Genomic DNA, 104,326 nt, shown 5'->3' on the forward strand with positions numbered 1-104,326 from the left:
TGTGCGTTCGAAGATTAATTACTTGGTACGCGATCAGTGCAGAACAGTCTCGAGACTCGCGTTTTTTCTGTTTTGTGCAGTCAAAAGGTTTATTACTTGGTGAGCGGTTTAACATGGTTTGGAAGAGCAGAATAGTCTCGAGACTCGCGTTGTTTTGTTCTGCTTTGTACGGAAATACTACACACTACAAGCGTTTAGCAAAACGAACCTCGCTACCTATTACTCGTGGAAGTGAAGATAACTCATCGGCTTTTATAAATGCGAGTATTACGTCAACATATTTCTACCCATTCCTCAATTGATTCGGACACGGACGACGCCGGTATTACTTAATTTTGGGTTACCAGTTTTTGCACATTAAAGGTGATATTAGTCCCAAATATCATCTGTTGGTTCTCTTTGTAAATACAATAACGGAGTTAGCAACCGTGAGCAGTCAATCATGCTCAAGCTCATGCTCAAACCAATCAAATGAATTATCTTATATTCTGTTTTACGTATTTTACGTCAGGCGGTCGTGTCTTGTACGTAACCCTTCTGATTTTATAACCGGTGTTTGCTTATGATTTGGATCTTGCAATACATACCAGACGCCAAAGTCATTTGATTATTTAGCCAAGCTGGTGTTTTTGAAAACTAGTATTCCTTGATAATATTTGCACTTTTTATGGGTTTTCTAGCCATTGAAAAACTCTTCTCTGTTTGATTGGCGAATTCGTTCATGAAAAAAACACGTGGTCATGTCTGAAAGTCTGATCCATTAATGAGCTTCTTGTTTTTGCGGACCTTATTCCATAGGCTCAAACACGAAAAAAAAGCGTTCCCGAATTCGTGAACCAGCAAAAATACATCGTGATTTAATTCATGGATTCGGGAACACCAGTCACGTATTCCAGAACGTTTCAGAAAACGAAAAAATACACCGTGAACTCGTTAGTTCTTAGAACTCGAATTCATGAACGTTTTTTTTGCGTGTAGCCTATGTAAAAACAGTATCGGGTGTATTGCTATCAATAACATTAATGCCTATGCTGGGAATAGGGCCCTTGCTGGGGCAGCCTTTTGTAACCCTTTTAGTCAAACAAAATGCTCACAAATACTTCCACGGATGATCGTCAGTTACTGATAGCGAAAGAATCTTTATAAAGCACAACGAATCCTTCAAGAAGTCAGTTCATTTAGAAATATTCATTAACACAGATCGTTCAACAGAATCACTAATATGACCTTATTGTATTTACTACTGCTGTTATTCAGCTCTATTTTTGCAGTTCCAGCTGAAGAATTTGACTCTCTTGCATTAGTCAACAGTCTTCAAAAATATTGGTTTATCGCTAGAACGGCCCGTGAAACAAATGTCAGTGATTCCTTGCCAAAGCCAGGTGTATGCGGCAATATTCTTTCCGATCGTATCCTTGGGGGAAATAAAACCGCCCTCAACGCATATCCGTGGACTGCTTTGCTGGTAGTTGAGCCGCGAACCGGTGGAGCCGAATCGTTTGGTTGTGGAGGGTCATTGATTTCGGATCGATTTGTACTGACGGCAGCTCACTGCTTCCGAGAACTCCCAGCTTGGCTGCATGTGTAAGATTGAGTTTATGAATTGAAATAATACTGTCATACATTAGTCCGCATATTGTCTTGTAGTGTTCGAGTCAGGCTGGGCGAGTGGGATCTGGAAAGCGAGGAAGATTGCAACGATGAAAACATTTGCAATGATAAGCCAGTAGACGTTGACATTGGAAGCCATTTGGTGCATGCAGATTACGACTCGAAGGGTTCACATTACGACATTGCACTGATTAAGCTAGCGAACTCGGTCACTTTCACCGAGTACATCTCTCCGGTGTGTTTGCCTTTAACCGAAGAACTCCAAACCCAGCCGGAACAGGGTAAAATATTCACAGTAATTGGCTGGGGTACGACAGAACGAGGTCAAGATGCTCCAGGTGTGTATGGCAGCCGGTTCAAGCTAGAAGTTGACGTTCCTGGTGTAGGATTGGAAAAATGTCGCGTGCCATATCCGAAGATATTAGACTCAGAGTTGTGTGCTGGAGGAGTGGCTGGCAAAGATTCATGCCAAGGTGACTCCGGTGGTTGTCTGGTGGCAGTGGAAGGCGACGGTTATTGGTATCAGTACGGAATTGTTAGTTGGGGCTATGGATGTGGGAATGAAGGGGTTCCTGGGATTTATGCTCGCGTCAGTAGTTTCATCGATTGGATCAAGGAGAATATGAAATAATCAATTACAGAACATACAGATTGATACGTGAAATAAGTGTCGAATTTGTGCATTTTAACCTTCACGCTCAGCGTGAAAGTATGCGGCTGTGACCGAGTTATTCTTGTAGAGAATTCATAGATTGAATATCATCGTGTTAAATTCAATGCTTGTAAAGTAGTACTAAGTGTATTTAATGCCTATTAACTCATTAAATCTGCAGAAAATAAACCTATTTTGACCTTACAAATAACTGCCACTTCAGACAATTTGCTTGCAATATAAAACAACAAGAAAAGCATCATTACCGCAACCGGAAAAGCGAATCGATATAAAATATCTTTCCTTTCCTTATCACTATATTTATCAAATCACATGCACCCGCCGATATCACAAATCGCTTCCAATCTGCATATGGTGAACGACTCATAAATCCATGACCGTCGAACATAGAACCGGAAAATATGATAACTTCGACTACGCTCGAATGTTATTTGCACAATTGATTAGAACAAATTTGTTTCGATTGTTCGCTTTTATTTCCCACCCCATCATCATAGATAAGCACTTGAGCAATTATTGCCACCGCCTAGACCGATCCGATAACGCGTGTGGCAAGGATACGCAGTTCAGGTTCGCCGCGATGCGTTCAGTTATTCGTTTGATCTCGTTTCGGTAGGATTCGCCCAAGTTCCGGTGTGAAATCGTGAATTGGCTAACCCAATTGGGGTTCAAATGCGTGGAATAATTGGTGGAAAGTCCTTCGATGTCACGGTGCCGGATCAGGATGACAAAACTAGGAAAAGGTGTGATTGGGGAACGGGCGCGTCGTTTTTTGGGAAATGGTTGACGAAGTTGGATTTATATTTTCAGTGCATCGAGATGGAGCTTGAAGAATAAAAAGAAACGGTGGTTGCCAATCCTGTTCTGTGTCTTTTGCTTTTCCTTGCTGATTGGTTGGGTTATACGAGATATATTCTACAACCGTGGTAATGGGTCTGTTGTTCTTAGGTAAGCTTTGACGAGTCGAAAATTGAAAAAGTTCGTTATTTCAAAGCAAAATCATTCTCAGTGACAACGATACAGAAATTGTGGAGTTTGAAAGCATCGATGAGAATAGCGGAAGAAGAGAGCTGATAGCAGATTCGAATCTCTCGTGCTCCTTGGGAAGCGATTGTACAGTTTTGTGCGAAGGATTAAATGTTAGCGATTTGTCATCGGAAATCAACAAAACTCTTGAGGTGAGTATAATAGAAGGAATGTTTACAAAAATGTTAGAAAATAGTAACTATTGGTCCAAGTGTAATACATTTATTATTATGCCTAAATTCGCCTGGGAAGTTTGTACTTATTTGGAAGATTGATTCAACAGCAACATGTTGAGAAACATATTTGATTAATTCATTATAATTTGTGAAGAATCTGCAAGAATTTACGTTGCCTTTGTTATACGGAGAGCTCGATTGCAATAACTTTCGAGATAGTTAAACGCTGTTCATTTAACCTGATATAAATAATTTGCCTACTTAGTGAAGACTTGAAGAAGCCGCAGGAACATCAATATATGTAGTTTGATCTAGTCAATACTTCGCATATTTACACGATCGCATATTTGTAACACTCGCATTTTTGTTCATTTTGTAAAAAGCCTGTGTATCGTCCAGAAAGCTCATTTTACTGCATCTAATCCCACAACAGTAAGATAGGCTTCATTATCTTGCTGATCTGTGGTAAGCTGGAAATGATTGATTTTGTGGGGAGGATTGACAAACGATTTTTTTAAATCAATCAAAATGCAAATGTTACAAATATGCGATCATGGGCAGTGAAGATCATTGTCAATAATAATGGAGTTGAGTTTATTTTAAATTTAAGAATTTGCAATGCCTTTGGCTCCGACATTTAAATTTTTTAAAGATACGAGAGCATTATCAATATCACTTTTGGTATCGAGAGGAATATCAACATCAAAATTCCTATCGATATACGTTTTATATAAATCCCAATCAGCGCTATGATAATTAAAAGTAGAGCTGATTGGATTGTTAATGGCTTCCTGTGAGATTTCAAATGTCACAGGAAGGTGATCAGAGTCAAAGTCAGCATGAGTTACCAATTGGCCGCACAGCTGGCATGAATCCGTTGAAACTAAATCAGTTGTCGAAGGATTTCGACTGGAAGAAAAACAAGTTGGTCCATTTGGATATTGAATAGTATAATATCTCGCAGAACTATCTTCAAATAAAATTTTACCGTTGGGATTGCTTTGAGCATTATTCCATGAACGGTGTTTGGCATTGAAACCCCAATAACGAAAAAAAAAATGATTTGTTGGAAGTTGGAATTTGAAAATCAGCTTTCAACAAATTTCTTTGCTGGCCATTGCATTAAAAAGGCAAGAAGGCCTCAATAAAAGATATATTTTGTTCCAAAATTGGTTTCAACAGATACTTCCAAGGTTTCAAAAACTTTGGTTTCAATTGAATTAAATAATACATATATGTTTGATACGTCTATTAATGACAATGGCGATCCCACCACTCGCATTCGTTCAACAAATATTAACACTTACTCGTACTGAGCTTGCGAGCACCACTCGCGCTGTTTACGAACATTGACAACATTAAGTCGCACTGAGCACTTCATGTCAGTACCACTCGCGCTCATTCAAAAGTATTCATCACTTAGTCGTACTGAGCTTTTTTATGCGAGTACCACTCGCTCTCTTTAAGAACATTAGCAACACTAATCGCACTGAGCACTTCACGACTCGCGTTCACGCCAGCACGACTCGCGTTCATTCAAAAATTATCAACACTCAATCGTACTGAGCTTCTTTATGCGACCACCACTTGCGCTTTTTACGAATTTTGAGCATGAACATGATGACCGCCCACGGTTGCTACTCCGTTATTAGCAGGTCAGCTGTAATTCCACAGAAAACCAACAGATGAAGTTGGGACTAACATCATCTTCAATGTGTAAGAACTGGTGACCCAAAAATAGGCAATACCAGCGCCGGCCGTGTCCGATTGCAGGTCAATTAAGGAATAGGTAGAAAATTGTTGACGTGATACTCGTTTTGGTAGAATCCGACGAGTCATCTGCACTTCCACGCGAAGTCACTGGGATGTTGGATATATGGGGTAGAGAGTGTGGCAGAGTGTGGCAGAGTTCGTTTTGGTAAACGGTCTGCCGTGTATAGCGTGTAGTTTGATTTAAAAGCAAAAACAATCGAACGAACGCTAATTATTTTAATTATCGACCGCACTACACAACTGGATGCGGACTAAATTTCCACTTTCTGATTATTTTACTCACCCGCACAATGCAGAACAAAATTTCAATGTGCGGCCGATAGTTTTGCTTTCCGCACAAAGCAAAACTCCTACTCACGCTTTATGTAACGTACACACCAGTCAAGCAGTTTGACGAACATTGACTCCGCCCCCAAGAGAACGCTTCGGTTGCTTCTTTGTTTGAACGTGTGTGAAGTTGTTCAAACAACCATTTGACAGTTGGCGGCCCGGGTGGAAAAATTAAAACGGTTTGATTTTGGTTTGAGTTGTCGGGGTGGAGTCAAGGTTCGCCGAACATGTTTGAGCATTTGTAGTGAAGTTGCACAAACCCCATATATTTTTTGATGGTTGGTGCTCAAGTTGGCGCTTCGGTCGTTCGTGTGTGATACTGTTGGTCGAATAAATTGATTGTTCGTGTCGCTGTTCGTGAAACTAGATGGATGTTTGAATAAACGAGAGGTGAAGTCAATGTTGGTCAAACTGCTTGACCGTGTGTACGTTCCATTACGAACGTTAGCAACACTAAGTTGCACTGAGCACTTTATTCCACCACCACTCGCGCTTGTTCAAAAAAATTCATCACATAGTCGTACTGAGCTTTTTTATGCGATCACCACTCTCGCTCTTTACGAACATTAGCAACACTAAGTCGCACTAAGCACTTTAATTGAACCTACATATTAAAGATGTTAATTATTTGACGCATTTTATTAATACCATTGATATAAATAATTATTGATAATACTGGTATAAACATTGATACCACTACCAGAAAGAGTTAAGTTAGTCGGTCGAGATTGTGCTGATCCGCACCAATTGCCAATGAGAAATCACCTAATTCTTGGCACACGGATTTAAAACCCCGGTCAAATCTAAGTCCATCCAGTGGACAAATATAGAAACCTGTAACAAACTTTACAATTATTATTAGTGCGCTATTTAACGCATTGTAACACCTAATCTAAAGCGTGATTAAAATGTAGAACTTAATCAAACCAAGCAGTATCACTAACAGTAAACCTCTCACTCTTTCATCGACTTACAGTTTAAACGGCTATAAAAGTGACAGGCGATTTCAGACATGCATGCGGGTCCGATTTTGAATTCAGCGTACAATTGTATAATCTTAAATATGTACTCACCATTGTTACTATTGTTTAAAGATTATTTCTGTGCGATCACATCACTTTCACATTAGATAAATAACACATTTTCTCAATAAACGCTCCCGCTTACTTAAAATCAGATTCTACAGTTTGTTTTTTTTTTTTTGAAAACCCAACTGGATCACCAAATGTGGAGTACTTAGCTATTGGCAAATAAAGGTTGCATGAAGAAGAAGAAGTCGAAGGATGATATTTGAAAAAAATTGCACGGGGAAGCATACGGGAAGTATTTTAAAACTCTTCTTAAAAATTCTTGGAGTAATTTAATTAAAAACGGTTGGCAGTACGGGATTGGACTTTCCTGCTACTGCATAATAAATGTAATTTTTCGATTTCAAATTTTATTTTGTGATATCACCCTTGATACACAGTACAAGCAAAGTCCAACCGCGTACTGCTTTCCGTTTTTAATTAAATTCTTCTTCTTCATGCAACCTTTAATCGCCAATAGGAAACCAGGAGCCTCTTGAAACACCTTATTTATGCTCCTGATGGTTAAATAAGTGGCTAACGATACATTTCCCGATTGCTTTGATTGCTAATAATGTGGCTGTCAGTTGTAATTTGTATTAGGCCTACTTAGTTTTGTATTTATTTGAAGTTATTGAACATTTACTTTATTGGCGACTAAACGAAGGTAAATTCTTTACGCACAGTCTGACAGTTCCTTATGGGATTTTACTGTGGAGGAACAAGAAGGGGTGATTGGCGGCCATGTTTCAGTGTTCATGTCTGTACTTGACACACAAGATACATACTCATGCAATGGCGGGCATAGAATAGCTTTCAAATAATAACTGAGGAAATGTTAATAGAATACCAAATTGAAAAGCAGGCCAAGCTCTAGTTGGAATGTAGAGCCATTGATGAAGAAGAAGAATTTCTGCAACCAAATCGGTCTGGATTGTGCTGCTAGGGTGGGGGTGCATCAAAATCGGTCATTTACAAAAATCACTATTCATTGCAAAATGAGTATCACACTTAAACAATTTGCAAAACAATCCAATATCGAATATCTAATTATGATTTTAGAGGTTGAATTTCCTGTGGGCAGTTCCAAAGCCCTTGATGGAACGTTCATTATCATCAAAATCGGACATTTCAAAACCTCACAAACCGATGGACTCAATGGATTCAGCTAAGATCAATTGAATCTAATGCAAGTTAGACATATTTAAATATTCCTAGGTAAATCAAGACAGTGTCTTAGATATTTTCATTGTTGTTTATTTGGCTCCAAGGTGCATTCAGGTGTCTTGAAATCAGGCAATTATACACATCACACGTTATTTCATATGCTTTTGAATCCACTCAATAAAACTTCCCACACGAGCATATACTCCAGGAACTCCGTTGGTACCACAGCCGTATCCCCAGCTGACAACTCCATACTGATACCAGTAACCGTCTTTCTCAGGAGCCACCAAGCCACCGCCGGAGTCTCCTTGACACGAATCCTTCCCTGCCTCGCCTCCAGCACACAACTCTGAGTCCAATACTTCGGGATAGTTTGCGCGACAGGTTTCTAAAGCAACACCAGGGAGATCCACCTCCAGTTTATATCTGCTTCCATAGACGCCTTAAAAATAAACGTTTCTTTTGTTATCAACGAAAAAGCATAAATTGCTGTTATCTCACCTGGCTCATCTTGCCCCTTTTCCGTTGTACCCCATCCGACAGCAGTGAATGTTTTACCGGCATCGGGTTGCTCCCGCAATTCCACCCTCAGTGGCAGGCACACCGGCGAGATGTATTCCGTGAAGGTGACCTGCTTCGCCAGTTTGATTAGCGCAACATCGTAGTGAATGTTTTCCGAATCGTAATCCTCGTGAACAACGTGGCTGTTAATACCAACATCGATTGCCTTATCAGCACAATTATCCTCTCCGTCACAATCCTCCTCACTCTCGATGTCCCATTCGCCCAGGCGGACCTTTTCTCTGTGGAGAAATATTTTTGTGTATCTTTGGTAAAAAAAAGTTGTATAACTTTGTATTATTACATTCGAACCCAGATTGGAATCTCCCGGAAGCAATGAGCTGCCGTAAGTACGAAGCGATCGGAAATCAACGATCCTCCACAGGCGTAGATCTTCCTACTGCTAAGAATGGGTTTCGCTATGAGGAGTGCCGCCCAGGGGTACGCATTGATAGCCGTTTTTGTTCCACCCAAAATACGATCCGCCAGGTTGATACCGCAGACTCCTGGCTCCGGCAAAGTGTAGTTGGTGTCATCTGCTTTTAATCCAATAAACTCTGCTTGCCGAAAGGGTTTAATTTAACTCACTAACAAATTTTAATTGTGCGATATATTTCTTACCGGATAGTAAAGTACCATACGAAGGTCCCGTGAACAGCAGCACGGAAATTAGAATTGTTGTTAACATTTTGGAGTATCGTTTGAAACTGATTATTAATCATTCAAATCAGTATTTTATACATGCTCTTATCGCTGGTGGCGGAATCGGCCTTCGCCTTGCAATGGAGCTTCGAATACCTTGAACCAGTTGATATGTAATTATTATTATTGCAAAAATAATAGTTTATAAGTACTCACGCTGCCGACACAGAACAGTTTACTGATTGTTCTTGTTAGTTTTCAGCTAGCTTGTGGTGGCTAACAATTCTCCATAAAAACAGATTATTACATATTTATTACTAAGAGGAAGAAAGTCAGAATAATTTATTTGTACCAAGTAAGGCTTTGATTACAATTCTCCACATTTCATCCTTACAGATTCCAGTTATGAAGTCGTTATGGAATAGGACATATATGGTTTTTGCTCAATGCATGACAGCAAACACCATCATGAAACTTTTTTTATGAACGTCTGGAATCAGTCTCTAAAACATATTGTTTCGCTGATTGCCCATTTTTAATTGGGCACCAAACCTCACCACACCATTCTCACCGACTGTAATTTTTGTGTGTAAATCGGTCAATTGTCCAAACAATTTATCTAACACTTTGCGAAAAATTTCACTGGTGGTATTTTTCGTGTAACTACTCAACATGCAACATTTCTGCTCCTTGTGTGAAAGATAGTCTCTTCCCTTGTCAGCGGCCAATAAAATAGGGAAGCGTCCAAATCAGCACAAAGAAAAATTCAACCTCACCATAAGAATCCTCATACAAACCTCAATCGGCCAATCAATCCCTGCTCAAATCAGCCCAAACAATCGGACCACACCCAGAATATGGAACAGAATCGACTGGGCGTGGTGGAGAAAAATCTATGTTGTGAACCACTGTAATAATTAGTTTGCTAAAACATATTTCACATAAATTAATGATTTCGTGTGTGTTACTTCTACGTGAAGTTAAATTTATTTATATCGGACGAGTACTGTCTCCAAATTTCTAGAAATTTGAGACAGTACTCGTCGATAGCAAATCCTTTCCGCACGCGATGGCATATGAGCAACTCAAACTACCTTCCTTTTGCCAGTGGAGATATATCATACGGGAGTTTGGCAGAAGGAAGGTCGTGCGATATGTGCCATCACAAATATTGCCCTCCGCTCGCTTTCAAATCGACTTCTATAAAAACATTCTTCATGCCTGCCGTATCCTAACGGAACTATCAATTCTATACTTTCGCCTCTAATGCTATCATGAACATGTACGTCCAAGTTTGGAAGATGATATTAGCATTTCCATATCATATTTCACATAGTTTACTGCAACTCATATGTGACCAGATTTAGTCTCAACCAACTTGCTGCAACCATTTTTGTCTGACTTCTTGCTGCTCGTGTCGATAAATAATATTCATCAATCTTCCTGGTCTAATAGAAATTATGCCAAACGACTTTATACCAAACGGCATTATTCCAAACGACTCTATGTCAAACGAGGTACAATCGAGGGATGTAATGCCAATTAAAATACATTCTTGGACATTTTTTTTATTAAAATGATTTTTAAAATAATTTTCAAGTTCATTACTGGTTTTTGGCAATTCTCCTTTATAGCCATCTACTATTTTTTATGTCGATTTTGATGAAAGTTGATTGAAAAATTCCCATTCGTAACATTTTCTTCATATTTGGATATTTTGACAAACACCATTTTTCAATAATCCTCAAAACAATTCTAAGAGGAGATTCAAATATGACGTCCACTACTTTTTGGGATTTCTAGACCCCCCTAGACAACCCGATCGACCTGAAGCAAGAGCGAATGAAGATTGATGGCAAATACTATGCGCTCTCCGCCTTCTACCTAAGTAAGTTGTCCAAACCTTCTACTTCTTCCTCTATCAATGCTATGTCACCCGCTCAGTTGTTTCGAGTAAAGCTTCCTGAGATGAATCTGCCTAAGTTCAGTGGAAGGTTGGAGGATTGGTGCGTGTTCCGGGATTCATTCGAGTTCACCATAGGTTCCCGGAGTGATATCAGCACGGTGGAAAGATGCAGTACAAAAGATATTTTAGTTACTAGATAAAGATTGTCGCTGTCGTCGCTGTCCGGAACATCTTTTGCTGGCGAGGATAGGGGAGCTAAATGTCAAAGAAGGAAAATCCATACGATTTGACAGGTATGTACCACACATGTTTCGGACAGCAGAACAAAGGGAACAGTAGCGACAATCTTTATCTAGTAACTAAAATATCTTTTGCAGTACCTTAAAGGGGTTGTGGAGGGAGAAGCAGCTCGTATCCTTGATCCTAGTAAAATAAGTGAGCAAGGATATAAGGATGCTTGGAGAACTCTTCGGCTTCGGTTCGAAAATAAACGTCAGCTGGTCAAATGCCACATAAAGAGCCTCTTCGACACCCCAGCAATGAAGCGCGAATCAGCAGAAGAGTTGCTGACGCTCGTAGACCATTTTGAGCAGCAATTGTCCGTCCTCAAGAGCCTTGGAGAACCCGCAGACAAGTGGAGCTCTCTCCTGGTGTACCAATTGTCAATACGTCTGGATCACCACACACTTCGGGAATGGGAGAGCCATTGCACAAGGCTCGACTCGGAAAATATCGCCTCGGTTTTGGGAGGAATCGCCAAGACGGAAGATTTGACCGTTGATGAATCCACGACCATGCCTTCGTACGTCACAACTTCTTGCAGAATTACGCTCGAGTTTTGATTGCAGTCACTCCTACCAGTCCTTCACCACCACCTCTGCCCCGCTTCAAGTCTAAATCAACGAAATCCTTCGCTTATCCTGCAACAGCCACTGCAGCATCGTCCAGTAGTTCATCCGTTCAAGCTTCCACCGTTGGAATTCCAGCGAAGCCATGCGCCAAGTGCGGTCAACATCACTATCTCTACCACTGCTCGGACTTCCGGAATCTTGACGTCGGTCGGTGGATGGATTTGGTAAGACAGAAAAGACTTTGTATGAATTGTTTACGATCAAGTTCCCACTTCGCCCGGAACTGTACCAGTCAGGGATGCCGGATGTGCTCCAGAAAGCATCACACTCTTCTTCATACACACGAAGATTTCCAACATCCTCTTGGTGGACAATCCAGTAGAGTTACACAACCAGGTTCCCAAGTATCCACTCAGTCAGCTTCGCAATCTCAGTTCGCTTCGCAACCTTCCATCCAGCAAGAACTCCAGCATTGATCTGATTCTGGGTGCAGCACATTTCTTCCAAGTACTCCGATACGGACGGATAACCATCGGAGAACAGCTGCCATTGCTGCAGAATACCGAGTTCTGTTGGGTGATTTCCGGTGAGTGCATGCTGAATGATCATGACTATGCAAATCCTCGCACCTGCCAGTTCAGCAACCAGTGTGCTATCGAAGAGCTAGTCAACCGATTCTGGCAGCTAGTGCAGGACAACCAAGGCTGGTCTCCCTCGGAACGATTCTGCGAAGAACACTTCATCCGGAACACCACGAGAAATACACATGGTCGCTTCATCGTCAAACTACCCAAGGGCGAAGAGCTTCTGATGCAGCTGAAGGACAACCGATACAATACAACCCGCCGCTTCTATAGTTTGGAGCGGTCTCTGGAGGCGAATCCGGAGAAGAAAATATTGTATCACAAGTTCGTCAAGGAGTACTTGGAGCTCCGCCACATGCGGGAGGTTAACCCCGGGGAATTCAATATACAGCCACAGTATTTCCTGCCTCATCATGCCGTAATGAAAATGGACAGCTCCACAACAAAACTTCGTACCGTTTTTGACGCTTCTTGCCGCTCAAAATCAGGCCTCTCTCTGAATGATGTTCTGCTTCCTGGTCCAACCATCCAAGACACCTTAGTCAAGATAATCATGCGCTTCAGATTACCTGCTGCCGATATTGAGAAGATGTTCCGACAGATCCTGGTCCACCCGTCGGACCAGCCGTTGCAGCGAATCCTTTGGCGTGATGATCCCGATTCACCGTTCAAAATGTTCCAGTTGTGCACCGTTATGTATGGTACTAACAGTGCTCCATTCCTGGCAACCAGAGTGCTTCAAAAGCAGACGACGAAAAGGATAAATTCCCACAGGCAGCGCATATTTTGCGTCACGACTTTTATGTCGACAATCTTCTTTCTGGTTCTGATGAGGAAAGCTCTCTCGCCGTGACCTGTGGACAGTTGATCACAATACTCGCTTCAGCAGGTATTACCATCCGGCAATGGTCATCCAACAGTCTAGTTGTTCTTGAAACCATTCCGCCGGAACTTCGCGAAACAAGCACACTAAGAGATCTGGACCACGAAGCGTCCATCACAACGCTCGGTCTGAGGTGGGAGCCATCGACAGACTTCCTATTGTTCAAGCCACCTCACTGGGTTGAATTCCCGGTGCTCAGCAAACGAGCGCTAGCGTCACAGATCAGCAGTCTTTTCGATCCGCTGGGTTTTGCATGTCCAACAATTGCGAAGGCAAAAATGAAGCTCCAAGTTCTTTTGGAAACTACAACTCGATTGGGATTCACCCGTTCCTCATGAGTATGGACAAGACTGGCTAGATTTTAAGACGAAACTGTCCGGCTTCGAACAACTCCGCATTCCTCGACACGTTATAAGTCCCGTCTTCAAAAGAAAAGAACTGCACGGCTTTAGCGATGCTTCTCAGCTGGGATACGGAGCTTGCGTATATTTGCGTTCAATCCATAGTGAGAACCAGTGCACGGTTCGTTTGCTCATTGCAAAATCCAAGGTCGCTCCCGTCAATATCAAGACTATCCCTCGTCTAGAGTTGTGCGCAGCACTGCTCTTGTCGAAACTTCTGGGTCAGGTTCTGGAGAATATCGACAATACGGTTTCAATTTTCCTCTGGACGGATTCCACCATCGTTCTGAACTGGATTTCCGGAATACCTCAAACCTGGGCTCCATTCGTTGCGAACCGTGTGGCAGAAATACAGGAGCTGACTGTTAAAGCTACATGGAACCACGTACCATCACAAGACAATCCAGCTGACTTCATTTCTCGAGGAATGGATCTCGACGAACTAGTGACATGTGCACTGTGGTGGCATGGACCACATTGGCTTAGTTTTGCAACGTGTCCGTGGCCGGAGAAATACATTCCCAAGGCGAACATCAACGAAGCAAGATGACAATTAGTAGCTTGGCAGGCAATCGAAGAAGATAAAGAGGATTTAATTTACCGTTATTCCTGCGACAACTGCGTTCGCAGCAAAACGAAGGAACCACTAGCAACAGGATTCCTTTCTCCGGAAGAAATCGATCGTACGCTTATTACACTAATTCGTCGAGTTCAGCAGCTCCATTTCAAGGAGGAATATCGCCTGCTCAATTCAGGTCAACCGGTGGGTCATCAGTCGAAACTTCGCTTCCTTCATCCAGAAGTGGTGAACGGAATAATCAGAGTTGGAGGTCGTCTACACAACGCATCAATATCTATCGACGAGAAGCATCCCATACCGACCAAGAATCGATTAACTGAAATGATTGCAAGGAGGGAGCATCTTAAGACTCTCCACGCCGGCCCAAATTTGTTGCTGTCCACTATACGCCAACGATACTGGCCTCTTGGCGGCCGGAATTTAGTGCGTATAATTGTCCACAGTTGTATGGTCTGTGCACGTGCGAAACCCAGGACTCTTGAGCAGTTAATGGGAAATCTACCGAGTGTAAGGGTCAATCAGGCGTATCCGTTCGAGAACGTTGGAATCGATCTCACAGGCCCAATCTACGTTCGCACTATGTTACGAAGCTCACGTATCCCTTTATTGAAAGCCTACATTGTCGTGTACGTCTGCATGGCACCAAAAGCAGTCCACCTGGACCTTGTCATGGATCTGACTACTGAAGCATTCATCGCCTGTCTTCGACGGTTCACCGGTCGTGGAGGGATTCCCGCACATATCTACTGTGACAATGGGACAAACTTCGTCGGGGCTCATCGAGAATTGAAGGAACTTCGAAAACTATTCATCAGACAACAGCATCAAGAAGCAGTAGCCAAGGCATGTGCAGAGGATAGTATTCACTTCCATTTCATTCCGCCGCGGTCACCAACATACGGCGGCATCTGGGAGGCCTGCGTGAAGTCCGTAAAGCATCTGTTGCGAAAAATCCTTGGCAATGCCAACTTATCCGAGAGCCAACTTCAAACTGCGCTAGTACAGATTGAAGCCCAATTAAACTCGCGCCCGATTACACCATTACCGATCAACTCATCGAACGAAATGGCCCTCACGCCAGGCCACTTTCTAATCGGTCGGCTCCTTAATGCTATCCCAGAGCCAAATCTTCAGAGTATTCCCGAAAACCGACTGTCCCGTTGGAAACGTGTTCAGTTGCTGACGCAGCACTTCTGGTCACGTTGGCACAAGGATTACTTGGCAACTCTGCAAAATCGATATCGATGGACTAGGGAATTAAGTAATCTGGCAATCGGTTCAATAGTCGCTTTGGTTGATGAGCGTTGTTCGCCGCAGAAATGGCAGCTTGGTCGTGTACTAAGCGTACTACCTGGGACAGACGGGCTCATCAGAGTAGCAAACATGAAGACATGCACTGGAATAACACAACGCGCCATCGGCAAGCTTTGCTTGCTACCAGTGGAGGTAGAGCCAGCCAACGTAGCTACGTATCAAGAAAACGATGGAAATCCGCCAGTGGAGGGGTCTCCTGGCCCAAGCTCGGGGAAATCGAGCGTGTTCCTGGAGCATCTATAAAGAGAAACGAGGCTCCCTTATTATTCAGATTGGGGAAGCCTTCGGCTACCTGTTGGTGGTGTTGGTTTGCGTGGGAGTGCCATCAGATTGGACAAATCGACGTTTGAATCTTTGTATACAAAATCACATACGTCCTTTTGAATAAGTACCCGAGAAATACTCAATCATGCTGCAATATAACGATGTGTTATGCTTGAGATACCTGCTGGATTATAGGGACTCGAAATAGAATTTATTTGCAGTAACTAACCGAATATAAATATGTTCGCATCAGCGATATTTGCTCGCCAGTGAGAGGCGTATGGGGCCCTTGGTCGGTACCGTTCATCGTTCAGCAGTGAGCTACCATGCTGGAACTCTGTGCCACTTTACGTTTCAATTCAATTGTCAGAGTTCAACGTTTGCGTTTGTTCATTTTGTTCCAGGCACTCATTCTGCGTGTGCCCCTTCCACAATCCACACTTGTCAAGCTAGCTAGTATTTATCTTCAATTGGTTGTTAGTGGTCGTACTTTTTGGATGACAATGGCTTCCAGCTCCTCTGAAAGGTTTTTCAGTTATTTTTTTCTGAAAGCCGTCAATCGACCCCGTCAGCGCCAGCCCGGTGGCATCCCTATCTCACACAATAGGTTTGTTTTGCAGCCAACATTGCGTGACCGTATCCCACTGACAGTTCTGTATCCTAATGAGAATCATATGTGATGTTTGTAAACAAAACACATACTGAATTTTACACTGAGATGTTGGCTGCAAAAACATGACGTCGTGCTTCCCACCTGGTCAGCGCAATCACGAAAGAAAACCAACTACAGCAAATATCGCAGTCAAGTAAATTTTGATGCAACTTCAGATTCAGACGAAGCAATGTCATTGACAAAACAACCGACACATGTTGTTGAGAACCACGCTTCAGACAGTGAGGTTATGGACAACAATGACAAAACCAAAGGTAAATACCTGTGTGGTGCGGATAGAATCGATTTGGTTGTCAAAGTGAAGCCAAAATTTTCTATTGTGCCGGAGCCAAACATTGAAGATTGTGGTTATGCTCGTTTTAGATCTTATATTGAGAAGTATTGTTATTATTTGGGGAAAAATTAAAAATAAACTTAGTTTGAGTTTTGCATTCTTCTTAACAAATATATTCACATTATATTTCGAGTAGAAAATTAGTAGGAATGTAACTAAAATGCACTCGTTACGAGATTTCACGAGATTCAGCAGCTGATTGGAGCAGGAATATATGTAATCCATCGTAAAGTCATGTAGAATCTCGCGCATTTGTGCGCCTTCATGCAGCATGGAAAGAGAAATTCGAAGAGCGGGAAATGTTTGACAGTCAATAACTGCAAAATAATTTTGCTTATGGGATTGATTTCAAAATATCCAGCCACTCGCTTGAGAGCACAAAAGCGGCTCTATCCGCAGCACCCAGGTAAATACTACAGAGTTGCAATTCCATTGAACTTAAGATATACATTATTACACTCTTGAATTCTTTTTTTTTATTATCTTTATTAATGAGGTTTTCGGTCCAGGGCCGAATCACCTCGCACTCTTAAATTCTAACGAGGTAGCGGCACCATCGTGTTCAAGAAAGCGGTACAGTGGTCTGGTCAGGAAGAAGTGGAATAATCAACAAGATCACAAGTCACTCGCTTGAACCGCGTAAATGGCGGAAATTTCAGAGTATGGTTATCAGAAATCGACGTGCAATCACCCGAGATAGTGACCAACAGAGAATTACTATCACCAAAGACCACCAAAGCCTAGTGCTCTGAGAGTTGCAAGTGCTGAATTTCGTACAAAACTAATAAGTCGGGCTGTCGAAACAACGGACAAGCCTGAAAAAACCATGCTTGAGGTTTCCGGCTCTGCACAACCAGAGGTAATTGTGCAGTGCATCTTATTTTTTTCTAGTAAAAATAAAATTAAATTGATTTTAATTTCGAAATATTTCACAGGTGCAATCTACACTGAGCCACGGAGCCCAGCGTAAAATAATCCAACGCCACAGAAAAGGAGAAAAGCTCAAAGACCCAGAAGATATTGATGTTTTTGACCTATTTTGACAACATTGACGTTATGCAACGTACACACCAGTCAAGCAGTTTGACGAACATTGGCTCCGCCCCCAAGAAAACGTTTCGGTTGCTGCTTTGTTTGAACGTGTTGAAGTTGTTAGAACAACCATTTGACAGTTGGCGGCTCGGTTGGAAAAAATTAAAACGGTTTGATTTTGCTTTGAGTTGTCGGGGGTGGAGTCAAGGTTCGCCGAACATGTTTGAGCATTTGTAGTGAAGTTGCACAAACCCCCATATATTTTTTGATGGTTGGTGCTCGAGTTGACGCTTCGGTCGTTCGTGTGTGATATTGTTGGTCGAATAAATTGATTGTTCGTGCTGCTGTTGGTAAAACTTGATGGATGTTTGAACAAACGAGAGGTGGAGTCAATGTTGGTCAAACTGCTTGACCGTGTGTACGTTCCATTAGTTTCTGATCCACTATTGATGGTTAACCTTTTCTTAAAAGCGCAGTTTAAAGTGATGAAGGAACGGTGATTATTTTTTCATCGGTAAGACAGTTGCTGCTTCTTTCGGAGGCTACAATTTGGATTATGGATGGTACTTGTTGCACAGCTCCACGTACCTTTACCCAAATATTCACGATTCATGCAAATATTGGTCAAGTGGCAACAAAGAAATTTGTTTCCGTCGTATTCATGTTGTTGCCTAAGAAAAATGAATCGACATTTACTGCTGCGTTTTCAAAATTGTGCGAAAATAACAGAAGATCACGATCTTGATCTAGATCCAAATGATTTTAACCAATTTTGAGCCAGCACAAATTAATGCTGCCGAAGTATTATTTCCTTCGGCTTCCTTATATGGTTGCTTTTTTCCATTGGAATCAAAGTTAATTCCGGAAATTGAAAAGGCTTGGGCTGCTACATGAATACGGGAAGGACAAGTTGATCACAAGTTGATCAAGCTTGTCACCTTGGCCTTCTTTCCAGCCCAGGATATACCAATGGTTTTCGACAAACTACAAAGACGATGCCCCGGCGCACTAAAGAATCTATTACGTTATTTTGACGAGTTTTTTTGTTCGCCGAGTCGACGTGGACCGAAATTTCCTCCAACTCTCTGGTCTGTGTATGAGAACGTGTTGCGAAATCTACCCAGAACCTCTTATAATCTTGAAGGGGGCACACGAAGTGGGACGGACTTTTACGAAAAGAGAATCCTTCGTTCTACACTGTATTGAAGCAGTTCCAGTTTGAAGAACGAAATGCTAACGTTGAATAGTGGCGAGTCTTACAAGGTGAACCATGTCAAATGGAGGCAGGAAGGAAGTGGTGAAGGACAATCAGCTCGAAAAACTGGTACGAGTTACGATCAAGATTCTCGTAAAAAAACGTTTAGATTACTTGACTGGAGTCGCTCTGCTATTAATTAATACGTAAAACAATTGTTAATCATTCATCTGAATAATAATAAACTGTTATTGTGTAACAATTTTTTAATGGAAATTAAGTATAAACTCGAGATTATAACTTATTCGGGGTAGTATACCATTCGGGTTAATGGCATTCGGGTTAGTGACTCATTGTGGGTAATGGCATTCGGGGTAGTGGACTTAGGGGTAATGGCAGTATGGGTAGTGTCGTAGAGTCAGTGGTGAAACTACTGAAAAACTTGCTCAGCAGTTAACTAGTCCTTCCTTATTAGATCCTCAAGTTTGTTCCTATCCCTTAGTTGAGAACTGATTAAAATAAATAGAAATGTATTGCTGAAAAATTAAAAAATCTGACCGCCCGGTGTTACAACCCGAACAGAAGCCATGAACAGAATAACAAAACATGATACGGACATGATTGATATAAGAGATAAAAGGATAGATAACAATATCAAAATTTGCACCGAAATATCATTTGAATATAAGGATATGCTATGGATAAGAACAAACTAATAGCACATGATATTGATCACTTATTACAAAAAGCATAACATGATATCTTCATTTATGTGCAAAATATTGATATTTTCGTCTTTCGTCTGATATCATCCACGGGACCACACGAAATCTTCGTGTCATTTGTAATAGCTTAGGATTAGAAAAGTTAAGATTGTCCAGGATTTGCTACTATCGTCTTGCAGGTCAGGTGAAGGTCTGTGTCATCGAGGGTGACATTGGACCATCGCTCCCATAAACAGTCTCTAGGTCGGATAGCAACATCGTTCAGTAAGTTCTCTTATATTTAGTTGTCTAGTCTGTAGCTACATTAATACCATTGTAAATGCATACTAAGCAATGAATTATTGGCAGTGGCTGATTTTCTACTCGCCGCTACCACATCCAGGCGCTATAGTATATGCGTAAAATAGCCAGCAGGAGTTATCCGCCAGAAATTTGTATGGTGAAAGACATCTAATGCGGGTTTTCTCAAAATTAGGAACTTTTCATGAAAAATTATTTGGTACCGGTTATGTAGAAAGGTGTCCGCTACTACGCCTACCAAATATTTTTTCGATGAAGGTGCTTAATTTTGAGAAATCGAACCTTAGATGCCTTTCGCCATACTGATTTCAGAAAGTTAACTCCTAGTGTGCCGCTATAATTACGCTCAAAGCAGGCGATTCATTGAAACAGTGGCCCATTATTACTCCAATTTGGGTCAAAGGTTCCCCTAAATGCACGCGACGCGATTCTATCGCTTGGCGACTGTGATTTTGTCGCCGTTGATATGGTAGCGTAAACGGAACATAGCCAGCTGCGACCCAGCGATAGAATCGCGGCAATAAAATAGCTTAAGTCAGGGGGACCTCTCCACATCTCGATATTGAAGCCATCGAAACCATCGGACCATCAAAATAGGCAGAGATCGAGGAATGGGAGGAAAATTGAAATGGGTACTAGATCCGGAAAAGCTTGTTGCTATCAAAAATGACCAAATGTTGTTTCTTGTTGTTGATGTGTTTGTTATTGTCCAAAGATGATCTAGTAGCCTAAAAATTTGAACATATTGACATAAGGAGAGTGTAGCCTGAACAAAATACCTATGATCAAAACACATCGAGATATCGAGATAGAACCTCCCTATCCCTATCGAGATAAAGAAAGACCTAAAGTCTGTAGATTGAAGAGACTGAGGAAACCATCGACATAGGGAGATATATCGAGATGTAGAGAGTCGACTGTATGTTCATTTATGGTTTTACTAAAAGATACAATAATTATGTAAATAGCGAATAGTTACAAGTAAATGTTCTTCAAATTGGCCTTCAAATCAAATTCGAATGATTTCACACAATTCCATTTATATTTACTAGTCTGAAAGCTACATGCCTTTAAAAAATCCTATCATCGTGAAGCAATAATTTTGTTAATATCTTCTATTATTAGTTCCGGACGACGTCGATCGATCATCTCCGCTCAGCCTTTTCATAGTATCTTTAATCCATGGCAAAAAACTCACAACTCGCACAAATACTTTGAAATCAACCGTTCCACAACCGAATCCGTAGCTGATGATTCCATACTGGTACCAGTAACCGTCCTTTTCCGCGATCGTCAAACCGCCTCCGGAATCGCCAGCACAGGTCTGCTTCTCAGTGTCGTTACCAGCGCACAATTCCGACTCCCACAGTCTTGGGTTCCTCTTGTAGCATGTATTCCAGTCAAGGCCCGGCATATCGACCTTCAGTTTGAACCGACTCGCATAGTACCCTGTTTGTTGAATTTGATTGGAGGTAATCAACTCATCAATGTGCACTGCGCTACAAATAAAACTTACCAGGCTGCTCTACACCTGTTTCTGTGGTTCCCCATCCAACAATTGTGAAAATTCTTCCAGTCTCCGATTTACTTTTCAGTTTGTTGGTTATAGGAAGGCAAACTGGACTGATGTATTCGGTAAACTTAACTCGGGATGCCAGCTTAACCAGAGCAACATCGTTGTGCGTTGGACCCGACGTGTAGTCCTCATGCTGCACGAAAGTGTCCACATCGTAGTCCATCGGCTTATCGGAGCATTGATCTTCTACGCAATCGTTTTCGCTTACAATATCCCATTCACCGAGCCGTACCATAAGCCTGTTGATGAGAGTTTAATGTTCAATATTGAACTTAAAAAATGTCATCTGTTTGAAGGTCATACGCTCTTTCACCACTTAGAAATCTCCGCATGCAGTGCCCGGCAGTTAGAACAAACCGATCCGATATTAGAGATCCACCGCACATAAAATTCGGCTCCCGGGTCCTGTACTTGACCCCCAGGACAGCAGCCCAAGGGTACGCATTGAGATCCGTTTTCTCGCCACCTCGGATGCGGTCCATGAGATTCAAACCACATACTCCGGGCGCTGGCAGTCTGTATTCTTGCCATATTGTTTTGTTGGTCGCTAACAAATGCAATCGTAGTACCAATCGTAAATTGGGGAAAATAAAAGAATATCAATGTTTCACTTACTTGGAGCAGCGAGTGCACTTGAAATGCACAAGGCAGCAATAATCAAGATGTGAAGCATCTTTCCTAATCCGATCAACTGTTCGTCCGGTAGTAATATGTTACACTACGGTATTAGATCCCGTTACCGAATCAATATATTTTATGGTCACATCAATAATAGTTGGAATTCCCTTCTAAACAAATTGAATAATAACTGATAACAACTACGGATCTTGCGGGGAAGCTGTTTCCTGGTTATTTTTGTTTTCAAACTACTAGCATGTAAAATAAATCAAATCTACTACCACAACGTTATAATAGAGATGTAGCTTATTTAATGTTTTAGAAATAATGCCCATATCATAGGCTCTTGTTATAGAAGTAGAGACTTCATGTACTGCGAAAAATAGCAGCATAGAATATCGATAGACCAATTTTACAACTTCAACATTATCAGTGACAATAATCTGAGTAAACTTCGTGCTGTAATCTAGGCTGGCTATACGCACCGTATTTAACAGGACAGTACAGTTTAAAGGCCTTTTTGCTCTAGTCAATTTTATAACACGGCACACATCCTTGAAGTCAACAGCAAGGGGAACCAGGGATTTAAATTTTCCCGAATAATTCACTACGATGAAAATGTGAGCAAGTACGCAAGCAAGTACGAGACACTGAAGACGGCCTCACAGTTGAGGTTGAAATACGTATCTACAGAGATTACAAGTTGGGGTCCCTCCTTAGCCTAGCAGTAAGACGCACGGCTATAAAGCAAGACCATGCTGAGGGTGGGTGGGTTAGATTACCGGTGCCGGTCGAGCCAATTTTCGGATTGGAAATTGTTTCGATTTCCTTGGGCATAAAAGTATCATCGTGTTAGCCTCATGATATACGAATGCAGACATGGTAACTTGGCTTGGAAACTTCGCAGTTGAAAACTATGGAAGTGCTGAATGATCACTAAGCTTCGAGGCGGCAAAGTCCCAGTGGAGGATGTAATGCCAATAAGAAGAAGAAGAAGAGATATTATAAAACGTGGTGGAATTAAATGGAGTAGTACTAAACTCGTTTTATGATAGGGACACGGCAGGTATTTTCGTCTGTTCGTCATAGTCTCGAAAACCAATAAAAGAGACGCTTTTTTGTAAAACTCATACGTACCAAATCGTAAGCTCAGGAGAAACGTTCTGCTATAGTGGAGTTCTAGCAAATGTACGTTGCTTTCGTTGGTTCTAGCCCCTACGACGATGGACGGAAATACCTGCCGTGACCCTAGTTGGAGACATTCCACTAAAAGAGCTTAAATAATTTTCTCAAGTAGAAGTTGAAAATCGATAACCGACGCCATGTTGATTTTCAAGATGGCGAATCAAAGTGCCTTGGATCTCGACTATTGGGGCAAATTACGGTAGATTATATTTCTCACCTGGCTGACATGGCAAAACCTAGAATTGTTGGTATTATGGATGGATCCCATTGTTTATATACCTTTGACAAATTACCCGATACATTCACGCCCAAAATGAATACACAGCTATGTGTTCCAATCTGTCCAATTTATGGACGAGAAGAAGGCGGAGGTGAAAAATTCATTTTCGGTGCAAAACATAAACAAACTGGCTGGCTCTCCCATACTTAAATCCAAGATGGCTGAATCGTGAATTTGGCAGATTCATATATTCGTCTTGGTCACGCCCTGTCACGCCTCTCTACACTACCAGACATTCATCGCTGGTACCTCGCTTGCTTAGTTCCCTCCTTCTAAGTCATCCTGGTCCTGTATTCGTGGACAAGGAAAAGGTCTTCCAAACTCCATTTGCAGGCAAGCATTCTGAAGTTGCAACCTTGCTCCTGCCTGAAATAGTTTTGGATTCCAGCAGATCGAACAACGAGAGTATCAATTCAAACAATCGTCTTCGCAATGCTGCTGCATTCGAAATCACCTAGGCAATACAAAATCCTTTGTTGAATCCATCGAACGACAGCGGAGCAAGTTCACCACACCAAGCCATGCAGCCGGGATGCACGCCTGAACGCTTCATGGAAGCCCTTAATCTTCTCGTCACAGCCGAGCTTTCCACGCCAGCGTCCTGCAGTCATCCTGGTCCTGTGTATGAGTTTGTAGATGGGGGCTTCCAACCTCCTCTAACAGGCAAGTATGAACACACTTGGAGCAACTCCTTTCCGTTAAATTGCATCGTTCCCAACAGACAAGCACCAATCGATCCTTGTGCAAGTTTCCTCCAGTGCATCACGACAGTTCCCTCCTCATCAGAACGCGCCTCGAAACTCTCCGACTCACCCGGAAACGAACCTAAATCCATTTTAACGGTTTATTATCAAAATGTAAGGAGCTTGTGAACGAAAATTGCACAACTTCGTTTACTGCTTGTCAGCTGTGATTATGATGTACTGCTCTTCACGGAAACCTGGCTGCGGGATGGTATCGACAGTGCTGAATTATCACCCGATTACGCTATCTTTCGCTGTGATCGAAGTACATCAACGAGTCAGCTTACTCGTGGTGGAGAAGTTTTAATTGCAGTTAAAAGCCATTTTCGATGCGAGGACATTTCGCCATCAAATTGCGAAAGACTGGAACAAGTCGCAGTTCGCGTGAGGGCGCACAATGGCTCGATCAGCATTACCTCCCACCAAGCACGTACGATGATTTATACTCCATCCACGTGAACGCCGTGCAGCATCTCGTAAGCTGCACATCCGAGAGCGATATTTTTCTGTCTTTGGGTGATTTCAACTTACCGAATCTACGATGGCAGAGCTGGAGGACGAGATAAATCCTACGTTCCGTCAAATATTTGTTCAGTTCAAGAACATTATTTCATCGACACCATGTTTGGCAGGCTACTTGATTTAGTTTTCGCTAGTTCACCGGAGGCCGGAGCATCTTGACCTCATTTAACCTCCAGCTCCACTCATGCCCATCGATAATCACCATACACCGTTTGTTTTACTTCTCGACGTTAGTGCCAGTAAACTGGTCGCTTCTGATTGTTACGACAATTATTTAAATTATGACTTCAGCGCATGTGATTTCCATCAGTACGAAGCTTTCACTAATACTGATTGGGATTCTTCATTGCGGTTCGGAACAATTGACGTAGCTGTATCAGCATTCTACGATAAATTGTATTCGATTTGCAACGATTCCGTGCCAAACCAAAAAGGCAAAAAATTGGCTCAAACTCCAACAAGCCTTGGAGGCTCTCGACATCGTTTCTTTCTAACAAAAAGTGGGGGAGACAGAGAAAACCCTAAGTGAAATGGAGGCAAAGTACAAGTCGGTTCTCTTTTCTACATACGAAGACTACACAAACAGAATTCAGGCTAGTGTTAAACAAAACCATCACGTTCCTTGGATTTTGTAAGGAAACAAAAATCAACAGGTCACATTCCTCGCAATGTTAGCTATAACGATATTCAAGCTAGCTCAAAAGTGGAAGCTGCTAACTTTTTTGCGATGTTCTTTGAAAGCGTATTTAGCAATGCGTCGCCGATTCCACGTAGCGTGCACAATCATATTCCTATGCACGACATCAATCTCCCACTCATTCAGTTCTCGCCCGATGAAGTTTCGCAGGCTATTGACGATGTCACGAAAGGATCGGTAATAGACAACATACCTCCTCCATTGCTTCTGAAAAACTGTTCTGCGGACCTCGCTAAGCCTATTTCACTTCTTTTCAACCAGTCGTTGTGGGAAAAGTCATTCCCGACTGCATGGAAAACTGCTTTCGTCGTTCCCATTCACAAGTCAGGGAACATGAATAGAGTATCGAATTATCGTGGTGTGTCCATATTGTGCAGTTTAAGCAAAGTTTTCGAAAAGCTGATACACAAGGTTCTCTACGCTGCCGCAGCGTCTCTAATCTCGGACAGTCAACATTGTCACGCGAAATAGAAAGAAGGAGGCAAGTTGACACTGTCTACATCGATTTCGCTAAAGCATTCGATACGATTCCTCATGCATTAGCAATTAAAAAACTCGTGTACATTGGTTTCCCGGGCTGGGTAACGGAATGGATTGCTTCTTACTTGTCTGGTCGAACCGCATACGTGGTGCTCAATTCAGCTAGATCCTGCTCTTTCAACATCATATCGGGTGTACCCCAAGGCAAAGTACTGGGTCCGCTAATATTCAACATTGGACGAATTACGGCTACAATAATCTCCTGGATGCTTGTCTGAGATCATTCAACGCTACAAGCAATGAATTTGACTTCAACATATCCAAAGATGTCTTCAAAAACCCAATCAGTCAAATGGTGTAAATTAGATATAGTATTATAGTTTAATTCAGTCTGTACGATATATTTTCGAAGACGGTGTGTAATAAATAAATTCTTGTAGAAGACCCCGTTAGAACATTTTTGACACAAACACAACAAACACAGAAATTTTTTGAAAAGCCTAGGCAAACATGGGAAGATGGGAAGATGTATCAAAGGTCACGTAGAATCTTTGGAACACAATAGCGATGAAACTTGAATTCTGATAGGATAAAATCAGACTCATAGACCACAACAAACTAATGCTTGCTCTGGCCTTAATTTTGTTTTTCGTTAAATTTTTTGCAAATCCGGAATAGTTTCTCAGCCAATACAAGATCGTATATGATGTCACATAAGATACTAAAGTGGAGGCCATACAGGTACTTCGCCATACAATATGTAATGTATGTATATCGCCTCCACTTTAGCACCTTATGTTGCATCATTTACGATTTTGTGTTGACTGGGTTCTCAATTGACTATAAGAATACATTCAGGACTCACTTGCTTTCATATATAGAATCATGATACTTTTGTCATGTATTAGTTTCCAAGCTTTCGATCTACAATAAGCATTGAGAAAATCATGGGCGTAGCCAGGATTTCGATTAGGGGGGGGGCAAATTTTTTTAGGTCTGCTGAATCGTAGTTTTATAGTAGTTTTATAAAAACACATGAATATTAGTGCTTGATACTTTTCCTTCTAAGCTCCAAACACTTTGAAACCAAATCCACAACTAACAGTAAAGGCTGAATCTCAACAGTGCGTTGCGCGTCAGCGTTTTGCACTAAAACGTAATGCCAATTAGCGTGACGCATTCACGCCCGGATTCTTCAGTAATGCCTCCAGCAATTTCTTCGGCAATGTTGCGTTGCGTTGCGTTGTAACGGAGTATTTCGTAGATTGCATACTGATAGCTGTCATGTATATTCTTTAACTTTCTTACCCCTACTGCTTATGGATTATTATTTGGGAATTAATAGTAGCCCAATTGGAGGTCCGAAAGGATAAAGTATGAAAGCTAACATTGTCGGCCACCAGCAATTTCTTCGGCAATGTCTTCAGTAATTCCACCATCAATTCCGCCGGGTATTGACCGAAAATTCCACCATTATTTACTCCAAGAAATCCTCCACGAATTATTTTATAAGCAGTGAATTCTTCAGATAATTCTTTCGTGCTGTTTCTCATAAAAAAAATCTGAAAAATTGCACCGTGGAATTCCTAAGAATATTCCTTGGAAATTCCGCAGAATTTCCTTTGAGAAGGAACTCCCGCAGTAATTTCCGGAGGAACTCCCAGAGGAATTTCTGTAGGAATTCCCGGAGAAAGTATCAGAGGAATTTTCGGAAGAACTGCCAGAGGAACTTCTAGATGAATTTATTGAAGAACTACAGGAAGAATTTCCGGAGGAAATCCTGGAGGAACTCTCGTAAGAACTTCTGGATGAATTCCAGGACAAACTCCTGGAAGAATTCTTAAAGGACCTCCCGGAGGAGCTCCCAGAGAAATTTTCCGAGGAACTTCTGAAGGAATTTGTAGATAAATTCACAAAGAAAGCCTTAATGAACTCCTGAAAGAAAGTCTGAATGAATTTCCGGAGGAACTACTAGTGGAACTCCCGGAGAAATTTTCAAAGGAACAGTCGATGGAATACCCGGAGTTGGATTTCTAGAGGAACTTCCGAACTTCCATTTCTCTTGAAATTCCTGCCAAATATCCTCAAACAATCCCCTGTGAAGTTCCTGGAGAGATTACTAGAGGAATTTTTGGAAAAACTCCGGGGGGAGCTCCCGGAGGAACTCCCACAAGCACTTCCAGAGGAATACTCATAAGGTAGTACTGAAATAATTATTGGAGAAGTTCATGAAGGAATTTCTGGAGAAATATCAGAAGGAATTCCCGAAAAAATACCAGGAGGAATTATGGCAGAAATTACCAGATGAAATCCAGAAAGTATCCCCAGATGAATTGCTGTTCTTTGTTTGTTCTGAAGAAATTCCTGGAGGAACTCTTGGAAGATATCCTGGAGGAACTCTAACATTAATTTCCGAATGAAATTCTGGAGTAAATTCCGAGTGAAGTCCGGAAAGAATTCTAGGACAATTTCGCGGAAAAAATCCCGGAGAAATTCCTGAAGGAAGAGAAGAATTTCCGGGGAAATACTTGGACGAATTCTTGGAAAAACTCAAGAAATTTCTAGAGGAATTCTTGAAGGATATTCTGAAATAATTGCGGAAAGAATTCCAAAATGTAATTCTAGAGGATTTCGCTATTGAATTTATAGAGGTATTCCCGAAAAAAGTCCTGGAAGTTATCCCGGAGGAATTTAAGGAAGAGTTCCTGGAGGAATGCCCGGAGCAGTTTCTTATAGATTAGCAGATGAAATTATGGAGCGAAATCGGAGGATTTCCGTCATAAATTACTGAAGAAACTTCTAGTGGAATTTTGGGAGGAAATTCCGTATGTACTCTTGCAGGAACTCTAGAATGCACTCCTGAAGGAAATGTCGCAGATTTTCCAGGAAGAATAGCCGAAGAAACGTCTAGAAGTAAAACTTGAAGAGAAGAAAAGAAATCTTCAAGAAATTTCCACATGAGTTTCCTAAAAAAATAGTAGATAAGGAGAAATTACAATTACAGGAGAAGGATTTTCATACGATTTTCAGAGGAAATTGTGGATAACTTTCCGGATGAATTAAGAAGTTCCCAAGGGAGCTTCTAGAAGGATTTCTAGGAGAATTCTTGAACCCGAAATGTGTCGAGTTGTTTTGAAATTTCATATAGTATGGATCCTGGATACCCTTATAAGTTTTTTGGGAATCTTTTGAATTTCGAAAACCTATTTCTGAATTAAGGGTATGCGATAACACATTTTTTCCTGACGAAACGAAACGAAATTAGAAATGCAACTGTTGGATCGGTACGAAACGAAACGAAATTCAAATTTTCTTCCGGAACTTCGAAACGAAATCCAGGTCCATTTGATTCGAAATTTTACGAAACGAAACGAAATTTAATTTTTTTCCGCGAAATTTTTATCAAATAGTTTTTTTTAGCATTCTATAAATAATGCAAAAAAAACGAATAAAAAAAAATCCGCGGTGAAAATAAATTTTGTTTAATATTTTTAGAGTCAAGGTCGTAGAGTTTTTTTTCTCTAAAATAAAATTTTGATGCGACAACATTAAAAAATTTGAAAAATTATTAGGATTTTCAAAAAATTCTTCAACCATACTTTCAGCCCGAGGCTGGCTCGTCTCCGGGAAAGCATTTTCAACAAATACGAAGAGGGTTTTTTTCATTTTAATATTTATCCTTTATTAACCCCCCCCCTTGACCTTTCCGGCATCAGTAGGACATAATTTAAATATAACGGCCTTAGAGTAAAATCAGCAGTGATTCAAATCGTTCGGGGCTGTCACTTGAAATATGAATCTGAAACATTAATTTTCCCAGCAGATGTTGTAGATTCCTTTTTTTATATGAGTCAACAAAAAATAAAACTGGTATAACGCTCAGTTCTATTTTCTGCAGAGTTGAACCACGAATGAATCACGAGATACAAATATTTTTCAATTATTTTGGTGTATGAATGCGTCATTTTATCCACGGATCAATCCACTTTGCAATTACGGAGCCTTTCGGGGATGCAACATAATTTTTTCATTAAATTGAAAATTAAAAAAAAAACATGAATGGAACACTGCTGGGGAAACGAACGAGTCTGTTCTAGTGGTCGAAAATTTGGAATGAAAATGAATCACTACTGATTTCATTCTACATAATTGTTACCCAAATGCCATAGGGAAAATCTTGCTTAATTTTACAAAAGGACATAGGTAAGTAACAGATCATTTTGGATCTATTCACCATTTTCAAAAGCATGCCCCTCAACGTGAGAATATTCATCGCTTAATATTGCTCAATATTTTCAACAGATTTCATATTGATTAGATCTGTTCACCATTTTGAAAAGTAATTCAAAGTGCCACCCCTCCATTTCAATTAACATCGTAAATAAAGTCTCCAGGTAAATATTCGACCAAATTCATGAAGATTTATTGAATCCGTAAAACTTTCCAAAATGGTCTTTTCAACAGATCTAAGCAGTTGATTGCAATACAAAACTAGACTTTTAAAAAAAAATGTCTAAGGTTTGTTGGAAATATTAATTCTTTAATTTAAAGTTATTTTTTTACGTTGTGAGTTTTTAATGATGGAGGGCATTTTTCATCCATCACTTTTTTTTATGGAATTAGCCTTGGAAGATAAACGAAAACCGTGACTGCTAGATGAAAACCTTTTTTTGTTTCATGACTTTTTCACAAATTCTTTGGTGCGCTGCGGTAAGAGTTGAACTTTAACAATAATATCCGTGGGATGCGCTTAAAAAAATGGCTGGACTATTTACGCGCTTTTTGTACAAAAAATAGTATTTTGGCCATTACTCATTTGCCAACAACTCGAACGCAGACCTTTACGATTATTGCGAAATATTAATTGTAAAAGAACCGCACCGGCACGATTGTGACAGAAAATCGGTGCGATTTTGAAACATTTGAATAATCTGGATCTGAAGAATCTTGAAAATGTGAGAAAATTATAGATTTACATAATGTACGGAATCAAAAATATCTGAAGGTAGAAGTTTAGGTCATGACAATGATCTCAATCGGAAAGATATGAATCAGTTCCAGAATCCGAAATAAATGAGATATCAGAGAATGCCTCAAATCTGGAGCATTCCTAAATCTGCAAATATCTAACAATCTACCAAATCAGAAAACTTCTGAAACGTCACCATCTCCATTTCATTGCTTTCAAACAATGACTGTTAAAACTGAATACTTCCAAAAGACAACGGAAAACGGAATACTCAGTAGTCCAGTGAGGATTATTTCGCTTATCGAAGAGTTTCCACAACTAGAAGAGCACAAATCGAATAAATGCCTCATAACACATTACATATTTCATACACAAATCAGTTAATTTAAATAAAAATATAGCATACCAAAACGAGAGATCAACAAATTATTTTACTTAACGATCAATATTCAGAAAAATATATATAGCTCTTTTAGTGGAATGTATTCAACCGTCTAAGACGAATTAAGTACTGTCCATTTAATTCCACCAGTTAATTTTCGTTATCTTTGCAGATAACTCGAGTCGACTAAGTCGAGTCAAGTACAAGACACTGAAGACGACCACACAGTTGTGGTCGAAATACGTATCTGCAAAGATAACGAAAATTAACTGGTGGAATTAAATGGACAGTACTTAATTCGTCTTAGACGGTTGAACAATATTATTTAAACTAACAAATTGAAAGCTAAATGCATTTATGTTGAATATACAGAATTATACTACGTAGTGAGATTTAGTGAAAGAATTTATATGTTTAAAATTTTGTGTAGAATTTGAATGGCTTTATTTAGCGGAGCAGCCGAATTTTTTTTATTATATAGAAATTGGAATTATTAAAAATTAATTTCGAAATTCCGCGAAATTCCGTTTAATTTCGTTAAAAGAACGATTTTTCAGTCGAAATATTTGAAATTTAACGATACGAAACGAAATCAGAAAAACAGATTTCGCCATACTCAAATTCCGCGGAATTCCGCGGAATTTCGTTTCGAATGCCCTAAAACGAAATTTTTCGAAATACCGCATATGCTTATTCTGAATATGATTGGATCGTAAAGTGCACATGTTAAGGCGAATTCATTTTAGTACCCGTTTAATCTTTCCATCATTTAGGGGGGGGCGACGGTCCCCCCTGCCCCCTTTCGCTACGCCCTTGGAGAAAATGCTTCTTTTCCATCTGTAAACATTTGAAAAATAATCCTTATAAGACCTATACTGCCGTCCTACGCATATTTGTTCCATGTTTGCTGGGATTTAATACACACATGGGACAGTTATGCGTAAAATGATAATATAAATATTCTAACGAAGGGTGTCGCAGGCCCCAGTTATTCCTTTATACTTTTCTGTATACACTAATTAGTAAGTAACTTTGTTGAAGCGTCAAAGTCGTGGCGTGGATTCCTAGGGCCCTTGTGATTTTTTTAGCGCCTCTTTCTTATTAAAGGCCAATTTCTTCACCTCCGCTTATGCCTCAAACCAGGTATAAGCGCATGAGTGAGCACCGCTTAAGAGTTAGGAAGGCCCTAAGGAAAACATAATGCAACGTTTTACGTTCAAGCAACAATTAGAATCTTACCTAAAAGTAAGAATAAAAAGTTCAGAGGGTTGAAGGTACTTCACACAACAGTCAATATCCGGCGAATCTTCGAAATGTACATACAGGCACCAAAATTTAAATTTAAACTTTGTGATATTATTTGACTATTTGCACAATATGAGCGCAGAATCGATCGTGTTGCTGCTGGTCACGGGACGGCAGCTAGTCTAGGAAACGCAAAATTATTTTTTTTAATCATTGTGCTATCGATCGTGTTGATGTTGGTCATGTTAGCTAATGCGGAGAATACGAGATTAATAAAATAATGTCTGCATCGAAGATCACAAAATTATGTAGTGCAGAATCGATCGATTATTAAACAAAGCACATTGATTATGCGTCGGATTGATTTGAAACGCGGTTTTCGTCTTCGGGTTTTCAAAATAACTTCGTTTAGTCGCTTACCAAGCAATAACCTTTTGAACTAACCAACGATTCCCGATTTGGTAATGCAGCAACTCAAATGTGATCAAATTCGGTTGTATATAAGTCCGAGTATAAGACACATAAGTTGTTGTGCCTCATGTGCTCGGGAAACTAATCTTCCTCTCCTAATCCTAAATTGACTGTAACGACGTGACCAGCATCGTTATTGGTCATGAATTGGAAACTCCGAAGCAAGTACAATGAGATTTTATTTATCCCAAGCAGATTATTCAATTGGTAAGCTATGCATATTCGCTGTTTCTCGGCCAATCATGATTAGCAACTACGATGTGTACAATTAATCAAGCTAAGCTATGCTGTACCAATAGTAAATGGTACAATATATTGTATAAGGAACATTGCGGAGTCGTGAGCTTTTTGCATGCCTCATATGAACACACATATACAAGGAAAACATACAACAATTTATATATTTTTACATACTTACTGATATAAAACTGAATTGATAAAAAAATGATCAAATTCAAGACCACTCGCTCCACGATGAATTCATTTGAAAGCGACGCAAATGCTGGGGTATCGCCTTATCGCCAATAGTATACAAACGGGAACGCGGCAATTTATCATATTCTGCTTCTCCTGTTATTTTAGCTCTATTGGTTGCAAAACAGATATTTAACTTTGAAAAAGTTAAATTAGAATTGCGTTTATAATGTAAAACCACACAAAAAAACCCAAAAAAAATTAAATTTCGTCCGTCTAAGACGAATTAAGTATTCTCCATTAAATTCTACCAATTATTTTCGATATCTTTGCAGATACGTATTTCGACCACAACTGTGTGGTCGTATTCAGTGTCTCGTACGAGCACGCATACGACCACACAGTTGTGGTCGAAATACGTATCTGCAAAGATATCGAAAATAATTGGTGGAATTAAATGGAGAGTACTTAATTCGTCTTAGACGGTTGAATACATTCAACTAAAAGAGCTTAATATAGTTTTCTAAAATTTCGTTTCGTAAAATTTCGAAATCAATGGACCTTGATTTCGTATCGTTTCGAAAACTCGAAAGTAAATCTATATTTCGTTTCGATTCGTTTCGAATCCACATAAACATTTCAAATTTCGTTTCGTTTCGTTAGGAAAAAGTGTGTTATCGCATACCTTTACTAATTAGGCAACAAAATCGGAGTTCGATTAGAATCATAGAGTTTCACTAGACTTCCTTTAAGGTTTATTTTGTTCTCAAAATATTTCAGAATGCCGAGAGTTCCAAGATAAACCCAGATTAATCCACCTAGCGGTGATGGTGCCTTTCTCGTTCGTTCAAAAGGTTTTAAATAATCTAAAATAACACCAATATGGGGATTGGTCTTATTTTTCATATTTGTTTATATGCATAAAAAAAATTCTCCCCAAACGCAATTTGTTGCAAACAAATCGGATTAGCATAAGAGCAAAAAATGGCATTTAATTTTGTAGTTTTAAAATTAGTATTTTCGCCATAACTTTTGACCCAATTGTACGATCCGTCCAAGTTTCTATAGGAAACAATGGGACAAGATTCTGCGTCGAATGCAATCTGTTGCGAGCGACCTGAGAAGCACACATATTGCGCATCAATCACAGTAACTTATATATGAGCGGATACAGTCACTATATGGTTACTGCAACCAGATTTGTTGAACTTGTGTTGCTTGGGGAATAGATGAAGTCTAATTGCTAAAAAAGTGAGCTAGACTTTTTGAACTCTTTTCACAATAAATAGTAATTTGACCATAACATCTAATAGTCCGATCTGGGCAATTTTCAATAAGAAAATATGAGACATTCTGCGTCGAATGCAATTTAATGCGAGCGAATCGGTTGAGGATAAAGCCCGAAAAATGAGTGACTTTTTTTTAGAGATTTTTCCATAAAAAAAATGGTATAATTTTCGATCCCATAGTCCGATAAGGCCAATTTTGAGGTTGAGGATAAGTGCCCGAAAAATGAGTGACTTTTTTTACGCGATTTTTTCGTATGAATTTGTATTTTGGCCATAATTCTCGATCCCATAGTTCGATCTGGCCAATTTCAAATAGGAAACAATGGGACAGGATTCTGCGTCGAATGCAACTTGTTGCGAGCAAATCGGTTGAGGATAAGTGCCCGAAAAATGAGTGACATTTTTACGCGATTTTTTCGTATGAATTTGTATTTTGGCCATAACTTTTGATCCCATAGTTCGATCTGGCCAATTTAAAATGGGAAACAATGGGACAAGATTCTGCGTCGAATGCAACTTGTTGCGAGCAAATCGGTTGAGGTTAAGTGCCCGAAAAATGAGTGACATTTTTTGAGTAGTTTTGCGCACACACACACATACACACACACACACACACACACACACACACAGACATCACCTCAATTCGTCGAACTGAGTCGATTGGTATATAACGCTATGGGTCTCCGGGCCTTCTATAAAAAGTTTGTTTTTGGAGCGATCATATAGCCTTTACCGTATACTTAGTATACGAGAAAGGCAAAAAAGGTAGTTTGGCCTTAACTTCCGAACCCATAGTCCGACCTGGTCAATTTTCAATAGGAAACAATGGGAAAGGATTCTGCGTCGAATGCAATTTGTTGCGAGCAAATCGGTTGAGGATAAGTACCCGAAAAATGAGTGACATTTTTTACGCGATTTTTACGTATAAATTTGTATTTTGGCCATAACTTACGATCCCATAGTCCGCCCTGGCCAATTTTCAATACGAAACAATGCAAAAGGATTCTGCGTCGAATGCAATTTGTTGCAAGCAAATCGGTTGAGGATAAGTGCCCGAAAATGAGTGACATTTTTTACGCGATTTTACGTATAAATTTGTATTTTGGCCATAACTTCCGATCCCATAGTCCGACCTGGCCAATTTTCAATAGGAAACAATGAGAAAGGATTCTGCGTCGAATGCAATTTGTTGCGAGCAAATCGGTTGAGGATAAGTGCCCGAAAAATGAGTGACATTTTTTACGCGACTTTTACGTATAAATTTGTATTTTGGCCATAACTTCCGATCCCATAGTCCGACCTGGCCAATTTTCAATAGGAAACAATGGGAAAGGATTCTGCGTCGAATGCAATTTGTTGCGAGCAAATCGGTTGTGGATAAGTACCCGAAAAATGAGTGACATTTTTTACGCGATTTTTACGTATAAATTTGTATTTTGGCCATAACTTCCGATCCCATAGTCCGACCTGGCCAATTTTCAATACGAAACAATGAGAAAGGATTCTGCGTCGAATGCAATTTGTTGCGAGCAAATTGGTTGTGAATAAGTACCCGAAAAATGAGTGACATTTTTTACGCGATTTTTACGTATAAATTTGTATTTTGGCCAGAACTTCCGACCCCATAGTCCGACCTGGCCAATTTTCAATAGGAAACAATGAGAAAGGATTCTGCGTCGAATACAATTTGTTGCAAGCAAATCGGTTGAGGATAAGTGCCCGAAAAATGAGTGACATTTTTTACGCGATTTTTACGTATAAATTTGTATTTTGGCCATAACTTCCGATCCCATAGTCCGACCCGGCCTATTTTCAATACGAAACAATGGGAAAGGATTCTGCGTCGAATGCAATTTGTTGCGAGCAAATCGGTTGTGGATAAGTACCCGAAAAATGAGTGACATTTTTTACGCGATTTTTACGTATAAATTTGTATTTGGGCCATAACTCTCGATCCCATAGTTCGACCTGGCCAATTTTCAATAGGAAACAATGAAAAAGGATTCTGCGTCGAATGCAATTTGTTGCAAGCAGATCGGTTGAGGAAAAGTGCCCGAAAAATTAGTGACATTTTTTACGCGACTTTTACGTATAAATTTGTATTTTGGCCATAACTTCCGATCCCATAGTCCGACCTGGCCAATTTTCAATACGAAACAATGGGAAAGGATTCTGCGTCGAATGCAATTTGTTGCGAGCAAATCGGTTGAGGATAAGTGCCCGAAAAATTAGTGAGAATTTTTACGCGACTTTTACGTATAAATTTGTATTTTGGCCGGCGCTTCCGGAGCCATAGTCCGACCTGACCAGTGTTGCATACGAAACAATGGGAAAGGATTCTGCGTCGAATGCAATTTGTTGCGAGCAAATCGGTTGAGGATAAGTGCCCGAAAAATTAGTGACATTTTTTACGCGACTTTTACGTATAAATTTGTATTTTGGCCATAACTTACGATCTCATAGTCCGACCTGGCCAATTTTCAATAGGAAACAATGGGAAAGGATTCTGCGTCAAATGCAATTTGTTGCGAGCAAATCAGTTGAGGATAAGTGCTTGAAAAATTAGTGACATTTTTTACGCGACTTTTACGTATAAATTTGTATTTTGGCCATAGCTTCCGATTCCAAAGATCGACCTGGCCAATTTTCAATAGAAAACAATGGGAAAGGATTCTGCGTCGAATGCAATTTGTTGCGAGCAAATCGGTTGAGGACAAGTGCCCGAAAAATTAGTGACATTTTTTACGCGACTTTTACGTATAAATTTGTATTTTGGCCATAACTTCCGATCCCATAGTCCGACCTTGCCAATTTTCAATAGGAAACAATGGGAAAGGATTCTGCGTCGAATGCAATTTGTTGCGAGCAAATCGATTGAGGAAAAGTGCCCGAAAAATGAGTGACATTTTTTACGCGACTTTTACGTATAAATTTGTATTTTGGCCATAACTTCCGATCCCATAGTCCGACCTGGCCAATTTTCAATAGGAAACAATGGGAAAGGATTCTGCATCGAATGCAAATTTGTAGCGAGCAAATCGGTTGTGGATAAGTACCCGAAAAATGAGTGACATTTTTTACGCGATTTTTACGTATAAATTTGTATTTTGGCCATAACTTCCGATCCCATAGTCCGACCTGGCCAATTTTCAATAGGAAACAATGAAAAAGGATTCTGCGTCGAATGCAATTTGTTGCAAGCAAATCGGTTGAGGAAAAGTGCCCGAAAAATTAGTGACATTTTTTACGCGACTTTTACGTATAAATTTGTATTTTGGCCATAACTTCCAATCCCATAGTCCGACCTTGCCAATTTTCAATAGGAAACAATGGGAAAGGATTCTGCGTCGAATGCAATTTGTTGCGAGCAAATCGGTTGAGGAAAAGTGCCCGAAAAATGAGTGACATTTTTTACGCGACTTTTACGTATAAATTTGTATTTTGGCCATAACTTCCGATCCCATAGTCCGACCTGGCCAATTTTCAATAGGAAACAATGGGAAAGGATTCTGCGTCGAATGCAATTTGTTGCGAGCAAATCGGTTGAGGATAAGTGCCTAAAAAATGAGTGACATTTTTTGCGTCGTTTTGTGCGCACACACACACACACACATACACACACACACACACACACACACAGACATCACCTCAATTCGTCGAACTGAGTCGATTGGTATATAACACTATGGGTCTCCGGGCCTTCTATAAAAAGTTTGTTTTTGGAGCGATCATATAGCCTTTACCGTATACTTAGTATACGAGAAAGGCAAAAACAAAGGTGAACAAGAAGTTTCGTTGGCCTTTAAGTTTTCCAATTAATTGAAATTCTATTTTTTCTGTCCAAACCTCCCCAGTAACATTTTGGTTTAATACTGGTTTATAACACTCTTGTAGAGCCAATTATGGTCTTCAAGAGTGTTATAAAATTTAAAATTTTCAGATAACTAAGTATGAGACGAGCCAGCCTTGGGCTGAAAGCAAGGATGTTAACGATCATTCAGTAATTTGCGTTCGATCATTTAGTAGTTTGTCAATAACACATTCCAGAAGCTGAATTTCAAAATATGTTGTATGGTGGACTTTTAGTGCGAAGGTTTTTCTACAACTTTGCCTAATGGTTCCTTATTAGAATTCAACTAATAACGGAGTTAGAGCGCTAGTTGCAGTAACTCAAACTAAATGATTGGAATTTTGTTATCATTTAGTATAAGTTACTGAAACTATAGCTATAACTCCGTTACTAGCGGAATTCAAACAACAAACCATTAGACAGAGTTGTAGAAAAACCTTCGCACTAGAAGTCCGCCATACAACGTATTTTGAAATTCAGCTACTGAAATGTGTTATTGACAAACCTTAAATGATCGAACGCAAATTACTGAATGATCGTTAGCATCCTTGGCTGAAAGTTTCGTTAATAAAGATATAAAAAAGATAACTAAGATAAATAAGATAAAAATAAATAAGCATTAGAGACTATGTCAGTGGGCTCTGTTGAACTTTTAAAAAAGCTACATGTATCCGCAAGCAGGTTCCGCCAAAGGGACCATGTGCCGCTTTAAGCGTACAGGCTCTAGTGCTGGTGTTAGGTGGGATAATTTGTTTTTTTTTTTGAAAATGTATAAATAATATGTACCGAATATTTTCTGGCCCGCCAGCAAGTGACCTTCTGGAAATCGGCCCGTGGCTTGAAAAGGTTGGGCAGGCCTGGGTTAACAGGTCGAAACGTTGGACAATGCAAATAACCCATTTTAATATAGCTCATACTAAAAAAGCCAGAAGATTTTTTCATACAAAAACGCTTTCTAGTGATCTGTTTACCCTTTACCATTACCATAATAACTTATATACAAGAATCACCTCCGAGACGAGCCAGCCCAGGGCTGAAAGTCTCGTTAATAAAGATAAAAAAAAGAATCACCTATTCATTTTCTAGGACGATAGTTTCAAGCATCGGTGTCCTTATCCATCTCACTCAAATTTTCCATTATCCACGGTAAAAAGCTGCTAACCCTCGCGTACATACTGAATGGTCCAACTCCACAAGCAAACCCATAGCTCACAATCCCGTACTGGTACCAATTTCCGTCGCTCTCCGGAGCAACCACCGCTCCACCGGAATCACCCTTACAGGTTTGCTCGTCTGTGCCATTCCCGGCGCAAAACTCCGAAGGCCACAGCCTGGGCACCAGCTCCCGGCATGCTTCCCAATAGACTCCGGGCAAATCGACCTCCAACTTGAAGCGACTTTTGTAAAATCCAGGCTTTCCCACTTCCCTGTCGGTGGTTCCCCATCCGACGGCGGTGAATATTTTCCCTACTTCGGATTGGTTGCGCAACTGCTCGGACAGTGGAAGACACACAGGGGAAACGAACTCCGTGAAGCTGACTTTGCGAGGCAGCTTGATTAGCGCCAAGTCATTGTGAGTAGGGTCCGATGTATAGTTCTCGTGCCGTCGGTAGGTTTCAATCTCGTAATCCTCCGCTTTATCGGAGCAAAATTCCTCGACGCAATCCGGCTCGCTTTCAATGTCCCACTCGCCCAGACGGATCACCACTCTGCGAATACGATTCGTGTTAGAGTAGGTTAAGAGTGATTAAAAACAATCCAGATAAGAAACCTGTGCTCTTCTGGAACGATGCTTTTGAAACAGTGTCCCGCCGTTAGGACATATCGATCCGAAATGAGAGATGCTCCACAAATGAATTGTATCCGACCGGTTGTGTCTCCAACGAATTTCACGCCAAACAGTGCAGCCCAAGGGTATGCATTGAGGGCCGTTTTATTTCCTCCTCTGATACGGTCCGCAAGACTCACTCCGCATGTTCCAGGTTCCGGAAGATGGAAAGCGCCATGTGATTGTTCCGCTCTGAGTATGATGACTAAAATATGCACAATGAGCTTTGTAAGATTACAACCTTTTGAAAGTTGTTACTTACTAAGATGTAGGAACACCACAAGGAATATCAATCCTTCCTTAGTAATGTTGGTAGATGTTGGCATTTTAAGGAACTGAATAGTGCTACGTTCTACCAAACGCAATCCCAGCACCAATGAATCATATTTTTCTCAGCTTCTTTAATAAATACAATCTGTTCGTTATCAACTATTTTAGAAAATAAATAGAGATTGGAAAAGATAGGTGATGTATTATTGTTTATAAATCCGCGAAGCTTTTTGTGGTCAGCGTAGATGTGAAGGAAATTGCTATGGAAATGGAGTGAATCTAATCAGAATAAGCTATTATTACTTATCGCTGTAAGCCGATTCAGGGCAAACAAAAATCAAAGGTAACTCTACTTTTTTCTTTCGTAGATCTTTGTTCTTACTTATACTTGAATCATTTGTTCGAGAAACCGCATAAGTCCATTTTACACAATTTCGAGAAAACAACAAAAAACTGTTTTTGAACAAATTGGCACCGAGTCTTTTTCGATACAGATCAATAGTTTTTAGCAAATCTAAACACCCTGAGGCACTTCTGGTGCAAAAACTGTATGCAGTACTCCACAATTGCTCTTCAAAGTGCGTGGACATATGTAGTTTCTCAAACAAACGAAAAAAAATTCATACATTCCTGAACAAATTTTTTTTCGTATTTTTGCCAGAATACGATTTTTTGGACGAGGATTCAGAATATATAAAAATCTCATTTGGCCAAAAATGTTACATATGCAGTTTATCAAACAAACGGTTCACTTAGTATGTTAACTCAGTTTTTTTCGTATTTCCAGACAGTGTTGTAAAATGTCAATTTGTCTAAAATGTAAATGTAAAAATGTAAATCATGTAAACACAGAATCCAGTGTATATTGAAATGTAGAGTATCTTGGACTATTGCCCGGGCGCGAAGGCAGATATTGGAGAAATTCGAGAGTTTTTTTTAAATACTTCGGTAGGTGTCTTTCAGAAAATGGCAATCTTGAATTAGGACTGGCGAGACTAGCGGGGAGCAAATTGAAGGAGTTTGAACCTCCCATCCATCCAGCTGACCATAGTGGGTAATAGTGGGTCTTAAAGCCTCTTGAATCTACCGTCCGCCTAAAGCTCTTACACCTGGGTTGGGGTCTCGGGAGGCTCCCGATGGCAAATAAATTTGCTGATATAGCCCTCCGTCTTTGAGGAAACAGATGTTTTGGATACTGGAGGAAATTCCGTAGCTAGATCGGAGAACGCCATTCTTCGAACACCGCCAAATCACATGTTCGACGGAGTTTAACACCCCACAGATTTCGTTATGGACTACCGCCGGAATTATACGAAAATCACATTTTCTGGCAGTCATGCAAAACCCTACTGAGGTGGCTCAACTTATGGCGGATTGGGTCCTACCCAAATAACAACTTCCATGCTTGTTGGATTCATTTAATTTTTATAGTGGATTTATGACAGCCATCGCCATGGCTAATTGCTCAGTTTTATTGGCGCTCTTATTACGATCAATAAATTTCTCATAAATCTCTGAAAAAGGTACAAAATGTTTCAGAAAAATATATTAGCTCTTTTAGTGGAATGTATTCAACCGTCTAAGACGAATTAAGTACTCTCCATTTAATTCCACCAGTTAATTTTCGTTATCTTTGCAGATACGTATTTCGACCACAACTGTGTGGTCGTCTTCAGTGTCTCGTACTTGACTCGACTCAAGTCAAGTACGAGACACTGAAGACGACCACACAGTTGTGGTCGAAATACGTATCTGCAAAGATAACGAAAATTAACTGGTGGAATTAAATGGAGAGTACTTAATTCGTCTTAGACGGTTACAAAATGTTTGTTAACAGATTTCGTTTTCGTCCCTACGTAGAGTGTGGCCGACCCAGCCCCACTTCCGATCCCGAATTTCTGTTGCTATTGGTCTTTGGTAACAACAACGATGGAATTCGTTGTTTGAGATCCAGTTATGAGGCCACCAAGCACGAATTATGTACCGCAGGCATCTGTTGGTGAACACCTGCAACCGTTGAGTGTTCACAACTGATACCCACCATGCTTCGCTAGTGCATAACAGTACAGATTTCACGTTAGAGTTGAATATTCGTATTTTGGTGCGTTCACTTATTTGCCTGTTTTTTCCAGCCCTTACTTTCTTGATCCGTGCGCCTATGTCGATCTTGGTACCGCCGTCTGACGCCATTTGACTACCAAGATATTGGAAGCTTTCAACATTCTCCACTGGTTGCCCGGCTACTGTGAAACTGGAAGGGGTCACTGTGTTTACATCCAACGATTTGGTTTTGTTGACGTTGATGAATAAGCATGCCAAAGAGGAGCGCTCGGCAAGGTCGTTGAGCCTACTCTGCATATCAGAGCGCCGTTGCCAGAGCGCCAGAGAGTCGCATCGATCTTCTCATGAATCCGGGCTAGGATAACGTTGCATAGAACTTTGAGAACGACACACAGCCAGTTATTGCATACAGTCAGGTCACCCTTTTTGGGTACCTTCGCTTGAATCGATACCTTGAATCCAGTCGACCGGGAAAGTTGCGGTGTCCCAGATATTACTCGTTCAAGGCGACCAGGATTAAAATGATCGCCATGGCGAGACGCTTCCGGTGATGGCTTGAAAAGAACGTCCCCTGAAGAAGTTATTGCAATACTAAATGTGTCCACGTACGATTGGACGCCTGCGACATGTAAAAGGATATCAAGTTAGCGTGATTGTTCTCCTCGAAGGTATTCTGAAGGATATCTTCTAGACCGGCGAGAAGGACCCGTTTCTGCACCAAGGACAGAAAGTATGTTTTCGGAAGCCGAATCTTCCGTCGGATTCAAACTTATCGCGTAGACGGCGGTTGACTAGCCTTTCGACTACCTTGGAAACACAAGAGGATAGCAAGATTTGGAGGAATGGCTGAAGGAGACGCTATTCTTCAATATTGGGAGGGCGTGGCTGAGCCGCCAATTGTCAACCAGGGTTTATTTACCAAGTCAAGGAATAGGCTATTTGCGGGCAGGGGAAAGGTTTTTAATCCAAGGGTAACCTATACACAGGGTATCCATTGCACAATGACGTCAACACGTTTCTCTTACATACCTAATGGAAATTTGAAAATAATAGTAAAATAGTACCTGCCAAGTTTGACAGTTTGACAATTCCGTCTCGGCCAGAGCACTTCCCACTACTCCTGGCCAGCACGAGTGACAATCTTGGCGAGGGCGAGTGACGTTTTTTCTTTCCACAGCTCGGCGGCAGTTTGGGCAAGATGACGGAATCAAGAAAGTCATTTCGTTGTATCCTCTTGACTTCTTCGATAACGGCACGACACTCGTAATATTTTTCATTCGTAGGCTGTTTCAGTAACCGTTGATGTTCCGATTGAGGCCGATTTTGACCTTCAAAGGAAGCATGGAAACTAGAAAGGTTGCTGGAAGCCTGATGTACTGGTCCGTTCCAGACGAAAGTAGAGGCGATATAGGTGACGTATCACTTGGGTCTCAAGTTAGCATTGCGAGCAAAGGTGTAGTCATGCCTATCCAAAGATGGTGAGTTCGATTCTCGATCCGGTCTAGGATGCTTTCGGGTGGGAAACATTGTCGACTCCCTGGGCATAGTGTATCCGTCGTACTTGCCACACAATATACAAACTCATGCAATGACGGGTGTAGAAATGCTAATAGAATACTAAGATGAAAAGCAGGCCAGTTCCAGTTGGAATGTAGAGTCATGGAATAAGAAAAAGAAGAAGATCAGTTGGGCTTTGTTGGTCTGGTAGGAAGAATTCATTTTGGGAATTGGAATGTGTCCCCAGAAAGATTCCGCTGATGTTGAGGGGAGTATCATTTGCTTGAGAAACTGCACTGCACACAATTTCGACAAAACAACAAAAAACTGTTTTTCAACAATTTTGCACCGAATCTTTCGATTTCTTCGATACAAATCAATAGTTTTCAGCAAAACTCAACACACTGGGGTACTTCCAGTGCAGAAACTGCAAGCAATACTCTATAATTGCTCTTTAAAGTGCGTGTAAATATGTAGTTTCTCAATCAAACGAAAAAAAATCATACTTTTTTGAACAATTTTTTTTTTGTGTTTTTTGCCAGAATACGTATTTTTGCACGAGGATTCAGAATATAAAAATCTCATTTTGGCCAATAATGTCACATATACAGTTTCTCAAACAAACGGTTCAGTTCCTTCGGAAGTTGGGCTTTGACATATAGACCTAGATTAAGGGTCAGGGAGTGAATCTGGACTGACGTCACATAACATAAGTGCAACTTCGAAGCGAAACCGTTGCAAAAAGTTGGCCCCCTTTTGCTTCTCGCCAAAGTTGTTTAACTGGTATAGGGAACATCGTTCTGTCATCTGAGAAAAACGACACGGCACTAAAAAGTGGTATAAAAGTTAAGCCCTGCACTGACAAATAAATTAACTCAAAATTTGAGTCACATTAATTGTATATTACTCGGCGACTCGGCCGCACGAAAAAAAAGTCTGTTGTTTCACTTTGTATGTGCTACGTAGCCGTGTTTCGAATTATGCAATAAAATATATGGTACTTGAAGCATCAAACATACATATAACTCACTCGTTTTTAGGGTATCAAAAAAGATTAATTTTACAAAATTAGGCCTCCATTAGGCAAAATAAATGTTATTGTTGAACGCTTTTGAGTTTCATTCAGATCAAGGGCCGATTAAGGGAACCGAGATATTGAATTTATTCGCGTTATGGACATTTTTTCTCATTGACATTGTGCAATGCTGGATGGCCACAGTAAAAGTAAAATTTTAACACTACCTGTCGAAATCGGATTTTCAATTGTTAAATGCATTGAATCAATTGTTTACAATAGTTATACAATAGTTTACAATAGTATAAAATCTTAGAGAGTAAACTGAACGATTCATACCAAAATCGCTTGAATCCGTTCAAAAACGGCTGAGTTATTGAGTTTTACTTCCTGACCTCTTTTCGTGAAGGTCCCAAATTTGAAACTTTTTAATGACCCCCCTATCTTACCGAAAGAGTAATTCTACGTCAAAACACTTTTTCAAATTTCTTGATGGGCGATTCTATTTGATGCCCTGATGCTCTGGATAAAATTTCAGCCAAATCGGTCAACGTTTAGACCGTGCTAAACTCGTTGAAAGTTTATATGGGAGATGTATGCATCGAAAAACAGTGATTTGCACTTGTCATAAGACGAGTTTATACAATCCCATTGAATTCCACCAGTGGTGGAACTCAATGGGATTGTCTTATGACTCTTATGTCTTATGTCTTATGACTCGTCTTATGACAGGTGAAAACATTCCACTAAAAAGCTCAAAATAATTTTCTTATCAAAGTGATTTGCAGTTAAATGGCACAATTTACGATGAAGAACCGTGATACTAATTCAGTTAATATAGAATTAAATACAAAATCCTATGCTAGAAATCCGCGAGAAGATTAGAATTTATTAAGCAAAGGCTATTAGCTATTTGCTGGAGTGTTGTATGAGTGAATTTATTACTTTTCTAGGGTTAAAGAAACGAAATTTTCTCAAACTGCACTGCAGAAAAATGCTAATTGCTTCACCGAGTAAACACTGATCTTCTTGCGGTTTCCAGCCTAGCATTCTGTATTAAATTCTACATGAACTGGATGTGTATCATAGTTCTTCATCGTAAATTGTGCGAAGGCCGACGGAGGTCCTTCGTAGCTTAGTTGGTTAAAGCACCAGTCTAGCATACTGAGGGTCGTGGGTTCGAGTCCCATCGAAGGGAAAGTGGTTACCTCCAATACATTTTTCAAATCAAAAATCTTCCACATAATGTACATATTCACATATGAGTTTTCAGAACATTGTAAATTAATGTCCAAGTCGGGTGGTTTAATACCCGGAATATAGGCAATTAACTTTGATTGAACTTTGATTGAACTTGTTCTTTCAAATATAATGTTGTAATGATCAAACGGAGGAATTGGGTTAAATTAACCAAAATTTTCAAAGTAGAATGTCTCCTCATTAAAATGGGGGAGGCATTTTTGAGAGAAAGGGTGACTTTTTCACTGTGGGAATAATATCAACATAAAAACAGTACCCATTAATGGGTAAAGTCATCTAACTGTGTAAGGTTTGATTGTGTTTACAATATATTTTTCCGTGTTTCGAAAGTGAACTGGTATAATGCCTTTGACATTACGATGTTCTCTATACCACCTCTGAATCTGTACTTGGGTACATCTTTTTGAACCCGAGTTACACATATGTTATGTGCTGACGTTGAAGGTCCTCGGAAAGGGGTTTTCGGAGGAGACAGCGAACTGCTGGAATTGGAAGGACTTATGAACAAACGTAGTGCCGATATCTCCGATATGATCATCGCCTCCTCATCAGCGAGATTCGCCTCTGCATTGGGTGAATTCGTAGGCATGAGGTGAGAGTTGAACGGCAATTAAACACACGCGGACTGGAAGATGCCAAGGTGAAAAGGTCCTTCGTGGAAGACCTGGAGACTCGTGCAGCAGATATCCCGGAAGGTGACAGCGGCCGAGTAGCACACATGTTGCAGGGTTGTTACGACTACGCGGATTTCGCGATTTTCGCGGATTTCGCGGTTTTCGCGGATTTGGCGCGGATTTACATAACGATTTTAGGGTTTCGCGCGGATTTGGCGCGGATTTTGTTTTAGGTTTAAATTTAATAAATTAGTTTGATGCCTATCTACACACTCAGTTTTTATTTCTGTAGCTCGGCAAAATCCGCACAGCCGTGTAAAAAACTAATATCTCGTCAAAAATGAGGTTTGTTAGCTGAGTTTCGGCAAATTATTTGCTGATTTTCAGCATCTTTGACAGATATCTCGGCGAACAACATGTTTACTGGGGCTCGGCTGTGCGAATCTCGGTAAAAGTTGAACAAATTGCTGAGATCCCGGTAAAAAATAAGTGTGTAGATGGGCTTTATTTTCATTAGCAAATGTTGTTGAGAACAAATTTACGTTTCAAGGTTATTAACATTATTTTTCGGATATGTCCAATTCCTTATTTAATGGCATGCATTACACTCTCAAGCATTATTTAAACAAATGTTATGATGAGAGATACGCCACTTGTTGTCATTTTTAATCCATTCTAAAACACGACACCATGTCTATTGAAGGACATGAACACCCATTTGTATATTGACAATTTCTTTGCAATTTCAAAATATTTGTCAGTTTCTAATTGGTTGTTTCTTCTACGATGAACCACTCAGCATGATATATTATATCATTTTTCAAAAGTCGTCAGGAATTCTTTCATAATATTGGAACATTTTATATTTCCTTTATAACATTCATCTAGAACAAATAAGGGTTTATACAACAATTGAAAACATAAAAATGTTCTGTGATTTAATGCAGATGCCTCATTTTAATAAGTTCTTCCGAAGAAAGTCAATCAAAAATTAGAAAATGATTCTCAAAAGTTATTTCTGGCGGGTTTTTTATGATACTTTTGGCTAACTCCGATTTTACAGGATTACCAACAGAAAACGAAGAAACTTCCTAAAGAAGTTTCCACAAGAACCCTATGATGATCCTTGTATAATTACCTTGCAAACAAATTTACACTGCGTAAAGAGGATTTCTGCAGCATTAAAAACCCGAAAAAACATTTTTGGAGGAATTTCCTGGAGCGGTGATCGCAGGAATGACTATAGAAAATCGAAAAGAATGCCGCCTTGAATTTACAAAAGAGTTATAGCGATGATCACAGAAATTTCTTTAATAAGTGCTCAAAAATAGAACCGGGAGTTTTTCCGCAGGAAGTCACCTTCCCTCCAAAGACTGCAAGCCGAAAAAAACCCATTCCGTTTTACAGAAGTTTTGTTTAAAAAACGGAGCTTCATTTTCTAATTCCTTAATATCTACGCAAGTTTGTCTTGTGATCAATAACTACAACCAAGCTGCAAAATTAATTACTTCAAAAGAAATTGCGGTTTTAGCAGATTTTTTAATATTTGCCACGTTTATCTTTAATTAATTGTGATCAAATCTGGCCTTAACATTCATTTGTATATCAACGTACCTTACGCCGAATTTTATAAAGTTCTATCAACAAAAAAAAACCCTGACAATAACGGAACAAAACATGCCAAATCCATCATCTAAGTAATCCAAAAAGCGGTGCTTATGCAAATAGTTTTGACTGTTTAGTTCTTGTTCTCTTAGATTCAGTACTTCTAGTGGTGAATAAGACCATTTAGAAGGGTTGTAATCAGTGTTGGTAGAATCATGCTCAAATCTCACTCACCGAAGCCTCATGCGCAAGCTGACTCGCATTTGCTTAGAATTTAGATCTGAATCGCGCGAATTTGGCGCGGGATGGATTTCATGTCGCGCGGAAATGGCGCGGATTTGATTTTAGTCGGCGCGGATTTGGCGCGGAAAATATTTCAGGATCTCCGTAACAACCCTGATGTTGTAATTTAGTTGCCATAAGTTGTGGAAATTAGGGCACATTTAAGTTGTCGAGACCAAATCTGATCAAAATGTGCTTCTAGGGCATGGAAGGCAAATGAACCACCACCAAGAACGCCTTCATCGCCGCCAGTGAGAATAATCTGGGCGAAGTGCGCATTTGGAGATAACAATGGATCACCGATGAGGACTGGAGGAAGTAACTAACGTCAACGCAACCAAATCGTTGTATGTAAGGACGGCTACTCCTTCCAACTTCATAGTTTTTGGTCAATCAATGGAGAATGTCGTAAGCTTCCAATATCTTGGTAGCCGAAGGGCGTCAGATGGCGGTACCAAGACCAACATAGGTGCACGTATCAAGAAGGCAAGGGCTGCATTTGCGAGTTTACAAAATATCTGAAAAAAAACAGGCAGGTTCGTGAACGCACAAAAATCTGAATATTAAATTCTAACACGAAACCTGTGATGCTATACATGGTATGTATCACTGTATCAGTGGAGAATCTTAATGACTGCAGGTGTTTATCAACAGATGCCTGAAGTACATAAATCGAGCATGGTGGCTTCACAACTTAATCTCAAAAAAAGGACTCCATCGTCGTTGTCACCAAAGTCCTGAAATTCGGGATCAGAAGTGAGGCTGGGTCGACCACACTCTACGTAGAGGCAAAAACGAAATTTGTTAGCAAGCATTAGACTGGCACCCAGCAGGACACTGCAGCAAAGCCAGACCCAGAGGCTCATGGCGGCAGCCTCAATAAAGAAATAAAGGAACTAAACCGAATCTAACCTGGCAACAGCAATCGTGCATCATTTGATAAGAATCACTTGTCTCATCTTGCAATCTATGAAATTTTATGGAATACGGTGCTTTTTTTGTATTCAAGGTTTGATTTTCGGTGCAGTGTAGCAAGAGTAGAAGAGAAACGAATCTGTCACACAAAAAAGGGAGCACAAAGAGCGTGCGATAGCTGAAGCGCAGGAGAACATGGATAGAAGATATGCGGAGGTTCCACGCAACTGCCGCGTGGAATAAGACTGCGCTAGTGCCAGCCATGTGCAATGACTAAGAAAGGAATTTGCTGACAGACAAGACTATGATGGCAGTCAGGAGGAAAAAGCACTTCGAAGATTTTTTGAAGGGTCAAAACGCATGGGGTATTAACCGATTCAATCCGGATGGGTCATATATGACCCAAGACGAAAATCAGTTGTCGAAAATCAGTTTTAAGAGATAGAGCCTTGCTTTCTTCAGCAAAAATGTTCAAAATTAACTGTTCCATCCAGGAAAAATATTGCCCAGGTCAGGTTATGGTCACTAGGATGATCTAGAGCATCCAAACTATCCTTGAGTTCTAATTTTGATGTTCTAAGGAATTAAAAACAATTTTTTACCACATTCTGATTAAATAATTGAAATGGAAATGCTTTATGATAATATCCCGCACCTGTCCTGCAGTAGAACAGATCTTTTCAATACCTAAGATACTCCGAACAGTTCTTGAACTCAGATCTTAATATTCAAATTGGTCAACAAAAAGTTCTACGATGTCCCCACTATTTTTATGAGTTGGGACAGCTCCACGGTTCTTCATTACACCATTACAGACACACCACAGAATTCGTTTAACATCTACGACACTTCAAACTCTCCTTGAGTACAGATCCTAATGTTCAAATCGATCAACATGCAGATCTTCGATGTCCCCACTAGTTTTATGAGTTGGAATAGCTCCAGGATACCTCGCAACACCATAACAGACACTCCACAGAATTCGTTCGACATCTACGACACTCCAAACTATCCTTGAGTACAGATTCTAATATTCAAATCGATCAACATGCAGATCTTCGATGTTCCCACTAGTTTTATGAGTTGGAATAGCTCCAGGATACCTCGTAACACCATTACACACTCCACAGAATTCGTTCGACACTTACGACACTCCAAACTATCCTTGAGTACAGATCCTAATGTTCAAATCGATCAACGTACAGGTCTTCGATGTCCCCACTAGTTTTATGAGTTGGAATAGCTCCAGGATACCTCGTAACACCATAAAAGACACTTCACAGAATTCGTTCGACACCTACGACACTCCAAACTATCCTTGAGTACAGATCCTAATATTCAAATTGATCAACATGCAGATCTGCCGATATTTTATGAGTTTTGTATATACTACTGTAATAATGTTCCATGGGGCTCCTCCAACTATTACACAAGCTCGGGAACCTATGAACTGCTCTGTTGATCTTGTAGACCTCCAAGATCTGAACTCAAGAATAGTTTGGAGTACCGTTTATGTTTTGGTAACACTGCGATTTGATAAAAAATAGTTTAATTATGTACAATTGCCAACTTCAAATTAGTATTGAGGCCCCGTAAAACGCTTTGTTGTTTATGTAGAACATCAAGATCTGAACTCAAGGAAGGTTTGGAAGTCCTAGAAGATCTCAAAAACATATTTTCCCCCATATTTCTACTTTTTCGTGGTTTGCATCCGTTTTTAAAGCAGAATGTCCAAAATTTATGTTGAAATACGATGAAAAAAAAATCCGTATTGAATCGGTTAAGGTGCAGGATGGTCATAGTCGGCGATGCTCAAGCTTTGCAAACACCAACGCTAGATGAGGCCCTAAATAAAGCTGAAAACAGTTAAACTGCTGAGAAGGACGAGATCTCGGTCGTGATTCCAAACCCTTGAAGTGAGTAGCTGCATCAATCGATCCACCAAAACCAAGAAAGCACGGGGAAGGGTCATTTGGCCTAGAGCTGTGCGCCGCCGCGCCGCGCCGCGGCCGCCGACGATTTTCTTGCGCCGCCGCCGCCACCATTTTTAAGCGGCGCGCCGCTGTAATTTTTTGTCCACGCCGCCGGGGAATTTTGAGCGCGCCGTTGAAATAATTTCAGTGTCGTAGCCGGGGGTGGTTTTGGGAATTCATCATCCTCCCCCAATTTGTTAGAAGAAAAATTCCGTTCAAACCTTTATACATTCGACAAATTTCGGCTGCGCCGCTGATAAGAACATGTACACTCAAACCTGTTTTAATGTCACTTGTTGGGAGGATGCAAAAAGAGTTTTTGTTCAAATTACTTGTTTTTCACTTAATTGATCTTCAAATATTTTTAAATATGATACAAAATTATAGCAATCTAAGGACCCAAATTAAATTAATTAATTAAAAATGTTATCGCCACATGTTTTAGGTCTTCCAAGAATTTCCTGGAGTTTAGGCTTTCAGATCTCCATGCGAAAACTAATATCTTCTAGCTTATAAATCAATATTCCTAGCGATGCATGAATCAAATTATACATACCTTCAACATGTGTTTTATTACAGGTAACCCAAGAATTCCGTGGAGTATAGGCCTTAATGTCTATACGAGTAATGAAAGATCTATTAGCTCCTTTTTGAAATGCTTCTCGAAATTAACATGCTGTTAGTGATCATTTGGGTCAAATAGCATTTGACTTCTTGTTTAAGGCTTATCCAATTTGGTTATATGGATCACATAGAGCATGAACCATTTTTGGAAAGATCTAACAGCCAATAGGGCGTATACGTAAGGAAATTATATTTATTGAACGGCTACTTCGTTATCTCGTTTTCAAAATGGATAATTCCAAATTGGACATGCCCTCAAAAATTATTTTGTTCCAGGTCTTCCGAGAATTTCCTTAAGTTTACTGGTTATGGATCGACTGTGCGATTGAATTATATTTATTGAACGGCTACTCAGTCTTACAATTTCACAACGAGTTTATTATCTACCGGACGTTTCGACACGGGGATTGTGTCTTTTTCAAGGGGAAAATATTTCTGTTGTTTGTCGTAATGTGTTTAGTCTAACTTGAACCGTCTGTTTGTCTAAATGTCCGTACATGACTTCGGAAGCACTGCTATCACTTTTCATTTCTTTCCTAGCTAAAAGGAAATAAAAGCTAGGAAAGAAATGAAATGTGATAGCAGTGCTTCCGAAGTCATGTACAGACATTTAGACAAACAGACGATTCGAGTTAGACTAAACAAACGACGACAAACAACAGGAATATTTTCCCCATGAAAAAGACACGATCCCCGTGTCGAAACGTCGGGTAGATAATAAACTCGTTGTGAAATTGTAAGACTGAGTAGCCGTTCAATAAATATAATTCAATCGCACAGTCGATCCATAATCAGTAAATTTAAGGAAATTCTCGGAAGACCTGGAATAAAATTATTTTTAAGGGCATATCCAATTTGGCCTTATCCATTTTGAAAACGAGATTACAGCTGTTTGGCGGTCGTACATTCATTACGTAAGCAAATGTTCAGGGGTTTTTTTACCCCCTCCCCCCATTTAAGATTTCTGTCATACAAATGATTTTTTATTTATATGGTGCGTAAGAAAAAGGCAGACCCCGCTTCGCCATAAGTGCTTACGTTATATGTGTATCCCAAGCAGCACACATGTTGTAGATAAGTTAAAGTAACTCATATACAACCAAATTTGGTCACATTTGAGTTGCTGCAACCAAATCAGTGTGAATTGTGCTACTCGGGCGGCCCCTTAGATACGCGTGCAGACCTTCAGGCTGAAATTCCAGAGAATTCTTGGATGAACTGTAGTGGAAAAATTGTTGAACGCTCATCCAATTCAATTCTATGGACCACAATCAGCATAAACGAATAAAAAAGCAAACATCTTTCAAGGAGCTCAAGGCCTATACTCCAGGCAATTGTTGAATGAGCTGGGATGCATTTATTATTATGGGTAGAAATGAGTCTTTCCTAATAATCTAAAAAGTAGGAAATCGATCCGTTGCGCTTAATGTTTTACTTGCTCGAGAGTCGAGAGAAAATGAAATTCTAGGAACTCCGCCACCAGCGATTCTTTTTACAGACATTCTCGGGATTCAAGACTTCTCCAAAAAATCGGGAGCAATAAGAAAATGTTCCGTTGAGATTTTTAAATTCTTTAATTCTAATAAAAAATTTCCTCGTGAAATACTGCGAAATTCCGTCTTAAACAATTCTAGGAAACTCATATTTCAAAAATACAGGGTTATACTTTCTCTAGGAATTCTTGAGAACTTCTACCCATGAGTTCTAAAGGAGATTGGGAGATTGATTTTCCAATCATCTGTATTCCTCCACCTAGTGTAATTCTGGGGATTTCCTTCGCCAGGAGTTCAGAAATTATAGGGAATTATTTCACCAAACAATACATATCAGTATTTTACCAAACAATACATTATTAGCATTTTACATTATTATTACACAATTACATCAGTATTTTTAGAGAATTTTACATTCTTGCATTAGTATTTTAGAGAAATTCTAGATCATTCTCTCTCTAATAACTGTGAGGAATTTCTTCCTCACGAATTATGGGGAAATCTTCTCCTATAAATTATAAGAAATTTCTTCTAATTGTATTCTGGAGAATTCCTTCGATAGGACTTCTAAAAAGTTCCTTCTACAAGAATTCATGTGAAATTGTGGGGGAAGGTGGTTTATACACGCACAGTTGAAAGTATGCTCTCTTTGGCAGAAATACACTCTTTTGCGGGAGAATGGGACTACCCACAAAAGGAGTAAAATTTGATGCATAAAAAGGATAAGTTTTACACATTTGTCCTGCTTTTATGCATAAATGTGAATCATTTGTGAATAAAAGATAGTCATAATTGTGCATAATATTTATTCCTTTTTGTGTGTAGTCCCATTCTCCCACGAAAGATCGTACTTTGAAGTCATAATTAAATACTTTATAGTCAAAAGAGCATACTTCAATGTATTTATGTATAAACTTTTTTAGCAGTGCACTCCCAGTTTTTCAATTCACTCCAAGAATTCCTTATCTACGAGTTTTAGGGATTCACATTCTCTTATTCAGAAGTTCTGAGGAATGAATAATTCGTGTCCCAGAATTTTTGGATGGGAAACCCCTGGAAAATTTCTTTTATCAGTTCTTGCAAATTTCCGTATTTATTTTCACATACATATGTCATGCAGGAATTCTCTCATCTGATCTTTTTTGTTGACATTACATCCCCATTTGAAAATTGCCGTATCGCAGCTTGGTGTTCACGCACTTCTACAGTTTTTTATCTGCAAGGTTTCAAAGTAGATGCACTATTTTTGCATTCCTGTGTCACAAACACGATGATGCCCATAGGCATGGGGTAGTACCAAAAAAAACTTACACCGTACCAGGAAACGGATCCAGTCACCTTCTGCGTGGTCTTGCTGTGTGGTCGCCAGGTTGAGGAAAGCGTAATTCAGGATTTTTCATAGTATTTTAACTAAGAATTACAAACCCTCCCGGACAAATTGTTTAAGAATTTCATGAAGAAATTTAGAGAAGAATTCCTGGAGAAATCATGGGATTAAATAGTAAAGAAATTCCTAAAGAAATTTTTAAAGGAATCTTCGGTGATTTTTTTCATTGTATTCCTAGATGATTAGTCAACAGCATACAATAATATTAAGCGTATTGCAATCAATGCACGAGACATGCAAATAATATTATAATGCAAATAATGTTTTTCCGAATGGGTCGGTTGGCCGAATGGGTCGTTTGGCCGAAATGGTCATTTGGCCGAAAGGGTTATTTGGCGGAAACGGTCTTTTGGCCGAAAGGGTCGTTTGGGCGAAAGGGTCATTTGGCCGAAAGGATCACTTGGCCGAAATGGCCATTTTGTCGAAAAGGTCATTTGGCCGAAAGGTGGTAGAAAATCGTAGATAGGTTGGATTCTGCAAGCCACATAGATCGAATAAGATACACAGTCGTATCAAATTGACCAACTATGAAACGTTCACCGGATGTCTTTTACGTACACAAGAACAAGAGGTCCGCACTTGTATCAAAACGATGATGAAAACAAAAATTAGAATTAGATGATTCAGTGAAAATAGTTCTAAATAGGGCATAAACTGGCACAAGACGGTGAGGTTCGCAGCGAGCAAGCGTTTGCGTTTCAATTGCAGACTGCGTGGCTGGCGATGCGCAGCCATAAGCCGAGCGGAATGTAGATTTTTTGATGTATTGCACAGGTCATCCGGTATTAAGACGAGCTCGGAGGTCTAGTGGCTACCGCTTCTGCCTTATAAGCAGGAGGTTGTAAGTTCAATTCCAGGCTCGACCTTTTCTACTTTGTATTTCTATCTTAGTTCTTTCTGTGTTCCACGTTCTACCTACTGTTATAACCTTCCACACAATTCCAAAAGCCTCCCGTGGTACCTATGAGAGGTCGTAGAGTTTTCTGCATCTTTCTTAAGTAGGTGTCCAACTAACCAACCTTTCCCTTCCTCAGCATTCGCAAGGACGTGGCCAGGACAGATCTCGACTATTGGAGAGTGCATTGCTTCCATCTAAGAGATAGAGGTTCGTCCCAAATCAATATCTGTGGTAACGGATGAAGGTGATGCTACTTTCATACAATAGTCTTGACTTGTACCACCTACGAATTTGTGCTCAATGCTAATGCTATTGCACAGGTCAACCGGTATTAGTTTGAATGAATAATAGTAGTTCCAAAATATATTAAGCTTTTACAAAGTTTGAGCAGCAAAACCAATTCCTCACATAATAGAATGTATAAGTCTGAAGCAATTCCTGTGTCTCTAAATATTATTCTCAGCAGATAATTTTGGAGAAAACCTCTGAATTCCTATGAAAAAAACCGATAACAAAAAAATAAATCCAAATAACTATTTCAAAAACACTTAAGAATGGCGAGATGTAACTACCTTCGATTGAGAATGTCGTGTTTTGGAAATTGTTTACCGAAGGAAATGGATGGCACTCCGTAAAAAAAAATGTGGAATAACAAATAGGGGAAACCGGGGTAATATGAACCCCCGGGGCAAAACGACCTTTTTGCATTTTTAGGTACATTTTAGGCAGTTTTTCGAGAGTATTTACTACAGCGCATGTAGTTCGGATCTCGAGCTACCAATCCAGTAGTAAACATTCTTGAAAATATTCTTGGAACACCGCTAAAAATGTCAAAAGGTCGTTTTGCCCGGGGTGCATATTACCCCAGTTTACTCTATGGCTTCGAAGTTCTGAAGTTTTTTGCATTCAAATCTGGAATCCTGCATTTTATAGAGACTTGTAAATTAAGTAAAAACTATCATGGGATTTTTGCTTTTATCGTACACCAAGATGTACCGAAAGGGTATATGTTTACTCCAAAAAAGAACTTTTGATAGGAGGCCCGTAGAACTTACTTTCATAATCGACTCAACTCCACGAATTGAGGTGATGTATGTCTGTGTGTGTACGGGCCCTCCTTAGCCGTGCGGTAAGACGACCTATCAGTGCGGTAAGACCACCTATCAGTAATATTTTAGACTTTTCGTATATGCTTTTTAACCTTTTGGAACGAACGAAATGGCGTCCTCTCCGCTAGGTGGGATGAAAAAAGTGTTTGTGTATAATACAATGTTGTGTTGTTCAAAATATATCTTACTATCTGATTTTTCTTTCGGTACGTCAAACCTCCATAAGTCAATATTGAAGGGTTCATCGACTCATAGAAATATCGAGTTGAGGAATGGAAAACCTCTGGGAAGGCGTTTGAAGGGACTACCATAGTACTTCAGAAAATATTCTTAAATATGGCATAATTTGCTTCTATAAGTCGATTTCGACTCATGGAGGTTTGATTGTAATTTATTTGGCGTGATCTTATTTTGCTTGGTGCATTGCTGAAAAGTTTTAACATATTAGGAGGTTGTACCATCACACCTCCCTATAAGTTTATATAATATTTTAGTTTTGAGATTTTGATTGCACATGAATCATTACTGATATCTGAATATTTTTAAATAAATCTGAATGTTAATCTTTTTTTCACCATTTTAACCTAGAGCTTATTTCAGATCAAGATGTTAATTTGAAGTGTTTTAACCAGCGTAATGTATCCGTAGATTGATTTCCTCGTTGCATCCAACGTCTTAGTTTGCACTTTTGGCCATCGAGCTGAAACAAACAGAGATAATAAATATTCTACTCATGATAGGTTTACCCACCGATTGGATGCGCTTAGCGGTGATAACGATCTCTTAGTATAAAAGGAGTAGCGTGACTTTTCTATCATCAGTGGATGCAGATTAGTAGTGTGTGGATTCACAATGGGATCGGTCACTTTGCTCTTGGTGCTACTGAGCTCCACTGCAGTTCTTTCAATACCAGGTAAGTACCCGCCAGAACATTAAGCCCAAACTGTAGGATTCTATTTAAAACTTATCTGACATTGATTCAGCATCTGAGGGAGCAAGATTCAGACGAGATAGCTCTACGCTTCCTGCACCCGGTGTTTGCGGTTTGAGTTTGGCGGATCGGATAGTAGGCGGAACTAGAACAGCCATCAATGCGTATCCTTGGGCATCCCTGCTCCTGGCTCAGCATAAGCAAGGCGGTACTGCCGTTCCGTTTTGCGGAGCATCGTTGATTTCGGATCGATTTGTCCTGTCCGCAGCGCACTGTATCCCCGAACCGTCCGAGAGCTACAGAATGTTAGTGTTATCATAGTTCTTAAATAATAATCCAGCAGTAACGATTGTTTTCAATTTCACAGAGCAAAGGTTCGTCTCGGTGAGTGGGATATTTTGAGTAAGAATGATTGCGAGGATGATCACTGTTCAGATGACCCGATTGATGCCCCGGTCGAAAGCATTGAGGTTCATAAGGAATACTCGGGTGAACCGGATTTCCACAATGACATTGCCTTACTCAAATTGGAAAACCCAGTAACCTTCACTGAGTTCATTTCACCGGTGTGTCTTCCGATGAGTCAAAAACTTCTAACGAAATCAGAAAGCGGACGCAAATTCACTGCAGTTGGATGGGGTGATATCAAACACGATGCTAAAAATAGAGGTGAGCTGTCTGGTAACCTTTGATGTTTTACAAATAAGCTTGAATCGTTATTTCCAATGTAGATGTCCAAATTGGTAATCGCTACAAATTTGAGGTGAAGCTTCCTGGAGTACCATTATCAACTTGCCGCACATCGTATCCTAACCTGCGGGACACGGAAATGTGCGCCGGAAAAACTGGTAAGGACACTTGCCAGGGTGACTCCGGTGGACCGCTGTCCATCGCGGAAAATGACGGCTATTGGTATCAGTATGGTGTGGTCAGCTATGGTTACGGTTGTGGATGGCGAGGATATCCGGGCGTGTACACTCGCGTTACCAGCTTCATACCGTGGATCAAGGAAAATATGAAAAAGTTAAGCAAAACTAGTAGCAGTCCGGCCAATTCTGGAAGCACAACGTTCTCTTCGGATTGGGAACATCTCATACATATATTGAATAATATTTATGTCGACTGAGAATTACATACCAGTTAATAAATCTTGGTGCATATATCAACTGCTTTTTGTATGAAAGCATGTATTGTAGTTATCAGTCACTGTTTGAATAAAAATATGAACATTTGCAAGGATAGCATGTGGTCAGCTTTAAGCATCTCTTTTGATATGTAACTCCCGGGAGTTTATGTCATTGAGTTGGATACTTCGGATAGCTGCTTCAATCCCATGCCGCGATGGGATATCGGAGTTGACACGAGCACGAACCGTGTTGTGTAAGCTTAAAAATATCTATACCTTTATACATCTGCTATAACTCGTGTTTTATGTGACGTCGCCCGATGATGTTCTCCTGTTTAACGCTGAGTATGGTCCGCTGCACCTTGTGCTCAAACACTTCGAAGGCTCTTCGATCAGTCTACTTTAACGCCCATGTTTCATGGGCGTGTATAGTGATGAACTCTTCAAATGTTGAAAAATCACTTTAATAAAGATAAAAAAAATCATGTTCGTATAAATTTACCTGAATAATCAGAGTAGTATAAAGAGCGAGTTTCGCCTTCATTTGAAGACTACGGGACAAAACCTGGTTACGAAGTCACTATCTCCCTCTGAAAAGACAAAAAAGCCTCTTATAAGTCAATCCTGATAATATCGATATCGTCCGCGAAGTCTACATTGCGATTTTGTTATAATGGTACTGCTTCTTTGCATTGTCCCCATTGAGCGCTATGTTGATCGGTTAATTCGAGAGTGCATCGCTCTGCTTCAATCCATCAATCAATTGATGTCGCAATCTGATTCGCAACCCTCACAATTTATTTCGAACCCTCCAACATTATACGTAAAGTGAAACAATGTTTCTACTCTCAATCCTGATTGAAAATCCTATTTCCAGAAAAAGGCGTTAGATTACTATACAGTATACGTTCGATAACTGCAAGTAATTTAACTGCAATGCTTTTTAACTGCAATTCGATCGTTGCAACAATTTTACAGTTATCGAACTGCCAAATTTATTATTACTGTCTTTATTTAAGAGGCTTTCAGCCCTAGGCTGGCTCACCTTTTAACTGCCAAACTTACAATCAGATGCTCTATCATTGTACCGACAACAGTGTGACGATTGAAATGCGTTGCCGCAATCGAGCGGCATTCGTTAACTGAAACGTAAACATAATGCAGTTATCGAACGCCTATTCATTTCATTGTCATGTACGCTAAGTGGCCCAATCCGAATCCATATTTAATTCAAATCTAATACAAATCCATTTTATTTTGAAAACAGATCTAAACCAAATCCAAACCAATTTCGCTTCAAATCCACTTCCAAATCTAATCCAAATCTATTAGATCAAATCCAAACCAAAACTAATCCAAATCCAAAACTAATCCAAAGCCAATCTAATTTAATTCAAATTCAATTCGAATCCAATCCAATCGAATCCAAATGAATCCAAATCTATTCCAAATACTATCAAAATCTAATACAAATTCAATCAAAATCTAAACCAATAAAAATCCAATTTAAATCCATTCAAAATCAAATTCAATCCAGATCTAATCCACATCTAATCTAAATTCAATCCAAATACAATCAAAATCCATTAAAAATTCAATCAAAACCGAATACAAATCCAATCCATATGAAATCCAATTCAAATCCAAATAAAATCCAGTCCAAATAAAATCCAACCCAGTCCAAATGAATAGCTAATTCAGTACATCTTGAACCCAAATCTAATCCAAATCCAATCCAAATCCAATCCAAATCCAATCCAAATCCAATCAAAATCCAATCAAAACCAAATCTAAACCCAAGCCATACAAAATCTAATTCATCTTCTTCTTCTATATATATAAAAATCAATCTATGTATGTATGTTCGCTAACTACTTCTGAACCACTTGGCCGAATTCAACCAAATTTGGTACACACGTTCTCTATCCTCAGGGGAAGTTGACAAAGGGGGTGGGAGGGTCATTTAGAAAAGGGGGAGGGGTTTTGTTTAGAAAACGAACAATTATGTGTAACTTGCATCTCCTAGGGCCGATTTCAATCAAATTTTGTACACATATTCAATATAAGGAGACAACCATATGAGAGTGTAATCTTTGAAAGGGGAGGGGTCTGGAGGAGGGGTATGGTTCAGAAAACGGGTAATTCAGAGTAAATTCTGAACCCCTGCACCGATTTCAACCAAATTTGATACAAACATTCTCTACCCTAAACAAAAGATAACAAAGCGGGTGGGGCGGTCATTGTAAAAAGGGAGGGTATGGGGAGGGGTTGTCTTTATAAAACGAGCAATTCAGTGTAACTCCCAACCCCAGTACCCATATCAACCAAATTTTGTACACATATTCACTAAGAGTAGTCGATCATATGGAAGTGTAATTTGGTAAAGAGGGAGGGGCTGGGGAGGGGTATTGTTCAGAAAACAAGCAATTCAGTGTATCTTTTGAACCCCTGGACCGATTTCATCCAAATTTGGTACACACATTCTCTATCCTAAGGAGAAAATAACAAAGGGTGGTATGATCATTGGGAAAAAGGGATGGTAAGGGGGAAGGGTTGTATTTAGAAAAAGAGCAATTCAGTGTAACACCTAACTCCCAGGACCGATTTCAACCAAAATTGGTGTACATTTTCTATCCCAAGGAGAAGATAACAAAGGAGGTGGAGGGTCATTGGGGAAAAAGGAAGTTATGGGGAAGGGTTGTCTTTAAAAAAATGAGCAATTCAGTGTAACTCCCAGGATAAATTACAACCAGATTTGGTACACTTATTCTCTATTTTTGGAAGATGTTTATTGAAAAGGTAGAAGGGCCAAACAAATATATAAAAATCTTATATATATAAAAATCCATCTGTGTATGTATGTTCGCTAACTACTTCTGACCCACTTGGCCGAATCCGACCAAATTGGGTAAACACGTTATCTATCCTCACGGGAAGTTGCCAAAGGGGGTGGGAGGGTCATTTAGGAAAGGGGAGGGTTTTGTTTAGAAAACGAACAATTATGTGTAACTTTCATCTCCCAGGACCGATTTCAACCAAATTTTGTACACATATTCACTATAAGGAAACAATCATACGAGAGATTTTGGGAAAGGGGAGGGGTCTGGAGGGAGGGGTATTGTTCAGAAAACGGGTAATTTAGAGTAAATTCTGAACCCCTGCACCGATTTCAACCAAATTTGATACACACATTCTCTACCCTAAAGAAAAGATAACAAAGGGGGTGGGCGGTCATTGTAAAAAAAGGGAGGGTATGGGGGGGAGGGGTTGTCTTTATAAAACGAGCAATTCAGTGTTACTCCCAACTTCCAGTACCCATATCAACCAAATATTGTACACATATTCACTAAGAGAAGTCGATCACATGGAAGTGTAATTTGGGAAAAAGAGGAGGGGTCTGGGGGGAGGGGTATTGTTCAGAAAACAGGCAATTCAGTGTTTCTTTGAACCCTGGACCGCTTTCATCCAAATTTGGTACACATTCTCTATCCTAAGGAGAAAATAACAAAGGGTGGGATGATCATTGGGAAAAGGGAGGGTAAGGGGAAGGGTTGTCTTTAGAAAAGAGCAATTCAGTGTAACACCCAACTCCCAGGACCGATTTCAGCCAAATTTGGTGCACACATTTTCATCCTAAGGAGAAGATAACAAAGAAGGTGGGAGGTCATTTTGGAAAAAGGGAAGTTATGGGGAAGGGTTGTCTTTAAAAATGAGCAATTCAGTGTAACTCCCAGGATAAATTTCAACCAGATTTGGTACACTTATTCTCTATTTTTGGAAGATGTTTATTAAAAGGTGGAAGGGCCAAACAAAGATATAAAAATATATTGATACAAAGGTTCAATTCTATGACCGGTAGATCTACCTCTGTGGGTTTCTGTGCTACAGCATTGGACATTTTAATTCTATAATTTACTTTTCAGTCCCTAGCAAAGCCGGATACATATAGCTATTAGCTATCTATATATCTCGGATACTTATTCAACGTATGTGACGTATGTGATTTTGTAAACAAAAATTTAAACGTTGATTTCTGCAATCTGATAGCACTCCCACGCAAACTATCGCCACATACAGGTAGGGGAAGGTTTCGGCTACATGTTCGTTGTGTTGGTTTGCGTGGGAGTGTCATCATATTTGACAAATCGACGTATGCATCTTTGTTTACAAAATCACATACGTCGTTTTGAATAAGTTGCCGAGATATATAAAACTCAATGTTTGTATGTTTGTGTGTATGCTCCAGCCTAACTTCTGAACCCATTATTGTATTGTTTAGTTATCGATCAATTCAACCATTTATCGAAATCATGGTTTGCCCAACGTGAAAAGCAATGATTAATGTGTTTCCTTCTGGATGGTGAATGTGATCCCTTCTTTAAAAATAGACGTTTGCCCGGAATAAGGCATCGGTGGATGTTTTTCCTTCTTTAGAAATAGACGTTTGCCCGGAATATGGCGATTATGGGTTTGCTCCCTTCTTCAAAATCAGTCAATGTTTTCAAATGAAATCTGCCTTCTTTTGATCAAATGATGAAGTATCGATAAGAAAACGCAATTATCCTGTTGACCAATTGGTTTATTCATTTTCCGATTGTGAAAAAAAAACTGCGAATCAAACTGGCAATTCCGAGCAAGGCCGGGTACATAAAGCTAGTACCAAATAAAATCCAATCTAGTCAAAAAAAAATCCAACCCAGTCCAAATGAAATGCAAATCCAATCCATCTCGAACCCAAATCTAATCCAGATCCAATCTGAATCCAGTTAAATCTGGATATAATCCAAGTCCAATCTAAAAACTATTCCAAATTCAATCCAAATACAATCAAAATCCATTAAAAATCCAATCAAAACCCAATCAAAACCGAATCCAAATCCATCCATATAAAATCCAATTCAAATCCAAATATAATCCAATCCAGTCCAAAAAAAATCCAACCCAGTCCAAATGAAAAGCAAATTCAATCCATCTCGAATTCAAATCTAATCCAAATCTAATCCAAATCTAATCAAAATCCAATTAAAACCAAATCTAAATCCAAAGCATACAAAATCCAATTCAAATCCAAATAAAGTCCAATCCAGTCAAAAAAAAATCCAACCCAGTCCAAATGAAATGCACATCCAATCCATCTCGAACCCGAATCTAAATCTGGATATAATCTAAGTCCAATAAAAATACTATCCGATCCAACTAACCAAAATTCAATCCGAATTCAATCAAATTCCAATCAAAACCCAAACCAAATCCAATCCAAATCCAATCCAAATCCAATCCAAATCCAATAAAAATCCAATCCAAATCCAATCCAAATCCAATCCAAATCCAATCCAAATCCAATCCAAATCCAATCCAAACCAATCCAAAGACAATCTAAACCAATCCAAACCAATCCAAATCAAACCAAACCAATCCAAACCAATCCAAACCAATCCAAACCAATCCAAACCAATCCAAACCAATCCAAACCAATCCAAACCAATCCAAACCAATCCAAACCAATCCAAACCAATCCAAACCAATCCAAACCAATCCAAACCAATCCAAACCAATCCAAACCAATCCAAACCAATCCAAACCAACCAAACCAACCAAACCAATCCAAACCAATCCAAACCAATCCAAACCAATCCAAACCAATCCAAACCAATCCAAACCAATCCAAACCAATCCAAACCAACCAAACCAATCCAAACCAATCCAAACCAATCCAAACCAATCCAAACCAATCCAAACCAATCCAAATCCAATCCAAACCAATCCAAACCAACCAAACCAATCCAAACCAATCCAAACCAATCCAAACCAATCCAAACCAACCAAACCAATCCAAACCAATCCAAACCAATCCAAACCAATCCAAACCAATCCAAACCAATCCAAACCAATCCAAACCAATCCAAACCAATCCAAACCAATCCAAACCAATCCAAACCAATCCAAACCAATCCAAACCAATCCAAACCAATCCAAACCAATCCAAACCAACCAAACCAATCCAAACCAATCCAAACCAATCCAAACCAATCCAAACCAATCCAAACCAATCCAAACCAATCCAAACCAATCCAAACCAATCCAACCAATCCAAACCAATCCAAACCAACCAAACCAATCCAAATCCAATCCAAATCCAATCCAAATCCAATCCAAATCCAATCCAAATCCAATCCAAATCCAATCCAAATCCAATCCAAATCCAATCCAAATCCAATCCAAATCCAATCCAAATCCAATCCAAATCCAATCCAAATCCAAACGCCAGCATTCTTCTTGCTCGTTTTTTTTTATCTCGCTAATGTTTTGCTTGTTTACAATACCGCTTTTGTGCACCATATTTTTGCACTACCGTCAGGGAGCCTACCGGAGACGGAGAGATTCTCAGCTGGGTTGCCGAAGATGGCCGATGGCGACCGAAGGTGACGTCACGTCCGGCATACTCAGTACTTTTTTCATAACAGACGTAACGTTTCACTCCGGCAGCCCGCTGTGGGTGGCAATGTCTTAGCATTAGCATTAGCATTGAGCAATTCGCACAAATTCGTAGGTGGTACAAGCCTCGACTATTGTATGAGAGTAGCATCACTTCTGTCCGTTACCACAGATATTGATTCTAATCACTAATTCTAATCACAAAGGTGTGTGGGGCGAGACAGCCCTGTTATATACCACTCTACATTATATACTGTTTATGCCGTCTTGGTGTTGATGATGAGCAAGTAACCAAGCATCGCTCTCCCTTCAGTCAGAGTCCGACAGTGATCAGAGTAAGGCGATACATCCGCCGAGTGCAATGAAAGCAGTGGGTGATTTCCTGGTGCAGTAGCAAGTTACACATTTGGCGACAGTGGCAGGATTTACTGCTTATTTTTGTTAGTATGCAGCGGAATATCGCTAACTAATATGCTCAATAATAATACTGTGCCATGGAAATCACCCACTGCGAAATCTCAGAGAAAAATTCCAAGAGAAAAAAAAAACAAGAAGGTTGTTTGCCTTTTGCAGTGTTTACGGAAGCGGTACTGCGAGTTGGGACGTTGGGAGAGACGCGGCGGCGTGTTGGTAAGTGGAACGGAATAGGTTCGAAATTGTTTGCGTGTTTTGAGGACCGCAATGGTGAGTTAAGTATACCGCCAAGTAAAGACGGAATGGTTTGCGTGTTTTGAGGACCGCAATGGCGAGTTTGGAGGTCCGCCAGGTAAAGAAGAAATGATTTGCGTGTTTTGAGGACCGCAATGGCGAGTTTGGAGGACCGCCAGGTAAAGAAGAAATGGTTTGCGTGTTTTGAGGACCGCAATGGCGAGTTTGGAGGACCGCCAGGTAAAGAAGAAATGGTTTGCGTGTTTTGAGGACCGCAATGGCGAGTTTAGTGGACCGCCAACTAAAGACGAAATGGTTTGCGTGTTTTGAGGACCGCAAAGGCGAGTTTGGAGGACCGACAGGTAAAGAAGAAATGGTTTGCGTATTTTGAGGACCGCAATGGCGTGTTTAGTGGACCGCCAAGTAAAGATGAAATGGTTTGCGTGTTTTGAGGACCGCAATGGCGAGTTTGCAGGACCGCCAGGTAAAGATGCAATGGTTTGTGAGTTTGAGGACCGCAAGTTTGCAGGACCGCCAGGTAAAGATGTTTAGTGGACCGCCGAGTAAAACGAAATGGTTTGCGTGTTTTGGGGACCGCAATAACGAGTTTGGAGGACTGCCAGGTACAGATGAAATGGTTTGTGTGTTTTTGAAGAAAATAATGGTGTGTTAGGAAGACCGCCAAGTAAAGTGAAGCAATGAAGTGCAAGTTAAGATGATCGCCAGCTAGATTTAGAGAAGGGTTTGCGAGTTGGTAACTAGTACACGCCATGGCGTGAGCGTGTTGAAAGGAACAGAGTTGAAATGGTTTGATCGATGAAGTTTTTGAGCGGACGGTAATGAATTATGAAATGAAATATAGCATACCACAAATTGACAAGGCAATTAATTTGATATTTTCAGCTCAAATTTTCTTTTCGTTCAAGTGAGTTGAACTAAGGAGTTTGAACGTTCAAGCCAAGCGATTTGCTCAATCCACTTGTGTAATCTGAACTTAGTAAGAGGGTCTCCAGTCGCCTTGCGAGCAAGGGCATAGGATTGCCAAACCAGAGATGGCGAGTTTGATTCTCGGTGCGGTCTAGGATGATTTCGAGTTGGAAACTTCCTCGACATCTTATATTTCATTGTATTCTCCACAGAAGATACATTACATACTCATGCAATGGTGAGCATTGAAAAGCTGAGGAAATGCTAATAGAATAGTTAAAATGCAGACCAAGATCCAGTTGGAATGAAGAAGAAGAGGAAAAAAGAATCTAAACTTAGTATTAGATTATCAATAGCTCACCTGTTCATGTAATAAACATTTAGTTTCCTCGGCCTAGCAACCAAAGTACCGGTACCATAATTGACAAATCGATGTTGGTGATAAAAAAAAAATCCACTATACATAATGCATAATAATCTGCCGAATTCAGCTTATTGTAACATGATTTATTAAAATGCTTCTTATTCATACAGTGGCACTAACAATCTAGTGCTTATGCTTCTACTGGATCATGGAATAGAGAAAAAAGCGAATTCAAATAAAACAGCAGAGGCATGTTGGGAGAAAGTAATATTGAACTTTCTGAAATTGTGGATGCCGCAATGGCGCTTTTGAGAGCTTTGATGGCAAATTGCAATATAAAATACTGAGTTCAGCAGTTGTGATGTCTCTTCAGGAAGCTCGGTGTTACTAATATCGAATGTCAGGAATAACATTGGTTAGATATCCATGGTGATTAATTTATACCCAGATATTAATACTGAAGTTTAAAGCTTTGGCAAACTCGCTTACAAATTTGAAGAAGTACATTATACTTGACTTTTGTTTATGTGAAATCACAATGTTTCCAAAAGCGATCAAAATCAGCCAAGGCCCATATTATATCGATACTTTTAAAATAATCTCTTATCTTATGAGAAGAATATTGCATTTACAAAGTAGAGCATGAAAATTATAATAACCATGCATTTCGTAGTTGTTACTACGTGATTGATAAGATCCATCGAATTTGCATAGGGTACCAATGGAGGGAGTATGGGATTTGCACTTCAACCTCAATATGCATAATTCGAGAGCACTAGTAGTCAAGAGCCTCATACGCCTGTCACTGGCGAACAAAGCTCGTGTACTCTGCATCGAAGCTTAGAACCACTGTTAGGGCGCAATCGTTAATGCGAACATTTTTATATTCGGTTAGTTACTGCAAATAAATTCTTTTCGAGTCCCTTTAATCAAGCAGGTATCTCAAGCATACCACATCGTTATATTGCTACACGATTGAGTGTTTAATTTTGATAAAATATCGTGCATAAAAATTCCCTGGCCATAACAAAAAGGTGGTAGAGAATTAACACTGTTGTTTACATTTTAGAACCAGCACATGTCGGGGTAGGGATTCAGTGCTCCCCTTCTCCCCCTGCTAGTAGTGGATAGCAAACAGCGTTGGCCACGTCCTTTCGGGCTACCGGAGATGGGAAGGAATTGAAGACGCAGTCACTTGCCAACTGCAAGCTGCGGATATTTCTGCACTCGCTAAGAGCTCATGCATAATATTATTGGAATATATGACAGAGGCTCGTCTTGGTTATCCGGTTGCCAATGTGATATTTATCAAAAGATGGTATATTTCAATCGGATGCCGAAACAAGTTTTTTTTTATTTCTAATAGCTGCTGCTAGAGTTAGTCAAGTTGTAGGTAAAGATTAGAAGATATAAACTACCAATCTTAGTGATTGCTAAAACATGAGAAATATAAGAAGATAAATAAAGTAGGAGAATGGAACGGGTATGTGATTGATCCCCCGACCTCCTGCGTATGCGGCAGAAGCCTAGTTACAATCTTTCGACAAGTGCGATTTGTTTATACTTTCATTTTCTTAATCCTCTCTTCATCTCGTTTTGGTTCTCAATCAGATGGAAAATGAACTCAACTCACTAACAGCGGGATGAATATGTAATTCGTTCGCCACAAATCTCTTTTGGTAAATGATAGCATTCACCATGTATTTATATTCGCCACTCAATTCCATTTGGCAATGAATGAACCTAATGGACTACCATTGCGGGCTGCATGCGATGAGCTACGAGTGCTTTGTTTTGCCTTACTCCTGAAAATGCTAGGCGTTCATTGTCAGGTAGGTAGAGTATTTAAATCAGAATCGCTTTATTATATTCGTTTGCTGTGGCAGTTAATGCACAAATGTAAATTTTTAGATAAACTAACAAGATTAGTTAAGGCGACATTGGATCGGGCATCCCGAGTATTTCGTATTTCACAGACGCTTTGGATCCCTTCGGAACATTCAGAGAGTGACGTTTTGGGATGGATAACACTATTAGTATGATTTGTATAAGATCCGTTCAGTAACGTCGGCATGGGTGCTTTCACATTTAACTTCAACAAGATGGATAAAACCTGCTACAGTCATGAATACGTGAAAGACGATGTACATGACAGGAAGAGACTCAGAAGAAGCCAATGTAACTGCATCACAAGTTTGTATCGATTGTGATCAGTTTTTCAGCTTTTCGTTTCAATAAGACCGATGCAGGAGATTATTTAGACAAAGGGGGCTCGATTTGACAGCATTTTCGTACGACCGTTTACATGGTTTGCTCGTTCTGAGTCGAGGTGTACAATGCCATTCCTGGTGTTAGTGACTTTGTAGCTTGCAAGATACAAGCAAGATACTGAATTATTTGGATTTTGCTGAACATCGCACAAGGCTGAAACTATATGATCATTGTGTTTGTGTACTTTATTCAACTAATGATCCACAAAATAAACTCATACTAATTAATTTCAAACAAAGTATATCCTTTGAAATCTATGAAGTGAATACCTCATACGAGTAAACAATAAGTATTAATTACAGATTCAACACATTAATTTAAAATACGCAGTAAATCCAGAAAAAAAACATAATCATATTTCAATGTGAGAAAATCGTAACGTGTACACTAACCACAAAGAATCGGGTTTCAAGCAAAACATCTTGAAAGTATGATTTGATCGAGTCCGCAGCCCTCGAACATTAGTGATTATCGCTAGATGGGAAAGTGTCAGATGGGAGAATGAGCCTTTAGTTTTGTGAAATATTTCGTAAGCGAAGGTCGTGATGTTGAGTTGTTGCGGTTCGCCCAGCAGCTGAAGGTGGATACGACAACATCGAGGCAGAAAATCGTACTTACTTTTCAATCCATAAAACGCTCCGATCGAATTAATCACCAACAAAATGCCATGGCTGTCTACGGGTAAAAGGTCATGACAATACTCGTAGAGGACCAACATGCACATGGAGTCTTGAAGAATATGGATGAGGCGTATGAACTACAACTGTTAGAACCGGGAATATCGGTTCGCTGCCTGAATGCCGGATAATATTCCGGTGAAAATGGTTCTCGATTAGAATGCCTTAAGTTGCATTCTGTAATAAAATTTTTATAGTGGTATTATCACTGAGAGTTAAATAAAATGGAAGCTCAAAAATGGATTTACAATAAAAGAGAAAACCATAGACAAGTTATAATTACAGAAGGCTAACAAAAAAATCCGGAGAGAAAGGGGAATGTGTGGGGAGAGACAGCCCTGTTATATACCACTCTACATTATATACTGTTAATGCCGTCTTGGTGTTGATGATGAGCAAGTAACCAAGCATTGCTCTCCTTCAGTCAGAGTCCGACAGTGATCCGAGTAAAGCGATACATCCGCCGAGTGCAATGAAAGCAGTGGGTGATTTCCTGGTGCAGTAGCAAGTTACACAAAAGGGACTAATCACTATCTCTTAGATAGAGAGATCTGTCCTAGCCACGTCCATGCGAATGCTGAGGAAGGGGAAGGATGGTTAGTTGGACACCTACTAAAGAAAGATGCTGAAAACTCTACGACCTCTCATAGGTGCCACGGGAGGTTTTTGGAATTGTTAATGTAGGAAGCTTTAACAGTACCGTCAACTGGGGGGAAGATGATCATTTTTAAGACAAAACATGCAATAACAATGTGTGTTTACATTTTAAATCGAAACAAATATTTTCAAAACATGTACTGCTATACGTTGCAATAATCAACAACTTTAATTTTCTGAAATGCGTTCGCATTTATTAAAATAAATTAAATTATCACACATTTTTTGAGTAATCTGGTTTGGGGTGAAGTTGATCAAGATAGCTCTACTAAAATCATTATGACCTAGTAGTCAAAATACACTAGGTTATTTGTATGAATGTTGAATTTACTACGTAAAGAAGTCTACGAAGTCAATATTTGAAACGAAAATAGCGTCATTTATGACTATCTCTCTTTCTTCCACAAAATACATTTTCATGATTATAATCGAAAAACTTGAATTTCTACCTAGCGGTTACATTACTTGAACTGAGAATATTGTTGACTACCGTTTCATAAAAAAATTTGGCACTTTTGACTGACGCATCAAATGATCATCTTCACCTCAATGATCATCTTCCCCCCAGTTGACGGTACCTAGTAATCGTTTTGGGAGATCGTGAAACACAATAATAACTAAGATAGAAATAGTGGGTGACCATCCTGTTTCCAATCGAACCGTCAAAAGCGGTTCCAATTTGACTGGTCACATTTTGCATCCATAAGAAGCAAGCAATAAGTTCAAGTGCTGCCAGTATTATCATAAATATAATTATCAAGATGTTGGGGTCAGAACAAATTGGTACTCATTTCATGGTTCCAGTGTACTAAGATTTCTGGTTCCCAGCGGTACCCAGGAAAACTAGCAATCCTTCTATTTCATTTGAATTTGTTCTAATTTTCTATCGTCGTCATGGCTATTATTGTTTTTGTTTATTTATTGATTTCCAGTCGATGTCGGTGATACATTTGAAGACAATTTAAAGAAAACTAAATATTTTCATTACCTTTATTAATTCTGTTATCTTTTAGATTGATTGACTTTGAAACGGTTGGACTGACTGCTCTGCAGTGTCAAGCAGACGATCAAATGGCTTACATGTGAAGCAGCAAGAATTGTATGCCTAGCGGGACTCAGGACGAGTCCATTAAAATCACTAATTAAGCAAATCGACTAGGCAAACATTTAGCGTTACCTACGATTTCAACTGCTTCCTAATGATCCAACTGGAGTTTTGCAAGGCAGGGCTTGTTCATTAGCAAGCTGTTGTAATTTTGTCCTTTGCAGCGTGTCATGAGACTTTAGGATCATTATAACGCAAATGCTTATTACCAACATTATCAGGTTATTTTCATAATCGGAAATACTGATGCGAAGATAGATTTCGCCAACACCTAGCGAAAAGAGATAACGGAAATCACTACGGCACGGTGTGTCTATGGGGAAATATTATTTTTCAAAAATCAGTATCTCTGAAACACCCACCACATGAGAGCAGATGATCTCCTCTTTCATATAGTGGATAAACTAAAATGTTCTATCGGGGGATTTAGAACAATTTTTATTTTTTTCACTATTTTTGGTGCAAATTCCATAGAAATCTCAAATGATCGCCGCTCTAACCCCCCCAAAAATGTATGGAAAATAGATAGAACACTTTAAAAATGCACTTACGTGAAAGAGGCACACCTATACTTTCGAGTAGTGAGTGTCTTTGCCATACTGATTTTTTGTAACTAAGCCTCTTCGACAAAGACACCGTGCGGTGCTTGCTACTTTCGACATATTTGGGAAGTGCATCCTCTGCCTTTATGGTTATACCGAATTTCCAAATAGCAGTAGAGCGCCGGTTGAAATTCGTGGAGCGGATATTGGAGAAAGCATTAGAGCTCTGCAGAAAGTTCGGCATAATATCATGAGAAGCCTATGTGTCAGATATACGCACTTGACCTCAAATGAAGAATAATTCTTTAATAATTATTAATAATATTAATATTAATATTAATTATTAATAAAATTCAACCTCCGAGGAGCCTGGAATCCTCAATTTAGTTCAGTAAATCCGAATAAGCCTGTATACATTTGTTTTGGATGCTGCTGCGGAGGAGGGCAGTGTCAGCTCGAATTCATCATTTTTTTTCATCGTACTGGAGTTCCTAGAAATAAAGCATGATTTAATTGAAGAAAATAGCTAAAAATGGTATTTTCTCCTGAACAATTTCTCACGCCATGCGATCTGCATTTTCTTATGCTACGTTTTGACAGGGCAAGTGAATTGAACAACTCAGTTGAATTCAATTGACTTGCCAAAAGTTGAACATGTTCAACTTTCTTTTCGTTCAAGTGAATTGAATTAAGGTGTTTACACGTTCAGTTCGCGTTCGATTCAAGCGACTTGCTCAATTCACTTGCCTTTGTCTAAACGTAGCATTAGATGTTTTATTGGATTGAAAAATAAAACAAATTAAACAATGGTTACGTTGACTTCAGTGCTTAATCTTGTTCTATAGGCCGTTCATAGATTACGTACTGACTACTGAGATGACATTGCTGGGTACCATGGATTGATCATAGCTTACGAAACTTGTACTATGAAAATATCGCCAGTTTCTTATCGATTGTTGGTATTATTTTCACGATTTCATGCATTCTCATATGTTGCCATACCGACAGTTCTTCACTCCGCCGGTCTCTGGTTATAGGGTTGATAGTGTAGGAGTTGCTGGTAGGCCATGGATATGAGAAAAGGTTTAGATGGACATAAATCAACCAATGTCAATTAGATATACTCGAGACGTTCAATAAACCAGAGGTTACAAGCCAGTGCTGTCTTTTATGTACCACAACAGTTTGGCCGAAAGACATTTTCGGTCGTATGTCAATTTCGGCCAAATGACTTCCGGCCTAATGGTTTGTTCTGTCAAATGGTATTTTCGGCAAAACGGCCCTTTCTCACTGATGAAGGATTGCAGTTTTTTTGTCTCGTCTCGATCACAACTATTGGACCAACATGTGCTTTGTCATCGAACAGATCTGCCACTTTTTAAAGGTTCAACCGACGCTACAAAGATTTCACTGACGCTTGGAATGAAATTTCTGCTGGATAATATATTGTACCATGAGCTTGCCCAACTCTACGGCGAACCCAGTATCCAGAAGGTAGCTAAAGCCGGAAGGGTACGATGGGCAGGGCATGTTGCAAGAATGCCGGACAGCAACCCTGCAAAGATGGTGTTCGCTTCCGATCCGGCAGGTACGAGACGGCGTGGAGCGCAGCTAGCGAGATGGGCAGACCAGGTGCAAAACGACTTGGCGAGCGTGGGGCGTATCCGAGGATGGAGAGATGCGGCCTCGAACCGTGTATTGTGGCGTCAAATTGTTGATTCAGTGTTATCTGTTTAGATGTAAACTAAATAAATGAAAATGAATATATTGTCGTAATCTTCGGCGAGATTCGAACTAACTAGAATATTTGCTCTTACATCGTGTTCAAGACCACGAAACAATAATTTGTAATAACGTTAACCGAAAATTATTTGTTATAAAATTAATTTAAGCATAATTTCAATAATAATCCAGTAAGTTTTTTCTTTCTTTTTCCAGGGCCAACACTGTCTCAGTATAAATCTAGTCATCGCATCCCTTTCAATTGACGATGGGAAACTTTACTCTCGCTGGCTCGATCTGAACGAATCTATCACAATCAACCAACTGGAGCTGAGGCAATCCGAAATTTTGGAAATTCCATCTGGCGTGTTCGATGCACGCCATTTTTATAGCGTTTCTATTCTTACTCTCGACTCCCTTCTGGTGACCACTTTGCCTGCAAACATTTTCCTGGGGTTACAGTTGCTGCAGGAGCTTAATTTGAAAAATTTACCACTGTCACAAGTGGATGAGTACGTGCTGGCGCCAGTGAAGTTCACGCTGACTAGCTTGTTGGTGGAGAACTGCTTGGACTTGCTCAACCCTCGGGTGTTCACCGGAGCCACAACTATGGACAATTTGGCAATCGTTTCTTTTGAGTATAACATTTTTCACGACGTACTCAGCGCTGATTCGTTTTCGATGGTTCCCAGTTTATCCAGCTTGTACTTGAGACAATCACATATAAGAACGCTACCCGAGGATTTGTTTGCGAGTATAAGTAATTCGATTGAGCAAATCCATCTCGATGGAAATGAGTTGACTTCGATCGATGAAGGCGTGTTCGGCAGTCTATTAAAAAGAGAGGTAAAACTATATCTGAAGGACAATCCATTTGTTTGTGATTGCGATTTGGTGTATTTGAGAAAAATGGTAAAAGCATATCCAAATATGTTCGACGAGATTACATGTACCGAACCAATTGAATTTTTTGGGTGGTTGGTTTCTGAAGCCGAGTTCTGCATAACTACTTCTGAACCTCCAACAACGATCAGCACCACCACAGATGTTACAACTTTCTCTGAGGTAACGGATTTACCAGAGGATACAACTATACAAACCACAGAAACTACGGATAAGACAAAACCGCAACCATCCACTAGGCCAACTGGTGAACCAACTAAGCCAACAACTTTGGCACCGGCTACGACTACCACGACTACTACTATTGGAGAAGAGCCTATAGAAACAACTATAGAAACTGTTTTTCCGACTAGTGAAACTACAAATACGATCACTACCACTACTCCTACTCCTACTACTACTACTACTTCTATTCCTACTACTTCTACCACTCCTACTCCTATTACTACCACTTCTACCACTCCTTCTCCTACCACTTCTTCCACCCCATCTACCACTACTGCAGCAGCCAACACCTTTACCGCGCAGTGCGTCCAAACTGCTGTTCAAATAGATGCTGACATCACCACCTATCAAAGCTTCGAGCTGTCTCTCCACAGACGCAGTAAAACCTTCACCATCCTTGAGTCGCAGGAGGGAGCCGTTGAGCTTATTCTGGACCAACTGTACAGCTCGTCTGCAATTCTCTGGTTCTATGACACATCGACCTTGAGTTCCATATTCGCCCTCCAGATCGAAGACAGTGCCGGTTGTGCCGAAATCTTGGGACGAACTGTGCGAATAAGTAATCTCATACCGGATAAAAACTACATCTTTTGTGTGATCTACCAGGAGGAAAACACCATTTCTCCCTTCGACTGTCTTCCACACAAGCTGCTGCCAACGTACGGACAAAGAACTTGGCTGATTGAGGATCAGAAGATTACCGTGATTAGTATTTTGATAGCCTCCGTTCTGGTGGCTATCATCTGCGGGGTTGTATTGAGCTATTGCTTCATCAAGAGTTTCGATGCGTATCAGAAAAGTGAGTATTGCATTGTAGTGGAGTAAGGTGGGGCAAGTGTTCAAAACAAAGTTAAAGTGACGACAAAAGAGCTATGAAAATGAATATTCATTATCTGCAAATTAAAAATAACAAAAAATATTTCAAATTATGATACTGGAAAGAACAAAGCTGTGTTACAATTGTTTCGCCCTTTTCAAAACTTACTCGCGATTTTCCATTACCAACACTAGGTTTCCCGATTAGAGTAAAATCAGCAGTGATTCAAATTGTTCGGGGCCGTCAGTTTGAATATGAATCTATAACACCCATTTTCCCATCAGCTCTTCTGGATTCTGGATGTGTGTTGCTTTTTTCGATGTCAGCTGCAAACAGCGGTCGCGCACTGGACGATCTGATCAAACTCTGATTTTAGCTCTTATCGATGGATACGAAATATATCGCTGATGATGATGAAACTTCACTTAAATTAATGTACCCTTAAAGGCAAACAACTTATCGTTGGATTCAGAAAAGTAGAACACGTACTCAGGATCTCCAGAAATGTCCGCCCCACCTTACTCTACCGAGTAACAAGCACGGTGTTATTCATTCCATTCATTCTAGCTTGCCGCAAGCCAACAACAGAAATGCGAATCGACCGAAGTACCACCAACCAATGCTACATGACTCCGGTTGCCGAACCACCAACCAGGTAATTTTCCAACCGTGCTGCACATTTTCACAACAAGCACCATCCATCTACATTCTTCCTTCCGAATCCCCCGACAGATCCGACAGATCCCGCCACAAGCGCAGCGTTTCCGAGAGCAGTATCGAGAGTTGCCGTAGCTACGTGTCCGCCGTTGTCCCACCGACCCAGTTCCAGTACATTTCCTGGAAGTTGCGTAATCGACCGCGGCACTCGTCGATTCCTTCCCACGGCACCCAGCCGCGTCCGTCGATGGAGTTCTACCCTAAAGATCCGCCACCGCCGCCACTGCCCCCGCATCCGACCAAACGGTTGAAGAAGCAAAAGTCGGAAATTAAAATCAATTTTCAGGAAATTTACGACGAACCGAACAGCAGCAGCTATACATCCAGCATGCACAAAAACTTCCACCCGGGAAAGCATTGAGCAACTTCCACTTTGGGAAGTGTGGGCTGATATCTTACATTTTTGCCGTTTCTAATCCATTCAAACAATAGTTAAAATAATATACTTATAAACTTTCAATTGAGAATTTGACATACAGTATGAAAATCAAATAAATTGTTTAAAAATATTTTAGTCGATTCAGGTGTAAAGTAAATAAAACGTAGACATTTTTGCAGATTTGATATAATTATTACAGTTTTTAAAGTTAGTAGTTTAGTAAAAACATGTAATGTGCATAACAACTGGGAATAAAAACGAACGCTGATACTTTCCTGCAAAACCGATAAAAAAAATCTGTGATGATTTTCAGAAAACAATCATGAATTACCAAAACATTGAATTTATTATTACGTATTTAAGAATTAGGTATTACTACCAGTGGAGCAGAATGTAAAAAATAAGTACCGATACAATGAAATAATAAATAAATTTTGTTTATTTTTTCATTGTATCGGTACTTATTTTTTACATTCCGCTCCACTGGAAGTAATACCTAATTCTTAAATACGTAATATGTTAATATGTTAATATGTAATACCTATGTGTTAAGATCAGAGTTTGCAGAAATCGCTCTCACTAGATAACTAACAACGATAAAAAAGAGGCAAAAGCTCCTTCGAATCATAACAAGCCATTAAATAATAGTTTGTGCAACAAGTTGCTAAAAGATGATTTTTTCAGCACGAGTTGTACGTTTATCCAACGAGGCTTGCCGAGTTTATGAATTGTTGATCGTTTCATTCGACTATTCGGACTATTCGGCCCAATCACCGCTCTATGAGGTACTGGCGTCTGCATAAAAAAGGGTGTAATGGTGGGATGATAAAGGAATAATGAATTAATGCGCCTTTAATATTTACAGGTTTTAAGGAAAGATTGCTTTAAAAAAGTTTTCCGGGTCTTATCAAGCATGAATATGAAAGGCATACTTGAAGTCTGCCGATAAAGGGTTTTAGAATTGAAATCACTAAGACAAACCATTAACAATCATAATTTTTCAACACAGCGTAACGTGGTCGATTGAGAAATTCTGAATTGACACTTGGTATAGTAAATAGACACGTAAGTCCGATATAAGAAAACCCTGATTAATCCACCTAGCAGTGTTGGCGCCTTTCTCGTCAGTGAACTATTGATGCTTTTTTGATAGGGGAAGTGCACCGTTTTTGGCCAACTTAGTGCCTAATTTGGCCAACCCTGAAAAATACATATTTTTCCAAAATAATCGATCAGCAGCGTTGAATCGTGAGGGATATAGCTCTTGTTGGAAATAATAAAACCCTCGCGAATTGCCTAATTTTTGGAGTTATTCACAAAATTGGCCAAATTAGGAACAAGGCCAAAACCGGTACAGTTTCCCTATAGAAAACTTTTTTTTTCTCATAGGTCCTGTACAGCCTGAGTGGTGCAGAGGGTCGACTTGAAAGATATCCATTCTGGGAGATGTCCAGCTATCGCCTTAACCTGTTACCACGTTCGGACTTATTTTATTTCTTCATGGAGGCTACGCCGCCTTGAGCCTCTGGGTATGTCTCTGATGCCATGTCCAGCAGAGTTGCAGTCTAATGCTTTTTTAAAGATTTCATTTCCGGCCCATACGTAAGGTGTGGCCGACCCAGTCCCACTTTCGTACCCCCCTTTAGGAGGCTTCCGATCCTTGTGAAATAAGACTTGCGAGCCTCTTGAAAGGGCGCTTCAGCATCTCGAAAGAATTCCAAGCCTCTTGAAAGGAGGCTTCCGAGCCTCTTGAAAGGAGGCTTCCGAGCCTCTTGAAAGGAGGCTTCCGAGCCTCTTGAAAGGAGGCTCTGAGCTCTCTTGAAAGGAGGCCTGAGCCTCTTGAAAGGAGGCTCTGAGCTCTTGAAAGGAGGCTTCTGAGCCTCTTGAAAGGAGGCTTCTGAGCTCTTGAAAGGAGGCTTCTGAGCTCTTGAAAGGAGGCTCTGAGCTCTCTTGAAAGGAGGCCTGGAGCCTCTTGAAAGGAGGCTTCTGAGCCTCTTGAAAGGAGGCTTCTGAGCTCTTGGAAAGGAGGCTTCTGAGCCTCTTGAAAGGAGGCTTCTGAGCCTCTTGAAAGGAGGCTTCTGAGCCTTCTTGAAAGGAGGCTCTGAGCCTCTTGAAAGGAGGCTCTGAGCCTCTTGAAAGGAGGCTTCTGAGCCTCTTGAAAGGAGGCTCTGAGCCTCTTGAAAGGAGGCTTCAGAGCCTCTTGAAAGGAGGCTTCTGAGCTCTTGAAAGGAGGCTTCTGAGCCTCTTGAAAGGAGGCTTCTGAGCCTCTTGAAAGGAGGCCTGAGCTCTTGAAAGGAGGCTCTGAGCTCTTGAAAGGAGGCTCTGAGCCTCTTGAAAGGAGGCTTCTGAGCCTCTTGAAAGGAGGCTCTGAGCCTCTTGAAAGGAGGCTTCTGAGCCTCTTGAAAGGAGGCTCTGAGCCTCTTGAAAGGAGGCTTCTGAGCTCTTGAAAGGAGGCTCTGAGCCTCTTGAAAGGAGGCTTCTGAGCCTCTTGAAAGGAGGCTCTGAGCCTCTTGAAAGGAGGCTCTGAGCCTCTCGAAAGGAGGCTCTGAGCCTCTTGAAAGGAGGCTTCCTGAGCCTCTTGAAAGGAGGCCTGAGCCTCTTGAAAGGAGGCCTGAGCTCTTGAAAGGAGGCTTCTGAGCCTCTTGAAAGGAGGCTTCTGAGCCTCTAGAAAGGAGGCCTGAGCCTCTAGAAAGGAGGCTTCCTGAGCCTCTTGAAAGGAGGCTCTGAGTCTCTTGAAAGGAGGCTTCTGAGCCTCTTGAAAGGAGGCCTGAGCCTCTTGAAAGGAGGCTTCTGAGCCTCTTGAAAGGAGGCTCTGAGCCTCTTGAAAGGAGGCCTGAGCTCTCTTGAAAGGAGGCTTCTGAGCCTCTTGGAAGGAGGCTTCTGAGCTCTTGAAAGGAGGCTCTGAGCCTCTTGAAAGGAGGCTTCCTGAGCTCTTGAAAGGAGGCTTCCTGAGCCTCTTGAAAGGAGGCTTCCGAGCCTCTTGAAAGGAGGCTTCCGAGCCTCTTGAAAGGAGGCTTCCGAGCCTTCTTGAAAGGAGGCTTCCGAGCCTCTTGAAAGGAGGCTTCCGAGCCTCTTGAAAGGAGGCTTCCGAGCCTCTTGAAAGGAGGCTTCCGAGCCTCTTGAAAGGAGGCTTCCGAGCCTCTTGAAAGGAGGCTTCCGAGCCTCTTGAAAGGAGGGCCAAAACAGAATTAATACTTTGTGTTTTCGTATGAATGGTAAAATACGCTTCTTGAAGCACTCTTCGATGTAAACCCGAGCAGCACACATGTTGCACAAAAGTTTCTGTGACCCATATGCAACCAAATTTAGTCACATTTGAGTTGCTGCAACCAAATTCGTCTGGATTGTGCTGCTAGGAAATCGTACCGTTGATTGTTCCGGAAATAGTGAAGGGAGCGCTTACTTCACCACATCCGCCTTCTTTGCAAATTTTGAAAACTTTTTTGTTCGGACATCGTCCGGAATAAGTAACTTAGACTTTGTAAAGAAATATTCTTGCCCAGGAAGCTGACGGAAGTCAGCCTTGACGTAGGTTTCATCATCCATTACGATTCAACACGAATTGGTGAACAACTTCATGTTAAATTTCCGGGCGCGAGTTTCTGCAGTGGTGTTTCTCTTTTGATCTCAGTTTGGGGTTTTTGCATCTTGTAAACATATAACCTAGCACGCTTCATGGTTTTCTGCACAAAACCAACCGACAGCTTGGACTTTTTAGTGACATCTCAAATGGACACGTTTTGGAACTTCTTGAGTTGTTGAAACACTCCAAGTCATTTTACTGTCCATTGGACCATACACTTTCCTCATTTGAACACTCAGACGCTTTTTAAAGGTTCTCATTACACCAGATACAGTTGAATTTGCAATCCCAAGCTTGTTAGCGATCGATCGGTGGGACACCTCCGGTTTTTGATGGTAGATGCACAAATTGTTTTCCCTGGCAATCTTTTCTTCCGACAACATGGTCGTAACCACTGTATGTATAACTATGAAACTCTGCAGATGTAAACAATACACTATGAATAAGATTTTGCTCAAATTTTCAGGTTTTTTACTCAAACGGTTCAAAAGTTACAGAAGATTTGCCATTGCCATTACGGTATGGGAAACAGTTGTGCCATTTTTATCGAATACACCCTTTAGGCCTGTATGTATACCATAATTTGCTATTGGCTGAATTGGTATTGAACCCATTTGACTTGGCAGACCAATTGGTCTAAACTCTAGAATGATTTGGAGAACATGGAACATCCGGTTTGGACATATCTAGATCGTAGATCATGCATAAAGCCTCTAAGGGCATGTATGAACCCTATGGGATATTATTGGCTTTGTATCGCGCCCAGTTGTCTTGGTAGACCAATTCGTCTGAACTCCAGAATGATTTGGAGAACTTAGAACATCCGGTTTGGACATATCTAGATCGATAATCATGCACAAGGCCTCTATGGGTCTGTATGGGTTGTTATTGGCTTGATATCGAGCTCAGTAATCTTGGTAATCATTTCGTCTGAACTCCAGAATGATTTGGAGAACTTAGAACGTATGGTTTGGACATATCTAGATCATAAATTATGCGCATGGCCTCTAAAGGCATGTATGGGCACCATGGATTGCTATTGGTTTCGTATCAAGCGTAATTGACTTGGTAGACCAGAGCTTTAAAATCCAGAATGGTTTGGAGAACCTAGAACATCTGTAGAAATATTGTCTGCATTCACGATTCATCATTACTGAAATAGTATTATGGACATTTCTGAGAAAAAACAGCAATAAAATCGTTCATTTGCGATATGTATTCGTTTGCAATTTTCGTCCATATAAAAGTCTGACATAATTTTGTAGCATAGCATAGCATAGTTACGGTGTACTTCGTAGATTGGACACTAGTGATACTCATGTTTTTCTTTTGAAATCCTTATTCAGATTGCTATCAGAAATCAAGGTGGGTGTAGTCCTTGATTCCAATCTAGGATAAAAATCACAAAAGCATGAGGATTACTACTCCTGGCCACGCCCATCTTCACCGTAACTTGGGAGGGGAAGGAAGTGTTGATGTAGTACTTACTTAACGAGAGGCCCCCGACTCAGCGACACCCTCATAAGTATCACGGAGTTGAATATTGGGGAAGGTATTCGTTGGGTCAGGATTTGCCTGTAGCTGACAATGTGACCGTGGTAGATCTTACACCGTAACACACCACGCAAAGGTGTCTACCCAGCGTTACGGGGTTATAAAAGTCTGACATCATTTTGTAGTTCACAAACTGACGATCCTTCCTCCGACGATTACAGGATGTAGGTGTAGCCGATCAGCAATCTGCAATCAACATGTTAATTTGGCTGTGAAATGCCCGAGATATTGCCAAGTCAAATCCGGGTCAAAATGACCCAAACACCGTAAGTGTGAGCCCTTCAGGAACGTCGTACAAAGTAGTTCAACGTTCCGGAACATAGTTTTCCACGAAATAGGAAAAGTCAAGAAGTTTCAGACCTTCATATTGTTGCGTTAAAAAGCTATAACAATTTGAAAGTGCGATTCGGGTCATATTGACCCGAACACGTTAGGAAGGTTAATTTATGTTTAAAGACTAAGGCCATCTCTTTATATAACGTATATCAGATTGAACTGTACTGCTTTGTACTTTTCATCCCAAGCCATTCTTTCCATTCCTGCTTTTTAGTGGCCACCCGTCATTCGACAGCGCAAGCAAATTCAGAATTTGGATAGTCTTGATCCCCTTTTTATGATATCTACGCTATAGATAATTTTTCCTGCCAACCCTTCTTCAAATCTGTCAAATCTACAAAAAAATACAAGCCTGGGAAAAGATTTATAGGGTGAATCACTACTTGGGCCTATGGACCCGGTTCCCGGCTCACTACACAGAAAACTAATGATTTGTACTGTTTGGAAGCCGCAGGTTTATGATTGATAATTTTTAAAATGTCTACCATTTATTTTTCACAATATTCAATATCTTCGATCACTTGTTTTACTCCTAATTGATCCAATTGTAGAAAATAAAAATGTAGATTTCAAAACCTCGCTCTCCGATGCCACACTACTGAGCCGGAGTGATTCTTCCACTTTTACAAAACGGTATCATCAAATAAACACCTACCTGAAAATCGTCCTAGTGCTCGTTACAATCATTGCTTCAAGCTTTTAATCACCACACCATGATGCTTCACACACGCACTTCAATCTAATCACTAGAATGTATCACTAGAACTTATATAAATATAATTAGAATACATTTAAAAATGTATTCTCAAACCGAACAAAAAACCACCTCGGCCCAAAAACTCCTAGCCGCACCGTGCTGCCAAAAGGCCAAGAGAATGAAAATGATCCTTCATCGTTGATAGGAAAACTGTTTAATACGTTGACGCTATCATGTTATTTATAATTTTCTCGATTTCAAAAGGTGAAAAAAATATTGTTTTTATGTATTTAGAAAAAATTTTGATGAGTAAATATATCTTCTCAGCCAAATAAAAATGATTATGAATGATACCATCTGGCATCTTGTTGTCGTGGAACGTGCATATTTTTGTTTACGTCGCATTTTCTACCGTCCCGAGAGAGAATGAGAGAGAAATGTTGAGAGATTGAGTGAAATTTTGCTTAGGCCGGGAACTGGTTTTATGATATGCCGAATGGAAATCGCTATGACTGAAATGAGTGCTGCACCTCGTTAATTTAAATCAAATAAAAGCTTTTTTGAACGATATTTAGCACTAATAGCTATTTTTAAGCAGAAGTGAACCCCAATGCAGTATTATACAGCCCACAAAATTCAGGAAAAGTTGCTTCCTGTCATAAATATCAATTGAATAATGCAGTCGTACGCATGTTAGGCCGGGAATGGGGTAAGAAACCCTATTTTTTTGATTTTTTTCGCCAAATTTTTGTATGGCTTACTAATGAGGCATCAAGTGTCCCCATATTGAGGCAACGACTCAAAATCCAAATATCCTTAAATTGTGATGGAAAGTTGACACTTTCATCAGTACAGATCATTAAGCATAAGCATATTAATGGCTTTGTGCTGTGAAAAAACGACTACTACTTTAGTTTTTGATAAAACATGGGGTGATCAAGTCTCCCCAAGGTCGTGATGGTCATAAGATAGAGAGCAAAGCGCATTTTTCTATTTTAGGCAACGAAATGAAAGAATCGTGGGTTCTCTGATCAATTTCGCATGAAAGGCAGTAATGAAGGGATGTTGTGCTTTATTTTAGAATAAAAAAATCTAAATTATTTTAATAGATATATGCGAAGAATAGTTACTAGTCAAAACATTAATCATATTCCTTTAATTCACTGCATTGAAAGTAGTAATAAACACAAAAATAAAGCAGATATTGCATACTTTCATGTCATGTCACGGAACAAATATATTTTGAGATTTTTGTAGCATGCTATTCATCCTTCGCGTTTCTATAAATATTGAAAGGGGCAGATATGTAAATATCGCGTGACATCTTTTATTGAAAACGATTAATTGCAGTACTGACCACAACAATAGGACCTTCGCACTACCGCAATAATAGGCTTGAAGGATTCAAATGTTTAATGAAAAATGTTGTTTTTTCATCATTTTGAACAAGATTTTGTCAATCAAAAGCTGTACTAGTCGTTAATTCGTAAAAAATATAGGCGTATCCACAATTGTTTTAATGGTTTTATATCCAAAATAAACTATTTTAACTCTACCGCAATATAAGGACATGCCACAACTATAGGACGTTCCCTAATTATAAAACGAAGAACACATAAATGGCATTTCATTTGTAGGTGAAAATCCATCAGCTACGGTGGGATTCTCAACCACCGCTTTTCTCTGTCGTGTATTTGTATGCAACAACTACACATTTTTTTTGGTTCGTCACACTTCACGCTTCTTCCACCTCTTTTAACCGTAGTTTGAGAATTTTCCTTAGTATTTATTAATTTTTGCGATTTTCTTAATTTTCATTAAGTTCTTTATCATGTCCTTCAATAAATTATTTGCTATGCTTTTGAATTACATTTTGTAGACATGTAAAAAAGCAACTATGTATACGAGAAAATAAACAATCGATTGCCAATAAAAAAGATATAAAATCTTTAAGCTTGCACTGTTCAAATTAATTTCGATTCAAAACAGCAGGAAGTTCAATTGAAAGTTGCTTTTTCTTCCATGTTCCAAAAATGTGCATGAAAATACATTTAAAATCACAATATTATCTTGAGGGTTTACGGTATGTATAAATCAGATGTGCCACTACATATGACTTGATTGGTTCAAAGCAAATTAAACAGAACCGTCCGCTAACCGGTAACGGAGGCTGCAATGTGCTCAAATTTCACACAAACACTTTCAATTCTCGATTTAAGTTGGCATCATTAAACCTCCTCCAACCAACACGATCACGTAGATTTATATTCGTGACGTGGTTGTCCTAGTCCACTTAATTTGTTTCCCGGCGAAACAGAGAACAACCTTAACATATTTTACTCACCGCCAAAATAAACGCACGGTGAACTCTGACAGGGGCAAAACGATCCATTCAAATCCAATTAACCTGCCGTGTCAGAAAGAAATCACTCACGATTTTCCGACGGATCACACTCCCACATGCCACCGGACCGCAGTAACAGTCAACAGCACCACCCTCCCCCTTTCCCCCTCCATTGCCGCTTTCCGCGGAGACGGCGATCGACGTTGTTAAAACCGTATTATACTCGATTTCCTCCATCTCGTGGTAGTCGGTCGGGTACGGTATGGGAAACAGCTGTCGATGAGGCCACTACCAACTGACCGGCCACGGTAGGTAGACCACCACCCCCGGTTTACTTAGTAGCTGTTTTCTCCCTAGTGGTACTATGGGATGTCGCATGGTATGAAAGTTAGGGAATTGTAATTCTGCCGAGCTAATCAGATTCAATGGACATCATTTTGTAGCTTAGCTTAGACTGACTGTACATATCAATGGTTGCTACTCCGTGATTAATCAGAACTGGTGTAAATTGCACAACGATCCAAAGGTTGGGATTTACCACCTCTTCTCTAAGTACACATTTCAGCATCTCACAAATATAGATTGAAAACGACATCATTCATTTATTTAGTTAACATCTAAACAGATAACACTGAATCAACAATTTGACGCCACAATGCACGGTTCGAGGCCGCATCTCTCCATCCTCGGATACGCCCCACGCTCGCCAAGTCGTTCTGCACCTGGTCTGCTCCATCTCGCTCGCTGCGCTCCACGCCGTCTCGTACCTGCCGGATCGGAAGCGAACACCATCTTTGAAGGGTTGCTGTCCGGCATTCTTGCAACATGTCCTGCCCATCGTACCCTTCCGGCTTTAGCTACCTTCTGGATACTGGGTTCGCCGTAGAGTTGGGCGAGCTCATGGTTCATTCTTCGCCGCCACACGCCACGCCAAACGACATCAGTCAAGTCCTTAGAGTCAGTTGGGAAAGGAGGGGAATGTTAAAGTGCAGTTATTGTTGCTTCCAGAGACCGAGAATACCTCTGCACCCTCACAATACCACGGAAAGGGTTGATAAACTGAAGCATATATAAAGTATTCACCAAGGAAAGTGATGTAGTCCATGTCACATTTTTTCAACAGGGACGAGCCTAAGATTGAATCCACGACCTCCTGCTTGTAAGGCAGAAGCGGTAGTCATTAGACCACCAAGATCGTCACATTGAATGAACATAATTTTGTAGTTCACAAAGCCTCAGAAAGTTTAGCTGAATTGGAAAATGACTGATTCTCTCAGGAATGGCCGTGTCGTGGAATTCGCAAAAAAAAATGTAAAAATTAGCGTAGTTCCAATATGGATGAAAAAGATTGTTATAAGCATTTCTTATGTAAATCCATTTTATAATCAAATGTCTCCAAGACTCAAAATTTCAATTACCTACTAATAGAATAAAATGCCTTATTTATAGAGATTGAGTTGAATAGTGGAGAGATTCATTTGGATAAAATTATGAAACATTGAATAAAATAATGATGATTACAATTTTGGTCATCAACTAGAGAAGATGATTTTGCCCCACCCACAGTGGTGGGCGAACAATCCACACAATATGTAGCCACATTCCTGAGATGAATGTTTAATAATACGTCGGACTGTATAGTCGATTCCCAATCTTAATGGCCGTCATTTTTGGGATCTCTCACGGTTTGTGTACCGGCGCTGCTTTTCCTAAAGTGACCGCCCTCGGTATTTTTCGCTCGACGGTCAATGCCTAGCAGAGGCCTTTTTAAAATAAACACAATAATGTACGTTTGTTCTTGCTGTTTGCGGCCAATTGTATTCGTTTTGGTGCGCTTTTTCACGATGAGGATGGTAGAGTTTGCGGAGAATGAAAAACTGTTTTGTCGCGATAAATTATTCAAAGCTGATTTCATTCAACAATAAAAGGTCGACAAAATTCATGTTAATACGTTTTGTGCAAATGGGTCGATCAAATGTCGATAATATCAATAAGCAGGGCAACACGTTAGTTTGATGAGTTGTAGCGTATGCAAATTAAGAGTTTTTTTTTACTTTTTACATTAATGCTAGATTCGTGCACTTCTTCAACTGATAAACGCGATGAACTCAAATGTCACTTTGACTTGGTTTTTAGCAGCCAATTCAGCAGGCAGGCGTGCAAGAATTTTTTTATTCTGTCCAATAAAGTTTCTATTTTATATTTTCGCACATTTGATTATTAGATTTTAGCATTCATTTTTTATTTATTATTTCCATTAGTATAGGGACACGATTAAACAAAACTTTTTTGGAAAATTTTGGAGCACTCGTTGTCAAAATACAGCTTACGATTTAATTAGAAGCATGGGCTGAAAAAGAATCCACTACCAGAGCTAATATTAGGAAAATGTTTCGAACATTAAGTTCATTTCGAGACTTTTAATGGATTAAATAATAGATTGTGCACAATTATTATTGCTTTGACTACTTGATGTAAGAACCAAAAGTAAGCAAGCCGTCTAGTGACATAAACAATAAATGTGCTACCCTATTTGAATGGTCATGGTATTTCTGAATGGAACTTAGGAATAATTCCAATCAAAATAAGTTTTTTTTACAGTCCTGTGGAACAGAGTTCTTAAATTTTCAATGCCATTTCACAATTCTGAACCTCACAAATTAACGTTTTCTTCAAGAATAATACCGTTCTGACTCGAAGCCCAAGCATACTCATATTCCGAACACTTGAGATTTATCTGAAAAATTACGTTATTATTGCATAAAATATACGGCAGGCGTACAAATCACCTCCACCATTGAGATTGCTTTGAAATTTTTCCTTTTAGGCGGTGTTCGAAATTTGAATCAAAGTGTTCGGAATTTGAGACAAATTTAGCAGAATGGAATCATCCAGTATTGATAGTAGCAATCAATAAAATGTGATTGTCGAGCGCTTACATGAATGATCCATTCTTTGACTACCCGATGGAAACAATTGATATATTAAAATATTTTATTTTATTTGTCATAAAGGCTTCCGAAGTGAAAAATGTGCTTGAGTGTTCGGAATGTGAATTAAAACAGAACCCATGTTTGATAGAGGAATGTTAACCCTCTATAACCCAAATTTTTGTTTTCGCTCAAAATTACTATTCTGCTTCATAAAATCGATCTAAACACTTTGATTTTTCAGTTTTTATCCAATCTATTATTTGTTTGAATCAAGCAATCTTTTTTGTTTTTTCAACATTTGTATTTCGAATTTGAAGATTTGTATTCAATGCTGACTAAAAGCAATTTTTAAATTTTCAGAACTATTTTTTTATTTGTCGTGTAACGAGCTGCATAAATATTTTAGAGTGTAACATTCACCACTATAACCTTCTACTGAATCAGGTTAGTTGTAGAAAAACACTAAACTACAAATATTTTACTCTTCAAAGGAATACGAGCATAAACACGAAGGATCAAAATGTTACTAAATTTTTAATATTTTTTTTATAAATGTGTAGAACATTGACAATTGTCTTTAAACCACATTTAAACATGTATTGAAGTTAATATTATTGATCAACATCAAAACTTTTTGAAATCTGATCAATTGAAAATTACAAAAAAAAATCAAAATACCCCGCCTAAAGACGGTCTTGGCCATTAAATGGTTTATTATCGTTTTAACAGGTATTAACTTTCCAATGATTGTATTGTACATTATTCACTACGCATCATTCATAATAAGTTCATTCAAATCGTAAAGATTATTAGGGGTCTTAGTTCCGTTTTGGTACAAGCATGTCTAGAATACATGAGGTACATGAGCTACGTACCTCGGGTATGAGGGTGGGATTAACAGGACATCAGGCCGGGAAAACTCGCATTTCGTTTTTTGAATATAGGTATGGGAACTGAAAACTGACTAAAAATTGTCATTGGATTCAGTGATCCATAAGAAACCGACAAGCATTCCCAACATTGGGATTCGGTATACCTCTTTGAAGCGGAATTTCATTTATCACGTTTCCACTAGCTGCCATCTTGCTTCCTTGGTATATGATCATGTGCCGGTCCAAATACCTGGATGCAAACCACAAAACCCACATGTTTCAGGAAAGAAAAAAAAAACTTCCTTTAAAATTTTTAAACTTACGCGTTATTTGCGAGGATGGTGGGGGAACCAAACATGTTACTTTTTGTTACACGACGGAGGGAGGGGGTCAAAAACTCCTATTTATGCGTTACGTAAAATCAGAAAAGTTGTATACAAGACACGACCGCTCGACGCAATCTACGTTAAACATGTTGGTGACTTTATTTTGTAATTAAACGCCATTCATACGAATAAATTTGTTGAATCGTCTCCCTCCAATACATGCTTTTGATACTGCTCCCGTGGGAGCTTTCTGCCGTCGGCAAACGATTATGTTTTGCACTTTGAAGACAAGTTATCACGGATCAGCTTTCTCTTCTTCTTCTTCTTCAATGGCCATACATTCCAAGTGGTATTCTATTAGCATACTTAGCAACTTAGTATTCTATTAGCATTTCTTCAGTTATTAATTGCAAGCTTTTCTATGCCCGCCATGGCATGAGTATGTATCTTGTGTGGCAAGTACAATGCAATGGATACACTATGTCCAGATGGCTACTGGAGACCCGGTAGCTTTCTCTTGTCAGGGCCGAAAACCTCGTTAATAAAGACAATAATAATAACTTTCTCTTGTGAAAAATAATATTAGAGAACTGCCTTAGGGTCTGTTCACAAATTACGTAACGCGTTTGGGGGGAGGGGGAGGTCCAACTTGCGTTATATTTGTTACACTAAAAGGCGGGGAGGGGTGGGTACTACCAAATGTTACGCATAACACGAATAAACATTTATTTGACTGTCTTTTTAATCACTAATTGAAGTAATTGCTGTTTATCGTTATCGTATATTAGTCATTATCGAAATCAAGCATTCTGACATAGCGGGACTGATATGCGTAAAATACCAAGCGAAGATTGTATTACTCGACACCACAGCTCCACAAAACTAGTGAAATGGGTATGATCGCAAATTCTATATTCGTTTCTACTAGCTGCATTCTTGATATCCTTGATTTTTGATCGTGTGTCGTCCCTATTCTAACAGTGTTCAAAAAATACCAAAACCCAAATGCTTCAGAGCAGGAAAAAAAATCTGCCTTTGAAATTTTCCCAGTTTCGCGTTACAAGGGGGAGGGAGGGGGTACCAAAAATGTTACTTTTTGTTACGAGGGGGAGGGAGGGGGTCAAAAACTCGGATTTTAGCGTTACGTAATTTGTGAACAGACCCTTATTTTTAATAAAGCGCTTTTCCAATCCCAGCAACAAAAACTAGTGCCCCTATAGCAGGCCCGGAGATTCATAGTACAGTCAAATTTCACTCGTTGGGCTATCTTTAGATGGGCTACGATTTAGTTGGGCGCCCGTTAGTTGGGCTGTAGCCCACTTAAAACGAAGGTGGACGTCAAATTATGACATCAACGGCAGTTTTTTTTTCTTTTTCGCAGTTGGCAGCTCTGAATTTCTATTGTATTAGCTGATTTGACAGCTGAAATCTCAGCCCAACTAACGAAAGTCTTTCACTACACTCAGAAATTAATAAATACTATATAGATTAAAAGTCATACTAACTGGCTATTCGCCTAGTTGACCCCGCATTAGTTTAAACTTGGTCAATACTCACATAGTATAAATTCAATTTATTAGCGCATAGTATAACTTTCCAGTATATGAAAATAGTATAATGATGTTTTAATGATTTTGGTTTTGATTTTTGATCTGTCAGAAACATTAAATAAAAAATCCATTTCATTTTATTCTAATAAAATTTCAGTTCTATTATATTTTATTCATAAAAGCATAAGTTAATGAGTCCCATAATATTTTAACGGAAGTGCCTAATATTGATCAGCAGATTCGACGATTATGACAAAGTTGTGCACTTAAATTGCACATGCTGAAATCGTTTCACAACGAGGACATTCACCAGCTCAATCGTATTCCTGAAACTCAGCAGCGATCAATCATATGGACTCAAAATGGCAGCATAATGCGGCAACTCGAGCTGCTTCGAATCCTTACTACCCTCCGCCATTCGCAGAATCTCCTCTTGCTCCGGTGTTTATGCTTGGCCAAGACTTTTTCCTCCGTCGCCTTGCTTAGTGGAATTGTACGTCTGGGTAAATCGCTTTAGATACCCAGTATCCTTGAGTCGTGGTACATCGCAGACAATTTTGACCATGAATCATTTCCCTTGAGTATACAGCGCATTACCGTATAGAATTTTTTCCTGTTTTTGTCTCGGTTCTGCTCCAGTTCCAGTGCCGTCGGTTTGAAGTAACATTCTAAGTCCTCTGACTCTCGCTCTACCCGATCAGGTTAGGTTTTGCCTGCGTCCGTTTAATCTATTCCGCCGCCCGCAGGCTTTTGCGGTGGCCTATGCCACTTGTTGAACCTCTCCGTGTTGGTCATGGTGATAATCATTGGATTCATTACTGCAGCGACCAATAAATACGATCATTTCAGGTTTCGTCCTGTCGCAACTCGTGTGCTGAAAACTTTGGCCTAGAAGCACCTGCGAAAGGAAAATATTTCATGTTTAATTAACACAATCAACATATTTAGTTTGCAACAGAATGATATCGATAAACTTACGTTTAAATATTTGAATATTATTCGCCAAATGCTGCACAACCTTAATTTGATTGAACGAACATAAAGCCTCGCAGAAAAATGCCACTAAACTTTTCAGAGAAAACTTAATACAATTTTAAATTTTCAAGCACAAATCAGACATAGTATAAATTTTAATCTTTGATAGTATACTTTTTATACTATGCTATGTTTAAAAGCGACAAATCACAAAAATGATTAAAATTTAAACTGTTTTTGTTTATTCTTAATTCTGAGTGTAGATGGGCTACGAGTTTAGCCCAACGAGCGAAAGTTGACTGTATTAAATCAAGACAAAATTTTCAAAACGACTTATCTGCTTTTGTAAACAACGACGAATTTGATAGCTCTCCCACGCAAACCAACACCAGCAACAGGTAGCGGAAACCTTCACCTACCAATTGATGGTGTTGGTTTGCGTGGGAGAGCTATCCGATTCGTCAAATCGTCATTTAAATCTTTAGTTACAAAACCAGATAAGTCGTTTTGAAAATTTTGTCTTGAAATATCAATCGACTCAGATCGACGAATTCGACACTGTTGTTTCATAAGGGCGAAAATCGCAAGCGTAAACAATGCCTTCTCCTGTAAATTCCTCAGCAATTAGGATCGCTTCCAGCTAACAACCACTTGGAACTGGTGGAGCTCCGCGCGTTCTACCGAACAGAAGTGGAAAATACCGCCAGAAGTCTCTAATCTTTCTGAAATCGGTAGAAGAAGTCAATGTTTACGTTTGCGACTTTCGCCCTTATGAAACAACAATGTCGAGATGAGGTGATGTCTGTGTGCACACAGAAATAAGCGTTCATGAATTCGTGAACTAACCAGTTCACGGTGTATTTTTTCGGGAACAACAGTCACAGATTCGAGAACAAAGTGACGTTTTCTGGAACGTTCTGGAAAACGTGACTGGTGTTCCCAAATTCATGAATTAAATCACGGTGTATTTTCGCTGGTCCACGAATTTGGGAACGCTTTTTTTTACGTGTGTGTGTGTGTGTGCGCAAAAATTCTACCTAATTTTTTGCACTTACCCTTAGCCGATTTACTCACAACTAGTTGCATTCATCTTCTTCTTCTATCCCATTATTTTCTATTGAATATTGGCCGAATCGTACTGTGGGCTCAGAAATTATGGCCAAAATTCGTTTTTCTATACAAAAAGGTACGGTAAAAAAATCTAGCTTTTTTTTTTTGGTATATACCCTCTGCCGCTTTGCTCAGAACAAGTTGCATTCGACTGGAAATCCTGTCCTCTTCACCTGCCATAAGACGAGTTTGGTGCTATTTTATTTAATTCCACCACGTTGTAATCTTACAGATACGTATTTCGACCTCAACTGTAAGACCGTCTTAGTGTCTTATACTTGACTCGAGCCGAAATCAAAGAAATAAATTTGTTGATAAATTGATAAATTTGTCTTATTACAGGTGAAGACAGTTATCTAAAAGAGCTTAATAAATTTCCTGTTTCATTGTTCCCAAACTAATTGGCCAGATCGGTAATGGTCAAAATATATTTTCTCTAGTCAAAAACGAGTGAAAAAGTCTAGCACAGGGCTGCGGCGTGTAGGAAAAAAAATTTTATTATCGGCCCGAAAGCTTTCTATCTGGCTCGAGAAGCTCCTTCTTATTATTTATTGATAAATACTGTAGGTTATCACTGATTAAAAAAATAATCTGGTCAAGCACGGAGTGGAATAATGCAGCACGGGCCAGTTTTGCTGTTAATGAGATTTTGGTAATACGGATGAAACCTTTCCAGGACGGAGAATACATAAGTGCTGTTGGTGATACGGTATGCTATAAAGAAAAAAAACTTCTTCAGTAACATTAGTTTGTCGTAGAGCACGGGGAAGAGTTAGAGTTCTCACAGAATATTTGAAAACTACGTTATGTAAAAAAATCCACCTGCTTCTGATCCAACCTGCTCGCAAGCGATGAAAATACTTAAGCTTGAGCTAGATTGACTGCTCGTAGTTGCTACTCCATTATGACCAGATCAGCTGTTGCTTGCACAGGGAACCAACAGATGTTTGCTTGGGACTAGCTCACATCTTCAATGTACAAGTACTGGTGATCTCATTTGTTAGGTCATACTGGCGCCTGCCACGTCAGAATGCAACTCAATGTAGGGAAGGGGGAGGAAATGATGATGCAATCACTCGCCCACTGCAAGCCGAATATACCTCTGCACTTGCCACGAGTTCATGCGGAATTTGTTGGAATTTTTGGGTTAGGTTCGAGAGGCAGAGGTTCGTCTTGGTTAACGAGCTGCCAATGTGATAGATAGGAGAAAGCAACTGATGGTATTTCTAATTGGATGTTTGGAAACGCGCTTCGTAGTTCATTTCCAATTCTAGCAGATTACTGTTAGAATATTCAAGTTGAAGGTATAGGAATTGAGATGGAAACGGTATGGAAGTCCATTTCCAGTTCTAGCGATTGCTAGAACATGAGAAATATAGAGAAAGATACAAAGTAGGAGAATGGATTGAACCCACGACCTCCCGCGTATGAGGTAGAAGCAGTAGCCATATGACTACCTAGCCCGTTTACAACCGATGAAAATACTTAATGTAAAAAACAAGGCACATGCAGCTGTTTTCATAAGCGGAATTTATGATCATCTTTAAATCACAGAGGATTTAGCAGCTTTGATCTCAATGAAAGAAAACAACTACCGGTATCGACCTAGAAAAGCTGTTAAGACCTGTATGACGGAGCTTGAACTCTTCTTTCAAAACTAAAGGCCTAACAACTGATGGAGCTCCGGAAATGACGGGAAAAACACTGGCGTGTGACACTTGGAAATTAAAGCAACTTGTTCATTTATGTTTTTTTTAATAAATTGTTGATCAGCCAAACTATTCTACTGTCTACTACCTCTGTTCTGCTGTCATGTATATTTCTATAAATTAAAAAAAAAAGTGGAATCTCAATAGAATATCAAGTGTCAACCAAGTCGAAGCTAATAACAATAATAACACGATTAGAACACGAAATAATAATTTTCGATCAAAAAAGAACTTAAAGAATCCGTTTATTTCAGAAACCAAAAATGTCAATGCACTTTGAAGTGTAGTTAAGGCTCTATAAACCGTAGTCAATCCGATAATGACGATAATTTAATTCGAATCCGCACTAATACTAATAAAGTTTTAAACTAAATTCAATATTTTGGGGTTATTTACGGATTTACCCTCCATCATAATATATTCAAGGCATTTCCATATTAATTTTTCACTTATCAAAACTAGCAATTACTGAGGAATTACTGGAAAAACGCTGAAAACTGCGTTTTTACTAGGCCGATATTCGTATGTTCATTGAACGCATACCAACGTTCGAACGTTCGGATCAAACACATACACACTCACTTGATTTTTCACTTGATCTTTTCCCATTGTTTCCTTGATTTTATCACTCCTAAAACATATTCACTAAGGGTCTGTCTCAATTGGATAATTAAACTGAAATTAAACTTAAAAGTGACATTTCAATAATTATCGAATAACCCTGCTCGCAGAGCAAGATTACTTTTGTCAGATATCGAATCATTTTCCATCGATGTCCTATTGGAATTGCTGGGTAGCACCAGCCATTCTTATAACGGGGTGATTTTTTAATTTTCGAACTGTCACTTTTAAGTTTAATTCTCCAAATGAGACAGACCCTAACTGTGTTGAAGGCTAGGTGGACTGTATGCTGCGCTGCTGGTCGGATGGATTGCCCGTTCCCCTCGTGGGACCGAGCCACGGATGGACAACACCGGTGGTTGCCGTCGCAATGGAGGCAGGTCTGGGACTGGCTGCCTGTTGACGATGGATCGTCCCTCTGGATAGGCCGAAACGGCCGTCGAAAATTATTTAACTCTTTCAGTTGGAAAATTATTAACTCTGAATTGGTTCTGAAAAGAGCCGGTTGGAGTGGTGTTGAAAAGGGAGCGAACGTTGGAGCAAAACACAGAGCTGCACAGTTCTTCATTCTATGTATTAATTTTCTTCGGGATACACAAATTTTCTTCGTAGCCTCGCTGCTACCACTACCACTACGCAACGCTTGCGATATCGGGCGATGTCGGTGACGATGCATCAGCAAAATCAGCTGCACCACCCTCGCACTCCTACGGCTGTAGCTCGACGCACAGTTGCTGATCGCCGCACGGCTGCGGGTGTCGGGTCGGTCTCGTTCTCGCTCGTTGCTGTATTCCTTTCGGGTCTGCTGCTTCGGCTTGCTTCGTCCGTGGCGTTTGAACAACTGAATGACGCTTGCAGAACAGCGCGCTGTTTTATAGTTGAATCGAGATGACTACTGCGCTCTGATTGGTTGATTGTATCTGACCAATCACCGTACTTCAGCCCGTCTTGCGGACTGAACAAACTGAGTTTCACATTTTTCTTCAATCTTGACTACAAATTAATCCACTTCACGCCCAAAAACTGTCGGAAACTGCTTTTTAAAAATCGAAGTGAGAGACAAATTCGACGACCGTATTGTGAATGCAATGAAATGCGGAAGACTCAAATTCACTAGCGCAATAAGTGAAATGGTGAGTACAAAAACTACGCGATGCAACTTCATTCAATCCGAACAATACAATCCGAACAATATACGCCAGCCAACACGTAAACAAAAATTTGCATACACAAGAAAATAATCATCTCTTCACCGTTGCCAGATTTATTTATTGGAAAAAATCATTGCCGTTTTTTTGAATTGAACAATAAAACCAAGAATAAACATTTAAACATGTTATGTAAGCTTCTATTACATTCCAAGTGGTGCATAAAACAATTTAAATCAATACCCATATATTTGAACAACCATGAACATGTCTTACGATATAAAATAAACATTTCGTCAAGTCTGGCAACATTATGAATCAGCTGGCATATTTTTACCACCCCATTTCTACCCACCCCAGTTGTAAACAACGTTTATTTCCTTTTTCATAAGACGAGTTTGTACAGTCCCATTTAATTCCACCACTTATTTGTACCTTGACAGATACGTATTTCGACCTCAACAGTAAAGTCGTCTTCAGTGTCTCGTACTTGACTCGACTTACGAGACACTGAAGGCGACCTTACTGTTGAGGTCGAAATACGTGTCTGTCAAGGTACAATTAAGTGGTGGAATTAAATGGGACTGTACAAACTCGTCTTATGACAAGTGAAGACATTCCACTAAAAAGCTCAAAATAATTCTCTTAACGTTTATTTATCGCTGCTGCACTTTTCCGTACCAATTGCATCACTATTACAAACAAGTGATACAGTTATTAATTTTCAAAACATTGTGATGGAGTCTTGAGCCTTAAAAAGCTTTTGATGCTTGCCTCGGGCTGAAAGTCTCCTTAATAAATACACAAAAAAGAAAGCTTTTGATGCAGATTTCGAACTGGGATTTGAGTTTCGCTTACACCTATTATGTATATTGTCGGTGTAGCACCAACTTTGAATTCGGAAGTCATGACTTCCGAACCGAATTTACTGCCGCAGTTTTATCTGTCAAACTAATTGATGCGTTGATTAGCGAATGCTTAGGCGAATCCAGCGCACTACTTCCGAAGTTGAGTAAGTTGCCTGTATCTGGAGAAAAATCCAACTTCGGTATAAAAAGCGTTCTAACTTTGTTCCAGAAAGACAATATGTATAGAAGGAATCGAAGGATGCGGTGATAATTTTATCCTCTTCTCGGAATATGGAGAAAAGGGACTTACAGTGATGGCTCGATTTTTAACATTCCCAAATTTTGACCACCCCTGAAATGAATTTTGGAAGTTCATAGAAGAAGAATTAGGGCGGCTGTGTGATGTTGGGCTCTCCGTAGCCGTGCGGTAAGACGCGCGGCTACAAAGCAAGACCATGCTGAGGGTGGCCGGGATCGATTCTCGGTGCCGGTCTAGTGAATTTTCGGATAAAAAAATTATCTCGACTTCCCTGAGCATAAAAGTATCATCGTGCTAGCCTCATGATATACGAAATGCAAAAATGATAACCTGGCTTAGAAACCTTAGAAGTTAATAACTGTGGAAGTGCTTAATGAACACTAAGCTGCGTGGCGGCTCTGTCCCAGTATGGGGATGTAATGCCAATAAGAAGAAGAAGAAGAAGTGTGGTGTTGAAATGTCATGTGGAAGGTTTTTCCTTGCCTGGTCCTTAGAACAAATGTAAAAACCGCATTAAAAAATCCCATTGGGATTGGCCAAACTGACTGGCAAATCATTTTTTTTGGAAATCTATATTACAATGACAAGCATATGCCAGGCACAACATACCTATATTCATTTTCAGCGCTAAGTCATTAATTGCTTTTTATTTGTGCTGTTTTGACCTCCCTAATGATCTTCTCGAAACATTTTATAATGCACGAGAAAGGCATCATCACAGCTAAGTGGATTAATCTGGGTTTTATGAGACTCATTACTGTTGGTACAGTTGTTCTATTATAAGTACAAAAGTGTCAATTTTATACAGAAAAATCATTGTTTTCAACAGATTTTCAAGCGAAATTATAGGATAAGCGGGATTAACGGCATATTTATAGCACGATGCATCAACAAAAACAATCTCACTGAAACTCCACTACCTTTACTGTGCTTCGTCCACTAAGGGTAAGGTCACCCCAATGATATTGTTTGGCTTTGAAAATGATCTTTGCTCTGAACTGTCAACTACCAAAGTGAGAGAACCTATACCGAAAACTTTGCTTACTGCCAAAAGGTGTTTCTGCTTATTATCCCTTGTCCATACTCAATAAACAAACTGTTTGCCCGAATGACGGTGCATATTCGAAAGTTAACTCAAACCAAAATTAGCTTACGGGATTCTCATCATGACAATACTGTGAGACATATTACTGTCGAACGTCTGTCAACACTGATGCGTTATTATACGTATATACGAGGGTTAGAAGCATAATGAGCATACGGGGCGACATGGGTTCCACCTATTTCTGTACGATGTTTTTACTAAATATTAGGGTGTTTCTGACTCAACTTCATTATTTGCCTTTATCTGCTCAATTATTGATACTTAATAAATTGGTGGAATTTTAAATTTTATTCTGTTTTGACATAATCTGTTTGAAATTATAAATGGATTCCGTTTGAATTGATGAGTCACGTGGCCCACCGCACCCCATTTTGTCTTCGCCCAGTGAAGGTAGGTCAAGAAATAAAATAAATGTGTTGAAATTAATTGATATAAACAAACTTTAGATCGACATGTGTTCGTACTCAGCACTGACTGTTAAGGAACGATGCATAAACATTCGCTTGTTTGCTCTTTATACCAATAAAAGAATTGCAAATTTAAAGCTGACTTCCAAAAATATCTTTCTGCATTGATGCGAACGCACTCGAACCACAACAAGTATTTAAAACATCATTACAAATTCATCTTCATTACAGTTGTTTGAAGAATTGCCGGTCAAATGGATTCTCTGAAAATTGATCCATTTTCACAGACCGTCAGAATATAAACGAAATTGAGCAGCAGGGGGTCAGGAGCAAACGCCCGGGAAAATGTACGAGCTGATGACGGCAATGGCCATACAATCCGTCTTGCATATTGGATCAGCTTGACCCGAATGTTTTCAGCAAACTTGTAAGCAATTATAGATTTTCATCGGCACACGCTCCACAACTGTTAGTGTGAGTTTGGAAGATAGATTTAAATGATGCCGTGAGGTAAAATAACACAATACAATGGATGAATAATTATAATCCGATTTTTTTTATTATTTTGTTATATTACATATTTCTTTGTTCTATTATTTTTATATTTGTTTCATTATTAATTTTTCGTATACATATTTGTATAGCTTACAGGTAAAAATATTGGGTATGATCAACAATTCCTCCCTTCCTTATAAAAAAAAATTGTAAAGGTTGTAAAATTTTTGTTTTTGTGTTATGATAATTATCTTACCTATCTACACAAAGTCTAGATAGATTTGAGAATAGGGAATAAATATGGATTTCGTACTTTTCAAATAAAAAATATGCTGGAATTTATTCAATCAGGTATTCTTGTAAACGCCAACAAAATGAGATGAGCAAATGATTCGAATCGAATTCGTATGAAAGTATCGGTCGTCCGTAAACAATAATGCGGGCTTGGAGGAACAATCATGGGATGGCAGAAAAAGGCGAGATGCCAAAAAACCAGTCGTCTACACCACGTTGACGCCATTCACACACTGCGATGATGATCAGAGATGTTGTCCCAAATGCTAGCATCATCGTCGCCGATGTCGGCGTTGGTTAATGGCATCACGATGTGCACTAAGGTGCTAACCAGTGAATGAGTAAGAGAAACGGTAGATTGAAAATTTGGGAAAACTCCTAGCCCTTGGCCTCGTCTATGCTGCCTAGTCAGTGTTGATGCACATTGATAAACGGTCCATGAAAGGTTGGATGTTATAGGAAAAATAAAATTGTATACACATATTGAATTTTACTACATTTATGTTCCGAATACACACAGTATAAAAAAATGAGGTTTTTTGGATAGATTTTCAAATTAACGCTGTTTCCAGCAGAAACATTTAACAGCCTTTTTGAATCGAAAACCCCTAACATTGTTTAAAGTATGTGGAATCGATCATTCTGTAGAGTACCAAACTCCATACAACATTGGTATTAATGAAATCGACTCGAAACCGGAAATCGATGTGTGGCGCCATTTTGAAATAGATTTCCTGCTTCTACTCATTGAGCACGTTTCAGCAATACTCGATTAGATTGGTTTTTCTCCACAAATTTTTGAATTAACGCGATTTTAACAAGACTTTAACGCGAAAATAAACCTGACCAAATCCAATCCAAATCCAATCCAAATCCAATCCAAATCCAATCCAAATCCAATCCAAATCCAATCCAAATCCAATCCAAATCCAATCCAAATCCAATCCGAACCAATCCAAACCAATCCAAACCAATCCAAACCAATCCAAACCAATCCAAACCAATCCAAACCAATCCAAACCAATCCAAACCAATCCAAACCAATCCAAACCAACCAAACCAACCAAACCAATCCAAACCAATCCAAACCAATCCAAACCAATCCAAACCAATCCAAACCAATCCAAACCAATCCAAACCAATCCAAACCAATCCAAACCAACCAAACCAACCAAACCAATCCAAACCAATCCAAACCAATCCAAACCAATCCAAACCAATCCAAACCAACCAAACCAATCCAAACCAATCCAAACCAATCCAAACCAACCAAACCAATCCAAACCAACCAAACCAATCCCAACCAATCCAAACCAATCCAAACCAATCCAAACCAATCCAAACCAATCCAAACCAATCCAAACCAATCCAAATCTAATCCAACCAATCCAAATTCAATCCAAATCTAATCCAAACCAATCCAAACCAATCCAAATCCAATCCAAATCTAATCCAAATCCAATCCCAATCCAATCCAAATCCAAACCCAATCCCAATCCAATCCAAATCCAATCCAAATCCAATCCAAATCCAATTTAGATACCGTGCAAACTCAAACTTCGGACGCTTAAGCCATTTCTGATATACAATCATCCTGTTAACTCGCATTTTAAATCTGAGTACAGTATTCATCTTTGAACTACGTATTTAATACTTGCAGAATATTGCAAAGAATAGTTGAAATTTATGAAAATGTCCGGCTTCTGTTTGATTCAAACCTCGGACACCGGCGGGTTGGGTTCATATTTCGGACACAAAGATTCAAACTTCGGACACCTGATTACACAGTACCGGGAAGAATTATTGAACACAATTTCACTGCACAGCTCAGACTGTCTTTTAATCATTTCGTCGCATTGCATTGTTTTAACATGTCTTATTAAAATGTAACTATACGAAAACAAGCAAAAACTATTAGTCCTTCCGTTTCAGCTTGACGAAACATTTCGATGAAATATTTCAATAAATCTCCCATATGAATTCAAGCGTCCGAGGTTTGAGTGTGTCCGAATTTTGATTATCCATCGCCTTTGATTAGAATTGGACTGTTTAATATATGCTGGTGACATGAATGAGAGGCGCTAATCAAATAGATTTTTCCATTATTACTTCCTACAGAGATTCGTAATAACAACTCCTTGGAATTTTCGTAATCATTTGAATGATCTTTTGTCGCCTCTTTAGTTTTTTTCATTCTATTTAACAGCGGCTTAAGAGTTAAGATAGTTTTACAAATTTTCCTCTTATTCGATCACCGTTTACGCTCGACAGCAAATTCAGTGCGTTTATTTTGATTTCCAACTACGACGACCTGCTGTGGTTGGTTGGCGGTCGGTTGCTCCGTGTCAGAGGTCTACATGTGAGGTTTTCCCTTTTGCTTGCGTTAGACTGATTCTGGCGAGGAAAATTATTATCATCCCGTCCGTATTGAACGTGCTGCCGCGCTGGTGTGGGGCCTTTTCTTCCGCATGTGAGAAATCAGCTATTGGATGCGACAATGCTGGGTGGGATTAGTAACATTTAAACGAAAAGATCCAAAGCTGTTAGAGAATGCCGCAAGATTGCTCAGCGCAGTAAAGAAAGGATTTATCTCAGTGGAAAAGTAATCTCGCAAAGAAGAAGCAACTGACACGCTCCCTAGTTGTGTGCGTTTTGTTTGGAAGTCACCGTTCGCTTGTGTGGTACAGGCACTCCGCAGTTTTCAATCAATTTAGAGCCACGTACTCGAAACCAATTCAAATCCAAAATTGAGTGAGGGTTCAACATTTTTGATTGATCAAGTAGAATTCATTGAATTAAGATATTTTTAATAATACGGTGCAATTATTCCATACATTCGCATTTTTTTTGTTGGGGCGTAGAACCACTGCGTTCATGAAGTTAAACTTTAGTAGTATATATTAGCATATTTGATGATATTCTTCAAAATCTTTAGTATCGTGAGGCCATTTCGCCAAGTTGCCCACAGTTTTAATAAAAAAAATCTTCAAAGTTATTTGCACAAATAAAAATGCTATTTTATTGAACAATTTTACATTGTGACTTTTACATAGCAACTCAAAAAAAAACTAGCGTGATTTCTGTTGCTGCATGT

General features: G+C 39.7%; 5 protein-coding genes and 1 non-coding gene across 9 annotated transcripts; 4 read left to right on the top strand and 2 right to left on the bottom strand.

The window, feature by feature from the left end:
* The first annotated feature begins 1,174 nt into the window (after window positions 1-1,174).
* LOC134210858 (phenoloxidase-activating factor 1-like) lies at window positions 1,175-2,468 on the top strand. 2 transcript variants are annotated; one of them, XM_062687218.1, is made up of 2 exons: window positions 1,175-1,584; window positions 1,648-2,468. In XM_062687218.1, exons 1-2 carry the CDS (start codon window positions 1,223-1,225, stop codon window positions 2,240-2,242), a joined length of 957 nt encoding a protein of 318 aa, XP_062543202.1. In that variant the 5' UTR covers window positions 1,175-1,222; the 3' UTR covers window positions 2,243-2,468. The 2 variants fall into 2 exon arrangements, with proteins under 2 accessions (XP_062543202.1, XP_062543203.1); XM_062687219.1 differs by having other exon boundaries at window positions 1,452-1,584; window positions 1,629-2,467.
* A 236-nt stretch (window positions 2,469-2,704) lies between these two features.
* On the top strand, window positions 2,705-78,196 carry LOC134210855 (mucin-3B-like). 2 transcript variants are annotated; one of them, XM_062687215.1, is made up of 6 exons: window positions 2,705-3,027; window positions 3,095-3,232; window positions 3,294-3,462; window positions 75,242-76,952; window positions 77,538-77,625; window positions 77,703-78,196. In XM_062687215.1, the coding sequence occupies exons 1-6, from the start codon at window positions 2,957-2,959 to the stop codon at window positions 78,046-78,048; spliced, it is 2,523 nt and encodes an 840-aa protein (XP_062543199.1). In that variant the 5' UTR covers window positions 2,705-2,956; the 3' UTR covers window positions 78,049-78,196. The 2 variants fall into 2 exon arrangements, with proteins under 2 accessions (XP_062543199.1, XP_062543200.1); XM_062687216.1 differs by lacking the exons at window positions 2,705-3,027; window positions 3,095-3,232; window positions 3,294-3,462 and adding an exon at window positions 66,441-66,742.
* On the bottom strand, window positions 7,893-22,413 carry LOC134215250 (transmembrane protease serine 9-like). The gene is made up of 8 exons (XM_062694470.1): window positions 22,260-22,413; window positions 21,948-22,191; window positions 21,585-21,883; window positions 21,178-21,517; window positions 9,006-9,091; window positions 8,689-8,941; window positions 8,325-8,626; window positions 7,893-8,265 (listed from the first exon to the last, which is right to left on the bottom strand). Exons 1-8 carry the CDS (start codon window positions 22,315-22,317, stop codon window positions 7,973-7,975), a joined length of 1,875 nt encoding a protein of 624 aa, XP_062550454.1. The 5' UTR covers window positions 22,318-22,413; the 3' UTR covers window positions 7,893-7,972.
* LOC134215125 (CLIP domain-containing serine protease B4-like) lies at window positions 39,642-41,026 on the bottom strand. Of its 2 annotated transcripts, XM_062694378.1 has the most exons (4): window positions 40,880-41,026; window positions 40,561-40,822; window positions 39,861-40,498; window positions 39,642-39,799 (listed from the first exon to the last, which is right to left on the bottom strand). In XM_062694378.1, the coding sequence occupies exons 1-3, from the start codon at window positions 40,941-40,943 to the stop codon at window positions 39,886-39,888; spliced, it is 939 nt and encodes a 312-aa protein (XP_062550362.1). In that variant the 5' UTR covers window positions 40,944-41,026; the 3' UTR covers window positions 39,642-39,799; window positions 39,861-39,885. The 2 variants fall into 2 exon arrangements, with proteins under 2 accessions (XP_062550362.1, XP_062550361.1); XM_062694377.1 differs by having other exon boundaries at window positions 39,648-40,498.
* Trnaa-agc (transfer RNA alanine (anticodon AGC)) lies at window positions 46,585-46,659 on the top strand. Its single transcript has one exon. It is a non-coding gene; the product is annotated as a tRNA-Ala (tRNA).
* On the top strand, window positions 58,375-59,795 carry LOC134210857 (CLIP domain-containing serine protease B4-like). Its single transcript, XM_062687217.1, has 4 exons — window positions 58,375-58,533; window positions 58,604-58,856; window positions 58,919-59,220; window positions 59,283-59,795. Exons 1-4 carry the CDS (start codon window positions 58,473-58,475, stop codon window positions 59,675-59,677), a joined length of 1,011 nt encoding a protein of 336 aa, XP_062543201.1. The 5' UTR covers window positions 58,375-58,472; the 3' UTR covers window positions 59,678-59,795.
* Window positions 78,197-104,326: the final 26,130 nt, after the last annotated feature.

The sequence above is a fragment of the Armigeres subalbatus genome, chromosome 2, assembly GCF_024139115.2.
Source record: "Armigeres subalbatus isolate Guangzhou_Male chromosome 2, GZ_Asu_2, whole genome shotgun sequence".
Lineage (NCBI taxonomy): Eukaryota > Metazoa > Arthropoda > Insecta > Diptera > Culicidae > Armigeres > Armigeres subalbatus.

Excerpts from the sequence above, each read along its gene's own strand:
- LOC134210858 (XM_062687218.1), top strand. The coding sequence starts at position 1,223 with ATGACCTTATTGTATTTACTACTGCTGTTATTCAGCTCTATTTTTGCA. Across the intron at positions 1,585-1,647 it reads CTCCCAGCTTGGCTGCATGT|TGTTCGAGTCAGGCTGGGCG; the intron begins GTAAGATTGAGT and ends ATTGTCTTGTAG.
- LOC134210855 (XM_062687215.1), top strand. The coding sequence starts at position 2,957 with ATGCGTGGAATAATTGGTGGAAAGTCCTTCGATGTCACGGTGCCGGAT. Across the intron at positions 3,028-3,094 it reads GATGACAAAACTAGGAAAAG|TGCATCGAGATGGAGCTTGA; the intron begins GTGTGATTGGGG and ends TTATATTTTCAG. Across the intron at positions 3,233-3,293 it reads AATGGGTCTGTTGTTCTTAG|TGACAACGATACAGAAATTG; the intron begins GTAAGCTTTGAC and ends AATCATTCTCAG.
- LOC134215250 (XM_062694470.1), bottom strand. The coding sequence starts at position 22,317 with ATGCTTCACATCTTGATTATTGCTGCCTTGTGCATTTCAAGTGCACTC. Across the intron at positions 9,092-21,177 it reads GGAACTAATAATAGAAGATA|TTTCAAACGATACTCCAAAA; the intron begins TTAACAAAATTA and ends ATTAATAATCAG. Across the intron at positions 8,266-8,324 it reads AAAGGGGCAAGATGAGCCAG|GCGTCTATGGAAGCAGATAT; the intron begins GTGAGATAACAG and ends TTTATTTTTAAG.
- LOC134215125 (XM_062694378.1), bottom strand. The coding sequence starts at position 40,943 with ATGCCAACATCTACCAACATTACTAAGGAAGGATTGATATTCCTTGTG. Across the intron at positions 40,823-40,879 it reads TGTGGTGTTCCTACATCTTA|TCATCATACTCAGAGCGGAA; the intron begins GTAAGTAACAAC and ends TGCATATTTTAG. Across the intron at positions 40,499-40,560 it reads ATCGTTCCAGAAGAGCACAG|AGTGGTGATCCGTCTGGGCG; the intron begins GTTTCTTATCTG and ends TCGTATTCGCAG.
- LOC134210857 (XM_062687217.1), top strand. The coding sequence starts at position 58,473 with ATGGGATCGGTCACTTTGCTCTTGGTGCTACTGAGCTCCACTGCAGTT. Across the intron at positions 58,857-58,918 it reads CCGTCCGAGAGCTACAGAAT|AGCAAAGGTTCGTCTCGGTG; the intron begins GTTAGTGTTATC and ends TCAATTTCACAG. Across the intron at positions 59,221-59,282 it reads ACACGATGCTAAAAATAGAG|ATGTCCAAATTGGTAATCGC; the intron begins GTGAGCTGTCTG and ends TTTCCAATGTAG.